The 115,604-nt window shown below is 34.7% G+C and overlaps 2 protein-coding genes and 2 long non-coding RNA genes across 4 annotated transcripts; 2 read left to right on the forward strand and 2 right to left on the reverse strand.

Annotated features, from left to right (window-relative positions):
• Positions 1-11,213: 11,213 nt before the first annotated feature.
• On the reverse strand, positions 11,214-17,883 carry LOC128546669 (uncharacterized). Its single transcript, XR_008366144.1, has 2 exons — positions 12,346-17,883; positions 11,214-11,943 (listed from the first exon to the last, which is right to left on the reverse strand). It is a non-coding gene; the product is annotated as an uncharacterized LOC128546669 (long non-coding RNA).
• Positions 17,884-17,890: 7 nt separating this feature from the next.
• LOC123531298 (ADP-ribosylation factor-like protein 5B) lies at positions 17,891-42,314 on the reverse strand. The gene is made up of 6 exons (XM_045312124.2): positions 42,092-42,314; positions 35,645-35,705; positions 35,020-35,167; positions 24,223-24,306; positions 21,663-21,814; positions 17,891-20,014 (listed from the first exon to the last, which is right to left on the reverse strand). Exons 1-6 carry the CDS (start codon positions 42,135-42,137, stop codon positions 19,966-19,968), a joined length of 540 nt encoding a protein of 179 aa, XP_045168059.2. The 5' UTR covers positions 42,138-42,314; the 3' UTR covers positions 17,891-19,965.
• An 8,098-nt stretch (positions 42,315-50,412) lies between these two features.
• Positions 50,413-55,909, forward strand: LOC123532435 (EKC/KEOPS complex subunit Lage3-like). The gene is made up of 3 exons (XM_045313862.2): positions 50,413-50,551; positions 53,288-53,416; positions 54,686-55,909. The coding sequence occupies exons 1-3, from the start codon at positions 50,529-50,531 to the stop codon at positions 54,807-54,809; spliced, it is 276 nt and encodes a 91-aa protein (XP_045169797.2). The 5' UTR covers positions 50,413-50,528; the 3' UTR covers positions 54,810-55,909.
• An 8,272-nt stretch (positions 55,910-64,181) lies between these two features.
• LOC128546670 (uncharacterized) lies at positions 64,182-83,420 on the forward strand. The gene is made up of 3 exons (XR_008366145.1): positions 64,182-64,367; positions 82,792-82,865; positions 83,327-83,420. It is a non-coding gene; the product is annotated as an uncharacterized LOC128546670 (long non-coding RNA).
• The last annotated feature ends 32,184 nt before the right edge of the window (positions 83,421-115,604 follow it).

A 115,604-nucleotide genomic window follows, 5' to 3' on the forward strand; every position in this document is an offset into this window, starting at 1 on the left:
TGAAAAAAATGTTGGAATTTATCAAAACTCAAAAAAGGGAAATGAATTTAAAAAATTTTAAATTTTCAGTTTGGTTTTGAAGCTTTTTTTCAGGGGGAATTATGAATTTTGTTTTTATGATATGGATTAAAGCACTGACTTTTTAAGAAACCCCTGAAGGGGCATTGGTTTTTTCAGAATTTTTCTAGATTCACAATGTCCTTTTTTTTACAAATTTAAAACATTTTTTTAAAAAAAAATTTTTTCTTTGTTTTTTAGAAAATTATATTCATTCAGATACCAAAAAGTTATTTTTGGAGGAAAAAAGTTTATAAAATACTAACAAAATGTAAACCGTTTTAAACATGCTTCCCCTTTTTTTTTTCCGTATACCCCAATTTTCGGGTTTTTTCATGGGACCGAAAGGGCCCATTTTCGCTGGCGTTTTTGAGGAATGTTCCACTTGGGAAGAAGGGGGGTGTGTCTGTTTAAAAAAACAGTTCCCCTTTTGTTTAAAGGGTTTTTTTAGGGGGATTCCCATTATTAAAAGGAAAAAAGAAGAAAAACATATTTTAAGGCTTCAATTTTCAATTTAGTCAAGCTGAAAGGGTTTTATTACTTATAAAAAATTAATTTTTGTTCAAAAGATTTATTTTACATTTATGCTTAAGTTTAAAAAAACCCCCCAAAAACCCCGGGTAAATAAAGTTAGTTTCGGGTTTTGTGGTTTTTCCCTTTTTACAGTTAAAAATCCCGAAATGACCCAAAAAAGCCACCCCTTGACCCGCCTAAATTCAAAGAATGTATTGAAGGATTTGTAGTTCGAAATACAAATTAAGTCTAATAGGTTCCCCTCCCTTTTCTTTCGGGCCCCCAGTTTTTTGATGGGCCCAAAAATCCGAGAATTTTTGTCAAATTGTGGTAAAATTTTTGGGTGTCCCCCTTTTATTTCTGCGGTCCTTTTTTATATTAGGAATAATGACCATTTAAATTTGGCTCTGTGGTTCGGAAAAAAGCAAATTATTTTTGGCCCCCATTTTTGTTTCAAAGGGGGAAAGGCCCATACGGTTATGGGAAAAAAATTCCCTTTTTAAACAAAATTTTTGGGCTTTCTTTTTGTCCTGCTTTGAAAATGCGATGCGCTTAAAATTTTTCTTCGTTCTAAGGAAGGGCCCAAATGTTTAAAAAAATCTACAAGTAGGTTTTTTTTTTAAATTTTTATTTAATTATCCCCAAATTTAAAATTTTGTCATCAAGAATGAATTTATTTAATTTGGTTTTTACAAAAAATTTAAATGATTTATTTCAATCGATTTTTTGGGTTTTTAGGAAAATTTTGGATACATTTCAAGCGATTGCAACAGATAAACAAAAAAGCACTGTGTCTACCTGCACTTTGGTTGTTCAGTAATATCCAATTTATATTTCATTTTTAGATTCCCATTGATTTATCTGTTTGCTGTTACTCCACCTTATTTACCTTCTCTGCACTATTTATTTATTAAGTTGCGTATTTTGAAACAAAACAAATTGTTACAGCAATAGCCTTTACTTTTTTATTGTTTTTTATTGTTTACACACTCCTTTGTTTCAAAGCTACTGTTATTTGAATCTACCCGTGAAACCCGTATCAAAATTTTTAATTATGGGATGTTGAAAAGGGGGGTAAAATTAGTTGAAGATTTTAGTCAGGGAAATTTTTAAAATTTTCCCGGTTTTAATGGACCAAATATTTAGGGGGCTTCCCAAAAATAAAAAACGGGATGATTCAACCCAATTTTTTGGTTTTTTTTCCCTTGGAAACAATTTTAAAAGAAAACGATTTTTTGGCAAACTTTTTTTACCAAAAAATTTAAAATAAAAACAAAAAAGACTTTTTTTGTGACTTTAAAGGTCAAAAAACGGGGTTTCAAAAACTACTGATATCGAATTTGTTGTAAGTTTTTTACTAAAAAAACTCACAAAATGTGCATATGGGGAAAAAAGAGGGGGTGATCGTGAAAATAAGACAAAATATGACTCTGGCCCAAAATTTAAAAGTTTTCTATTATTTCCCCCGTGGATTTTTTTCAATTGGGCAAAAGGGAATTGTTGCGTTTTAAGTTAAATTATGTCTTCAAGCGATGGGCAAAGGGTAATGTTTAAAGAAGGGAAATTTTCCTCTGTAAAGGTTTTAAAGGGTTTTTGGCGATGTTTAAAGTGTAATTTCCCTTTGCAGTGTTTTCCTTTACCAGGAAAATAAAGGGTTTTTTTGGGGAAAAACAATGTGTAAAAATTTTATGCTTGCAACCCCCTTCAATGTTCTTTGATTTTTAGATTTAATTTTTCAAAATTTTTTTTACCCCCCTTTTAATTTTTCATTAAAATTTCGTTACAGAGGACAGTTTTTTATTTCTTGAAGATTTTTTAGCAAATCTAGGGTATTTTATTTGATGACACGGTTAAAAAAATAAAAAAAAAAAAAATAAATACGTAAAGTTTCCCGTAGCGTTTTTTCAAAGTTTTTAAGGGGATGGCAAGAAATTCCCTCTTCCTTTGGCCAAAAAAAACGAAGCTTTCCCTTGGGGGTTTTGGAAAAAATTTGTGCCGCTCCCCTAATGGGCCCGGTTTTGCCCTGCGGGACAGTGAAGTTATTTACATGATGGAACAAAAAACGCCCCTTTTTAGAAAACCCCCCCAAAATTTAATCGAAAAAAAGATTAAAAAAAATTTAATTTAAAAATGCTAAATCGTTCAAATCGAACACCATTTTTTACAGGAAAAGGTTTTCATAAAAAAGGTTTTGAACGTTTAAAAGGCAAATCAATCAAAAATTGATTAGGGTTTTAAATTTTTATTGACGCTAAAAAAATTTTTGGGGCCCTACGAAATATATTGTTTCCCCCAAGTTTTTTAGCCCAACCGGTTTTTTTTACCAAAAAGTTTATTGGGCGCCCAAATTTTTGATAAAACCAAGTATTTTTGAAAACCCTAAAGTTTTATTGACGACCCAAAAAAAATTTACTAAACCCGTGTATTGAGACCCAATTTATTTAAGCACCCGTGCATGACGAAACCAAAATGTTTTGGGCGCCCAAGTATATTTTTGCAAAAGTTTTTATTAAGCGCCAAGTTCATGTTTTACCCGTGTTTTGGGAAAAACCAAGTTTATTTAAGCACCAAGTGATTTTACCCCCATGTACATTGAAATCCCAAAGGGGATTGGGCGACCCTGTTTTATTTTTCGCACTTTGTGTATTTACTCAAACCCAAATGTACTGAATCCCCAATTTCATGACACTGACTCACCCAAGGGGGCATTGACTCTAAGTGGGATTGAGCACAAAATCTATTGGGCTTACCCAAATGTTTTTTAGCACTGTCCAAAAATTTTTCCCGGATTCTTTCTATTTTCTTCTCCCTTTGGAAAATTTCTTTTTCTTCGGATAGAGTTACGGGGGAGGACTTTGGGAAAAATAGGACGCTGGGGTCTTTGAAATCGGGGGGTGTAAAGGGTTTGCCTGTATTGAATTTTCAAAAAACAAAATTTTTTAATTTCCAGAAACTGGCTTAAAAAAAAATTTTTATTTATATGGCCTTTAAACGACCTTTAAATTTTTTAAAAAAAAAACACACTTTTTTAAAAAATTTTTAAACCCCACCGGTTCAATTCGCCCTTTTTTAAACCGTAGGTTTTTTTGACATTCTTTACGTTCCAAAAAGTTTTTATTCTTTTACAGGTTTTTGTTGTAATTTTTTTTTTTACCTTTTTTAAAGAGTTTAATTTTTGGAAAAAGGGAATTTTTTTGTACATATTTTTTTTGTACTTTTAGAGTTCATTAGAAAATAAATCATACTGGTAAAAAATATTTTTACAAAAAACCCTTAATCAAAAAAATTCGTCCCTCCTTTGGCCTGCCTTTCTTGCAGTTTTTTCCCCGTCTGTTTCCCGTCCCTAACCGGTTCTGTCAAATTTGGGAAAGCGCCCTTTGGGGGCCCCGGGAAAACGGAAATGAAGGGGTTTTCCCCGGAAAAGGGTTTTTTACCATTTTGCTTGGGCTTTAAAATATATTTAAAGTTTTTTCCCTTTTAGGTGATGTTAAAAAATTTTTTTTCAAAATAAAAGGTATCAACATTTAAATTGGCTGTTTTTCAGGTGAAATTTTGTTTCAGTCAGCCTAGGGGAGGTTGCAGGGGGTTTTAGTCCCCCTTTCAAGCCCTTTTTTCGTATACGAGAGGGGTTTAAATTTCCTTGGTTTTTCGGGAATTTTTAAAAGCCCCCTAAGGGGGTTGAAAATCTTTAAACAAACCTTATTCTCTTGGGTATTAAAAGGGGTTCTATTTTTTCAAATGGTTTTTTTATTCAGGGTTTTTTAAAGTATTTTTACTATTGAGAGGAAAAACCCTTCCATTTGTTTCGGGGTAGGGGGTAAATAGTTTTGACTATTGGGCCCGGGAAGTCATTTAATAGGTGTTCATTTTCATGCTAATAAATAAAAATCCAGTGCTTTAGTCCCGGGAAAATCTAAGGGTTTAACGATACGCGGTTGTACACGACTATAAATTTGGATCGGCGAAATTTTTTTTATTTTAAAGGGGGTTGTTTTTAGTCTGTAATTTTATTTATTTAATTGGGGATTTGAGCCCCGTAAAAACTAGGGAAAAGAAAATTTAAGGAAAAGGGGCGATTAAAAATAAACCCTTCCAACCCTTGCCCCTTTTTTCACAAGGAAAGGCATTTCGTGGTATTTTTCTAAACTTTTTCTTTGCAAAATTTAATTTCGATTGTAAACTGGAAAGGGAAAAGTTAACACCATTTCAAAAAAAAAGAGTTACAGTTTTTATTTCAGGAAAAGTTTTCAGTGCTGTTTTGGGCGCGTACGGATTTAAAAACTGAGTGCCTTTAATATATTCCCAAGAAAACGGGGTTTGAGGAAATGTCCCCGAGGATTATTAGACCCCGGGTCGGTTCAGTAAGAAAGGGAGGGCTGCAAGGGGAATTTTTTGTGCCCGGGAACGTTTACTTTTAGCCGCCCAAATAAACCCAAAAAGGGGCCCTTTGCAAAAAGGTTAGTAAATTTTTGGGTTTTAAAGGGGACGTTCTAATTTCCGAAATTTTTTCCCGGGGTTTGTAAGCTGCCAGGTTGGGAAAACCCCCCAAATTTAAAGGACTTTTTTTTATTAATTTGAGAGGGGAAGGGGAAAGTTGAATTTTTTCACTGGGCCACAAAGGGGACGTATCAAAAATTTCTTTTTTTTTTTTTTTTGCAAGGGGGAGTTTTTTCCCCCACCAAAAAAAATTTACACTGCTCCCATGCACTGGCCCACCCTTTTTCCCCCTCTGTTAAAATGTAACATTTAATTCTTTCCAAAAAAGAAATACCCTTTTTTCAATAGAGCGAAAAACAAAATTGTTTTCATGGTAAGAAAATTTGGAAAAGGCGTTGATGGTTTTTCAGACCTTCAACCCGGGGCGCTTTTGAACAATTTTTCCGGATAATCGCTTTTCTTTCTTAGCCTCATTTTCAACTTTTATTTATTCGAAATCTAAATTTTAAAAAAAAAAGAAAGGAAAAAGGTAAAAAAATTTTGGGGAAAACCCAAATTTTTCGGGTTTCGGAATGGGAATTTTCGGGGGGAGGTTTTTTTTTTTAAAAACATTTTTTTGGAAAGGGGAATTTCCATTTGTTTTTGCATTTTCAGAGTTTTAAAATATAGGGCTTTTGGGGGAAAATCTTTAAAAAAAAATTTTAAAAATTTTGGGGAAATTAACTTCCCATTCCCCCCTGCGAAAATAATGTTATTTTAAAACAAAGTTTTTTCGTTTAGTGTTCAGTATAATTTTAAATTTTTTTTTTTTCCCGAAAATTTGGGACTTTAATTTTAAAAAAATTTTTTTGTAATTTTTAACTTTTTTAAAATTTTAAAAAAAAAGAAATCATTTTTTTTGAAATTTTCTTAATGTTTTTCCGGTTTTCATTGATTTTGTTCAGTACAAAACCCTGTAAATTTAATTTTATCCCATCTTTTAAAAGGCCCTTTTTTAATTACGAAAATTTTTTGCCTTTTGAATACTTTTTTAAATCCTTTTTATCCAAAAGAAGAAACATATCATCCCCCTTTCCCATTTTTTAAACGGGGTGAAAATTTTTACAGCAATTAAAGTTTAAAATTTTCAAATATCTTAAACCCCCAAAATTTTTTAAATTTTAAATCCGCCAAATTCTGAACAATTTCTTTGTAAAACCTTTTTTTTCTTTAAAGATGGGTTCAGGGTCCCATTTAAAAAAATTTAATACCCTTTTTGATTTGTCAACTTTGCAGGGTTTTGGGGGCCCCTATTGTATTTGTTGGTCTGTTTCGTTACGAGTAAATTTTTTTTATTTCAAAAGCAAAATTTGTTTATAAGGGGCAATACGGTTTTAAAATCAAAAAACAAATTTTTGGGGTGGGTCTTTTATTGATTAGAGGGTTTAAAGTTTTTTTCTTTTAACCCTGCGCCCTTTAATTTTTTTATAATTAAATACCGGAAAGTTTTTGATTAAAATTTACAAAAACATGACATTAAAAGATTTTTTTTTTTAGGGTTTAAAGAAAGCCCTTTTTAAACATTTTTTCGTATTTTTCTTTGTATTGGGGCGTTTTTGTTGTTGTTGTTTTTTTGTGGGGGGGGGGGGGGGGTGGGGTTTCTTTTTAATTTTTTTAATTTTTGCGTTGGGGTTTTATTGGGGAAGTGTATATTTCTTTTCCCAAAAATAGCATTTTGTTTTGGTTACAATTTAAAAAAAAAGTTTTAAAGTGTTTTTTTTTTTGGATTTTCCCCTTTTAAAATGTTCGAAAAAATAATGCTTTTAACGTAAGGGGTTTTTATTTTTAAAAGGAAAAAAAACAAATGGTTTTGGTTTAAAAAATTAATGGGGGCCAAAATGACATTGTTGAAAAAAACCAAACCAAAAAACGGAAAAATTTTACTTTTTTTGTTTTTTTTCCCTATGAAAAATTACCGGGTTTTGGGTTTTTATATTTTAGTTTTTCTTTTTTGTTGGAAAGTTATCATCGGTCCAGATGGGTTTAAAATTTAAGTTATTCAATTTTTTTGCATTTCTTTTTTACATGCGAAAAATTTTAAAATGGGGAATTGAATTTGGGGAAAATTTAAAGACTTTTTTTTAACGTTTAGGAACGGCCCTTTTTTTTTTTTTTCGAGCCAAAAAAAGAGGGGGGATTGTTGCAATCGAGATAAGATACTGTGGGGCTCCCCAATAAATTGTCTTTCGTTGGGGTTAAGATGGTCGAGATAAAAAATGAGGGATCTACTTTAAATGATGGCCCCCCGAAATTTAAAATGTCGGCGGTCGAGGGGGTAAGATGTTGCGCGCCCCAGATTTTATGTTTGAGGCACGAATTGGATCTGTTCGATCGGGTTTTAAAAGGGGTAAAGTTTCCTTTGGGGTGCGTTAAAAGGGAAGAAAATTTTTTAAAATCGAGATAAGAAAGATGGCGTATATTCGAGTAAGATGTCGAGCGGTTCGTTTTTAAGAAAAAGATTTGTAGTAAGAATAAAGGGGTTTTGTGCACTCCGGGGGTCGAAACGATCGGGTTAATTCTATCTTTTAAACAAAAGGGTTTTGAGGGGTTTTCAAAACGTTCACCCTTTAGATTCAAAGCTTTTAAAGGAGGTAAGAAAAAATCCCTTTCTAGCGGCCATGTGCGGGACAAATAAAAAAGGGGATTTTTAGAAACAAAACAAAAGATAAAAAATTTCCAAGGGAAAAGCCTTTGTTTAAAAAAATGGTTTTTCTTTTTTTTGTTTTTAAAGCGGGGACGGTGAAACCCCATGCAGTTATTCGGTGGGAATGGGTTTTTTGTCACGTGGGAACAAAAAATTTTCAAATCATTTTCCCGGGCTTTGAAAATGGGACCCTTTCGCTTTTAGGGCGAGTGCTGTTTCTGACTTCCTTGCACATTCTCTTCCCTAGTTTTGACCCAAATTCGTTTCGCGAAATTTGGTCTTAAAAATTTTTTCGGCGGTTTTTAAAAAAATAGTTAAAAAAAATTTTAAAATTTTGATTTACCTTTCTGCGTTACACTTCTTCGTCGAATCGGTTAATTTGAACACCCCCCCTTCGCCCCCGAAAATAATCGTCAGTTCCGGGAAAATGTTGCCAAAAAAGTATACTTTTCGATTAATTTGAAATGTTAATCGAACAAAATTTTTTAAATTCTTTTAGTAGGGGCCCCCCAAAGCAAGTTTGAAACTACCAAAAAAAGTCTAGGCTGTGGGTGTTTTTTTGTAAATCGAAAACTAAACCTCGATATAACCCCAAGGGGTTCGGCCCCAAATTTTTTGGTTTAATAATTTGGTTTTTATAGGGTGAAAGTGATTAAAAAAAAACCAAAGGGGCACCCCGGACAAAATAAAAACTAGGGCCCCTTTACTATATAACTATTTCAAAAAATTTATGATTGGCCAAACAAATTTCGTTTAAGGGCCCCCGGTTGGGGGCCCCGTTTGGAAAAGAAAAATTTTAAAAAACCCGGGAGTTTTAATAAATCCAACTAAAAAAAAACTAAAAAGTTTCTGGATGGTCGGCCCCCTTTTGGGTTTTTCCGGGTACAAAATTTAAATATGCCCAAAAATATTTAAAAAACCGCAAAGCTTCATGCCCTTCCCGGGCCCAATTTTTTTTCAATGTTGTTTGTCGGGCACGGCCCGTGGAAAGGTGTATTTAAAATAAATAAGTTTAAAGTCCCCCGCCCAAAGGGGGGGACATTTAAAAAAATCCTTTAAAATTTTAAATTGCATAATTTTTTTTCAATTTGCAGAAAAAAGTATTTTGAGTTTTTAGCTTTTTTAGTAAACAAAAGGCGGGGGTACAGTGGGGTTTCAAAAATTTCAGGGGTTGGGGGGGAGGCGTAGGGAAAATTCTAAAAAAAGAATTTGTTGAACCCCGTAAAAGACTGCTTTTTTTTTGGTATCCCGAATCTCTTTAAATCGGGGGACAAAAGTTGCAAATACATTTTGGTTTTTAGAAAGGTTTTTTGACACTTTTTTTTTATGAATTAACCCCCTAAACAAAAAAATCAACCTTTTTAAATTATTTGCGTTAATGATTTTTAAAGTTTTTTTAAAAAGTGAGCCGTGCCCTGAGAAAAAAAACCCCTTTTGTGGGGGTTTTCGGTTTTTATGGATCGACCAGCTGGCATCCCCCGCTGTCTAGTAGGGGTCTTTGCTGTTCGCTAAAAGTTTCTCCAAATTTCCAAAAGGGTTTTTAAAAAGGGAACGATGGAGGACCCGCTGCGGGATTTGGGAGGGGGGTCGGGATCCTGCTGGGGCGCAAACCCCTTGTTGGTTTTCTCATGGCCGGGGGTCAAATTTAACTACCATTCAGGGAGTCGTAAATTTTTGTTTAAAACTGGTTTTTAAGTCTCCAATTCTTGGATCATTGTTTCCGGTCTCTCCCAATTTTTTTGTTTAAAATAAATTTTGCTTATACAAAAAACCAGTGTGGGATGTCTGGAGTCATTTACCTCTTTGGAGATCAGTGAAAACCCAGGGTTTTTATCACCTTTTTAACGGTTGTCTGTAGAAATTTTTAATTATTTTGTAAAATTTCCCCTGGTTGCTTCTAACGCCCCACTCTTTTTTTTAGCGGGGGGGGGGGGGGGGGGGGGGGGGGGGGGGGGGGGGGGGCGGGGGGGGGTTTTAGTACTCGACACAACTTGGCCCCTTTTTTGGAATTTTTCCCGCTTGACATTAAGGTTTTTTAATCATGAGCGGGCACCGGGCCCCCTCCCCAACCCCGCTGGATGGCTTGCTCACAAGAAGAATCCATTCCCCATGCGGAGGTTTTGAACGAAAAATTTGGGTTTTTGGGCAAATAAAATTTGTCTGCCCCCTTGACCACTCGGAAAACCAAGGCCCCCCAATAATTAAATTTTGCAAATTTGGGAAATAAGGGCATATCGGGGTGTTTGTTTGGGGGCTAGGTCTTTTCAATAGTTGTATAGTCGTAAAACGGCCCCATGTCTAAATTTCGCTCTCTTTACTTGCGCAGTGGCCCAAAGCCCAACTTTTTTGTGCTGCCTCACTTGAATATAAAGCCGTTTTGACACGTGAGTGGGTACCCCCAAACACGTCACATATAACCCGGGCGACCCGTCCCTTTTTAAATTTTCATCTTAACGATATTTTTATTGGGCCCGCGGGAAGCAATTGACCCTTTTTTTATGTTTGGTCTGCCGGCCAAGGAAACGAAAAAAACGACCTCCCCCACTCGAAACGGAGGGCCCCCCTTCCCAGAGGGGGTTCTGGAACCCAAAACCAAAATTTTGGGGTTTTGACAAAAAAAAAAAAAAAAATTTTTCAAAAATACCCTATTTTTTTTCTTTGGGGTTTTTGTATGGTCAAACAAAAAAAGAGCACATGGAAAAATCATAAAAAGGACCAAAAATTTTTTAAATGATGCAAAAAAAAATAACATTTCTTTAGTTTAAAAAGCAAAATATACATACCCAAGGGGGCAGTAACTCAGGCCCCTTTTCGTTTTTTTTCATTTTAAAAAGGGGGAAATTTAAATCCGCCATCTCATCAATTATCGACAAGGGGGTTTTCCCCCAATTAAAATCGGGTACTATTATTTTAGGGCAAAAAAACCCAGTAATAACTAAAATTTAAAAACACCAGGAATTTGAAGCAAAAATTTTAAAAATTTCTCATATTTCGGTCAAAATGTTTCAAAAGACCCCTTTTTTACAGGGGACCCCTGACTCTAATGGCCCTAGTTTGTTTTCGTTTTTTTAAACCCTTTGTTTTATATAATTTAAATTTTGGTTTTTTTCAAAATCAGTCCGGGCAGGGTTTTTTTTCACAAATTTCCCCAAAATTAGGGCCAAAATATCCCTGTAACTTTCAAATTTCAAACCCCCCTTATAAACTGGGGGGAAAAAAGCCCCTTGACAGTTATTTCGTTACTGAAATTTTTGTAAATTTATGAAAATGATTTCATAAATTTGATTTTTTTAATTTCTTCACAGATCCCAAAAAGGATTAGGGTTTGTTTGCTGGAACACTGCACACATATTGCACTTTTAAAAGTAGCAATTTTGAGCCTTTAAGTATGGATGACATATAAACTTGTAAATAGAATAAATGTTATATCTCTTAATTACATTTAAAATGTATACATAACGAAGTTATCATAAAAATTTAATATGGTATACAACTGAATACTTATAAATTCTACACATACATGTATCTGTTTTGACAGAGTGTAACAGTTTTACTGGAGATGAACAGACCTCATGTTTAACCTGTACCCTTCTAAATTTCTAAAATGGACTGGACCATGGGGTGTTCACTAAAAATTTACTGACTGAATAGCAAACAGTACAGACCATGATCAGCCTGTACTGACGTGCACTGGTCACAAAGGCAAAATCACTTGCCAACAGCAGGCTAAAGGTTAATATAAACTTCACACAAACAGACAAAAATATGACAAAGAAAATGCTGAAGATGAAATAAAATGCTGATAAAAATCTATATTAAAGCAACAACATTACACTCATTGAAAGGTGTGCATGTGACCAACTAAATTATATAGATGCAGATGTCTTATTATACATCTTAGTGTACAACACCTGAAATGGAATTTCACTTAAAAGATAAACTGATACTGGTCATAAATATTCAAAATTTTTAAACAGATAAATGTTCCAAACATTTTAACAATGTAAATTGTGAGTTTAATTTGTTAGATGCTTTAAATGAATGGTACACAAAAATGTCAGAGAGTTGATTTATTTTGACTTTTTTAAAAATCAGTTTAAATTTTTCCATTACTACAACTATGATGTCGCCTAATGCAGTTTTACAGTAACATGTACATAATATGATTATATTCTATTGTAATCCATGATATCATATCTTACACCATTGTAACACCAGACTACCCATGATGCACCAACAGAACACCAGATTACCTATGATGCACCATTGTAACACCACAGTACCCATGATGCACCAACACATCAGATTACTCTTAACATAAAATTACCCATGATACATCATTGTAAGATCAGATTACCCATGATGCAGCATTGTAACACCAGATTACCCATGATGCACCATTGTAACACCACAGTACCCATGATGCACCAACACATCAGATTACTCTTAACATAAAATTACCCATGATACATCATTGTAAGATCAGATTACCCATGATGCAGCATTGTAACACCAGATTACCCATGATGCACCATTGTAACACCACAGTACCCATGATGCACCAACACATCAGATTACTCTTAACATAAAATTACCCATGATACATCATTGTAAGATCAGATTACCCATGATGCAGCATTGTAACACCAGATTACCCATGATGCACCATTGTAACACCACAGTACCCATGATGCACCAACACAACATCAGATTACTTTTAACATAAGATTACCCATGATGCACCATTGTAACACCAGATTACCCATGATGCACCAACATCTGATCAGTTGCCCTTTCATTAATACTTAATAAGGCATTGTCAACCTTGTTTTCAGTATTTAAGCAAAAATAAAATTTGAAACCAATGAGCACACCGGTATCAGTTTGCCAATGGTATCTTATACAAGTAAAACTAAGCCAAGTATCAGGTTTCATTCATAATAAGTTTCATAATTGATTAACCCAACATAAAAAGTGATTTTATTGTGCTTCTCTTTAAAAAATAATCACCTGAATTTAATTAAAATTCAGTACCTTACTCCCATTTAGAGTGCTTTAACAAAACTGCACTAAGTGCTTTATAAAAATATTTGACACCATGTTATTGTTATTTAAGGATTTATAGTCAGCATAAAATAATGCTCACACAAAGAGCACCAAATCCAGGCAATTAAAACTCTCACAGTATTATATTGCTTTAAACATAAATTACACTGAGTAAATAAAGAACTATTTGAAATAAGCATAAAACAAGGTGACAAGGCTACAATTCTGACTAATGTTAAGTATGAATCAAGCATAATGCAGTCCGAGTTATCTCAAACAATTCTACAAAAAAAACCTCTAACTGAAATAGTAGCTAAATTTCATATACAGGGGAGATAATGAGTGATGCACAATATGAGTATATTATCTAATGCCCTTGGGTTACTTCCCTTTAGTCAGTGACAAAGCTACATGAGAATTCACTTCAACCAAAGCTTATATTAGCTCTCGCTCTCGGCAATTTCAATTTTCACAAGCTTCAAATAAGAAAATAGTTTATGCAGTTATTTCAAAGAAACACCTTAGTTAACATCAAGTGCTGACTGAGTTAATTTTAATTTCAGCTTTACTGAGCAGGTACTTGTCTTAAACAAAAAACTTTGAGATAATTTGAACAGTCTGGTTACAAGACTAAAATCTATTCTTTTGGGCAGCCAAATAGAGGTTCAACCAGATTCTAGACTGATGAAAGTACTCAGTGACCTTCAGAACCAGCAAACAGCATCTGGTGATTGATAAAAACTTGCTGATGTAAACTTACAATAATGATAAATGGTACACACAGGCAATCATTCAATACATATGTTTTATCAATTCAGCAACAAAAACCTATTAAACAATTTTCACATGTAATTATATTCTACTTAAACATCAAATGGAAAGTAAAATATAAGATCTTGTATGACAAATTTGGTGGTTAAATTGCTCAAGGTGTCCAAGTTAACTGTTTATGTCTGAAGTAAAATACCGACAGTGGTGTTTTTAACATTCAATTTTAAAGTGCACTGCCAATATCTTCTTTCATACATCCCACAAACAAAGGTAAGTGATACAACAATGGGGTAAATTGGTACTGCACAGAATATTAACAACGTCAGCATTATATTATAAACTATTTGCCCAATTTTCCATAAAGACAGCTACGATTTCACTATTTTATTTTTTCAAAAAGTATTTTCAAAACTGAGTCATCAGTTAACTTTTCCTGCAGAAAAAAAAAAGAATTGCATTATTTAGCATTTTTAACCTTTACCCAGCTAAATTTCTAAAATGGAATGGTCCATCATTCAACTTGGTCAGTACCACTTATCATTCAAAAGGTGTTCACTTAAAATTTACTGACTGAATAGTGAACATTGCAGACCATGATCAGCCTGCATGGACATAGTAATTTACATCATCCACTAATAATATACTATTAAACCATTGATATCAATGGGGGAATTATTTTCATGGATTTTGCGTTTGCACTAATCCACAACATTCAATAGAAACAAACCTTAAATTTCCAATTATTATATCTCAAGAGGTGGAAATCCAAACAAAACAGCTCTTTTTTCCAAAACCATGAAATTTTCTGCTGACCAAATTAAGTGATGTCACAGTACATGTATGTAGATACTACAATCATGGTAACAGCAATATTATTAGCACAGATTTTAAATCTATAAATAGCACAAGTAAGGGGTTACCAAGGATGATCTCCATCCCTCTTTCTAACTTAACTACTCATGTCATTGGAGTGTTTATTTCAAAAAGGTTTTTTTCACAACAAGGTGATAATATAATATCACACATATGTATTTTTGTATGTCATCTTTGTTCTTGCAAGAGCATTAAAACATATTGTACTTTTTATGACCTATCTCTTTTCATTCTCTCACTGAATAAGCAACTTTTTCCTGTCCACAACACAAAGGACATTGATACCATAAAAGCATTTCATTTTGAGAGCATTAAATTTCATAGTTCTGTTGAAAATGGCAATTTCACAGGTGAATGAATTCCTGGATTTCAACTTTTGGACAAAAACTGAATAGGAATTTACTTGTTCATTGTGAGTATATTTCGAAGATTAACTCAATTACGTTATCTATGAAAATCAGCCCCCTACAAATATTTCAGAGTATCATTCTAATGGAATAACCAAATCATTCAGTTACTGAATATTATCCAATAAGCAAAATAACAAGATCAATTATAGTATATTTGTCTAGTACACGCTCACTGAACAACATATTTAAACTATCTGTATTTCAATCAGATCATATGAAAACTCTCAAATCAATATAGTAAAACTGGCCTTTCATCACAAAACAATACATAAAATGACGTATATGAAAATGAAGTAAATGTAACAATGTATGCTGAATTTTGCTCAGACCTTGCCTATCTACCTTTATTTTCAAAGCTAAATCAATGGGAAAAGAATTTTTCATCCATTTTAATACTTAACAAAAATTTCTAGAGTTTGTCAACATCTTATAGATAAAGTGGATACTTTCAAGTGTTCACAAGCTGCTTGAGTCTGTCAAAAACTGTTTCTGGACAAGGTGGGAAAATAGTTAGGCTTCTTTAAGGTAGTTCGAATCAACATTTTTTTCTACAATGTAGAATTTGATTAAACCCCGATTTTTCAAAACTTCAAAATATGAATATAAATTCAGCAAATTTTTCTACAATGTAGATTTTAATGAAGCTTCTCACAGTCGTAAATAAACATATTGTCTATAATGTGGTGAATTAAATGTACAGGTCCGTGCTTATATTTGAGATATCTGACTTTATCTAAAGTGAACCGTACATTTTAAGATAATTATAAGACATTATTTTAAATTATTTAAAGTGTCAGATTTTTAATATCATATTTCAACTTTAGAAAGATAGTAACAGTGCCATTGTAATGAATTTACTCAAAGGTTGCCATCAGTTCATAAAATAATTTTCATTTCCATATGCCGAATCCAGGCTTTATTCTGTGTTTTTCCAGATAAATATATGTTACGCAATCACCTCTGGTTCAAACGTGCAGAACTACCTTAATTAAAGCAACTGACTAACATAGCTTTGGCAAAAAGTGTTTTCTCTCAAAAATCGATGAAATGCAGGTGCTGCGAAAGTGAAAAGTGATAAACTCTTATTGATATACGAGATTTACAAGACAGCTTGATAAAATTACCAAAAATATTGTGAAGAAAAAGAGTAAACCATTGTAATACTTTTTGACAGATAAAGAAGATCAACATTCTTCTTACTATTCTTGCCTATATTTCACACTAATTCTCACATAATTTATCATTTTTTTAGTGTCATATATACATTCTACTCCAAACTTAATGGAAATGAACATGCTGAAACATTTTACATTAACTATGGGCATGTAGCTTTAAGGCCACAATCCAATCCAGTAAGATATCTGAGATAATTAAATCCTTACTTCAACTAGATTAAATAAAATAGGTTTTCTCAATCAATAAAAGCTGTAAGCTGTTTTATTACAATTTTGCTTTCTAAATAAAACGTATCAGTTTTCACTTTTAATTGAGCAATATAAATGTAATTATGTACTAAATTTTATGTACATGTAATGGCGACGTAATAAAGAGGTGCAATAATGACTAGCGCTAACTGCACTGTAATACCAACAATGCTTTCAGTACATCATTGCTAGCAAGTTTATTTCTCCAGTATCTCTACAGTATCCATGGTTACAGACACAACAATGCAAGGCCTGAGAAATTAAGCATTCATAATTTATACCAAAACATGTATTAAAATGACAAATGAAAAATAATTACAATGCAAAAAATGATATGAAGTCTTGATTATAAGACAGCCCTAAACATTCTATCGTACCAAACAGAACTCTTGAAGTGAGGCTATATATAAATTCTCTTAAGGCAACCAAAAACTTGACAACAAATGAAAAAACTATACAGAGCTTCCAACTCATAAAAATGTTTAACACTGAAACATAGTTTTTAAAAATTAGTAAATGAACAGGTGTCTTATTACATGGGAAGTGATAAAGCATTCACATAACTGTAATTGACCTATAACCATTCAACAAACAAGCTTCAAATCTTCTCTCATAATTATGTACACCTAGACAACTATATATAGGTACATAAACACTGACTAGGATTATGACATAGCAAGAGATGAGAACAAATCTTGACACTTTAATACTACTATACTACTTTAATTCTACTGTTAAGTCTTCTATAACAACACTGTCACTTTTCATATTCTCATTTTGTCGGTAAAAGACCAGCACTTTTCATACTATTAATCTAACAGCCGACGTAACCCTGCCCATAATACTTGTGAGGGGTGTGAGGCAGTATGAAGAGACAGATGGACTATTTATTACTACTACAAACCCGTAACCAGCGATTTTAGATGTAGGTAAAAAGAAGAATTAAGGTAGTGGATGCATAATGACAATCGGCACTTTCTGTTCATTTACGTATTCCATTATAGTACATGATTTTGGCATTCTCTGGATGTAATAAAAAAAATATTTTCGCTTATGGCAGAATTACCTGTATGTGATACAAGAATATATAACTGCACAGAAACTGCAAATTGTTATTACAGGTGCACCACCTAACATAAGGCGCACCATGAGAAAACCAACATAGTGCTTTTGCGACCAGCATGGATCCAGACCAGCCTGCGCATCCGCACAGTCTGGTCAAGATCCATGCTGTTCGCTAACGGTTTCTCCAATTGCAATAGGCTTTGAAAGCGAACAGCATGGATCCTGACCAGACTGCGCAGATGCGCAAGCTGGTCTGGATCCATGCTGGGTGCAAACGCGCTATGTTTGTTTTCTCATGGCGTGGCTCACATGTAACTGCAGTTTCCTTTGTCTTCAGGTAGTTCAAGGTCCGACATCAAAATGGTTAAAATACTTTTTACCACAGTTAATCCAACCACCAGTCTTTTGTACCAGGACCAACTTACACTACACCAGAGTCTGACAACTTTCCCTCATGAATCAAAGGTAGAGAAATAATGACTTCTGTCAAATCATCGTTGTGAACACTGCCTTGTCCTGGGATAAGATTAACAAACTCCCAATTGACAGTAAATTAGTGTTTTTCCTGCTAAGCAAATGGAGAGGATTTAACTATTTTCCAAAAAATCTAAATTTACACTTCCTTTGTAATATCTTAAAATTTCCCAACAAAAATTGTAGCAGGAAATAAATGACTCTTAACTTAAAAAGTTTTTGGTCATATTAAATTTCATGTGCATGGAATTTTGAGGTTTTGACAATAAAAAACACACTATTTTTTGGTAATATGTATTCTAAGATTTCAACTCTGACAATAAAATAAATGAAAATTTTGTTTGTTCAGTGGCATTCAATTTTGTGGATAAACACAACCACGGAATCCACAAAATAATTCAGTCCACCACAAATATCAATGATCTCACAGTATTTTCACTGTCAACTCAATATCGGAGTCTTGAAAATTAAATAATTTGTACAATTTTAGGGGGAAAAAACATTCAAATTCACAGACAATAAATTACTTTATCTACATGTACCATGAGGAAATTTTATGCATTTAAAACATTTTAAAAATGGGCATGAAAAATGTACACATGTTGAATACACCTTACAGAAAAGCATACAGACAGTCAATTAATGAAAGTTAACGAGTATAAACTGTACAATATTTTACAGCTGCTTTTTACATGTATTTTAACAATTTTAGGAACAGACTTCTGGCAAAATCTGAACTTAAAATTTACTCTCCAGACTTTTGTCTCATTTACTCTTAATTTTTGTATAATAAATTTTCTAAACTTTTGTATAATTAATTTTCTTAACTTTTGTACAATCCACTCACAAAATCAGTATAATTTACTCTGTAAATTTTTGTATAATTATGTGAATAAGCACATGAATTTGAGAGAACACCTCAGCACTTGAAGCGAAGTTGTTAACGATAAAACTACACAACTAAAAGACCAGAATAGCACTGTATGAATATAAAGTCAAGCTAAATATTTCACTACAACACATTTTGGCTTTTCATTCCCTCTTTTTGTGATTAAATAAAACCTAGTTAACAAATAAAACTCTGTTAATACATTGCAATGATACAACCCTGTATATCTAGGTATTTGTTCTCTCAAGCTATAATGATCAGCATATAAGCAAATGACCAAATCAAACAATTTCTTAGTTTTAAAAAAAAGTGTTGGCACAAAAACAACAATAGCCACTTGGCCTGCCCTGGTATGTACCTAGAGTTAAAATCAGTTTGTCGTCGGCTGATAAAAAGCTGTTATATTCTCATACACCAGTGGAAATGTTTATAATGTGGAGAACATTCTCAGTTTTGTACGAATTATTTTAATGACATCACGTGACACAAAATATGATTACTTGCCTACACCATATCATACCACGTTCTTTTTAACGTGTTCATTTCTACACCCTTTCTCTCATCTTCAAACATAAATTCCTGATTTCATCCCAGAATGATATGAAGTCATGGTTCGTTTCAACTGGTGACCAGTATGAAAATCACATTATGTGAAACAGACTATAAATCACACTGCTCAATAGAGACCAGAATGAAAGTCACATTATGTGAAACAGACTATAAATCACACTGCTCAATAGAGACCAGAATGAAAATCATTTATGGTGAATCCGACTATATAACAAACTGCTCAATGCTGACCAGAATGAAAATCACATTATGTGAAACGAACTATACATCACACTGCTCGATGGAGACCAGAATGAAAATCACATAAGGGGAAACAGACTATACATCACACAGCATGTGAATTTTCAGGTAATGATAAATGTTCTTATTTGTGAAAAACCGGTGGCATACCCTAATAATGTGTTTGACAGTGCAATTATTGACTGTACAATTTTTTGACACATTTCTGCTTCATGTTATGGCAGTTATAGACTCACTTTGATTTTTCACCCCTCTAGGAGTATAAAACGACAGGAAAATCCTTCAAACATTCCCTTCCATATATAGTTTTTCTATACACTCAGAGAGAACAAGTTTTTCAAAACTGGCAACAACTTCCTGTTTCCTGAAATACTCTCCTATTTTGAAGGAGAATAAGTTCCTCTTCCTGTTTGAGATCTTCCATATGAACCAGGACAATAATAACATCCTCCTTTACTGGCAAGTTTTGATATAATACATGAACAATTCCTAACTAAACATCTATACTACAGGTCATCGTTTCTTTAAGTTATTTGTAATCCATTCTAGTCCCTGATACAATCTGAAATAGAATTATAATAGAATTATATTCATTAATACAGAGTTAACATTCTACTCTTCTTCCTGCTTAATACTGATTTTTAAGGCTTTGAAACGCAAAACGTCAGGCAGTTAAAACTGACAAGTATATAAAATCTTCCAATGATATTTACATTTTAACTTAATCATTTTACAATGACTTAGAAATTAGTATGTCAAACATGCAAGACAAAGTTCTGCTTTCTGAAATTCTGACCAGTACTACAGCCAACCTTATGCTGAATCATGTAATTTAAGAATAAACCTCATAAATAGCAATTCATGCTGTACCCTATCATTTCAAACGATGATGAATGTATGTACAGGGCTTTTCATCCTTACAAAACAGAGGTCAATATTCAGCCACTTCCTGGTTGAAAAAAGGCCATTTTTCGTAATTGTGGCAGAAGAACTTCCACAAAGGTAAACAAAAAAAAAAAATTCTTTAAATATACTGGTTGGGAACCATTTTCCGGACACATTTTCATATTTTGGCTCCATTATTCCCTAAAAACAAATTTGACATAAATGACGCCCACACTGCACAAACTTCAGCTCCTTCCACATCCGATGTTGTAATTAGCATCGCGTTGTGACATAAAATATGGGTTCCATGGGGCCTCAAATAGGGTCCCTAAAATAAGTTATTTTTCCCGTCAGGTAAACCAGTATCCGGACAAATATTTTGACAGTGTTTTGTTTTTAATTTGATATCAAAATAAGTAATTTAACTATTTCTACACATTTCTTTATCATTCATCTCTTCAAAATTGCACATGAAACATAACCCGACGTTCAATAGCAGCTACGAAAGCAAACCGAGGTTGACTATAAAAACTCGAATTTCGTCTTATACGAATTCTCGATACTTCCAATAGATATAGAATAAAATTAGTGCAAAAATCGACAGCCCTGCATCTTACGTAACCTTTAGGGTAAAATTAAAAGTAGAACATGTTATCAGCAAACAATTATTATGTAGTTTGATTATTTCGTCCCCACTTGATACCTCGGCATGTGTGAACTACTGCGCATGCGCAATGCTATCTTCATGCCCCGTTAAGACAGAAAGTTGTTTTGTAAACGCAGGTGAGTTATCATCAAAAACCCAAACATTATACAGCCTAATAAAATAGTGGTTTGTTGTAAACATGAAGAACAAACATCTTAATGATCTAGATAAGACAATTACATGAATAACAAAGAAATAAAGCGGATATTACATGTGTCCGGAAACTGGTCATGTCCGGAAAAGGGTTCCCCACCCAGTACACAAATCATATTTCACAAATAAGGAAGTAATGAGCTCATTTAGGATTAGGAAACCACCGAAGTTTCTTTCTATGTTAAAAACATCTTTTCCCAACATAAGCATTCTAATCGCTTATGAATTTTCCAATTTAAAAGGCCAGGCCTGGTGTACACTGGGTAATGTGTACCTCTCTACATCCTGATCACATTCACTTTTCTATGAATTTGTGCCTCAAAGCATGTGATATTGAAAAACACAGCTGGATATCAATCATGAATGTTTTAAAATTGATATCTGTGCCTACCAATATAACCGTACAACAAAACCAATATGAAAAATATCAAATCTGCAACTTGATGAAAATAAAAAGACAGCATACCCTTCTCCTGTTAGTGCACAGCATGCCTGTATATGCCAGGGGTGATCTTTGATTGTTGTCAAATTTAAATGCTGTGAAATCTCAGCTGCCGACATTGAACCTTTGATATCCTGTTTGTTTGCAAATATTAACACAGCTGATTTCTTCAAATCCTGAAATAAACACATTAAAACAGCAAATTAAGTGAGATTCAATATAATGCAACAAGCATTGGCTAAAACCTGACCAATACTTTTAAGTGACTTGCCTCCCGATATACATTTATTTCTGATGTAGGGATAACAGAAGTTTTTCGCATAAAATTCTAACATTTGCAGAATCCAGAGTGACTGCAGAATCCAGAGTGACTGGTTTCTGCTTTCCAAACCTTGAAATTTCGGCTTAAAGTGGAATTATGCGCATTTTTAGGTAAAAATCCAGCTGAAATAGATGTGTGTGTATAAAGGGTGGAGGAAATTATAGCTTTTAACCCAGTATACCAAATACTTCCTGTACGAAATAATAACTTTCCAAATATGACTTTTCTTATTTTGACTGGGGCAGTCATTTTAAGAAAAGTCAAACTGCATGCAGAAGTTACTTCCCTTCAACTTCAGAAATCTCTACCTACAGATAAGGGAGATTACTGCCTAGAAAATTGAAGAAAAGAACTATTATTTTATTAGTCCAATTTCTTTACTTCTAAAGCATCAACTTCAAATACTTATGCAGCATTATCGTTAATTTAACACATTTAAATGCACAGCAACCGAAAACAATGTTTTATAAATAATACACCAAAACACACTATGTGCAGTAAGATGCGCATAATGCCACTTTAAAGTAGTAGACCTATAATGACAATATACAGGTCCACAATGAGAGGCTAAAATTGAATGAGGCAAATGAGAAAGGGCATTGTTTGTGGTTTTTAGATTAACCCTTATCATGCTGGTCTCGACTGATTCCACCTTTGCCACCAGTGCAGATCATAATCAGCCTGCACATCCATGCAGTCTGATCATGACCTGCACTGTTCACCAGTCTGTCAGTGTCTTTTTGGTAACACCCCTTTTAACAGTTAACAGTACTGTCCAAACTGAAAGACAGACAAGTTCACTATAGAAAGTTAGCATGGTAAGGGTTAATTTGAATACCAGATGCATTCATTTAGGTGAACTACACCAATAGCAAGAAAATTGACCGAGGCAAATGCGACAGAAAAGCTGACCAAGGCAAGTGCCTCGGTTGCCTAAACAGTCACTACAGCCAAGATTAATATATTCCAAGCATGCGATTTCGGAATTTTCCAATTTTAACGTGCAGTTATGAGCACCCATAGCTACTTCATGTCTGAAGAATGCAAAGTTGCCAAATTGCTAAACAAGATCACGTAAACACATGGAAATTGCTGACTCCATCATGGACGCACTACCTTAAGTTTGGAGAAGTTATGACTTTGTAATTCTGCTCCCCCTTTATAAACAGCTAATTAAGAGGTGATGATATTTGTCCATGTTGGCAAAGTAATTGCCTCTATGTTTATGGTAAATACACATCTTGCATTAAAGTAATTTATGGCCAATGATTACCCAGACTAATCTGACACCATTTTGTCAGCCAAGAGTTACTAGTCCTTGTACACTAACTTATATTCATAACAAATCCTAGTGTCATGGAATACTTTCACACTTAATATCTATAAAACTGGTGTTAATATAAACTGCAGTATTGTATAATTACTATATTTTATGATGACATTTACACCCAATAATAACAGGCTATAATTGAATGGCGCAGGTGTTTAACTGTTGATGCAGTAATTAATTTTCCTATTTTTCTCATGCAATGTATCCCTGGTGACCACAATGTGACAATAGTCTTCTATCAGCTACTGTAACACAAAATGCCTCTGCAATATGTGAGAAGCGAATGTAAGGACCTAACAATATTACAGTATAACCTGTATTAAGAGACTATTCATGGGCCAAACCAAATGTGGTCTCTTAATACAGGTGGTCTCCTAATCCAGGTGCGATGCTTTTCTGTTGCACAAACATACTTCGTTATTTACAACATTGTATGTTGAAATGCTCCAGTAATGAAAGTGTAAAAAACAAAGTATATATTTTCAGCTTTATTTACCAGTGACTGTGTAATCCCTTCATAGTTATTCGTGCGGCAGCAGCCCGTACAATTTGTTCAAACTGGCTCAAAGTGACAATATTAACAGCTGATCTCACATTAAGGTCACTAAAGGATGACCTGTGAATGCAAATACGGAGGTCGCTGGTCGCGTTAGACAGGTGGTTGCTTAATTAAGTGATTTTATGCTATAGGGAAATGTGTTTGGCAGCCTCAAATCCGGTCGCATTCAATAGGTAGTCACTAAATACAGGTGGTCATTAGAGCAGGTTGGATTATACTTGCAGATTGACTGATTTAACTATCCATACTATGTGCTCTATTTTAAATACACTCATGAGCTGGACCGTGAAATTTCCATAAATCACCATTTGGAGTTCACTGACATTACCATAATCCTTAACAAACTTCTCTAAGACTTTAAGCCTATACACACCTCATTTGCCATCATTTTGTACAGTTCTTCTTTGGTAATTGATAATCTCTCTCTATCTGTGCTGTCCACCACCAGTATTATATACTGAAATAAACAACATAATTATCTCTCAATGCACTGATAATTTACACATCATTAATACTGTACCAGTTAATGTATATTTGACTGTGTCATTGTGTGTATCCATTATATCATGAAACAACAATCTCTCTACCCTGATAAATGGTAATTAAATAGCACAGACAACTATATAACTAATCAGCATATTCACTGTATCAATTAACATATGATATATAGTATGTATTTTTGTGTGCAGTAATTTATAACTTAATCATGACACCAGGAGTTCTAACTGACCAATCAGAGAGCTGTATTTTCAAATACCTGCCAGTTTCCACATGGGTAAAACAAAGTATTTTTACAATGAACCTATAGTGACTTTAGAAATAAATGTCAGACTATTTCAATAATCAAATTAGTTTTTCGACTGCGCATGCTCCAGACGATGCTACTATACAAACAACAAAACTTCAAAGTTTCATTGAAATTATATGGATTTAATACTATGACTTTAGATTAAAGTTTAAGATTTTACACAGGGAGTCTATGATAAAGTCCAAGTAAGATGTAATCATTACCCATGTGAAATTAGTATCATTCCGCTATGTTTTCGACATGTTAAATTATGAATTGACGTCTAATGAAATAAGAGGTCTTGACATCAACCCGATATTGCTTTCAACTAAGATTATATTATTAACACAGGGAACAGAGTTCCATGTATGGGTGCTTTACACCTGGCATGCTAAAGTATGAGGGAAGCTTGCACAATGCTCCAGATTCAAGTGTTTGACAGAAGTTTATTCACACACTCGGCACTACCTGCTACACAATGAAAGAAACCATTTTTATTTATAACAAAGGAGACTAATACAAGAGACTGGTTTCAAGGAAATACAACAGACTAAAAGATGAATATACAGTGAGTGCATGCTGAACAGACAGTTTAAGGGGGTCAAGCAAAAATATCTCCAATGCAAAAAAATATTTCTTTTTATACTGCAATTATCCCAATCAAATCTAATATGTACTTTGTAATTTTCGCCCCGTAAGTAAACAATATGTGCAGTTTGTAATTGTATGTACGTACTGTAAACGAGGGGTAATTTCATTCTTATATGGGTACTTGTACTATACATCCATTCAAAGACATTCAGTAAATATTGATTTACAATCTGTAATATCCGAAGTAAATATGTTTTACAATGATTCATGAAAAGAAAATTTTAAGAAATCTGGACAACGACTGAACTTCAATGTTACAAACGTTTGTAGTTTCTTTTGACTACAATGTCATGTATGTCTTATGTCATCAGACATAACAAAATAATATACTTAAGATTAACATTAGCTCTCAGGGTTTTAATATAGTGTGAAATCATTAATATTCATTCGGCTACTAATTTTCATGGATTTTAATTTTTATGGTTGAGTAAATCCATGAAATTTAAGCCGATATCATGTTATGTTCCAAAGTTGAATTCCACAAATTCATTTACCCAATAAATCACTGTTTTGACCAGAACCATGAAATGTTGTGCTCAATGAAATTTTGTTGTTTTTGTTTCGTTTAACGTCGCACCGACACATTCATAGGTCATATGATGACTTTCCAGCTTTGATGGTGGAGGAAGACCCCAGTTGCACCTCCGTGCATTATTTCATCATGAGCAGGCACCTGGGTAGAACCACCAACCTTCTGTAAGCCAGCTGGATGTCTTCCTCACATGAAGAATTTAACGCCCCGAGTGAGGCTCGAACCCACATCGGCAATGGGCAAATGATTTGAAGAAAAAAGTACTTCAAACTTGGAACTACATGTTGTTCTTTTTTCAGCTCCATAATACTCTAATGAACAATAAAGTAGCTACCAACTATAACAAATCTGCCCAAGACTATGACACATATATTGCTATGGATACAGAACTGCACTTTGTTGTATCATATCTTACATGTACAATTGTTGAAATGTAATTCTTTGAAATGGCATCTCAAGTAGCAGTAACTAACATAGCATAATCCAATATGTGCAGTCTGATCATGGTCTGCACTGTTCGCTATTCTGATAGTGAATTTTCAATGAACTCCCCTTTGAACAATAAGCGGTACTGCCAAAATTGAATTATAGACCAGTCCATTTTAGAAATTTAGCAGTGTAAAGGTTAATGAAGACAAAAACAAATGCAGTGTTTGCTTCATAACTGTCCCATAAACAACAGATACATCATGCCTGCAGGAAGGGGGAAAACTGTGTACGACTTTCTCTCTCTTGATTAAGTACAGCTTAAATGTTAATATATTCAAGTAATAAGGAACTTTGATATTTGTACTTCAAAAATGAAGTGGAGAGGCTGACTCATGTGTTGTATAAGTGTGCAACAACAAAACTGACACTGCACTAGTCTAAACGGTAAACAGATTTCATGAAAACTACAAACAAGCAATAAAAACATCTACTGACGAACAAACAGTGTTTGGACTCAAGTCAGTAGTTCTCTGGTTTGAATGAAACTTACAAAACTATTGACATTCATAATAAGCATTTAGTTTATACTAATTTATTTAAGCTTGATTCTGATGATATCTTGAAGCTTATTTGAAGTGCTCTTGAGTCAGTCTCTTGCAACAAAGCTATTGACATACCTTGTGTTAAGATGGTCTTGTATGTTGATGGGGAACCAGTCTACATCATCTTATCTTGGCAGTGTTTGTAGACAGGGCACCAGCGTACATCAGCTTACCTGCTCAGTTTTCTTTGATGGGAACCAGTCTTTATCAGCTTATATGGGAAGTGTTTGTTGATGGGAAACCAGTCTACATAAGCTTACCTGCACAGTGTTCATTGACAGGAACCAGTCTTTATTAGCTTACAGTCATGGCAAAATAGTTTCAAGACTTGTCAGACAACCCAGGATAACCCATCGGACCAAATGGAAACTCGTCTGACCGGAAGTAATGAAAAATGAACAGATGCAAAAGAAAACTGCCTTGTAAAAACACTTTGGCAGTAGTTAAAACTGACCTGACCGTATCTGACATATGGTCAGACGCCCCGACTGCAACCACGTCAGACCTAGACGGGATTTTGCCATGACTGCAGGGGTCACGCTGTCGATCGCCATTTGAGCCATTTGCGACAAAAAATTAAATGTGGCTCCGAAATTTTCTAATTGGCGAAAATGGCCCAAAGCTATATCTGTCTGCATATTGCCAGTTTTACGAACCAAAAGGTGTGAAAAATCGATAATCTGTGTAGACACAACATCCGTTATTGAAAGGGAGGGAGCCAATTTGCAATTATTTTATTTAATCAGGCAGTTAATTGGCGTTAATTAGATTATTGAATAACAAACTGGATAATTATAATAATCATTTTGTGCACTTTATACGATTTTATGAGCAGTCGGCCGTTAGACAAATTTTGTATGATTGCCGAGGGTTAGTTTGGGCAAAAACAAATTAAAATGCTTTAGACAAGCAGAAATTGTAAGTATTGAATAGCTATGATGATAGAAAAGCAATAAAACATAGGTATTTTATCAAATATTTAATTCCAACTTACGTTTTCCGAAATTGTCACCCGTTTTCGCAACCGTGATTTTCGGATATTTCTGTCATTTCTGACGAGATTTTTTAGTGCAGTCTTAATAAAAAGCCAATAAAAAGTCTACCTTTAAGAAAAATATGACAGCTGTTGCAAAAGGACCTCTTATTTTGAAGTATTTTTCAAGAATAAAACATGATAAGGCATCGAACCCCACCCACTTATAGGCAATGTGCAAAATAAAACACTGTTTTTTTTAAACATTTTTTTTTCTTTTTTGACATCTTTATTTTAAATGTGATTTTCAGAATTTTTTTATTAAATGGCAGATGTTTATAAAAATGATAATTTTAGAAATTAACACAAATTGATTTTCTAAATAGCTTTTTAAAGGGTTACTAAGAAATATGTTATAAAAACATTAATTTCTTAAGTAGTATGAATACTTTGGTACATATAATGTAGTCCTACAAGAACGTCAATGCTATGCGCTTCGCCGTTGTTGGCCTCATAATTTTATCTTCGGAAAAAGCAGTGGCTCAGAGAAAAAAATTCCCAGTGTGACCCCTGATGACCACAGGCACCAGTATCGGACCTGGGACAAAAATATGTTTGTTTTCATCCTAAATGAGTTAAAAATGAAAAATATGTAGTGAAATATGAGCCCCCTTCAAAATATACATATGTCTACTGAAGGCCAGAATCTCGAGAATCGAGCCTGCGAGCAATGGGTTCACTTCCCGGGCCGTTGTGAAATAAATTCCCTAGACAATTAAACAAACTACCTATCACCATTTCACGTGTACATTTAGCTACAAAATGAGACCGACCCCAAGTCTGTAGCCCTACCCATTCATGAAATATCTATCAGAAAACGAGTGCCTTTCTGCTGAAAGTTCCAGGTAGACAGAAATGTGGCACTGTTGAGCGCAAATAACCAATCTGCGCTATTTACCAAACGCGCAGCGCATATAACAAATATTTGTACGTTGGTTATATGCGCAACGATTTACCAATCGTTGCGCAGGATAAATTTAACCTGCGCGATTTACAAAATGCGCAGCGCAAATAACAAATGTAACTTTATATATCAGAAATTTGCATTTCGTGTTTGATAAATCATGCAGTTGGTCAATTTATTAATAAATATAGATGTCAATGCTGAATATCTTGGTACTTAAATTATGTGTCATAAATTTGTTTCTACCTCAGTAAATTCACGGCAGTCAGTCACCAGGTTTCAATACCTCCGATCTTATACAAGATGCAATAAAACCCAAACATGCGTGAAGGTGTGATTTCCTCCAGCTTGCACAGGTCGTCCTCTGGTATGTTTTAGGCTATTTTTATAATTTTCTACTTTACCCGAGCACACACTTAGCAAAATATTGTTTTTATTATATTGAAATATCTTGAAATTTCACAATAATATTCTTTTTACCAACGGGAGCATATCTCTCAACATGTCTAAGATAAAAGATGAAATAAAAAAGTCACAGACTTAAAAGAAAATTCTTACAGATCTTATCTATATTATTATTATTATTTTATAGTACAAAATCGATTGAATAAAGAGTAGAACTAATTTTCATCAAAACGTAAACGAAATTTTATATTTTGTAGCTGCACAAGAGATGTGTTCGGTGCCCTGCGCTAAATGAAAATCTGGAAATTACTCTGATAACTTGAATATCTTTTATAAATCATATTAACTTTTACTTAGATTTACGATTACAGACTAAAACTACAGTTTTTTTTTACAAATCTATATAGATATATAATGTTACACCTGTAACTTGCGTGGGAGGTCGGTCCTGCGCTAATAGCAAAGTTTGAAATTACACTGTATTTCAAATATATTTCATTCATAAAACATACTATTTATGTAACTTTCAAATGAATACTGTAAAAAAATGATTAGAAAAAGAGTGATTTCTGTCATAACGAGAACGAAATATTACATTTGTTATCTGCGTAAGATGTGTGTCTGCGCTAATAATAAATCTGGAAATTACTCTGATTACTTGAATATCTTTTATAAATCATATTAACTTTTACTTAGATTTACGATTACAGACTAAAACTACAGTTTTTTTACAAATCTAAATAGATATATAATGTTACACCTGTAACTTGCGTGGGAGGTCGGTCCTGCGCTAATAGCAAAGTTTGAAATTACACTGTATTTCAAATATATTTCATTCATAAAACATACTATTTATGTAACTTTCAAATAAATAATGTAAAAAAAGAATAGAAAAAGAGTGATTTCTGTCATAACGAGAACGAAATATTACATTTTTTTATCTGCGCAAGATGTGTGTCAGCGCTAATAATAAATCTGGAAATTTTATAAATCATATTAACTTTTACTTTGATTTATGATTACAGACTAAAACTATAGTTTTTTTTACAAATCTAAATGGATCTATAATGTTACAGCTGTAACTTGCGTGGGAGGTCGGTCCTGCGCTAATAGCAAAGTTTGAAATTACACTGTATTTCAAATATATTTCATTCATAAAACATACTATTTATTTAACTTTCAAATGAATACTGTAAAAAATGAATAGAAAAAGAGTGATTTCTGTCATAACGAGAACGAAATATTACATTTGTTATCTGCGCAAGATGTGTGTCTGCGCTAATAATAAAACTGGAAATTACTCTGATAACTTGAATACCTTTTATAAATCATATTAACTTTTACTTAGATTTACGATTACAGACTAAAACTATAGTTTTTTTTACAAATCTAAATGGATCTATAATGTTACACCTGTAACTTGCGTGGGAGGTCGGTCCTGCGCTAATAACAAAGTTTGAAATTACGCTGTATTTCAAATATATTTCATTCATAAAACATACTATTTATGTAACTTTCAAATAAATAATGTAAAAAATGAATAGAAAAAGAGTGATTTCTGTCATAACGAGAACGAAATATTAGGCTACATTTTTTATCTGCGCAAGATGTGTGTCTGCGCTAATAATAAATCTGGAAATTACTCTGATAACTTGAATATCTTTTATAAATCATATTAACTTTTACTTTGATTAACGATTTCAGACTAAAACTGTAGTTTTTTTTTACAAATCTAAATGGATATATAATGTTACACCTGTAACTTGCGTGGGAGGTCGGTCCTGCGCTAATAGCAAAGTTTGAAATTACACTGTATTTCAAATATATTTCATTCATAAAACACACTATTTATGAAACTTTCAAATGAATACTGTAAAAATGAATAGAAAAAGAGTGATTTCTGTCATAACGAGAACGAAATTTTACATTTGTTATCTGCGCAGATGTATGTCTATGTATGTTTATGCACGACGGGCGGTTATACGTCGGGCGTAATAATATCATAAAGGCGCATCCCGAGTGATTTTTTTTGTACGACGTATGAACGCCCGAGTGTATAAAGAGTGATAAAACATGGTTTTGCTATAAATTATTTCGATTCCAATACCAGTATGCCCTTAATCTAAAACAGTAGATAAATATACAAGCGCTTTTTCTTTGTCGCAACAAAATCTTTGACGTCAACGCACGTTAACGTGACGTCATTCTATCGTGAGAGTTATATATTTGAAGTTTCGGCATCATTACAGGATTTGCTATTAGCGCAGGACAGATATCCCGCGCCGATTACAGAGATAACAAGATATTCATTTTGGCAAAAGCTGGACTTTCAGCCCGTAAAACAATGATAAAATTTACATGGTTTATGAAAGATATTCTAGTACACAGAGTAATTTTCAGATTTTTTATTAGAGCAGGACACACATTTTGCGCAGCTACAAAATGTAAACTTTGGTGCAAGTTTTGATGGAATTTACTCGTTATTCTATTTATTTTGCATTATAAAAGCATGAAAAAAAATAATTTCAATTAGAATTGTAAGAAATGACATATATTTGGTATATTATTGACATTTCAGGAATTGCGATTAGTGCAGGACCGTCATCCCGCGAATTATGTAGAAGTAACTTTATATTCTAGCTACAATTTTAGTCTGTAATTGTAATAACAAAATTAAAGTTGACATAGCGTATGAAATTATCGGAGTAATGTTAAAACTTTCTATTAGCGCAGGACATACGTCTTGCACAGAAACGACGGAAACCACTCTTGTTTCTATCTATTTCTACTACATTTTTAAAAGGTACATAAATTATATGTTTTATAAATTAAATATATTTAAATTCAGGATTTGCTATTAGCGCAGAACTGACATCCCGCGCGGGTTACAGAATTAAAATTACATTTGTCTTTGCAAAAGGTACAACTTTAGTCTGTAACCATAAAACAAAGTTAAATTTAGCATGGTTTCTGCAAGATATTCAAGTAATCAGGATCATTTCCAGATTTTTTATTAGCGCAGGGCCGACATCCCGCGCAAGATACAGATGTAACAAAATATTCATTTGGCAAAAGCTACAATTACAGCCTGTAATCACAAAACAATGATAAAGTTAGCATGGTTGATGAAAGATATCCAAGTTATCAGGATTATTTCCAGATTTTTTATTAGCGCAGGGCAAACACATCTTGCGCAGATAACAAATGTAATATTTCGTTCTCGTTATGACGGAAATCACGCTTCTTTCTATTTTTTTTCTACTCCGAAAACATTTTTTATGAAGTTACATAAATAGTATCTTTTAGAATTGAAATATGTTTGAAATATCGGCGTCAGTTCAGAATATACTATTAGCGCTGGAACAACATCCCGCACAGGCTACGGATGAAACATTATATTCAGATTTTCAAAAGCTACATTTTTAGACTGTAATCGAAAAACGAAGTAAAAGTTAAAATGGTTTATAAAAGATATTCAAGTTATTGGAGTAATTTTCAGAGTTCTATTAACGCAGGACACACATCTTGCGCATCTACAAAATGTAAAATTTCGTTCACATTTTGACGAAACTTATTAGTTATTCTATCTGTCTCACTATAAAACATTAAAAAATGATATAAGTATAAAAGATCTGTAAGAATCGTCTTTTAATTCTGCTTATTTTTGTTTTATTTTTAATCTTGGCCATATCAAGAGATATGCTCACGTTGGTAAAAAAGGAATTGCGCTTTTTTAATATGATGAAAAAAAGCGATATGGTGAATTGTGGTAAGTGTGTGGCAATTCAGTCTTTTATGTAAGTCTCCTTTATGTTCTATATCCGGTATAAAATGACTGCGTGTGATCGAATGAAGTAAAAATACTTTAGTTATAAAAAGAATAGAGAGGACGATGTGGCTATCCGAAGGAAATCACACCTTCACGCATGTTTGAGTTTTATTACATATTGTATCATACTGCAGATATTGAAACCTGGTGACCGACTCCCATGAATTTACTGATGTTGAAATAAATTTATGACACATTTTTAAAACCAAGATTTGCAATATCAGTCTGTAATTGTTAAACAATGTAAAAGTTAGCATGGTTTATGGCAGTTATTCATATTATCAGAGTAATTTCCAGATTTTCTATTAGCACAGGACACATCTTGCGCAGCAACAAAAATTCGTTCACGTTCTGGCGAAAATGACTCTTTTGTGCTACAAAACATTAAAAAATATCAATACGATCTGTAAGAAATGATCAATATATGTGAAATATCGGTGTCATTTCAGGATTTGACATTAGCGCTGGATCGACATCCCGCACAGGCTACGGCGTTTAAAAGTTAAAAAAATAATAATAAAAAAAACTAAAAAAAAACTTGTGTTATTAAATATTCTTTGGATATTTTGTATCATTTTAAAGTTTTTTAACACCTATGACAAATGACTCTTAATACCGTCGTCAACAGAAATGTTTAGTCCATAAACTACCAGGGACGTGAGCATCTCATTGAAATTACCGCATAAATACGCTCATTTACTTTAAAAAAAATGTTCTTTACAAATTAAGCCCAGTCAATTCACACCTTTCCGCGTGCCTGATCACCGTCAGTTTTAAAATTAAAACAGTTTTATGTAGGCCTACAAGTCTAACCCTCTAATGATATTCAATTGTATCGGGAGATATCATCCATATGTTAAAAGCGCAGACTCAGTTACCCTGCGCATATAAGAAATATATAAGGTTGCCCGATTTACAAATCGTTGCGCAGATAACAAATTGGTTATTTGCGCTGCGCTATTTACCAAATGCGCAGATTGGCTATATGCGCGTAACAGCACCACGAAACGGTACGAAATCACGGACTAAAATATGTTTGTCAGCCAAGCAAGGGTCAAATTCAATAAAAAATACTAAATAGTATAAATAAATACATAAACTAGGGCCACTCACAATCGTCAGTAGCATCTCAAACACGCGATATTGGCGTTTCAAATTTTTCCACGGTCTTTCAATTGAATGCTACGCCATTGAACAGAATTCGTAAGGTATTTTTAAACGCAATTTCTGATTGGCCAATAGCGACACACCTCCGACAGAACCGCATCGTTTCGCACAAAATTACTCTGATATTATCGTATCGGTTTCAATGGCGGATAATACAATTGAAAGACCGTCGGAAAAATAAAAAAGTAAATATCGCGTGTAGCAGATGATACTGACGGTGGTGAGTGGCCATAATTTGCATATTTAGTAATACTTTTTATTAATGTCAAATAAATTTGACCCTTGCTAGGCTGACAAACATCTTTTAGTCCGTGATTTCGTACCGCTCCGTTGTGCCACATTTCTATCTACCTGGAACTTTCAACAGATAGGCACTCGTTTTCTGATAGATATTTCATGAACGGGAACGGCTAGAGACTTGGGGTCGGTCTCATTTTGTAGCTAAATGTACACGTGAAATATTGATAGGTAGTTTGTTTAATTGTCTAGAGAATTTATTTCACAACGGCCCGGGAAGTGAACCCATTGCTCGCAGGCTCGATTCTCGAGATTCTGGCCTTCAGTAGACATATGTATATTTTGAAGGGGGCTCATATTTCACTACATATTTTTCATTTTTAACTCATTTAGGATGAAAAGAAACATATTTTTGTCCCAGGTCCGATACTGGTGCCTGTGCTGATGACTGGCTTAAGTACCTAGACAGTGTTCACTGATGGAACCAATCTCCATCAGCTTTATACTTTGGTAAGTGTTTGTTGATGGGGAATCAGTCTTTACCAGCTTACCTAGGGTGTGTTTGTTGATGGGAACCAGTATTTATCAGCTTACCTGGGCATTTGTGTAGTACGTGTTCCACGCAGAACGTAGCGACTCCTGACCTCCAATATCCCACATCAAAAAGTGTATATTTTTCCACACAACTTCTTCTACATTACTGCCTATAGTAGGTGACGTATGCACAACTTCATTCATTAAACTGCAATGCAAAGTCAACAAGACATTGGAGACTCATTTAGCACCATTTTCAATGACATTTCAAATACGTTTATAGCTAGTTGTCACCAATTTTTTCTGAATTTCATGCCAATGTGAACCATTTCTCGTCTCCATAGAAAACATAAAAATTCTTCATTAGATGTAGTATGCAGCTTACATAATATCTGAACCAAACAAGATACAGCATACAGAAAGTACAGCCAGAACTTTATTTTACTCAATTTTCAGTTAAATTTTGCTTTCCAGTGATTCTAATTACTTTGGAAATATTGGGGTGTAGGGTATGTACCCTACCATGCCAAAAAAAAAGGGGGTACAGTGAATTTCATCACAGTCAGTCTTAAGGAGATCTGAGTTTACTTCTAAAGTTATTTTTATGCAAACAGATCTGTTTCAAACTTGGCACATAATTTATATACATATATTCTGTAACGTAAGTAGGAAAACACAAACTTACAACTGGTATAATATTGTAGTTTTTCCTGCATTATCTAGTCCAACAATGATCACTTTATGTTCTGAAAATATACAAAAAAGTCATCAAGTTTAAATGTGCTTAATTTTGTCAAGTTGTCTTCCCTACAGATCAAACTTGTGACCTCTACACTAGCAGTTGTATACGTAGACAAGCCACTGGACCGATAATAAAGATATTTCTACAGTTTTCCTTTTTTGTCTTATTCCATTTCATAGAGATAAAGCCAGTCTATTCTAGAGATTGTCTTAGAGGAATGGTGTTAAAATCATGATATTGGACATAGGATATAGACTGGCTCAGTTCAGTACATTGATTCATAAAAATGTAAGAAAGATATATCATAGTCTAGGAGCTAGTCTACTGTATTATATACTACTTGGAATACTTGCCCTGCTGAGCCAACCCTAGACTTACAAAGTCTGTTGAGATCAAGTTATCTGTAATAAAGTTTATTCTTTCTTCATACTGACACTAATATTTTCCAAGAAAAACATTTTCTCTCTAGGCTCATCTCAACACTTTAGAAATATTGTAATTTTTTTTAGAAAGTGCTATCAAAGAGGATTGATTTTATGGCCAAGTGCTTTACATTTAATGACTCTAACGACTGATGCCAGTCTAGGCCAACCCTTAATTTTTATGTAGCTAGTAGTCTCTGATTTAAGTTCTCTGGTAATTCTGATTGAATATGGATGACAATGTAATTCATTGAATCATTGTACCAGAGTTTAACAATAATTGTCTTTGCAAGAATTCTGAAATTTAATCATCATAAAAGCAGACATTTAAATAACATGCTGCACTTAGTGCAGAGAAATACATATTTTACAGAAAAATCAATCACCGGCTAATAAATGTAATACCATTACTGCAAGAAACAGCTGAGCCAGGGCAATAAACTCAGCACTTGAACTTTTGTCACCAAGATGACATTATGGTAATATTTGGAAACATCTCGCTAAAATGTTTCGTGCTGCTTAGTATTTTCTATTAAACTAAAGTGAGAAATTATTGACCAATTTCTTGTCTTTGGAATGAGAAATATCAAGGTGATAATTCAGGCTATGTCTTACTGTGGTGAAATGTCACAGCTACAAAAATAATCAAACTCTGAAAGACAGACATAATAAGCACCAAAGTTTGTTAACAATGACAGAATTTTCTTCGGTTTAGAGTCCTTTTGATAACTGATCTCTGTAATTCCATATTTATGGGTAATATTACAGAGAAACCAAGAACAAGCGCTTATTAATTAGTATAAATGTCAATACTCCATAATTATCGCTTTTGTTAGAGCATACACAATGGTCTAGTGGTAACACTATCTGAGTATGAAACCAGAGATCCTGAGTTCCAGCCCCAGATCCTCCAACTAAAAACTACCAACATTGGGATAAGATTAAGATTCATGTGTATGACCTTTAGACTTGGCATGCCTAACAACCAGGAAAGCTTCTGGAATTTGAACATCTTATGTACATGAATCTTGCACTATCCTCCCTCAGAATGTATTAGCGAGTCATTGCCCTTAGCATTGAAAGCTATCAGAAAAATTATAAAGTATTAAATTAAATATTAATGGACTGACATTTAAAATGTATTGGTTAAGATGGGTAACGAAAATACAATAATTATTTACTTCAGAAACGAAAATGGTCGAAGTAACCTTTTATTTATGTACATATGCAGCAATCCTTTGTGAGGGAAACACAGAGGTAGAAATGATAGGTTTGTTTATTGTTATCAAGATGGTCGACAGATTTATCATACGATATGATCATCCAAGCTGAAAGGCTAAACCGCACATGACAGTAAATACCTAATATAGCATGACCTTGATATAGAATACAAACACTAGACAATGTCATCCTCATTTATGTTTGCTCGACTTCTATGATTATGTAACACTAAATTTATACACCTGGAAAACCACAAGAAAGACCAAAAAAACACTGTACTACGTGTTCAGGAAGTACTGAGGTTTCACTCACCCACTGGCTGTTGAAACATTCCATTAGATTAAAGTTCATTGCTCTAGTGCAGTTATTTAAAATTCATTCTCAAAAAGGGTCTTTGTTCGCTGACGAACCTTTACCGAACAAAGAAATTTAAATACATGTACTTTAAACTGTTTAACACAGGGTAAAAACACATCCTAACCTAGTATATATGTACTTTACAGAAAAAATATTATGCGAAAATGAGAGAATTTATTCGAAAAAAAAAAGACAACAAAAAAATACATGAAAAAACTTTTAGACAGTGAATGCAAAATATCTAAACATACTCAAGGAGCTTTTTTAATGTGAAAAACATAATATTGACAATGACTATAATAGTTCAATCATTTCTGTGTTTTTTTCCCAATTTAGATCTTTGGATTTCAACTATATCTCAATAATCTGTACACAGCTTTCTTTAACTTCCGGCATGTAGCACCCTTTTTATGTCTATTACAAAATAATTATATAAACAGACAGTTACACCTATAAACCACACATTAATTACATCATAACTGTACTACAAAGTTAAATAAAATCAGTGCAGGCATGCACCCAATTACATACTCGTTAGTGATAAGACATGACAGGTGTGTATTACTGTCAATGCAACCCTTAGGGGGATAAAATGACAACATACTTAAGTGCAATGTCAGCACATAATCACTTAACATTCTCTTCTCAATATAAAACTGTCCTTTAAGACATAAAGTACATTATACAGAAACTATTACTGATTTGCAAACAATTTACTACAGCATGTACTGATAGACTAATTACACAAAACTTTAGGTGGATATTCACAGAAAACAGTCTATATAATTAGAATTTGTTTCCAGAATCCAATGTGTTATGGTAAGATTCAACACTAACTGTTCTGTAATATTTTAAGGCAAAGCACAAGGCATTTCAGGACAGAATATTTTTAATAGCATCTTATTTCGGTACAAACCATAATTATGCAGCTAAGAAGAAAGAGAGAAAAGCTGAAAGAAATGTTAATCTGAAAGCACAGTGCCACTATTGAGGACTGATTCACAAGCTGACATGACCTGATTAGTACACTTCTACTTTCAGATCACATTAACAGATAAATCATCAATTTGTGAAGTGTAAGTCAGTCTTAAGGATGTATGTCTCCTAATGCAGCATATAAGTTCATATGCGTAACAATCCAAGACAATGTGTTAGAATCTAATTAGAAAGATAACAAGAGCTGTCGGAATACAGCAGGGTTCAACTATTCAAAAGCCTTACAGGGCCTTTTCTATTTTGGGGAAAAGGGAACCTGCTCACTGAAATTGAGAATTTTTTATGTGGTAAACATTGGTAAATTCACTAAATTGTCAAAATTTAGAAAAAGGTACTTAATTTTTATGAGAACTGGTTTGGAATACCTGAGTATACTGTAGTAATTTACCAACAATTTATAAATGTGATTTCTTTAGCAAACAAAACTTACTATGCAAGAGTTTTCTTTGAGTAATCAATTGCGAAATTTTTTCTTTGGATTGGAAATTTTTGCTTCAAAATGGGAAAAATGATGCCTAATTATTGGCATAGGGAATGGGGCCGATATTCGTCCCAGTGGAACAGAGTAAACAAGAGCTGTCCGTAAGACAGCCAAGCTCGACTATTCGAAATATTGTCACAGAAGCAGGAAATTGTTACCCAAAATGTTAAATATCAAAAGAGTTTTAAGTTCCGAAACGGGACATAATTTGACCAAAATGCATATCAGAGTTATGGGACTTGATGCTATCAACTAGTTTTATAACCCCGAAGAAACATGTTAAGTTTCAATTCCATATCTGCATTAGTTTTGGAGATAGTAACTTGCATGTAAAACTTTAACCAGAATTTTCTAAGTCCAAAAGGGGGCATAATTTGGCCAAAATGAAGGTCAGAGTTATGGGACTTGGTGCTATCAACTAGTTTTATAACCCCGAAGACACATGTGAAGTTTCAATTCAATATCTGCATTAGTTTTGGAGATAGTAACTTGCATGTAAAACTTTAACCAGAATTTTCTAAGTCCAAAAGGGGGCATAATTTGCTCAAAATACATGTTAGAGTTATGGAACTTGACCCAGTGGGGTTGGTAATTGACCTGGAAAAAGAATAAATAAGTTTCAAAGCTATATGCCTTTAAATGATAGCTGTATGTACTTGCATGCAAAAACTTAACCAAGGTGTGACGCCGACGCCCGGGTGAGTAGTATAGCTAGACTATTCTTCGAATAGTTGAGCTAAAAAATCAGGAATGTCCTGGAGTATTTCTGGTTATTGTTTAGATTTTTTTATGATCACTAGTACAGAACATTAGCTTGACATCCCTGCTCTGAATTTAATTAGACTCTTTTGTAACTTTAAAAGCATATTCTATGACAGTCATTTCTTTCTAATCAAACAAATGTAGTTGTGGAATTTAAAAGTCAATGTGTAACTAATGTTCTCTAGAGACCAGTGGTCTAGTGGTAGCTATCTGACTCCTGAGGTCAGGGCACTGGTCACCTGGAGTCTTTAGGTCCAGTAAACAATACACTTGTAATAATATGTACTAGGAAAAAGCTATGATTTGTTGTCATAAAGTGGCTGTTATTTATAGTTTCTTGTTAACAGTTTTTGTTTTGTAAATAGCTCTCACTCCTGTTGGAGACGTATTACAATTTACACATATAATTTTATAAGCAATTTGTGAGTCAATCTACGTGTAAAATAATAAAGAAAAATGTAAGTTTATTTTTTAAATCCTTCAATTCCGAGAAAAACACAAATTTGAGAAAAGCTTTCATTAGTACGCACTGATTGCTAATTAGTAATAATAGTTTATCAAATTTGCTATTATGTTTTTCTCTGAATAAAAAGTACTTTAATTACTTCCATTTCCCGTCACTCACAATATATTTAAAACCATGAAAAATCATCTGTTTTAGTCCAACTTATTTGATGCGATCCTAAAAAATATGAAGTAATTTTTCTTATGGGCAATATCTCCATTCGCGTCAAACACTTGAAAAGGAAATTTCCGATAAAATTGTCATCGCTGCCTATTTGGGTTTAAATGCTGATTTTGTTGTGAATATGAGATCAATTCAAATAAAACTTACATGTATCAAATTTTTCAAAAGGGGATTCAATTCCTCATTGACATTATGTAAAAATTATCAAATAATTTCGAAAATTACGAATTTTTTGGCGATTCATCATTTAAATATATATATGTACTGAACTCAATTCAAGTTTGCCGTGTCTACACGGCAATATGCAAAACCAATAAAACCAATAACTTTACATGACGTTGTACTGTGATTTATCCTCCATTATTTTGGTCCTTCGAAGTTGCCTGCCACAAATATAAAACAATCTGAAGTTGCTTGCACAAATATGAAACAATCTGACTCAGACTGTTTTATATTTGTGACGGGCAACTTCGAAGGACCAAAATAATATTCTGGCCATCAAATTATTTTGACTACTTCTGTTTTTGGAAGATAAAAGTCATCTCTCAACATACCATAATAAATTTCCAGTATTCATATTACCGGGACCTCTAGACAGCCCTATACATTTCGTCTAGAGATCCATATTCAAGACTCTAGGCCTAGAGTAGTCCAAATAATAGGACGTTTCAGGACAGTGTGATAACTTTTGACTGTCGCTGTCTCCGTCACGTCCAAACTTATTCTGCATATTTCTATTAGGAAATCCCCAATGAAATCCATTGGGAACGTTTTCTGGTACATGTACAAAGTATAAATTTGTAATAATTACACCTCTGATAATGAATTTATGTTGACATTAAAGCATAAACTTGCCTGCTGACATTTTATGAATGTATATTTTGTATTTTATTTCTGTAATTTAGTGTCATATCGGCAGTCTGCTGTTATTGAAACCAGTGTCAGGGTAGATATCTCATCACACCTGTCACATCATATTTTCGAAGATTTAAGTCTCTTATTTAAAGTTATGGATTAAATTCAACCCATATGAAGTTTTTACATGAATATTTATGTTTAATTTCTTAAAGCAAGTAAGTCTGACCAGAATATTATGACTATTTGGGTTTTTTTTTAAAGTCTTCGTTTTCCTAACAGTAAAATGCAGATACAGGAAAGGCTTAGAGAAATGACAACTATAAAATATCTTATCATAAAATAAGTCATCACGATAAGCCAAATGCGTAAGGCCTAGGTCTAGAGATCCAGCTACCGCACCTCTAACCACTGCCAATTATACATGATACGGTGCGGGTTCATTATAAACTTTGACCATCAGTTTAAACCTGTAAGCAAATATCCAGAACAGTAAGTCAAACAAATTTTTTTATATGAATAAATAAATAAATAATAATATTTCATACTGACAGTAAAACACACCAAAATTTTACTTTGTTTGTAAACTGACAGTACGATTTTCCTACCTTCATTTGTGAACAAATTCCAAAGTCTTGTAAACAAAAGACCCATTTTTTATCTTAAAGTAAACACAATTATACAGCCAAAAATCAATTCAAATAACACTTAAATATTAACCGACACTAATTTTTCCCATTTCGGAGTGACTATTTAATGACTAAGCAAGGAATTCCAAATTTTTCGGTAAAATGTTGTTGACACGATACACCGGAAGTATTATCTAACAGAATTCTGCGCTTGCGCGAAATCTTTTGACGATAATAAAATTCGTTCAGACCGTATACTGTACCGTATTTTACACGTGCGAAACACATGAAGCTAACGTGTCAGAAAAATAAAGAATATGAAAAAGGATCAACAACCGGTCATAAATTAGAGACAGGACAAGATATGATTGATATTTATTCCAAATCAGGTTTAAAGCTTAAAAGTATTAGACAATGCAAATTGGAAATTGATACCTAAGAAAAACCAAGATGGTACTGCTCACATGTGTTCATATATTGCCTCGTATTCAAATGTCAATGTATGTTGTTGTTATTGAATATATGTTTAAAAAAGGATCAATATGAAGTTTCTACCAGAAATATTCTAACATCAACCCTGCACCAATCTGTGACCCAAAAAAGAAAAAGGATCAATATGAAGTTTCTGCCAGAAATATTCTAACATCAACCTGGTACCAATCTGTGACCCAAAAAAGAAAAAGGATCAATATGAAGTTTCTGCCAGAAATATTCTAACATCAACCTTGTACCAATCTGTGACCCAAAAAGAAAAAGGATCAATATGAAGTTTCTGCAAGAAATATTCTAACACCAACCTTGTACCAATCTGTGACCCAAAAAAGAAAAAGGATCAATATGAAGTTTCTGCCAGAAATATTCCAACACCAACCTTGTACCAATCTGTGACCCAAAAAAGAAAAAGGATCAATATGAAGTTTCTGCCAGAAATATTCTGCCAGAAATATTCTAACATCAACCTAGTACCAATCTGTGACTCAAGAGCTGTTTGTAAAACACACGTACCCTACAGGATGTTCTGTCGGAGGCAAGTGTGTTTGTAATCATGTATGCTGCGACCTTGACATTTGACCAGATGTCTTCAACAAGAACAGGTGTTAGAAACGGACTAAAAACTAGAGGTGTTATTAGCACACAGGTGTCCCCGCTTCCTGTCACTGAACATGGTTTCATGACTACGTGAAATATTTTTATGATACACAAAACAAATAGTTTAAGCAATTATGTGCATTTTCCTTACGACAAGGATCATAACTCTTGTCTGGAACAAGAAACCTCAAGTGCACAACTTCACGTGCTGAGTAATATTGCTTTACTGTTTCAGGACCCCAGTTCAAGTATGTCTTTAGATACGTGCGACACAATCATTTATGACCTTTAATGCATACATTTGACTATATCAAGGACAATAACTCTGACCTTGCTAAATGATATCTTTAGCAAAACCTCGGATGCAAAACTTTATGTGCTAAATAATATTCCTGTAATGTTACATAATTCTAAGTCAAATACATTTTGAGATACATGCGACATAAACGTTAAGTCCCTTTTACGCATATTTTTGACTAAGTTAAGGGCCGTGACTCTGTTCTGGCTGTGTGAGATTTTAATCAAAACATTAGTTTCACATCTTCATACGCTGCTGAATAACAATTATGTGAGGTTTGAGGACTATGGGTCTAATACTTTATGAGATATGCATGACACAAATTCGGACAGACGGACGGACGTTCCTACATATGGGTATTTATGTGGCTACTCTTTTGTTTTCTCTATTGTTCTTTTAACCACGTAAAAGAAAAATAGCCACATAAAAGCCTTACGGAATGAATGACTTCAAAGAAAAAGTACAGTTACCTATTGTTCCTATAGCCACCTAAGTATGCAAATATGGGCTCGGACAGACGGACGGGCAAGGACAACTCTAAGTGCCCCCACCCCAATTCCTAAACAAACAAAAAACATTTGAGGAGAGAGGGAAGCAAAGAAACCGTCTTATGAAAATTGTCAGCCAAAATGGCTTTTTTAAGGTTTAAACAGTTCTAAACCGTTTTTAGTCTAGAGGTCATTGTGACCTTGACCTTTGACCTTCTGAAACAAGACAATAAGGATCCTCTATTGTTCACAGGAAATTATGCTATGCAATTTGATGACTGTATACCAAAAGCTCCTTAGATCTAATTACTTAAAAGAAATCTTAACTTTTAACATACTGGCATTAAAACAATCTATTGACCACAGGCAATAATCCTTTGAAGTTTGACGATTGTAGACACAATGTTCTTTAGTTATTGAACAGGAATCGTTTTCAGTCAATATGAACTTGATGTTTGATGTACTGACCATCAAAGTATATTGCGGGTCATCTACTTGCAACAAAAAATCATCCTATGTCGCTTTACCTTTGTGACACTAAACATTCGCAAGTTATCGATTGGAAACAAAATAATCTCCCAACAGACGCGGACCACAGATTGCCGGACCAGCCAAGGAGTAAAATAATATGCATCTCCTCTTCTTCGAAGGGGCTACACGTATTTTTTTGCAAAATAAGTTATTCTGCACTTAAATGTTCCCCAAAAATATATTACCTTTAGCAAGTTAAAAGTTTTTATTTGTTTCTTATGTTATGAACGTCTGTGAATTACTCATGATTATGTGTGAGTAAATACACCTATACATAATAATGTTCTTCTTTTTAATATAGGCAGTGATTTTAAGGTATTAGTACCTAATAAAAATGTTTAAAAAATGGCATTCGCTTGGTATATTATTAAAGTTGACCTTGTTTTGCACTGTGTTGCAATTTTAAACAACCTTTACGGTGCCGTTTTTCAAATAAATTTTGTATAATTTATGATATTTCCTCAAGCTCAAGTATAGACAAATTTCAAAGTGATGGCCATTGTCCAAAATTTTTGCAGAGGATTCATTATACCATATAATTTGATGAAAGACACGTCAAACTATTGGTAAACAATTATAAAGCACAACATTTAACTGTCAGTATCATTTGTTTCTAGGGTGCCTCAAGTAAAAGGATTTAATGAGACAGAATTCTAACTCCAACATTAAAAAATTAAGGTCGGGTCCTGTGAGACTGTTTAAAATGTTGTCACTTTATTCAAAAATAAGCTTGGGGCAGAAATAAAACCTACCTACATTTCTTCCACAATATGTAACCTAAAGAGTAAAGGCAAAATAGAGAACTTTTACCACATGTAACTCAATATTTTTAAAGATGTCTAACTCTGCCCCCTTCTGGTACAGAGGTAAATTCACTTTAAACAGCAAGAAATCACTTATCAAATCAAAAATTTCCAATTTTGTACAATAAATCAATAATAAATCTTGAAAAAAGTAAATCTTACTAGAAAAAGGAATATAAGGGGCGGGGGGGGGGGGGGGTCCCAATGGAGCTTGAACCTATGCCCCTTGAAACTTTTAAGTCAAAAGAAGGTTTATGGTAGGAATTGAATACTCTTTAAAAATAGCTACCTAATACTTTAAATTGGTATTGTTTTGTATTGCATTATCTGTACCACATAAGCTTTAGTTAAATTCGGATTCTACTGCTTCTTTTTCTATTTACATCTCTCGAAACCTAAAAGTAATATTACTTACTACAATTTGATAAGAGAAATAATTGTAATTCTCTTGAGGGGCTGTTTTCTGGGAACGTAGCTTTTTTCAAATGGATCATTGTCTTTGTTTTTAGACTCGTCATGTTTTACAGAATCTATAACAACATTTTATCCACAAGTAAACTGCCATATGGAATCAAAATGTTTTTAAATTGTAATTCTGATTAAAAAGAAAAGTTTTTCAAATGCATTTACGTCTAATTTAGAGCTGTCACATGCATCAGTTTTGCAGAGAGAAATAGCAATTTGTTTAATAGAACGAAAAAAAATAATTTTACATCACCCACGAGTTAATGTATTTTTCAATTATACCAATTAAGTCATAGATCAAAAAACCATATTGCCTCAGATTCCTTCTAAACAGAATTAATTTAGTCGTACCAAATGACCGACAAATAAAAACGTTATGAAGAGTTATTGGGGAAGCCCTATTTACAGCAGAATATGACAAAAGAATTACTTTTACATGCAGATTAGCCCGCCCGCTTAGCTCAATAGGGAGAACGCAGATCTATGGATTACGAGGTCGTGAGTTCGATCCCCGGGCAAATGGATTGTTCTTCGTGAAAATTTGATAAAAGACATTGTGTCTGAAATCATTCGTCCTCTACTTCTGATTCATGTAGGGAAGTTGGCAGTTACTTCTGAAGAACAGGTTTGTACTGATACAGAATCCAGGAACACTGGTAGGGTTAACTGCCCGCCGTTTCATAACTGTAATACTGTTGAAAAACGGCGTTAAACCCAAAACAACTAACCGACCATGGACATGCAGACTTGTGCCACTTGGTCGCGGGAACTGTTGAGGTCCCGAAAATTTTGGTTTGTGACTGTCGCTGTTTGTTTAAAAAACGGCCATGCGCAATGTTAAAGTACAGATGTATTACTGAATTTATTGTTTTTGGTTAATTCTCTTTATGTCTCTGGTTATAAAATTTCATACGAAGTATTGTAAGCGGTGTTTTTCAACCAGGTCATATGTACACTCTCTAATTGGACAGCTACTTTGTCTGTTTAAACATACAATAAAAACTACAGGACTTAAAATATTTGGTTTTAGTCCAGCGTTCGACATGTTCATGCTTAATTGTTTCCTCTGCTTTCACCAGTCCTATTACCTAACATTCTAAAAACTGACCAGAATACTTTAATTCATGTCCAACTGTTCATGACAACATTCATTGTCAAGTTCTATTTGTTACATTTACTTGTCATAATTACATTTCCGACCTGCCTATAGCACTCGCAAGTGGGGTTTGTACTATAAAGAGATAGACAGATATAACGGCTAATGCTTATTGCTATGTCTATATACCAACTTTCAATAAAATCTGTTGTCTTTAATCTGTATTCAGCCCGCCTGCTTAGCTCAATAGGGAGAGCGTTGGTCTACGGATCGCGGGGTCGCGAGTTCGATCCCTGGGCGGGGCGTATGTTCTCCGTGACGATTTGATAAAAGACATTGTGTCTGAATTCATTCGTCCTCCACCTCTGATAATTCATGTGGGGAAGTTGGCAGTTACTTGCGGAGAACAGGTTTGTACTGGTACAGAATCCAGGAACACCGGTTAGGTTAACTGCCCGCCGTTACATGACTGAAATACTGTTGAAAAACGGCGTTAAACCCAAAACAAACAAATTAATCTGTATTCAGTTCACACTATTCAGCTTGCGAAGCCCCCTCAACAAACCTACTATTAACTGGTGCTGTGTTCAATTACAGACCATAAGGAAGTAGGTATACAGACAGCCCAAGGGCAAATGGTGCGAAAACTGAGTAAACGCATGACAGATTCAAATAGTTTCTCAGTAATTTTTGCTCTGTAGATCGAGCAATTTTCCATTTTCAATGTATTTTTTGTTGTTGCTGAAATCACATGAAAGATATATGCTTAACATTCACGTATATATTTTTTCATGTCAATATTAGATTACAGAATTAGTCATGGAAACTTAGGTCAAACAAGACCACTGTTATTTGGAGTCTCATTTTTATCGCATTTTCAGTGTGCTTGTTTGCCTACGGAAGGCCGGTTGTTCTATCTAGGTGCCCGCCCTTGAAGAAATAATGCACGGAGGGGCACCTGGGGTCTTCCTCCACCATCAAAGCTGGAAATTCGCCATGTGACCTATAATTGTGTCGGTGCAACGCTAAACCCCACAAAACAAATAGATTTGAGCATGCCAACAAGTTATTTAGTGTGTTCATGCCTGAGTCGAAACTGGTGCGGTAGTAGAATTTAGGGATGTTAGTCAAAACGTCCCCTAGTCAAAACACCCCCCATTTTGGTCAAAACGTCCCCCTTTTCTGGTCAAAACACCCCCCTTCCAAAAATTACCAGGTCAAAACACCCCCCTTAAAAATTACATATGTAAATACATATTAATTAAGTTAATTTGGTAAATATTAAATGTTCATTATACTGTTTTACATGCATAGTTTTTAATTAGAATGTTGTAAACCATTAGTTTTAGAATGTTATAGCATTGTTGTGAAATTATATCTGATGTTTATATAGTGAAAAAGTGATGTTTCTGTTATTTAATAATAAAATTAAATGAAATTATAATGTTGTTATGTTATAAATGAAATTGTTACAACTGCATGAAGACAAGGGGATAATGGATCATAAAACAAGATGTTTGTAAACAATTATTTTTTAAGTATCTAAAGTTTAATTGCACAATAATTAAATAATGTGGAAAAAGTTATAACTATTATATTCAACCACTAATTTTCTTAGTATCCTAGTGTATGTATACTGTCTGTCTCTGTGAATAATGCGTTGGATTGTTATTTGTTTAAATATCAGTGCTTTTATAAGATAACGTATGTATGGAGTATCCTTGCATTAAGTGTAGAAACGAAGTCAGACCGCGTCAACATGCCATTGCCTGCGACTCGTATGGTAGCTGGCAACACAGAACCTGTGACACAGGTAAGTTATATTCATGTTATTATTATTTATGATTATTATTGATTTCTTGAATTACTAGACTTCAGTAAACAATATCTTTTGCGGAATACTTATCATATTCCGAATTGTCTAACTACTTTTTTGGCAAATATGTAATTTTCTGGCTGAACTATACATCATATAAAATTATACATTATTTAGATATATACATTATTTAAGGAACAAAAAGGCCCATTACATAGAGTTATACAGTTTGTATGTTTACATTCCATTAGCTGACCAAAATCTGATTAACTACTTTTTACCATTTGATAATATTTTTATTTTATTTTATAAAATATTGTAAAATCTGGTCAGAAAGAAATAAACAATATACAGATCATAATCACATTATGAAAGCAAACAAATTCAAATATACAAGTAATCAATGCATTGTCAAGTTAATCCAATCAGAGGAGATAATGTGTTATCAGTAGGTGTTAATTCAATCAAGAGATTCTGTATATTTAATGGAATGAGAAATAAATAAAAAATATTTATTTTAAAGTACCAGAATTAAAAAGAAATAATGGGTCGTTCCATGAGGAAACCTGTATTAGTGACCAAAAAAAATCAAAATTAAGATAACAAAATATTCATTAAGAACATTCTTTTATCTTTAAAATCTTAAAATGAAGTAATTATCTTAAAGTATAGGTCCATGCATTGGCCAGAGTATTCGCAACTTTGGACAGTTGATTATGTTCACGCTATTAGTATTTCACTGCCTTGATAAAAAAATTTATGATTTTTATAACACTCTTCTCTTCCAGCAACAGCATGATAAGAGATTTTTTTTGGAAAATTATTTATAGTTTGTGTAAAAAGGTATTATTATTTATAGTTTGTGTAAAAATGTATTAAGTTAAACATTCTTTTCAGTAATTTCATTCTCTTACTACGGTATATTTTTTCAGTTACTTATGCATAATTTGTCATTTCTATCTCCTATAAATGTTTCTTATGTCTTTTACAGCTACCGTGCAGGGGTTATGTCTGCAAGTTCCTTGCTAAAAAAGATGAGCACCATTTACAAACGCAGGCTCACTACAACAGTTCACGAGGAGGAATAATTGTGATAAAAACATTAACTAGCATAGGAGTGGATTTGACTTCTTGATATTGTGTAGCTGGAACACTTTGAATTATTATATTGTGAATTTGACTTCTTGGTGTAGAACAGTGAATGAATAGTGCGATATGTGATTTTTACTTAATAACTATGCAGTTGTGACTGTTCTGATGTTTTATTAATGTTTTATAAATAAAGTTATAACTCTGATCAGGATTTTTGTTCATTCTACACAAATTTAGATTGTATAGAAGAAAAGATTTTTCCTTCATAAATGTTCACACCTTATTACTGGTGATTAATGGGTTTATAACACCTACTAATATTAAGCCCTCAGCACAATTAATGCACAACCATGTATAGTTGATAGGTGTTGATTGCATTAATTTAGGTGCTAATAAATCATAAAATTTTGTGTATTATCAAAAGATAATCCATAAGTTTCAAACCCTTTAAAAGATATGAATTAATTAAAAAGAATTAATAGATCTAATACAAAAAAAATTAGGGGGACGTTTTGACCAAATTCTAAACTGAATGGGGGACGTTTTGACCAAAATGGGGGGTGTTTTGACCAGGGGACGTTTTGACTAGGGGACGTTTTGACTTGATACCGAATTTAGTAGTCTCTGACCCGGATCGAGAAACGACAATAAAGAATTTAAGGATTTTTTAATATTTAACCAGAGTTTCGAGTTAATCAATAACTTCTGGGACTCCCACAGTAACAAATTCAAGTTTACATGATGTCAGGTCAGCTGTCATTGTATCCTTTCACAGAAATTAGCTAAATTAGTGTTAGAAGTAAGTTGATATGTAGTCGGATATAATTTTTTGTGATATTATAGTTTTTGAGTGGTGGGTTGCATTGTATGTGCATTGTATACTCTGGTTTCGGTAAATATACTGATTTGATCAAAATTACACTTGTTTCAGTTAGATCAGTTGCACCTGTATAAGTTTGGCACACCTGTGTGAGAGATTGAAACGGATATCGCCTGGTTGAGATCTATACTAAGCAGGGTGTGGTATAAACTGTGTCCACCTATTGCCATTGTCCGCACTGAATATTCTCTGTTTCATCGCACATAGCACAAGGCACAGAAGGAGAGGACTGAAAAAAAATTAAAGCAGGCATCAAGAGTGAAGAGGACAGGGCTTCAGATAAGATGCGTATAATGTAAATTACACTTAAAAATAATGCATATAAGCATGTCTGATAATTTTTAAGCGTATTAAAACATATATGAAATTACAGAAACGCACGCAGTGACTTTTTACTAGCATAAACAAAATCTGAATCGTCTGGATGCTTTAAGTAACAGAGCATGTTCGGCATTAATTCTCCCATATTGAACGTACACACGCATTGAATGGTACTCTATACACCTAGGTAAAACTATATTATACACTCAATGTGTGTGTAAAACTAAAGGTTTGGAATTAATATGGATGTTACAGTAGTGTGTTTTAAAGCAGTGTTGATTCAAAATATCACCTTTTACCATTTTTACTCTTATTAAAATTATGATGAGTAAATACTCATAGGCCAAAAAAATTATCTGGAGCCCAGAGCGGATATAACATACTGAAATTAAAGTCTGTCAACCATAACAGATGCTAAATTATATTTCCAGATTGTTGCATCTATCTATTTGTACTGCCATGCCATCTTTCCGAATATTACGTGCAGGTGCGCGTCTGTGTGAGAGATTTAAAAGAAGAAATGTGTAGGAGGGTAAAAGTAATACTAATGTATTCGTGAAGTGTTGAAAATCAAGATGACAGTGTTATTAAAAAGAGAAGTATAAACAGTTAAAAGAGATTAAAAACAGCATTTTTCACATTAGATCGTGTGAGAACATTTGGTCACTCCCTGTCTGAATTGTTTCGGGGTTGGGACCTGCACAACCTTGGTTGGAAGAGAGTTCCATAGAACTATTATAAGTAGCTGGGAAGAAAGAGAATTTGTAATAATTACAGGGTGTAATGATCTGCTTGTAAGACAAGGGGTGCATGTGTCTAGTGAAGTGAGTAGTGGGTATGACGTAAGGGGGCATTGGCACTGCAACCAGTCCATTTACAATTTTATAAACCATAAATAGCCTGGCATCTGATCTTCTGTCTTCAAGCGAACGCCACCCTAGTTTGTTTACCATTTGGGAGACACTCGCATGCTGTATGTGGAATAATCGTTGGAAACCCACAGTACATTTTGAAGGGTTAAACTCCATGTCCCATTTGCTCTTTCAGACCTGTAACCTGTCAAGATACTTTTTGATGGTGATGTAAACAGCAGTGTCGTCAGCAAATAACCGGACCTGTGAAGCAGGTCATTTATGTGTAGTGAAAAGAGAAGAGGGTCTAGAACAGAACCTTGGGGTACTCCGGATGTTACTGGGACTTCATCTGAAGTTTCCCCATCAACTAAGGCTGACTGGCGCCGGCCTATCAGGAAGGATTTGACCCATTGCAAAGTGTTGCCCTGGACGCCATGTTGATTAAGTTTAAAGAGAAGCTTTTGGTGGTTGACCTTATCGAACGCTTCCGAGAAGTCCAACAGTACTAAGTCTGTTTGGTGACCTTGGATTAAGTTTCTTGACAGATCTTCAACTAGCTCTAGGAGCTGTGTTTCACATGACCTTTTTTCCCTAAAATCGTGCTGTAAGTCAAAAAGAATATTGTTGACCTGGAAGTGCTTTGTAATATTGGATGCAACAATGTGCTCTAATAGTTTACAGAGAACACATGTCAAAGAAATTGGCCGATAGTTGGCACGGTTACTTTTATCCCCCTTTTTAAAAAGAGGAGTGACGTTTGCTTTGGACCAGTCAGATGGCATGGTACCAGTGTCAAGGGATTTTTGACATAACTTGATAACTAGTGGGGCGATTTGGACACACAAATTTTTAAAAACAATTGGTTTTAAATGATCAGGGCCACAAGCTTTGTCAGTTTTTAGGGTTGACAATAATTTTTGGACACCTTTAACATCAGCAGTGAAGTTTGACATTATTGGATATTTACACTTTAAGCTTTGGGGTAGGGCATTGCTAAGGAGAGTTTGTACTTTCATTTTGCACAGTTGACCTAATTTTAGAGGTGACATTGGTGTAAATACTGATTGAAGTTAAGTATTGGGTTAACCGTGTACCTAACCATTCAATGTTGAGCCAAAAACGTCTGCATTCTAATTTTCATGAGAAAATGATGACATCAGGTGGGGTTCATAGCACATAGTCAAGAATGGAGTTGGGGTCTTGAAACTGGCAATTTAAGACTCATAAAAATCAATTTTTTGACTCAATCTTCATGTATATATAGAACTTTTTTGTTAATTAAGTTTTGTCTAAGTGACTTTTACCTTGTCATTTAGAGCAATGAAATCAGGTGAATGATAAAATGCCATCATGTACTTCCTAATATGTAAAATGTTAAATCAGAGTGATTTACCATTTTTACCAACTTCTTGAAGTATTTTTTTCCTTTACAAAGTTTTCAGAGATTTACAGGTTCCTTTCAATACACAGAGGGAAGCTAATATAGCATGGGGTACCCTTAGTGTAGACCCAGAACCTAAACGCGGAGGTTGCAAGAAAACACTCACAGTAAAGGATACAGTTTTACACGTGTAAAATTTATTTTCTTATTTGCATCTACAGTTAAGTGCGTTTAATTTCAATTGCCATACCTACAGTACTTATCGTTTAGGATAATGATTTTAGCCTGCTATATTTCTAAAATGGACAGGTACATCATTCAATTCGGGCAGTACCACTTTTTATTCAAAGGTGTGTTCACTGAAAATTTACTAGCTGAAAAGATAACAGTGCAGACCATGATCAGCCTGCATGTCTGATCTTGGTCAGATCTTGGTCTGCACTGGTCGCAAAGGCAGAATCACTTGCCGCCAGCAGGCTTAAGGTTAAACACCCTCTTGTTTTGATATTTGGTATGGGTGAATAAACCTTTTGTTAGAACTGAACTGATAATGATCTGTTAGTAAGTAAGTTAATATATTTCCTGAGGTTATATGATCAGCTGACATGGTGTCCTAAATGAGTCATGTGTTGGTATTATATTTTCAGGAAGAAATTTCAGTAAGAGTTTGTAAAGTGTCCTGGACCTCCGGGACCAAATGGTTAAGGTTGTTGACTTCCAATCACTTGCCCCTCCCTGATGTGGGTTTGGGGCCTCACTTGGGGCGTTGAAGACTGCATATGAGGAAGCTATCCAGCTGACTTACGGAAGGTCGGTGGTTCTACCCAGGTGCCCGTCTATGGTGAAATAATGCATGGAGAGGCACCAGGGGTCTTCCTCCACTATCAAAGCTGGAAAGTCACCATATGATCTATAATTGTGTTGGTGCGATATTAAGCCCAACATTGTAAAGTGTCCATAAATTTAAGTTCAAGTGTAGTTTAGTTTGCATGAAATATATTATTAAAGGCACATAAGTATTGAGTGTAAACTATTTATTGAAATGCACACATTATATGGTCTATTATACTGTTGAAAAACGGCATTAAACCCAAAACAAACAAACAAATAAACCTGTGATTGCCCAGAATGTTTTATACATTACAAGATACCTTGAATTCATTCATCCTTTATGTCACCTAGACTCATGTGAGGCAGTTATCAGTTACATGTGGAGAACAGTTTAGCACTTACAAGTACAAAGTTCAGGAAAACTTTTGAAGTTTACTGACAGCTTTATTCAACTGAAATGCTGTTTAAACTAAAAAAGTGAATAATTCAACAAATGGATTCTGTTGTTTGTCTGCCAGAAATGTATTGCAAAAGATTGAACTTCATAGACAAAGTTCAATTTTAACTTCCTTGTTACTGTTATTTTTGCGTTTACCTATTTATTTGCCTATTTATTTTCACCTTTCAGGCATTTGGAAGCTCAGGAAGCCAGATCACTCCGTGTAGGAATGAATTCTTTCCTTGATCATCTAAACCTTGTAGTGAACACAATAGAGCAGTTCGGACCTCCTCGGCCTGTAGATACCTCATAGCAAAATATATAGGGAAAAAAACAACAAATTTCATATGGTGTAGTTAAGTGAAGGATGTAGAAGAGCTGTTTGTCAGATATCGGGTATAAAGATGTGAACGGAATTTCTTAACATGATTCTCCATACTAAGAAATTATTTAATTTCGTGGCCATAAAATTTCGTGGTTTTGGCTGAAACAGCTGTTTCTTGTGGATATGAATTTGTGAATATCAACTCTTGAGGTTAAAGTGTTTGGATTGATGCAACCCCGAAATACAGGAAAATTTGTCTCCCACAAATATTGACAATTTCACAGTTTTATGGTATAAGAAACTGCGAGATGAACCTTGAGAATTATTGATAAGGCGTAAAAAAAAAAAATTGTTTGTTTCCGGTATCCCGACCTACCCTAAATTTTTGGCCCGACCCTAAATGTTTTTATGGCCTTGGAGAATATTTTTTTCAACTTTTTAACAAAAAGATGCAAAACTGCATTTTTCATGCTTTAAACATGGCCAGTGATGTTAGAAATCAACTCACTGATGCTCTAAAGGCATAACCCTCTTATTTGTAATCATTTTTTGACAAAAAAATAATTTCCGAAAAGTCTCCCTTAATTAAAAAAATTTCCCACCTACCTAAATGTACCCTAATTTTTTTTGAGCCTGTTACCGGAAACAAAGAATTTTTTTTTTTTAGGCCTAAGGAAAACAAAAATTTTTCTCAAAGTGTTTGGAACAGTATCCTTTTACCTTTTACTATGTATAATATCAATTCTAGCAATGAAGAGTGAATGATAGGGATTTTATGGCATGTAAGCACAATGCAGTCTTTTTTTGCACAAAGTTTGAACTTGTTTCATCACAGCTGTGTTAGCAGGAGTGGAATAAAGAAATACCATCTCCTTTTTTTAACTGTCTGTCCAACACAGTTTTGTTTAGAAATACATTGTAACATTTATACTGTGTTTAGCTATACCTTTATTATGTGTTTACTGTGTTAAACCACATGCATAGAACTGTTTATGCACATAAACATGTTAATTTCATGTTTATGACTTTACGATATACCATATGACTTGTAGAATTGTTCATATTTTCAAATAAGAAATTTGAGTCTAGTATGCCTTTAAAATGACAAATGGGACTTTCATGAAACTTGATAAAAGGAAAGATGGCAACGGAATGAAATGTAGATCTCAAGAATTTTAACTCTATCTGAAATATATTTTGTTAATTATCTCCCTTTTTAATTTTAATTTCTTAAATTCATGAGATAACTTTGCCACTGTTGAAAGGAATTGTAATGTGCAAGGAGCACTACTCTTATCCTGGATAGTTTCAAGTTTATCTCCCCTTTTGTACTTTTTTCAATACATTTTTTGCTGGACTATTTTAAGAACAATGTGAGCAACTGTACTTGTGCAAGTGGTGGCATCACACCTTGGTTAAAATTTTATGTGCACAGCTGTATCTCAATAATCATTGCTGGTATTGGATTGAAACTGCACGCATGTTATAGGATTACTGAATGTTGTCAATTATTTACTAAAACATGCACTTCAGTCATTGTTTTAATTACCAAGTAATTTCCATAAATACCTTAGGATTAAGATGATATTTTTTAGGAGTGGTTCATACCTGAAATCTAGTTTTTTCAGTTTCATTACCTATTCATACGCCCGAAATAAGATGATTATTGAAAAAGTAAGACAAATAGATTTATGGTTCTCGTCATATCATACTGATCATTTGTGCCAAGTCTTTTAATTTGAAATCCATCCATGAGTGACAAAGTTACAGACCGGACACAAATGAAGACGAATGAAGAAACAAATGGAGGGATGGATTACTGTATGCATCTTGAAATGCTTTATTTCCAGATTGTCTCCCTTTTGTATAAAAATAAGCTTGTTGTGAAAGTTATTTATTAAGTTTGAAAATTATAATTCAGTTCTTTATTAACTTTATTAAAGATCTTGATATTTCCAACCGCATTAGACCTACTGGTAGTATTTACTGTCAGGAAATTACTGTTAAGGCATTTTGTTATTAGCCCAAGTAAAATGAAGGTTGAATTTGGGAAAGTCTTCAATGTTCTGTGACATATCCACAGGAGGATGCAAGGGAATGGTCAAGTTAGCGCATTATCTTGAGAGTGTCTTATTTCTAAAGCATGTAACTCTGAAAATATTTAATTATATAATTACCTTTTACAGAGATGTTCTAAACATCTTTGAATAAAAATAAACAGTATTGTGTCTTTGATATCTGGACACCCGAGGTGAACATTTTGATATTTTACTTAGGGTAGACACATTTTCTTGAAATAAGTAACACATTGCATTAATTTTTATGCCCCCGAAGGGAGGCATATTAGTTTTCAACTGTCCGTCAATTAGTTCGTTTGTTCGTTCGTCACAACGTTAACTTTTGGATTGAAGGCACTTTACTCACGAACCACTGCACCCAGGACCTTCTAACTTCACATGCTGATAGTACTTATTGAGTACACGACCCCTGTTGACTTTGGGGTCACCAGGTCAAAGGTGAAGGTCACCAGGTCAAAGGTCAAGGCGCTGCGGGGGCATTTGTCACCGTTAGTGACAGCTCTTGTTATTATCTGCATTCAGATTTGTACATTTTACATGTTACATTGTATCCATTGTTTTTAGTATATGTATGAAAGATATTAAATATTCCATTTAAGTACATATCAAATTAATGACTCCTTGTAAAACTTTGCGGCCTATAGTTCCTGCTGTGTAACCACTCTATGTTCAATACAATGTCATGTTTGCTGGGCTAAAGTCAAAACTTGAATAAAAATACCAGAGAAAGTTTATTTCTGATGTCAAGTAATAAAACTCTTACTAAATGGCTTGCTAGTCAATAGTTCTGACTGGTGACAGGCAAACCTTTTGAGTCGGATTAAACACCCAAAGCCACACCAAAACACATGAAAAGGAGCATTGAAGTAAAAAAAATAATTGAAACTAATAGCATGTTTAAGAATAAAACTAGCTGAATAGTTACAAAAAAATGACAAAATATGATTTTTATATGCCCGTTTCTGAAAGAGAGGGTCGTATTATGTGAACACCTGTGGCAGGCGAGAGGCAGTTGGGCAGTCAGTGTCAAAAAGTATGTCCCACCCTCTAAGTCAAATAGTTTTTGTCCGATCTTCACCAAACTTGCTGACAATGTTTGTGGGCATAATATCTTGGCCAAGTTCGATAACCACCCAAATCGCCTAAGGGACTCTTGGATTACGACCCTTGAAGTACCCGAAAAACTGCCAAATTGAATGTAGCCTTGTCCGCTCTCTAAGTCGAACGCTTTTCATCCGATCTTCACCAAACTTGCTGACAATGTTTTTGGGCATAATATCTCAGTCAAGTTCGATTACCACCCAAATCGCCTGAGGCACTATTGGATTATGGCCCTTGAATTTACGTAACTGAATATTTAGTTTGACATATTTTGTGACAGTCTGGCACTCTTGTTTTTAGCTCACCTGTCACATAGTGACAAGGTGAGCTTTTGTGATCATCCATCGTCAGTCCGTCCGTCCGTCAACAATTTCTTGTCTGCAAGATAGTGGTTTCATTTATGATCTGATTTTAAGCAAACTTGCACACAACTTGTATCACCATAAGATCTCGGTTCCTTTCTTGAACTGACCTGATCCCATTATGGGTTCAAGAGTTATGGCCCCTGAAGGGCCAAAATTAGCTATCTTGACCTTGTCTGCACAATAGCAGCTTTATTTTTGATTTGATTTTTTACTAAACTTGCACACAACTTGTATCACCATGAGATCTTGGTTCGTTTCTTGAACTGGCCAGATTCCATTATGGGTTCCAGAGTTATGGCCCCTGAAAGGGCCAAAATTAGCTATTTTGACCTTGTCTGCACAATAGCAGCTACATTTATGATTTTATTTTAACCAAACTTGCACACAACTTGTATCATCATAAGATCTAGGTTCCTTTTTTGAACCGGCCAGATCCCTTAATGGGTTCAAGAGTTATGGACTCTGAAAGGGTCAAAATTACCTATTTTGACCTTGTCTGCACAATAGCAGCTTCATTTATGGTTTGACTTTAACCAATCTTGCACACAACTTGTATCACCACAAGATATTGGTTCCTTTCTTGAACTGGCCAGATTCAATTATGGGTTCCGGAGTTATGGCCCCAGATAGGGCCAGAATTAGCTATTTTGACTTTGTCTGCACAATAGCAGCCTCATTTATGATTTGAATTTAATGAAACCTGCACAAAATTTGTGTCAACATAAGATCTTGGTTCCTTTCTTGAACCGGCCAGATCCTGTAATGGGTTCCAGAGTTATGGCCCCTGAAAGGGCCAAAATTAGCTATTTTGTTATCAAAATGGATTTGTATCTGTAAGTACGTTTAGGACTCATTTGAAATTTCATTATTGCCTTTAGTTGGACTGAGACAATCAGGAAAGATAACTATGGACTGATTTTATGTTAAATTACCTCTCTTTATTTCAAATTAAAATGGGTATATCTCCATAACTAATGAAGATACTGATTGGAAATTTCATTTATGCTATCAAATTGACTTGGACAGTCAGTGAAGATACATATTGACTGAATTTATGACAAATTATCTCCCTTTATTTTTTATGTAAACGAATATACCTAGCAGCTTCTAATGAGATTGTTTTGAAATGTTATTTATGTTCCATGGTAAGAAATAGTCATGTTAGATAACTATTGATTGAATGTTTATCAATATGAATACTTTTCTAATATATTGTCAATTACCTCCCCTGATTCCAATAAAAATGGATTTATCTCAGTAAGTATTTATAGGACTCATTTGAAATTTCATTATTGTCATTAGTTAGACTGAAACAATCAGGGTAGATAACTATGGACTGATTTTATGTCAAATTACCTCCCTTTATTTCAAATTAAAATGGATTTATCTCGGTAACCAATGAAGGTTCTGATTTGAAATGTCATTTATGCCATCAGATTGTCTCGGACAATCAGGGTAGATAACTTTTGACTGAATATATGACAGATTACCTCCCTTTATTTCATGTAAATGAATATACCTCGGCAGAATCTAATGAGATTGGTTTTAAATGTTATTTAAGTCTTCCAGGGTAAGAAATAGTCATGCTAGTACAAAAATGCAGCATTTGAGAGTAGGATGCTCAAACTTGATATTGAAATTGGCCCTGACTAGTATGTGACCCATAGGTCAAAAGGGACTGTTACAACAAAATGTTTATCCTGATGATATTTTATGTGTATGCCTATGTGATCTTTGTCAAAACTTGATCTTATCATTAAGAGCAATGGTACTTAGGTGAGCGATATAGGGCCATCATGGCCCTCTTGTTTGTATTAAGACTTTAAAAAATATCGTGACTCGGCTGTTTGACAAATTCTAAGTTTCTGGACACCGTCGATTATATAGTTGTTACTGAGATACTTCCAATATTTCATGAACAATGCCCCTGTTTTACTTAGAATTTCAGGTTAATATTGATTCGCTTTCACGATATTTCTGTTATTACAGAAGGCATTTGATTCACACTTAAAATAGGTCCTCATTATAAGACACAAGGTTCATAACCCTTGTATAAATATTTTATGAATTGTGTCCCTTTTTACATAAAATTTCTGTTTTGCATCATAAAATGGATTTGATTCGAACTTAAAATGATTGTTCTGCATCATCACCCACATCATATGACTCAAGGCCCATAACTCTGACACCAGTCTTTTATGAATTATGCCCCCTTTTTCAGGTTGAAGATGTGGTTAACTTTTGCTCTATCTCAGTTTTTATCGCACCAGAGCACGAAGTCACCGGTCATTGTCCGGCGTCGTGCGTCAACATTTGCCTTGTTATCATTCTAGAGACCACAGTTGTAACCTAATCTTTATGAAACTTGGTCAGAATGTTTGTCTTGGTGATCTCTTGGTCATCTTTGAAATTGGGTCATGTGGGGTCAAGAACTAGGTCAGTAGGCCAGATCAAAGGAAAACCTTGTTAACACTCTAGAGGCCACATTTATGACCCTTTCTTCATGAGACTTGGTCAGAACTTTTATTTTGAAGACCTCTAGGCCAGATTCCAAACTGGGTCATGTGGAGTCAAAAACTAGGTCACTAGGCCAGATAGGAAAATCTTTAGAGACCACATTTAAAGTTTGAAACTCATGATAATTGGTCTGAATGTTTGTCTTGATGACCTCTAGGTCAAGATCGAATCTGGGTCATGTTGGGTCAAAAACTAGGTCGCCCGGTCAAATTAAAGGAAAAACTTGTTACCATTAAGAGGCTACATTTATGACCCTGTCTTCATGAATCTTGGTCAGAATGTTTATCTTGATGATATTTAGGTCAAGTTCGAATCTGGGTCATGTGGGTCAAAAACTAGGTCACTAGGCCAGATTAAAGGAAAATCTTGTTAACACTCTAGAGACTACATTTTAAGCTTGAAACTCGTGAGAATTGGTCAGAATGTTTGTCCTGATTAAATCTAGCTAAAGTTTGAAAATGGATCATCTTGGGTCAAAAAACTAGGTCACCCAGTCAAATCAAAGAAAAACAAAACAATAGGGGCTGCATTTTTCATCTGATGTGCATGAAACTTGGTCAGAAGGTTTGTCTCAACGAAATCTCGGATGAGTTTTTATCTGGGTCACGTAGGGTCAAAAACTAGGTCAAATAAAAGAAAAAGCTTGTTTACACTCTAGAAGCCACATTTTTATTCAGTCTGCATATAACTTGGTCAGAATGTTTGGTATCATGAATCTTGGTCAAATTAAAGAAAATGCTTGTTTACACTTGGGCCACATTTTTGGTCCAATCTTAATGAAAACTGGTCAGAATATTTGTCTCCATGAAATTTCGGATGAGTTAAAAATTGGGTCCGGTTGGGGTAAAAACTAGGTCACTAGGCCAAGTCGAAGAAAAATCTTGTTTACACTCTAGAGGCAGGCATTTTTGCTCCAATCTTCATGAAACTTGGTCAGAATGTTTATCTCCTTGAAAACTTGGATAAGTTGAAACTTGGCCATGTGGTGTCACAAACTGGGTCACTGGTTCAAACATGTTAACACTGCTATGGTGTGTTACTCTGGTGAGCGACATAGGGCCGTCTTGGCCCTCTTCAAACTTGAAATGGTTGTTCCACATTATCAGCCACATGGTATGACACATGGTGCATTACTTTTGAAGATATTTTCTACGAATCATGTCCCTTTTCTTCTTAGTCAATGTGTTGATACACGTTCACTTTATTTTTTAATACTTTAAATTCATTTGCCTCAGACATATTATTCAATATCATCTCCCACAGTTGGGCCATTAAACACTCCAGTGATAGATCTGGCATGCCCTGTTTCACTATCCAGCACCGAAATAGCCAAGCTCGCTGTACCCTATGACAGCTGTTGTTTAATGTTCAGGTCCCTGTGACCTTTGACCTATTGACCCAAAAACAATAGGAGACATTTACTTCATAAGCCAGGTCATGCTACCAAGTTTGTAGATTTTAGGTCAAGTGGTTTTCAATTTATTTAGCAGATACAGTTTTCAAGGTCCAGGCCCCTGTGACCTTGACAGTTGACTGACCCGCCCCCTCCCCATCGCAAAAAAAAGTGTCATCTACTTCATAAGCCCAATCACGTTATTAAGTTTGAAGATTCTGGGACAAGTGATTCTCAACTTACATTGTAGAAACCGTTTTTAATGTTCAGGTACCTGTGACCTTGACCTTTGACACACTTGATCCAAAAACAATGGAGCCATCTTCTTCAATCACGCCACCAATTTTGAATGTTCTGGGTGGGTCAAGTGGTTCTCAAGTTATTGGGCGGAAAACGTTCGCTCTTCCGACCGATCTACCGAGCGACATAAAAAGCAATTTACCTAAGCTTTTTCGAACGGGTATAGCTATAATGATTGTAGGCTGTAGATGATCCTTATTGTTTGGGGGTCAAAGGTCAAGGCCACAATGGTATTGACACTGAAAATAGGTCTCACTAAAGGACGCTTCAGACTTTGGGGTTAGTAGGTCAAAGGTCTATGTCACAGTGAAATCGAGACTGAAAATGGTTTAAGCTCAATAACTAAAGAATACTTTGACCTACAGTCAACAATTTTCATTTGATGATATCCTTTGGTCAGTAGATGACCCTTGTATTGTCTTGGGTATAAGATATTCAAAGGGCAAGGTCAAAGTGATCTTAGGATTGAAAATTGGACAGGCCTTGATGAGGGGCTTACATGTTTTTACAAACTCATCTTGTTTCTCTTATAATCAACTCAACTTATTCTACTCATCGTGCAGTTTCCACTACATAAGAATATTTCCCACCAAGCGAATCCCCTATATAATGCTAATAGAATAGATGCTTTTGTTGATAATTATGATAAAAAGAACATAACGAATCATATACGTATATAAGTACTCATTTCCTTTGCTGAAGGCAGAGCAACAAGAGGTACACAATTTAGGTCCTGAAGAAGCTGAGAAGATTAAAAAAATAAAAGCAATACAAAAAGTGGAAACTCCACAGGCCAGTCAACACAACAAAAACGAAAATGGTGCAGGCTCGGTTTGATTGAGCCTGTTCATGGACGGTAGTGGAAATGCATGTTACCGTCCATGCCCTCTAGCCACTGGTTGAGCAGAACTCAACATCTACGAGTACACATGCTACAAGTACAAAAACAATTTAGAGACATCCACAGACTGTCCTGTTAGGCCTGAGGATCTTCCCACCATACAGCCTCCCACCTCGTCCGTCAGAAACAACGAGGAACTGTAAATGGAGTGCACATCAAACATGCGATACGTCATAGAATAGCCGTGTTTAACTGAAGAACCGGAAGTGTGTTGTAAATTTATAAAGCTGACGACTTGTGTAGTATTTGGCAGCATTCTGCCCAACTTAAAATTATTTTAGATGCATTACATTTACACCGCTAGCGTTGTTTTGAAAAATAACTCCAATACATACCTTTAAACAAGTGATTAGTATAAATCATGTAAACTAGCATAGTTCTTTATACAAATTATTTAAACTGCAAATAACACGTTTTATTTATTTGAATACAAATAACTCGACAAGGTGCCGTATATAGTGCCTTCTAGTGATTATAACATTTTGAATGACTCCTTAGATCTATGAGAATTATAGGATCAGTCAATAACATATGGATATGTTCAAACCAGGTCATTCAATGTATAGAAAAGTCAATACACGTCAGTCATGAATATCACATTTTTGAGAAGATATATGTTTAGACATAGGAATTGTTTCCTTTTGACCTCTGTTTATTTTTAGATGCCGCAAAAACTGGTCACATGACCAGAACTCTTCTGTTTTGGAGGTATTTTAGTCAGAATTTGGCGAGGTAGTTGTTCTCGTAGTAGGATTTCATTTTTAGTGTTTATTTTAAAGGCAGGATTTGATCAGTGGTATCCTTGACAACGAACCTGGCTAGCAGCACTTTTGGATAGGGTATCGGCAGGATAGCTTAAGACGACAAAATCTGCAGTAACTAGGACTCACGGTTGGTACAGTTTCAGTGAACTTAACTATCAGAAATACTAAAATCAAAGCAGAACGTTTATTAAGACAGAATTGTGATCTAGTGGCATTGCCGATCAACAGATTTTTAAGTAACTAAGGCGATTAAACATTCAGAAATTGTAGTAATTCCAGGCTTGAACTTGTCACCTATTTCTCTTACAAATTAAAAAAAAAAACGAACATAGCCCGTTTTAGACAGCAGTTTTTGAAAGTATCTTTTATAAAGTATAAATGTAATTAGATCTATCTGATATTTTGTCTGAAGGTGAATAATGCAGCAAGTCTGAGAGAAATTCACTATGCATGATATCACAGTTAATTAATTAATTGGTAATGGGGATCAATCATTCACAATTTTTTTTTCTCTCTTCAAAGCCTAAATTTCCTGTCTTATCACAAAACTCTGAAACTAACTGATATCTCTATAATTTGTCATCTTTTCGGAATCATCTCCCTTTAGTGCATATACAAACTATTGTTACAGTTTTTACCTCAGTCATGCTGTCAGTTCTGATATCAAATTTATTTGGGATATTTAAAACATTATTGCTTACTGAGTTACTCTGTGGTTTATAACACTTGTTTGATTCTATTTGTTTTTGTGTAGTTTTATTTAGATCATTTTGTGTAGAGGCTCTAGTTTGAGCAAGTAAACATTGGTATTCTTTGGGATTCCCGATTTGATTGGTTCGAGCTTGAATTTGATTGGCTCACATGAGATAGACACGGTAGTCATAAGACCATGTGACTGAAAACCTGGGCAGATCTTGGCAACCGCTCTAGCAACCAGTTCTATAATTAGATTGTACACTATATTGATGTCGGTCGGTTTTACGTTAGGAATTTAGTGAGAAAACAACATTAACACACCTAGAACTCCAAACGTTCCGAAAACTAGGACCAACCTGGATTCCGGTTTTCATATCATTTATGTGCATCTGTTCACAACGAAGCACTGACCCTGAGGACTATGTATGGGAAAATATAAGAGTGAACTAAGTGTTGACTGAAAAAGGGCAATATTTATTTTGCCGAACAATACCTTAACAAATATATATTTTCACATATCTGGGCGAAAAATACCGCCTTTGGCGAACAATACATTAACAAATATATGTGTTCACATATCTAGGCGAAAAATACCGCCGAAAAATACCTTAACAAATTTATATTTTCACATATCTGGGCGAAAAATACCGCCTTTAACAAATAGATATGTTCCCATATCTGAATGAAGTTACAGCCCAATGCCATAATAAATATATATATTCACATATTAGGGCGGATAAAACCGCCGAAAGCATATCAACAAATGTAGATGAATTTGCATATTAAGAGAAATCTTTCAAAATTAGATATTGTCATTTGAAAGAGGAGGTGGAATGGGAGGTGGTGGTAAGATAAAACCAGAAATTAGCCAAAATAAAATTAAAGAAAGAAGCGTGCTATTCACTCTTGAATGCTGACGAAGAAGGAAGATGCCGTTTCCCGATTGGTTCAACGGTATCACGTGATAAAAGGAATTCCCAGATTGGCTTTTACCGTAGTACATAATTTAACATAATTCAGAATGGGACCAATTCGCCCCAAATGTACAACAATGACATAAATCATTTTATCTACCTATAAAATTCATTTATGTGCATCTGTTCACAACGAAGCACTGACCCTGAGGACTATGTATGGGAAAATATAAGAGTGAACTAAGTGTTGACTGAAAAAGGGCAATATTTATTTTGCCGAACAATACCTTAACAAATATATATTTTCACATATCTGGGCGAAAAATACCGCCACGAAAGACCAGGGAACAAGTGACCTGGGATGCCGCCCAGAGACACAGGGACAGATGCTTGAGTGTCATGGTAAATATCCATGTAACAGGTATGATGTGGGTGTGTAAACAAGTCTAAGAAGATTATAAGGTGAATTACAAATGATTGCCGCCTAAGACAGATATTTCAGTCCGAAAAAAAATATTATAGGATGGTCAGAAAAATATAAAACACATTAGTAATTGACTATGGTGTGTCTATAAATTTTGTACAAAACAATGGCAAGAATCGTATAGAAACAAAAAGGTAGAACCATTTCGTTCAAATGACTAACACTAGACAAGCCAAGTTTAACAAAAAACAAGTTCAGTATTAAAAGGAAAACCGTTGCTACTGATGTCTCTGCTTATAAATGTTTCTTAAGCTCGAGCTCGTCAAGCAATGATAAATGACTATAGAGTTCGCAGCCTCAGCCAGTCGAGCTAAAAGACACTTTGCAAACAATATAACATTGAAAGTTGCTGCTTAAAATTGACACTTTGAATATGCTTTAAAGCAACACAAATAAAACAACACAAAAAACTAAAACATTCAGCTTGCTGCCTAAGTCAGTCAAGTAATAAGAAAATATTCTGACTCGCTGCTTCAGTCAGTCGAGCAAATAAAACTGAAGAAAGTAAGCTCGTCGCCTCAGACAATCGAGCAGTACTGACTGTTTGTGTTTATTAATCGATGCACACCTTGTGTTTCATAAGATCGAGCTCGTCGAGCAATGGGAAAAGACGATAAAGCTCGCCGCCTCGATCAGTCGAGCTAAAAGGACACTTTGCAAACAATGTAATATCTAAACTTGTTGTTTAAAATTGACACTTTGAATATGTTCTAAGCTCGCCACCTCAGACAGACGAGTAATTTATAAAAACAACAACAAAACAGACTTAAACATTAAGCTTGCTGCCTAAGTCAGTCAAGTAATGAGAAAAAGTTCTGGCTCGCTGCTTCAGTCAGTCGAGCAAATAAAAATTGAAGAAAGTAAGCTCGTCGCCTCAGACAATCGAGCAGTACTGACTGTCTTTGTTTATAAATCGATGCACACCTTATGTTTCATAAGCTCGAGTTCGTCGAGCAATGGGAAAAGACGATAAAGCTCGCCGCCTCAGTCAGTCGAGCTAAAAAGTCACTTTGACACTTTGCAAACAGTATAACATCTAAACTTGTTGTTTAAAATTGATCTTTGAATATGTTCTAAGTTCACCACCTCAGTCAGTCGAGTAATATATACAAACAACAACAAAAACAAACTAAAACATTAAGCTTGCTGCCTCAGTCAGGCAAGCAATAAGAAAAATCCTTGCTCGCTGTTTCAGTCAGTCGAGCAAATGAAAATTCAAGAAAATAAGCTCGTCGCCTCAGACAATCGAGCAGTGCATGTATAACTCCCGCGGTACATAGCGAGACTGTTCATTCGACATATTTATATTATCATATAGATCTAGCCGTGCTTAATTCTTTCACTGTGACAGCCATTATAAACTAAAAACGAACACTTTTAATATATGTAACGCTTTGCTACCTGAGACAGACAACGAAGAAAGAAACTCAAATTGGTGGTAAGCCTTTAAATACCACTGGAAATGGTTGCTGAATATACCCGTCAAGACAGAATGTGATCTCTGAAAATCACACATGCCTATATAGCTGTTTTACAGGATCGTTTGTGATGTTTTGACGTATGTATTTTGTGTGAGCCTGTGACGACCAACGGCCGGATCGTGGAATTTGTGTATTGGAGAAGTGCATGCCATGGGCCAAAGTTGTCCCTCTAACACGGAATGAGTGTGTTGTGGACGTAATGGGGTCAAGCCGATAGGCTTCTACACAGAGTTTGAGAATGCGTCGGATGAAAGTTGAAGGAACTGGATGGCCGCAGCGAAATCGTAATAAAGGACCCTTGCAAGTTGAGATTGTGTTTAAATATATCTGTAAGGCCCGTAATGGGCACAGATACCTGTGTTTAGAACGGTGAAGTACTATCGTGAAGGGTAGGAAAAGGTCTTTCCGAAAAAGGACATTTTATGAAATTAGTACATTTATAAATCTGTTTGTAGTTTTCGTTGGAAAATATTCGGGTATTCAGAATAAGATTAGAGGTTTGAGCATGAAGAAGGGCGATGAGGACCAGTGTAACCAAGATGAAAACCTATGGTGAAACCTAGTATTAAGTAGTCGTGACCTCATGATCCCCTTAAGTATCTTGACAAAACATTTACCCGTATGGAAATCGTAGGTTTGCCAACTATGCCCCTGTTTTTGATTACGATTGATGTTAAGTGTGGTTGTGGTGTTAACAAATTGTTGAATGTGTGTGGAAAAGGCTTAGTCTTCGCCAGTGAAGGCACAATGGCCAGAGTGATATGATCCTCTGTAGAACCCAGAAACGGGGCCGAGGGCATAGCGGCTCTCGGCATAAACATCGCCTGTTGTATGACCAGCAGATATTGTTAAGGAACTAGGTGTGTCTACGGAAGATGTTTCCTTAAAAAGAATTATTAGGAAATGGTGTGCATGTTGTTTTGTTTTTCTGCAAGAGGAAAAGCCATGTTTGGCAACAGTAATGCAAAGTCGATGAACTTGTTGTTCTGAATTTGTTTTATCATTTAGGGACTGTGAAACTGACAGCGTCCTTGGGGTGGAAACCGGTTCGACGAAGTATGTATGGCTACCAAGCATATTTCCAGCAAGTGATTTACATGTGAATTTACGACATGAACTAAATTGTCTTGTTCCTCCTCACTGTTTGAATAGTCTGAAATTGACGTATTTTCGTAAACTGTCGACGATAACTCGTTGTTTGTTTTAGGCACAACATGCTGGTGTACCGTCTGGTGCTATAAATGAGTATCTGTCTCGTGGTAGCAGAGCGTTTTTGGCGTTCCATCTGTAAGAAGAACATAATAATATTAGAACACTGAGAAAAATGACGTACGCCAGAACATAGTCTGGAACCTCAGAACATAGTCTGGAGCCTCAGAACAAAGTCTGAAACTCCAGAACACAGTCTGGAACCTCGGAACATAGTCCGGAACCTCGGAACATAGTCTGAAACCTCAGAACATAGTCTGGAATCTCAGAACATAGTCTGGAACCTCAGAACAAAGTCCGGAACCTCGGAACATAGTCCGGACCCTCAGATCATAATCCGGAACCTCAGAACATAGCCTGGAACCTCAGAACATAGTCTGGAACCTCGGATCATAGTCCGGAACCTCAGAACATTGTCTGGAACCTCAGAACATAGTCTGGAACATCAGAACATCAGACTGGAACATCAGAACAAAGTCTAGAACATCATAACATAAGTCTGAAAAATAACAACAAAGTAGTCTTTAACATAAGGAAATATTAATGAACTGCAGAATATAGTCTGGAAAACATCTGTAAGACAAACAGAATAACATCAAAACGCCGTGAAACTTAATAATATTATTTCATGTATATATCATACGTCAGAACAAAGCCTGGAACCTCAGAACAAAGTCTTGAACCTCAGAACATAGTCTAGAACCTCAGAACAAAGTCTGGAACCTCGGAACATAGTCCGGAACCTCGGATCATAGTCCGGAACCTCAGAACATAGTCTGGAACCTCAGAACATAGTCTGGAACCTCGGAACATAGTCAGGAACCTCGAATCATAGTCCGGAACCTCAGAACATAGTCTGAAACCTCAGAACATAGTCTGGAACATCAGAACAAAGTCTAGAACATCAGAACATAAGTCTGAAAAAATAACAACAAAGTAGTCTTTAACATAAAAAAAAAATATTTATGAACTGCAGAACATAGTCTGGAAAATATCTGTAAGACAAACATAATAATATCAAAACACTGTGAAACTTAATAATACTACTTCATGCATATATCATATGTCAGAAGAAAGTCTGGAACCTCAGAAAAAAGTCTTGAACCTCAGAACATAGTCTGGAACCTCAGAACATAGTCTGGGACCTTAGAACATAGTCTGGAATCCCAAAACGTAGTTTGAAACCTCAGAATATAGTCTGAAACATCAGAACATCAGTCTGGAACCTCAGAACAAAGTCTGGAACATCAGTCAGAACAAAGTCTGGAACATCATAACATAGAATGGAACCTCAGAACAAAGTCTGGAACATCATAACATAAGTCTGGAATATCAGAACATAAGACTGAAAAAACAAAGTAGTCTGTAACATCAGCAAACATTCATGAACTTCAGAACATAGATCTAGTATGTCACACATAATAACATTAAAACACTGCGAATCTTAATAGTACTATTTCATGTTTATATCATACGTTAGAACATAGTCTGGAACATCAGAAAATAGACTGGAACATTAGAACAAAGTCTGGAATATCAGAACGTAATCTGTAGCAACAGAACGAAGTCTGAAACTAGAACATCAGAACAAAAATCTGGAAAGCAAAATAGTCTGTAACATAAGCAAATATTCATGAACTTCAGAACATATTCTGGACAATATCAGAAAATAGTCTGGAAAACATCAGAACATAGACTGGAAAACATCAGAGACATAATCTCGAACATCGTAACACGTACGGAAATCTAAAATTAGTCTGTAACGTATGACAATGTAACACACTGAAAACTTGCTATTAAATAAAATGTATATATTATTATTATTATTATTTTGTTACAATTATAATACATCAGAACATAGTCTGGAACATCGTCTGGAACATCAGAACATAGTCTGGAACAAAAAAACATTTGTCAAAAAGCAGTTTTATCTTATTTATCTTTAAAATGACAAGTTTGAAACTGATAAGGCAAATAAATGCTTTAAACAATCATATGAAATTAAAAATCACACTGTTACCCTTATTGGGATTTCAATGCCAAATAAAAAAAAATAAATAATAATAACAATATATGAGGACTCCAAACAAATGCCGGTAACAAATTTATGAAATGTACCAGATCGTACTGTAACTTGATATAGCATGATTGCGAGCTGCGGTTGATAAAATAATTAAAAACACATTCATGCTACACCACAATCTTTATATTGAATTGAAGGTCAGAGCTGTTTACATCATTGAATTTACCATTTAAAATGTCAGACTGCACCGCCTAGATAAACCTTTCATCGGATACAACAATAAATTTCATAATAATGAAAATATCAGAGAATTATAATTTTACTGAATGAAGATTTACACCAGGAAAAGGTTACAAGGTACATAGTTTGATTTAATGCAGCAGATGTCACAATAACAAGACAAAAACAATGAAAAATCTTGAAATGTTATCGTTCTGTAACGTTTTTAGCACGGCAACATATTGCACAGTTTGATATAGACCATTAATTATTGAGCTTGTTAGCAATCAAAACAGTAGGGTATTTAGAATAAAATTTAGGCAAACGAAAATCATTAAGAATGCCCTTTACATGAACTGCTGGACAATATTGATATACTTTTCAAATCTAAAGCATAGAATGCTATGAGTAAAAAAGTTACGTATCTTGTTCATCTAAATCTGCAGTCCTCTGTTTAATGTTTTAACCATTGCAGCATGGATGTTGGAATATAACTGCCGTAGGCCTCCATCTGACAGGTGTACGCCGTCTGCTGAGAAGTCAGTGGACTGGGCCATTTGCGACCAAAATCCTTTTATACTCTAAAAAGTAACCCGAGTATGCGGAAGTTCTTGAATCCGTGCTGATAACAGATAATTTGAGTCATCAACCTGGTGATTACACCGAGAAGTATCTACTTGGTAGCGGTCTGTTTCAGAAGGTTGTCAATGGAAAATATAGTAGATTAGCACTTTTTACGTATTTAAGAAATATCAACCTGTCCGCAAGATCCACAATTGATGATATAACAGTGTTGAGGTCAGCCTCTTCAAGAGAAATCGTTTGTTCCAATCACGAGAACCACAACGTCCGGAGAACAATTACTCAATGTCCGACAAATTATTCCGTAGTGCTTCGACGTTAGCTCCAGGATAACAAGAATATTTGACCAATGACGACGACGATAGTTTTAAATGGAAATGTCACAAAAGAATGACCCAAAATCTGGATGTAAACCGCCATTCTGAATTATTATACGAAGTTTACATTCCATCGCCGTGTACAAGTAAACATCGAAATTTACAAGTATATCCCATCCGTACTGCAGTAAACCAGAGTGTATAACTGTTAACAAATATGTTATGTATAAGATTACCATAAATATTCAACCAAATCACCTAAGATAAAACCAGAAATTAGCCAAAATAAAATTAAAGAAAGAAGCGTGCTATTCACTCTTGAATGCTGACGAAGAAGGAAGATGCCGTTTCCCGATTGGTTCAACGGTATCACGTGATAAAAGGAATTCCCAGATTGGCTTTTACCGTAGTACATAATTTAACATAATTCAGAATGGGACCAATTCGCCCCAAATGTACAACAATGACATAAATCATTTTATCTACCTATAAAATTCATTTGTGTTATTCTGTCATCTATCTAACATTTTTCAAATAGCAAAACTAAACCCCACACTTTCACAATTCATATGGTTCTCGTTTAATTTTTCACAAAGGTTTCGTAGGAGTGCAATTTTTGTTTCGTTTAATCTGCGACGAATTATTACAGTAGTTGTCTGGAAGACATTTCTCTACCTAGAAAACTTTAATCGATCGGCTAATCACACCCTTATTAATGTGATACGCAGACCGTATTGAGCTTTTTCTGTAAATTGATATGTGTTGGTATTTGAACAGGTTTTTATTATATTTATTAATCTTACTTATCAATTTTTAGATATATCAATATTCTTCTGAATATGCTGAGCGAAACGTAGCTTAAAACCATAAACAGCGTCATTGAGGACAAAAGCGTTGCACAATCAGAATAGCAAAAAAAAAAAAAAGACACCCTCTTTCAATCAGGCAGTGTTGCATAAATCTTTCATTTTGATAAATTATCTATATAGAGGATATTTCATGAGTGTCTTTTCATACTGAATTTATTAAACAAGTTCTGCCGAGCATTTTATCAATTTTATTCAACGAGTTTAATAAATTCAAAGTGGAAGGACACAAATGTAATATTCTTTTTATCACATGTAAGCTTTTCCTGTTGAAACATCAAAATTTCGTCTTTCTTCACCTATTATTGACCGAGTAAATTCGTTAGTATGAAATTCAAAGGGATTGGTGATATCAGTTAAAAATAAACAACTCTATTCTATACAACGTTTCGGCTTTACCATGTAAATTGGGTCTTATGACATTGTCATCACCGTTTTATTAATGATCTGTGTTTTTGTTAGTCAACGTCTATTTGGTGCGTTATATTTTTGTTTTACGCTATGGTAACGTAACGTCATTACCATATTATTGTTATTGAGAAAGCAATGAACATGGTCGAAATGTGATATTTACGACACTTCTCAGAACATGTATACTTGATAAAGGCGAATAAAGCCGAAACGTTGTATAGAATAGAGTTCTTTATTATTAATCATGTAAATTCGAACAACATCTCCTATAACACGTCAACGTCAAAGCTTTATTACACTAGAGTATTATCAAATTTATGTAATGGCTTTATTTCACTTCCACGACGTCAAGTTTACATGTGATAAAAGGCGTTAACAACTATCAAGTAGCTGATTTGCAAATAAGTCACGTGGCATGGGTCAGTCCAGGTCACGAATTCGTTCTTAGACGACGTCCGCCGAAAAATCGGAGACATATATTACGTTTTGCAAAGTAACCAATAGAAATCGGGCTTACAAAGCATAAATTTACCCCCATGTTTGGCGGCCATAAGTATAGTAACGCAAATATATCTTTGAAACGAAAAGAGATGTCATAAGACCAAAGCACTGAAGGTATTGATAGGGAGCCACGGTTAGTGCATACTACACTTGAACTCGATTGAGTCACATATGCAACAGAAAACTTTCTAATTTAGGACACAAGTGATTTACCTCGCTAGATAAACATGACATAAGTAACATTACTAATGCTGATCATGAGCCAATACGCAGTGCAGAACTGATTTCACTCGGGCTCTTTTCGTTTTGTTTTGCGTCTTTCGTCTTTTTAAACTAACTCTCTACACTGAAGTTTTCTGGGAATAATTAGGCCCCACACAATCCAGGACGCGCAAGACAAATTGTTGAAACAACACAAATTAGTCAGTTTTTGTCTTTCCTTTACATACTCAGGTATCCATTTCTGCACAACGGTTTTATGCATATGCTGTGTACATGTCCACATCTTACCTGATAAAAAGTACGAACCGAGGCGCTTTCTAGCTTTTTTATTCGATAGCTGCTGATAACCGTTGCATTATCTCGATTATTTCACGTATAAAAGTATTTTTCTGTCTCCTATGTCCATCGATTTCCTTGTGACAGGTTGATAAAAAAAATCATTAATCCCTTCTAGCCTCACTACAAAATGCGAATTAAGTCAGCGGGTGCATAAAGATCAAAATATGTGGGTTTTTTTGTCGCTTGGTCAGGGATCTAAGTTTACAATAGTAAATCATAGCCTGATTGGCATCACTTTTCATGTTAAAAAAATAGAATATTTAATTTAAACATAAATGCCCTGTTATATACATTACTCAAGTTATTAAGGTAATAAACAGTTTTCTGTGTTTGAGAATCTAGCAGACATGCGATTTCTGAAGACAGACTTGAATTAACTGGAACTTTTTATTCGTACATTGAACATGTATTTAGGTCCTACTTATCAACAACTCAACTTCCGGTCCTGTAGCCGTTATTCACTAGAATATCACGCCGTAGACACGTGGCATGATACCCCATCCAGTCACATTTTACTGACACCGGGCTGACCAGTCCTATCATTATCCTCTTAATGCTGAGCGTCAAGCGAGGAAGCTACTAGTACCATTTTTAGCTCGACTATTCGAAGAATAAGTAGAGCTATCCTACTCACCACGGCGTCGGCGTCACACCTTGGTTAAGATTTTCGTACCAGTCCACATTTTGACAAAGTCTTTTGAGATAAAGCTTTGAAACTTTCAACACTTGTTTACCATCATCATGGCCAGTTATAGGCAAGAGCACATAACTCCATCAAGGATTTTGGCTGAATTATGGCCCCTTTTGTCTTAGAAATCATGGTTAAGTTTTTCGTACCAGTTCATATTTTGACAAAGTCTTTTAAGATAAAGCTTTGAAACTTTCAACACTTGTTTACCATCACCATGGCCAGTTATAGGCAAGAGTACATAACTCCATCAGGGATTTTGGCTGAATTATGGCCCCTTTCGACTTAGAAATCTTGGTTAAGTTTTTTGTACCAGTTCATATTTTGACAAAGTCTTTTAAGATAAAGCTTTGAAACTTTCAACACTTGTTTACCATCGCCATGGCCAGTTATAGGCAAGAGTACATAACTCCATCAGGGATTTTGGCTGAATTATGGCCCCTTTCGACTTAGAAATCTTGGTTAAGTTTTTCGTACCAGTTCATATTTAGACAAAGTCTTTTGAGATAAAGCTTTGAAACTTTCAACACTTGTTTACCATCATCATGGCCAGTTATAGGCAAGAGCACATAACTCCATCAAGGATTTTGGCTGAATTATGGCCCCTTTTGTCTTAGAAATCATGGTTAAGTTTTTCGTACCAGTTCATATTTTGACAAAGTCTTTTAAGATAAAGCTTTTGAACTTAACACTTGTTTATCATTATGATTTCCATCTGTAGGCAAGAGTACATAACTATTTTGACTGAATTATGGCCCTTTTTGGACTTTGAAATTGGCTCATATATTGCCATTTAGTGCAAGACTTATCGAAATCAAAGAAATACAGGAACATTGTTTGTCTAATCTATTTATTTCTTTTGTCTGAATATCCGTGGAAATATTTTGACCCCATTCTTCAATCAATTCTTCGAATAGTCGAGCGCGCTGTCATCAGACAGCTCTTGTTTACGTCTTTGGTATCACGTGTTTTCTCACAATTGAAAGCAAAATTGAAAAACGAACCTTATAGTTCAATGTGTAAAGACAACATCGAGTATATTTTCCGCGTTTGAAAAAATTTCCATGACCGACATCCTTGGAAATTGTACGAAGACTGGATACACCAATTTAAAATAAATACGTGAAACCTTCGAACAATAACAGACAAAATTTGTGGTAGCATTCGATGTATTTCGTCGAGAGTTGCTATAAATACAAATTATACACATCAATGTTGATCTTCAGACAGTTCAAATCTATAATCTAAATACATTGTAGTTTTAAGTGTAAATGCTGCGTATGTGTACATGCACATGTGTGTATGTATTATGCAGGATAATCTTGAAATAAACCCGTAATATTTTCCTTTTGTAACTAACCCTTTACACCGTTGCTTTTCTCGCTTCGTTTCTGTAACTTTAAACCATTGTGATCGATAGAAATATACTTTTGGGCGGAGCAAACTACAAGTGTGATCAAATTACCCTCTCACCGATAACTAGAGTGACAGCTACGTCATTTACTATCTGCGTTTTATGTAAACATTCGGCGGGTTTTTCTGAAATCAGCAGTAAATAGATTGATATATTAAAGCCGAAATTATATGTTGAAACAAAAGAGAATTAAATAGAATAGTGTATCAAAGCTAAAGTGAATTATTTAGACCGGTGAATTGAAGCTAAAGTGAACTAGATAGATTGATGCGATTACAGCAAAATGAATTTTTTTGCCATAAATGACAAGTTAGCGAAAGCAGATTTGAAAGATGAGTGAAGAGGATAACACGCTATGGCAGTTTGGGGAACCTCAGAAGCTGGAGGAGAAGCAGATGTCGGAGTAGATGTTAAAGATGAAAGTCTAGAAGCGAAGCATGTGACAGACACAGGACTAACAGAAGATGACAGGAACATCTTAGCGGCATTCCATGTATTGAAGATGGGGAAAAAACAAGTACAACGCAAGAAGATATTATATCTGCAATTAAACATATTTGAGAGACAACTGTCAAGATGGAACTAACGGGACCAAACCAAACCAAACCAAAAACTAGAGAATTTGAAATACGAAAACTAAAGACCCCCACTGCGATGATACCACAACCAGAAATAACACCAAGGATAACTGCCAGAACTTATCATTTTCTAAAACTGTCTAGTTTTTCAGTAGATGATAATAAAGCGGAAGTTACTTGGAAAACATTCAAGTTTGAAGTTTAAGCTTTAATAGCTGAGAAGACATTTACAGAAAAACAAATCGTATTAATATAATAGGAGTGAGACGGGCTGTTAAAGGGAATGCAAGTGATGTAGTTCGTCGACTTTGAATTGGAGTTACGATCTGTGAAGTAATGCAGAAACTAAGTAGCACAATTGGAAACATTGAAACGCGAGAAAGTATACTCCGAAAAATCTATTTACCTATTTTGAAACAATTACAAGCTACACAACTAGATTAGAAGAAATGTTCAACCAAGCAGTAGAACTTAAAGGCCTGAAAAGGATTGATGATGAAATCTTGAAAAAAGTTCTTTTCCAAGGACTCTAAACCGAAATTAAACATTTAGCTTCCTATAAATGCGACACCGTCCATGCCTACGGCAGATTCAAGATTGAGGCAGCAGTAAACGTGAGTGAAAAGACAGATTCCTCAGAACTGACGGAAGTAAAGGCGCTATTAAAGAAGTTACATGAGAGAATTGACACAATTGAAAAGAAACAGGACACCTCTTCCATAGAGAGACCATTTGGACATGGATTTTCCAACATATGTAGGGACAGTCAATATAGAGGAGGGCCTGTGAGATCAAGTAGAGGCAGAAGTAGAGGAAGAGGCGAGGAGCCAAGAAGATCAACTGGAACAAGTAGCATGCAACCAATCTGTTACAACTGCAACAGGAAAGGGCATATTGCAAGAAACTGTACCTTGAAATCATCACCGACATGCTTTAACTGCAATCAGAGAGGACATTGTGCTCGAAATTTCCCAAAAGAGTACGTGCTCCTGTCGTGGGATCGGACCAGAGCACTAAAAATAAAGATCCCAAATTAATAGGAAATATAAACGAAGCGCAAGTAAACATCAAAAACGTAATAACCACGGCTCTATTTGATAGTGGAAGTTGTGTAAGTATGATTAACAAATCATTTTTGATAGAATGAAATACAACCTCTTTGAAATCTTTTACATGAATGCGCAGATGGACAGAGTATTCCATACCTTGGATATGTTGAAGGCGAATTACAAGTTAATAGTGGCTTACCGAAATCTCAACCACGTCAGTTTTTGTTTCTAATAACACCAGATACAACATATTCCTCCAAGACTCCTGTTATCATTGGAACAAATACAACTCAGGTACTACTAACAGAATGTAGAAACACCTTTGGACAACAATTTTTGCAAAAGGCAGATCTTTACACTTCATGCTGCTTGACTTTTCGATGCAATGTAGTCCGGGAGAAAGAACTTACATAATAAGAAGAACAAAAATAGATTAGCGATTCTTAGAAGTGCATTGTTTGAAAAGATTTACATCAGACCAAATGGATCTGTTCATTTCACAACAGATAAAGAAGCTGAATACAACCCAACGGCAGCCATTATACAAGAAACAGAGTATTCAAGTATACCATCATATCTAGATATAACTCCAGGCGTAATTCATTATGAGTATGGTAAAAACAGAGAAGTTACCGTCAACATTTCTAACTTGAGCACAAACACTGTGACAATAGAAACAAGAGCAATTATTGGAGAGTTACAAATTGTATTAATTGACCAAGACGTATTTGACAGGATGGAAGAAAAGGAAGTTCATAATGATATTACTGATGATCTACATATAGATGATAGTAAACAACTTACGCAAGAACAGACTCAACAGATAAAACACATTCTTCAAAAACATAAGAACGTTTTCTCCACAAGTGACACTGACATTTGAAATTATGGAAAGATCAAGCATCAGCTAGATTTGCTAGCTGAGACTCCCTTTTAACAGAGACACAGAAGAATACCTTCTATGATGATTGATGATATTCGAACACACCTTGAACAATTGTTAGCTGCAGGAATCATCCGAAAGTCAAAATCACCGTGGTGCTCCATTGTTGTGTTAGTAAAGGAAAAGAATGTGTCTGGATTATCGAATGTTGAACAACAAAAGCGTCAAAGATTCATATGTCCTCCCAAGAATCGAAAAAGTTTTCGACGTGTTAAAAGGCAGCAAATACTTCAGTACAATTGATAAAAATCTGTCACCAGATTGAAATTGAAGAAGATCATAAAGAAAGAACTGCTTTCACAGTTGGCCACTAGGTTTCTTTGAGTACAATAAAATGCCATTTAGACTTGCTAATTCTCCGGCGACGTACCAAAGACTGATGGAAGACTGTCTAAGTGATTTCAACATGAAAATCTGCGTCATCTACTTAGACAACCTCATCATTTTCAGCAAAATATTTGAGGAACATCCCACACATTTAGATCTGGTTTTAACAAGAGTGATAGAATGCAATTTGAAACTTTCATCAGAAAAATACTTCTCCATTCAGCATAGAGTACATTTTTTAGGACATGTTGTCAGCGTAGTTGGAGTAAAAACTGACCCAGAGAAGATACAGAAGATAAAGAATTGGCCAACACCAGAAACTCCGATGAATTGAGATCTTTTCTTCCTTTCGCATCATACTACATAAGGCTCATGGAATTATTTTCTGCAATTACACGACCCATATCAGAACAATCCTTTCATCACCCTAATATTGGCTTACCAAGATTTTGAATTACCCTTTGAACTTCATATTGACAAAAGCTCTTGGAGCAGTCCTATATCAAATACAAGGAAAAAGAAAAGTCTCATTTCAAACGCAAGCAGGCTGTTAACAAAATCTGAAAGAAATTACTTTGCATTTAAATTAGAATTCTTGGCATTGAAATTGGCAGTTACAGAAAAGTTCTTATATCATCTCGCTCTTAAACACTTCATAGTACTAACTGACAACAACAATCCACTCACACACATCCTTAGTTCAGCTAAATTAGATGCAACAGGACAGAGAACACTTCAACCACCTTCATGATAAACTAGGTCACTCGGCACGTGAAAGAACACTTGGTTTGTTACGCGAAAGATTTTTCTGGCCGAGAATGACTGTAGATGTAGACAATTGGATATCAAAAGGTAATCGGTGTCTCAGGCGGAAATCAAAGACCAATATCTTCGCACCATCGATCAATATAACAACATCATATCCATTGGAACTAGTATGCATGGATTACCTTACACTAGAACTAGCAAATGCTGGTATTTCAAACATCCAGGCTGTAACTGATCACTTCACTAAATTTGCAATTGTTATTCCAACAAAAAAAAAAAGAGCAAGAACAACAGCAGAGGCATTTCATAATCATTTCATAGTTTACTATGGGATACCAACCATCATACATTCAGATCAAGGCTAACTTCCAGTTAGAAATAATGAAGGAATTGTGTAAGGTTACTAACATGGAAAAGAGCAGAACATCTGTATATCATCCAATGGGAAACAGAATCACTGAAAGGTTTAAGCGGTCCCTGTTAGACATGTTAGGAACATTAGAAACAGAGCAAAAGAATGATTGGAAGAAATACATATCATCTCTTGTCTACGCATACAATTGCACGCCACTCGAAACAACTAAAATTTCACCATATGAACTGATGTTTGGCAGGAAACCAAAACTTCCAACAGATATGCTATTCCAACAAGCAAATGATCAATTAGAAGAGAAAACAGTAAATGAGTACTATAAGACCTTAAAAAAGAAAAGAAAAGACAAACGAAATTGTTGAACAACACACTGAAAAGGCAAGACAGAAACAAAAGAAGTACTTTGATAGAAAAGCAAAAGCAAAGCTGTAAAAATATCTTTAGGTGACAAAGTGTTGGAAAAGATCTTGAAATTTGAATGCAAACAAAATTGCAGACACATTCGAGGAAGAGCTATACGAAGTTATAGAACAACAAAGAGGAGACAGTGTATAAAGTTAAAGCAGAAAGATCAGGCAAGGTTAAGACTTAGAAATCACTTATATTTGGTCAATGATAAGGACAGGTGAGATCAGTGAAAGAGTACAATCTCAGACAAAAACACAAATGAGAAAAGACAAACAGGTACCTAATAAGAGATCAACTTTTGATAAAGATGATCAGAAGTGTAGACAAGGGAAAATAAGTGACGTTACTGATGATGAGTCTAAAACAGATACTGTATACACATATGTGTTACCCACATATCGATATGACGACGCTCATGATCCAGATAGTTCTATATTAGAGAAGATGGAATGAGAAGGATGAAAGCGTACCAGATGTTGCAACAACAGACAGTAATGAAACGGATACTATAGAAGTTGATGTTCTTCCAGATATTCATACAACAATGGTAAAGAGGATTGATGAAGGGTGGGCAAAGAAACTTGTTACACCAAAAGACCAAACGTAATGTACATATATATTTATAGCCAAGACAGACCAGATACTATGATAGAGAATACATATAATGATGTGGCTATTGAGAGTTCAGACACTACAGGTGCTATAGGTGGTGATTTCAGTGAAAGTGGTGAAAGTAAGGAACCTAAGGTAATTATAGAAGAACTAGACATACATTCTTCTGTAGACAATAGGAATGTATTGTCAGGACAGAAAGACAAAGAGATAAAAACAGAACAAATCACATCTGTGTCTCCACCAAAAGCAGCACCAGGACGGTCAAAAAGATATAAGAAAGAACCAGATTGGCATATTAAATATACCAGATGAAACATATGATATATTATGTGAAATGATGTTTTTATATGATAATGTATAATGATGTTTTTATATTATAATGTATAAGGATGTACTTCTTATTTTTGTGAAACGTAATTTGATTTAAAGCAAATTTCAAATTAATGAGCTGTTGTGTGTAAATATATATGATACGACTGATGAACTAATTCCATCATTTTTTTAATTGCGTGGCCGCAATTTAAAGGTCAGGGGGGGGGGATATTATAATAACTTTTATTTTTGTTTCTGGAAGTCAAGGTATAATAATGTTTATTATATTATAAAAAGACGTAAACATATTTTTTGTAAGTTAAACAAGTAGTTGCTTATTACTTAAGGTTTGACGCAAAAGAAAACCAACACATTTGACTGCTGACAGAATGACGGGACGTCATTTAACAGAGTAGGGGAGAGTGTAACTATGGTAGGTTTTATATGTTTAGTTATAGGAGTTGCTTCCCTTTGACCTCTGTCTAGCTTTAGTTGCCTCTAAAACTGGTCACATGACCAGCACTCTTCTGTTTTGGAGGTACTTTTAGGTATTTTAGTCAGACATTTTGCAAGGCAGTTCGCCGAAGTTCTCGTAGTAGGGTTTCATGGTTAGTGTTTATTGTAAAGGTTATTTTAGGTGAACAGTGAGTTATAAACAACAGACTAATGATTTGTAATTCAGATCTATCCTGGTATAATTTATAAATATTTTAAGTTGAGATGGTTTTGAGATGACAGTCTCTTTTCTAATGACACATGATTCTGTGTTTATTTCACCGTTAATAATATCCGTGCATTTCCTAACTTTACAGCACAGATCACTGAGTGAGTGGAGGGATGTAGAAAAGAGCAGGACATTTGCATGTTAACCTAATTCTATAAATTGGTAAGCTTACTGTTTGACTGTCGATTTACTTTTATATATACCGGTATAAACAGTTGTAATGTTTTTATTCGAAACCACTAGACACATTATTTTGCAACATCTGGGATATGCACCTATTGTTTATATTGAAAGAGGCTACTTTGCTTAGATATCTTTGAGAGATTTGTATACCCCGGGCCTTGGGACACCCCGGCGTTGACGCTGAGAGATTCAGATAAAGAAGAGCCAACAAAAACTTTCTGGTTTCTGTTCTCAAGATAACTCTTTGTCTATTTTAATAAATTTCCTTTAATTATATTTAGTTGAAGTTTATAAAGGAGACCTTTGTGCCAAACTCTGTCAAAGGCCTTAGAGATGTCACAAAATACAATACAAGTGCACGTTTTGGTAAATGCTGACACTTCTTAAAAGTGATATCTATGACTAAGATATTTTGTATGCTGTACTATTTATTATTTCAGGGTGTCATCATCGTCATCTCTTTTGCTTGTAACTGTCACGTGTCTTAATAAAGTTGAAGAACTATTGTACCCAGCCTTGGATGTTTATTAATAATTAATAACCAAAGGTTACATTTACACTGTGTTCCACAAGAAAATGGGATCTTTTTTTGCCAGGATATTATCCCTTCTTACGCAGCGAGTTGAAACTTGGACGCTGACTTGCCAAGAAAAAAAGACACTTGGGACTCAGACTATTACAAAATTTACAGAACAGTTAACGAAGTTTGATACAGTCGATTTAGGATCAAGTGAAACTTTTGATCAGACTTGTAATATATGTGACTTATACACGGAAAGGGAGGCAGTAGGATATTGCTGTGTTTGTGAACAGTATATGTGTTTTCAATGTTGTAAACACCATGAAAAAATATCCTTGAGTCAGAACCATAGAATTGTAGGTAAAGATGACTTTGTTAAACTGACAGATGACACTTCGTTGTTTGAGAGGCATCTAGTGCCATTAACGAAGGGAAATTTGCTAACATGTATGCATCCGAAGGATGATTTATTAAGAAAATACTGTAGAGGATGTGGTTCATTTATTTCATTTTTTTCCACGCACAATTCAAGCAACGTCTGTTCTTTAATTTCATCAGCAAGTAGCTTCCCTATGGAACTTGGAATAATTACAAACAACGGGAGATACAAAAAGATTGCAAACCCTCAAACAGACATAGACGCAGAATATATTAACAGGTTTATTGTGTTTAAAGGATCGAGTAAGATTTGGTTGATGACATGTTGTAACGGTAAAGTTGATTACAAAAATGTATTTACGACAAGCGGTGCATGTTACGACGTAGCTCCATTTGACAATGGTTTAGCTATTTCTATTCATATAGTAACAGGATTTTCCCTCCCAGACTGGCAAATTCAATATGTAGACTTACAAGGCAATTTGAAAAGGCAGATATATTATGATTCTGAAGGAAAGCAGCTTTTTAAAGAACCAAAACACCTAGCATCAAATAAAACTGAAGACATTTTGTTTGTATCAGATATTGAGGACAACTCGGTTATTGCGCTTGGTCCAAACGGAAATGTTATATACAAATTTACCAACGATTCTATCCGATCTCCAACTGGATTAACATGTGATGAAGAAAATAATGTCTACGTAGCGTGTATAAGTAAAGTCATGCAGATAAACAAACATGGAAAAAAATGTCGAGTTCTCCTTGATTCGAGGTCGAAAGACATTACGGATATATGCTTCTATAAACAAAACAGATTGGCTGTAATTGAATCAACAAAGGATGTAACAATTTTTGCTTTTCTTCCGTGATCAGTCATACGACTAAGTGTAAAATCTCAGCAGAATGTGATCTCTTTTTTTTTTTTTTTTGATAAGTTTCCAGTAGATTTATGGCTAGGGAGGTGGGCAAAACCTTTCTCGGACAAATCCCCTCCCATTGATTTTTGAAGACATCAAGAGGACAAGAGCCCTCCACGGCTCCTGTGAAAAAAATCTAGGCGGATAAAACCCATTGAAAATTCAAAACGGACACTTTGAAACCACTCCCGCAATTTTGACTGGGTAGAACGGAACACGGAAGTTCTGTCTGTTATGGTAAAATAAAGTGGGAGGGGCTTTGTCCACTTTGAAAATTTAACAGAAGTGGGTTTGGCCTACCTGTAAAGAAATGGAATGGGATTTGTCCGCTTCATCTATACTCAGCTGGAGGAGTATTGTCCGTGATGGGCTTTGAAAGATATTGCAAAAAAATATTGAGGCGGCGTTGAATAACGTACATGTGAACCTGCAATAGTATTTTAAACATAAAAGTAGAAAGAATAGCATTTAGACTTTAAAAAGGTGACCAGTAATATTGGTAACCGGCTACGATAGACATTCTTCCCCTCTAACTTAGCGGTACTCGTTCTATCTTGTGTTCGGATGCAAGGTTTGGGTTGGGACCTTAATTAGCGGAATCCTGACATTAGCGCGTTTTTTTGACGATAGGGTTATTTTCAAAAGTCACAGTGGGGTCACATTTGAGTGACTTAAAAGTGAACCCGCTCAGGATATTCCGATACAAATGAAGGTATAAAAATGAACTTCACCTGTCGACACTTTTAACTGACTCACTTAGAACATAAAAAGTAACCAAAAAAGTCCTGTGACTCCTAATTATTATCTTTTAGTTTCAGTTTTACTAGTCTCCAAAATAAGGTCATAGATTTGTTATTTACGCCTAAAAATGTTCGGTAAAATGCTGCATAGATTCCGCAGTCCCCACTAAGATGTTCAATGCCAAACTCAAAAATGTTTTCCGACTCCTGGACAAAAAGTGTTGATTTTGTCCCTGAAAATGTTTTACATCTTAAAATCGTTATGCAAAATTTGATACATTTTGCTGTATAGTTAAAAATGATAGAATGAAACATACTGCGATGGTAAGGCCCCGCAGGCTAGCATAATAACTCGAGCATCAACGCCAGTTATTTTTTTATTGGGTCATTAACAATATCTTAAGCCTCTATTTTTTTATAAAATTTTGTTTATTATTGTGATGTGTATTTGTATAAACGTTGTCTCCAAGTTTGCTTACGGACAGCACAATGAAGTTTTCAAGTTCAATTTTGTTGTAGAAAGCATAAGGAATAACACGTCTAACAGATATGTCTTTTACAATACAGTTGTTTAAATATTTCCAACTGAATATAGAAAACAACTTTTCTTATCTGACAAAGATTTTATTGTGAAATTTCGCTGAACTAATTCTTAATATGTTTGCCGCTAACGGGTCGTCAGGGCGAACTCAAGTTAAGAACTTTGACAAAACTATGCTTATTTGTGATACGTTTCAATGAAGGATGAGTCTTGCTTGAGAAGTTATATCTGATACCGACTGAAATCAGTTATATATTATTGGAAGAGGACAGACACGTACCTTGAGAACTAAGGTCAAATCGGGCTCATACCAGGGCGTAAAGAAAAAAGGTCATAGTTGATAATATTTCTAAAGTATGTCTTTTTTCTCGGTAATCCTAGTGGCTTCAGAGATGGAAAGACTACCTTAGCTAAGTTAAAACACTGGAGCATTTCTAGCTGGAGCATTTTCTTTGGTCGAACCCACTGACTTGGTCGGGACCAGCACTCTACTGCAAACAACACTTAGTGAGACCCCATTTGAGCTATGGCGGCACCCTATTTACCCCTACATGTTTCAAATTGTTACTTCTAATTCTGTAAATTTGCTGTTGTAAGTTGACATACATTATATACAATATACATAGATATATTTTTATACAATATAGATATGTTTTGTATACATGATTTGTAATTTTGCAAAACTAAAATCACCACGAATACCTGTAATGCACTAAATAAAAAGAATGTGTTTCGAGAATGAAATGTTATATCTAGACATTATACACATACAAGCATGTGGACGAAAGTTCATGCATATTTGAGTTAATGTATTATTTGTAATTACCCGGCTGCCGCATAGAATTTACATAAACGGGAGTAAGAACTGGCATTTTCAAACAGTATAGCAATTTGTCTTATGGCTGATACTTCCCTCCATTAAAAGCGTCATGTATTTTGTCGTGTTATGTATCTTGTTTTATTTAACACATATGTATTTTGTTTCATTAAGACAACAGTAGCCTTCATACCTATTCTTATATTTCCTTTCTCTCTTTATATTTTTATACTTTTATGGTCACAAGTTTTACCTAATCAGTGATGATATTTATTTGACTCCACAGTGTTACTTGCCGTTATCGATAAACCACGAAATTTAGCCGAGTTTTAATTTTTTTCTTTTTTGAATTTTGTTGTGCAAAGTTTATATCTCATTTGTTGAACACTGTAGCCAAAGTAAAAACCTAAAATATAATAATAAATTTACTTCTTTTTCTAGCGTATAGTGGCGCGCACCGGTTAAAATTAAACAATGAAATTATTTGAAAGTAAAATAAAACCTGTCTTAAGCAGCCGGCCAAAGGAGTGGGGGAAAATGGCTGCTTACAGAGGTGACCGCTAAAGCAGGTTTTAAGTAAAGGCAAAGCATTTGACGTCTCGCCTACAGCAAAACATAAAGACACTGAATACTTTCGTAAACTTCTTAAAAGTTGATACATAAATGGCAATTTTACCAGACGTTGACGAGAGCCACGTGATGTGTTTGGTGACAGGGGTGGTTTCTTGTTTGACAATACTCCCGTGCGGAGGTTGTCAATTTCTTTTTCTGTATTGATCTTAATTTTCAAATGATAATGATACAAGTACTTCATCTGACTATTGATACAATTTAAAACATTACATTTCATAGTGTTTGCAAAAAGCCAAAACGTAAACACTGTATGCTTTGTATATGATACTGTACTTCAATTTCTGTTTGCTTAGCTTGTTCTTTGCACTTGGAAATAGCAACAATACTAGGATAACTGCTATAAATTTTTAATGTCTATGCCGCCATTTTGAACTCTATTTGTCATCTCCACCGCTGTTTCAGCTGTATTTGCTGGTGGCGCGTTTAAAGATCATATTCAGAATGCAAGGCTAACGAGATGTGTACGACTTCAGTAGATCAAGTATCGACGCTTCTTTCTCTTCAATCACAGTGACTTCAACCAAGACCTTTAAAAGCATAATTCCATTTCCAGGTCATTCAATATTTGATTCTAAACATATCGATAATGTTTTAGATTTATCTGTTTGAAATCATCTTGACCATTATCTGCATCAGTGTCATCTCTGGATTATGTATAAAGTCTTCAACAGTTAAATGCATAATTTAATTACAACCAGCGTAAACAAAGCATCTGCTTGAAAGTACTAGGTATTTCCAGCGAAAGTGAGCGGAAGTGAACTTTTAACAGTCCGAAGTGGAAAATGGCTTAAAAGTATTTACCAAATGAAAGTGATTGATATAACAATCCAAATAGATTCAAACACCACTTGCCTGAGTTCTGAGAAGTAACCTGAGAACGGGCACAACTGTAGCTTTTAAACACTTATTCCCTGTTGCCTAATGAAAAATAGCTCCCTAATGAAAAATAGCTCTCACCATAATATTATAACTTGCAAAGATTTTCAGCAAAAAACCTTGGGGGTGGAAGTTACCCTGAGCTTGGTAAAAATGTTGCACCTGAAACACTTTTGATGAAACAAGCGGGTAAATAAATATTCATTTCTTTGGAAAATGGTGGTGGTAAAAACTGAGTTTCTGGTTAAGCAGCCCAGTAGTACTATTGCGCCTTCCCGTTCCAAGGCGATGCCCCAATATGTTTCTTTTTGTGTTCGTTTTGTACTCGTTACCTATATAATATATATTTTTGTGCATGTTTATCATGTACACATCCTTACATACACTGCCATAGGATTGAGGGGTGAGTCGCATTATTACCACGTGCTTTTTCCCACTTGATATTTAAACCTTACCCTGCTATACTTAGTATCTCGACAATGAACTTGTCGATCTTTCAATCTGGACAGTACCACTGACTTTTAAAAGGGGTGCATACCAAAACGATACTCAGACTGAATGGCGAACAGTGTAGATCATGATCAGACTAAACAGACGTGCAGGCTGATCATGATCTACACTGGTCGCAAAGACAGAATCAGTCGTGTCCAGCATGATAAAGGTTAATTGTCCTTACAGTCATTGTGCACGTGCCCGCATTAAAACGTACCCATATCGTATCTCTATGTTTCCCAGTTGGACGTTTGTCATAATATACGGCAACGTATACAAGGAAGTAACTGTACTTAACATTTTTTTTTAAAAAAAAAGAAGATAAAATACTTGGGTAGAGGGAACTTAAAACGTGTTAAGGAGGCATATTACGCTTATGAAATCAACCAATCCTAAAGCGTAATACTTCACCTGAAAGATAAAGCTATTCTAAAGTTTAGGAAATTCAATGCATGTTTATAAACTTCATTGTAGAAACACTACATTTTATACGATAAATAATTTGATGTGTTTAAAAAAATCATTAAATTGCTAACTGTTAATAAATATTCAACAGATTGGAAACTAAAGAAAAAATGGGAAATACTTTTGCCATGATATGTATACGTTTTATAAAGCTTCTGTTTGTAGATGAAAGGACACACGGAACTCAGACTAATACAAAGTTTACAGAAAGGCTAACAAACTTCGATGAAGTTGATTTAGGATCAGATGAAATATTTGATCAAGCATGCAATATTTGTGACTTGTACACGGGAAAGGAAGCGGTAGGATATTGTATTGTCTGTGAACAGTACATGTGTTATCAATGTTGTAAACACCATGAGAAAATATTCTTGAGCCAGAACCATAAAATTGTTGGAAAAGAGGACTTTGGTCAATTGAAAAAGGAAAAGTCTTTGTTTGATCTGCATTTGGTGCCTTTAACAACAGGGCGTCTTCCTAGTTGTATACATGGAGATTATAGTTGTCCAGGTACTAGTAGTATGTTCATGTCGTGCGATAAAGACAGACGTGTACTGGCAACTTTTTCACTACAAAACTCAAGGCGGATATGTTTTCTGATGTCCTCAAAGTATGGCCACTCGGATAGCCTTCAGCTAGGGGCAATCACTCATAATTCAGCGTACAAAAGATTCACACGTTCAGAGGATGTCATGTCATCAAAAAGTGCAACAATCAAATACTTTGTAATGAAGTCAAATGTAATGAAGTCAGAAATTTGGATGCTGAAATGCAATAATGACAATTTTTTCTACAAGTTCGTATTTAAAACAAGTGGAGAATGTCACGGAGTTGTTCTATTTGACCATGGTTTGGCAATCTTGGTATACATACAAACAGGTTATTCCCTCCCAGATTGGCAAATTCAATATTTAGATTTCAGAGGAAATATAAAAAGGCAGATATATTACGATTCGAAAGGAAATCAGCTTTTCAAAAGCCCAGACCATCTGGCATCAAATGAAGACATTTTGTTCGTTACCGATATAGTAGATAACTCGGTTGTCGCCCTTGATCGTAAAGGGAATGTTATATACAAATTTAAACACGATTCTATCAAATATCCAACTGGAATAGCATGTGACGAAGAAAATAATGTCTATGTGGTGTGTAACAGTAAAATTATTCAAATTGACGAATACGGAAAAGTATGTCGAATTCTACTAGATTCAAAGTCAAAGGTCATTACTGATCTTCATTATGATAATTTAGAAAGAAGATTAGCAGTCATAGAAGAAAAAGGATCCGTCAAAATGTTTGCTTTCCTTCCATAACATGTTGCTACTTTGTCGGTTTGTTTTGCTGAAAAGTTAGAACTTGCGCGACTAGTGCCGTTTGAAGGTTTTACACTTACAATCTGCCTTCAACACGGTTTATATTCTACTAAATGATTTGACCACAGTAAATTTGTCTGTGTTAAAAATTTAGTTGTCAACATTCACAGAAATTGTTGGTTACAATGAGGTTGTTGGTTATACATGTGCAGGATAAGCTTATATTGGTAAATAATGTAGGTCCGTGAAGTTGGCAGTTGGTTAGATATTAAGACATTCGGAGACCCATTCGAAAAAAATCAAGTCGAATGCATATCTGTTAGGCATAAGTACGTTTACATTTTTCGAGCAAAAAGTTTCCATTTCATTTTTACCTTTTATTAAAGTCCGAATCTAAGTCAATCATTTTAGCTCTGTGGTATCGGTAAATGTAAAATAAGAAAAGCAACTTCCATAACTGCATTTTTATATTTTAAAGTTTGTGTTTGTAAATAAAATGTTATAGCTTTGTAGAACTAAATGTATTATCTCCTTTTATCAGAGTTTTTGTGGGGAGGGGGTTGGAGGGGGGGGGGGGGGGGGAAGGGGGGGGGGGGTAAATTTTGGGGCCTTTCAAAATCGAGTTTTGAAGTTTATAAAGCATGTATATGCACGTAAAATTCGTTACAATGAAGTAAATTTAAAATACATGTATACAAATAAATTGAAAAGTGATCGTGTTCAAACAAAGATTAATTTGATTTTTTAACAAAATACTAGGGTATCCAGGTTTTAACATTTTAGATGATTCATTCCTGATAGGAAGTCTGTCAGGAAAATTTGTTTTCAGATAAAACCAAAGTACATATTGTAATCTAACAAGAGATTAGCTGGGGCAGTAAAACAATCTCTCTGTATTGATAATATTGTGCACAAACATTTATAAGATATGTTATTTAAGTTCAGTATCTTCAATTTTCCACATACCCCATACAACATCTGATGGGATATACGGTATAATTCTCACTAAGATTTAAAAGAGCATATAGTTATGTTGAAAACCCGATCAAAATATTACCAGCAAACTCAGCAAAGCTATTATTCCCATAAACAGCGAATATATGAGCCGTGCCATGAGAAAACCAACATAGTGGGTTTGCGACCAGCATGGATCCAGACCAGCCTGCGCATCCGCGCAGTCTGGTCAGGATCCATGTTGTTCGCTAACAGTTTCTCTAATTGCAATAGGCTTTGAAAGCGAACAGCATGGATCCAGACCAGCCTGCGCATCCGCGCAGTCTGATCATGGCCTACACCGTTCGCTCTTATTTCAAAGAAGGCTTATTCTATCTGAATATAAAATTTTCTGATGCACAGATCAGCCTAATTATAGACTTTCCAGAAATTCACGAAAATGTCCGAATGCCAATTTTTCCGTGACATGGCTCAATTTTTATGATCATTTCTGCATCCACTGCCAGAAACACTTTAATATGATTACAACTTTAACTACTTCTACTATTACCTCGACTTGCTGAAATGTAGACCCTTATGCTCAGGTCACTGGTTCGAACCCGGTGGTGACATACATTTGTAGCTATCTTTCGTCATCCAGAGCTGTTTCAAGTTGGTTGACAATCAGGAAGTTGCCATGTCGCGGGACAAATTATATACAACTTGTCATGGATGGAGTCGTTAGCCTTAAGTCTAGGAGGGCCCGACCTTGTGCTGCGAACTAATGTCTCTGAGATTTTAAGAAAATACACCTTATGGTTTTAATTACTCACACCTCAATGAGCCCGCCTGTGAGGTAACAGGCCTTCTTTTATTATAATCCCACCGTGAAATAGCGGAGTTTGTGCATTCGGATCCATGCTGTTCGCTTTCAAAGCCTATTGGAATTAGAGAAACTGTTAGAGAACGGCATGGATCCTGATCATGCATCCACGCAGTCTAGTCTGGATCGATGCTGGTCGCAAACCCACTGTGTTGGTTTTCTCATGGCACGGCTCATTTGCTGGAGAGTATATTAGGTGGGTGGGATATGATGCTGCATACTAGCATATAAAAACAGTAACTAGAATTAAACTTTTTCATGATGTTCTCAAATGCAGATCATTGACAATACATGTAGAACTTATATTTTGCTTAAAAGAACCAAGCCAAATTTGGTATTGAATATAGAAAAATGAAACAAGACCTTCACCCCAGATATTTACAGGAAGTAAAGGTGAATTCAATACCTGCCAACCGCCGGAAAAATAATTCGACTTTTTTAAAAAATTAAAAAAATATATTTGATTTTTTTGTTACTTAAAGACCCACCACGATTTTCCTCCCATATGAACTTGGTGCAAGTCATTCTGATAATACTAGTATAATACAGCTATTCTACAAGATGACAGGTGGACAATTTAGGTCCTCCATGAATTAATGTGTTTTCACAACTTCATCTGCAAACTTATTCAGTTATTCTCTCATCCGTTTAGTATAGTTTTATAAACTATAATCTTACAGTGTAGAAACAAAGTGTGGTCTAAACTTACCTTAATACATCAAGTACTATGCATACTACTACATTAATTTAATAATATATATTTAGGCATGAAACACATTGTCTTGGCCTTAAATATTTCACTTTCAATTTGTAAATAAATACTTGTTATTTCTCATTTTCTTCATGCAAATCATGTATAACTGCCATCGTGGAAATACAAAATAATATTATGTGGTGCGTCTTTAAGATAAAATGTATCGAAGATAGTAAAATGAATTATTTCCTCGGCACAAAGTGTCTGCTGCACATTCTCAATACTTCTTACCAACACTTCGCCAAAATCCCAGTGTTCACGCTACCTATACATTTAGTCAGTGAGAAAAACATTTGGACCAAGAGTATGAGAAAAGTACTGTGAATGTCTGACCGACGTTTTGTATGGAGAAATGCACTCGTTTTCTTGTCTTCGACGTTTTTGATATTATGAAAATTAGTCAATAATATGGAAATAATAAGCACAAATATTACCTGAATCGAGCGATTTCTCCGACTGTACGATACCAAAATGTCACGTATGTTAACACAATTTGCCGAAAAAAGTTCACCGCGGTCGCGCCAGTTAGTCACCCTGAACATGAAGTTCATAAAAAAAGATAAAAATTCAGCATGACGACATTCATTACAAGTCGTTGTAAGTTTTACAAAGCAGCTGTTTGTAGAGGAAAGTACACCTGAAACTCAGACAAAATTATAACGTTTACAGACAAATAAACAAACTTCAGGATTATATCAACATTTCTGATCCGGCCTGCGACATCGGTGACTTATACACGAAAAAAGGTTTATGCTGTGTCTAAAGAGCTCACACGACCTTTACATTTGCCCTTTAGTTCCTTGTAAATATGCGATGAGACGCTATCTTTTAAAGTCTTAGGCTCACTGTAACTTTGACCTCTGACTTACTGACCAAAGGCACCAGTCGTATAATGTTTGGAGTCCGTTGACTATGTATTTTCCTATATTTGTCAGTCTCAATATCATTTTTATCTTAAACGTGCATTTACTAGAAAAAAACGACAAAAATACGGTACTGAATGCCCTCTATTGCCCACATGACCTAGTTCTTGCCTCAGATAATCTTTAATCTAAGTTGTCATGTATTTCAATAACACAAACATTCTGACCATGTTTTATACAAACCAGGTATATCAATAACCAAGTTTTTCAACGCCTTGACCAATTGGCCCAAGTGACCCAGTAACAAAAATAGCCTAGATTTTAAACAGAAAAATATTTTGATCAAGTTACAAGAAGAACATGTAGAAAATATGGCCTCTCTTGAGCTTTAACAAGGTTTTTCACTCTTTTGTCCTAGTGACATAGCTTTTAGGATAATCCAGTTTCTAACTAGATCTTGATTTCATCGAGACAAGCATACTGACAGTTTTATGAAGATCAGGTGTGAGATTTGACCTCTACAGTGTAAACCATGTTTTCTCTTATTTGACATGGTGACATAGTGACCTAACTCTTGAACTTCTATAACCAATTTTCAGACTTGACATAGATTTCATAAAAGTTCATAATCTGACAAAGATTTATGACGATCAAGTAGAAAATGTGGCCTCTTTAGGGTTAGCAAAGGTGATTTATGATTTTGCCGAGTGACCTTATTTAAATGTCATGTAAACAAGTTTTAAATTTAACCTAGATTTAATCAGACAAAAATTCTAACAAAGATTATTGAAGATCAGATAGAAAATGTGGCCTATATGGTGTTACAGAACTTTTAGAAGATTTGACCTAGTGACCTAGTTTTTGATCGCAGATGAGCCCGTTTCGAACTCTTCCGAGATATTACTAAGAATAATTGACCAAGTTTCATTTACATTGAGCAAAACTGTAATCTCTAGAATGTATCACAATAGCTCACACTGAGCACTTTCTGCTCAGGTGAACTAACAACTACAACAGAGTCAATTTACTAACCATGAATTAAAATCATTTCGTGTTTGAAGGCCTACTGTTGTTAAACAAAATATCTCTACTGCTTCATATTTCAAACAGAATGTTTCATAATTGTATGTGAAGTCATTCATGGTTGCAAGTGAAATCCTTCATAAATATAATTTAAATGCTCCATTACTGTAAATGAAATCTATCATAATTGTAAGTGAAGTGCTTCTTAATTAAAGTGCATTTTTATATTTATTGTAGTTCTACACCAAGTGCTTCATAATTGTATGTGACATGCTTCATGGTTGTAAATGAAATGCTTCCAAGTCGTAAGTATAGTGCTTCATAGTGGTAAGTGAAATACTTCACAATTATAAATAAAATGTTTCACAATTGTAAGTGAAATGATTCAAAATTGCAAGTATATGCTTCAGTACTGTAAGGGAAATGCTGTAATTATAAATAGCTTTATGTATCATCCTTAATTATTTCAGCAATTACACCAGCATTTGCTAAACAGTAGTGTTATTTTAATACATATTTAAACCTTGCATACTAAATTGCAAAATATGCACGGAAGAAAATCTAAGTGATAAGGTGTAATGTGCAAATATAGAATGTTTAAACTGACTCACTATCGACAGATAAGATAAAACAAGTACGGCATGACCATTCTCCAGTTCACATTCGGTCACGAACCAAATGTTGATAATTCGAGGTGTGCTAAAAAAAAAGAGAGAGATGGGAACTTCTTTTTCTAGGATATTGTCAGTTTTTACACCACAAATTGAAACAAGTTCGCAGATTTATAAGGACAATAGTACACATTGAACTCAGACTACTACAAAATTTACAGAAAAATTAACCAACTTTGGTACAATTGATATTGGATCAGCCGAAAGTTTTGATCAAGCATGCAATATCTGTGATTTGTACACGGAAAAGGAGGCGGTTGGGTATTATTGTGTCTGTGAACAGTACATGTGTAATCAATGTTGTAAACACCATGAGAAAATCACTATGACCAAGAATCATAAAATAGTTGAAAAAGTAGGATTTGGAGACATCACAACGAAAATTTCAGATTTTAGTATGCATTTAGTGCCATTTATAAAGGGAGAGCAACCAAAATATAGATATACGAATTCTTTATACTCGAACTCTCGGACGTATGTCATATATCTCGCACCGTTTTATATATATAATACAAACGACATTTGCTACTTGGGTTATGTTAGAAGCTTGAATTCGTTTGAATTTGGACAATTCACAACTGAGGGAAATTATAAAACGATTAACAGTACTATAGACGAAATGGAATCAGAAAATGAAACAGTTATTAAATATTTAACTAAAATGGGATCTCGGGATATTTGGCAATTGAAATATTTCCATTTTTATGTGTTTGTAAAACGCCATTGAATATGCTTTACGTAAAAATAGGCGTTTAATCAAATAAAACAGTTTCACTTTTCAGTTTCCCCCCCCCCCCCCCCACCTCCCACACACACACACACACACACACACACACACACACACACACAATTAACCACTTCCTCCCCTCTCTATCTATATTTCACATAAATTCATATGTACTTGTTAAATGTTTGAAGTTACAGCTTCTTTTTGTTGTAGGCTTACTTTGCAAATGTGTGGCTCTGAGGCTGTGTTTTAAGTGCTCTGTGCTTCCGAGAAATCTACCCTTCCCTATTATCTTTGTACGCTTCATTTATACCCAGTTGGAGGAGTATTTCCCGTGATATAGCGATACAAATATTAAAGCGGGATTGAATATCATATATGTGAATCTGCTATAGAATTGTAAACATAAAAGTACAGAATATATCATTTAGACTTCAGAAGGTTACCAGTAATGTTGGTACCCGGCTATGATAGACATTCTTCCCTTCTAACTTAGCGATAATTCTATCTTGTGCTCTGATGCAAGGTTTGGGTTGGGACCTAATTTAGCGGAACTTGGCAATGGCAAATTTTTCAAACTTCACTTAACGTTTTTAACTGAATTACATATAAATTTGGCCCGCGGACCTTAGGAGTTATAAAAATATTATTTAGTTTTAGTTTCTCAAATTTTCTAGTATCCCAATAATGGTCATGTTGTTTGTTATTTAGGCCTCAAAACGTTCAGAACGTTCAGTAGGACATTATGCTGAATACTGCCTATGTTCCGCAGTCCCCTTTAAGACTTAATATTTCCCACTGCAGGACAAAAGGTGTTGATTTTAACCCTAAAAATGTTTTACATCGCAAAATTGTGTCAACATATTTTATTGTTAATTTGGTATATTTAGTTAACACAATAACATGAAACATAATGCAGTGGTAAGGCCCAACTAGTTAGGTCAAGTAGGCTAGCATCAACGCCAATTATTTTTGATTGGTCATTTAAAATACGAAAATTCAAAAAAGATACCTTATTAAAGTTATTTTCTGGTAAAACAATGTCTTCATTTTTATACTTTTGTGTATCAGCGTGATATTTACGGCAATAATCAGTTTTGTAAAACCTTTGTTCGTCCGTCAGTAGGATCTCCATGTTTGCTTAAGGACAGCACAATAGAGTTTCTAAAAATGTTACATTCAATTCAGTTTTGTTGTAGAAAACATAAGGAAAAACACAGCCAGCATATACTTCTGTTACAGTGTTGTTGTTTCATTATTTCCAATTGCATATGAAACACATTTTCTTCAGATTTCATCTCGATGGCACCCAATTTACCCTACATGTTTCAAGTTGTTACTTTTAATTCTGTAAGTTTGCTGTTTTAAGTTGACATACATTATATACAATATACATAGATATATTTTATACAATATAGATATGTTTTGCAAAACTAAAATTGCCATGAATACCTGTAATGCAATTGCTGAAAATAACATGTTTCGAAAATGAAATGTTATATCTAGACGTTATACACATACAAGCACGTGGACGAAATTTAATGCACATTTGAGATAATATAATTAAGAAATAATTTATAGCAAAAGAGAGTTTTATCACTATTTATGCACGATGGGCGGTTATACGTCGGGCGTAATAATTTTACGAGGGCGCAGCCCGAGTGAAATTATTTGTACGACGTAATACCGCCCGAGTGTATAAATAGTGTTAAAATACGGTTTTGCTATAGATTATTTCGATTCTAATATGCCGTTAATCTAAATCCAAACACTGTCAAATGAAGAATGGCGATCATCATAATATAACTTGCAAAGATTTTCAGCCAAATCCTGTGCGTAGGAGTTACAAGTACCCTCATCTTTGCAAGAATGCCGTCCCCTGAAACGGTTTGAATGAAACATGCAACAATTATAAACATGATATTATGTTACAGATATACCTGAAACTCTATTACCTTTATTTACATTGCCCTGAACATGGCGGTGAGTTTCAGATTAAGCTGGCCAGTAGTGCTATTGTGCCTCGATACCCAATATGTTGTTGGGGTTTTTTTTGTGTGTTTGTACCCGTTTTCTATATTATATGTATTTTGTGCATATGTTTATTATGTTCACACCCTTACATACACTGCCATGGGACTGAGGGGCGGGGCGCATTATTGCCGCGTGGCTTTTCCTACTGGATATTTCTTTATTTTTACAGTCACTGTGCACACGCACGCATTAAAACGTACCCATATCTCTATGTGGACTGCTGTATCGGCGTCCGCATTCTTTGAAAGTGGCTTTGTCATAATACAGAGCAACGTATGCAAGGAAGTAACTGTACTTAACATTTTTTCCAAAACAAAAAGGAGATAAATACCTGGGTAGAAGGAATTTAAAACCATATTAAGGGGCATGTTACGCTTATGAAATCGCATCCGCTAAACCATCCAATCTTAAAGTTTCATTAAGCGTAATACTTCACCTTAAAGATAAAGCTATTCTTAAGTTTAAGAAATTCAATGCACGTTTATAAACTTCATTTTTGTAAGATGAATAATTTAATGTGTTTTGAAAATCATTACATTGTCAACTGTTAACAGATATTCAATTGTGTTTAAAGTAAAGAAAAAAATGGGAAATACTTCTGCTATGGTCTGTATACGTTTTATAAAGCGGCTGTTTGTAGATGAACGGACACATGAAACTCAGACTAATACAAAGTTTACAGAAAGGCTAACAAACTTCGATGAAGTTGATTTAGGATCAACCAAAACATTATCTACTTATTTCACTTTTTTTGCTTATTTTGAGGCCTTTCAAAATCGAGTTTTGAAGTTTTCGTTACGATGAAGTAAATTTAAAATACATATATACAACTAAATTGAAAATTGGTCGTTTTCTAACAAATATCAACTTTGTAACAGAATACTGAGATATTCCGATTTTAACACTTGAGATGTTTCATTCCTGATAGAACGTGTATAAGGAAAGTTTGTGTTCAGATTAAACCCAAATACATTGCAAATCTTTACAAGAGATCAGCATTATCTAGGCCAGTAAAATATCTCTCTATATCAATAATACTCTGCGTACAACCATAGGTGATTAAGCTTCAGTATACACTATCAAATTTAACTCTCCAGAACAAAAACCTCTACAGAAGAGTCAATATTTGTATCTCCCAAAAGGTGTTGCTCTTCAGAGGTTGCACTGTACAGTATTATTTTCAATCTGATTTACAAGAGTATATAGTCATGTAGAAAAATCCTTTCGATAATCATTTATATTACATGTACCAGCAAACTCCTTCAGCAAAGCCAACAATTTCATCAGCTGGGAAATTCATTTACTCAATTTTTCTTCTTCTTTTTTTTTTTTTTTTTTTTTGATTACTTCATCAGCCTTTTGATACAATTTAATGCAACACATTTCATCGTGCTTTTGCAAAAAGCCAAAACCTTATGCCTGCCTGCTTTGTATCTGAAACTGTACTTCAAATCTGTTTATCTAAGCTTGGAAATTTAGCACTAATTCCAGATTATATGCTCTAAATGTTTAGGTAGCAGGGTACACTTTCGAATTTTGGCCCCCGTCAATATTTGTTATGAAGAGAACATCGTGATTTTGGATGTCTGTCAATTAAGGTGAGAGATAATGATTATTAATTCTTTAGAAAATTTATACAGCCGATACATGTAAAATTCTGATGTCAGTTGGAAAACTAACTGCTGGTAGCTTTGTATGATCAATGAGACACCATTTCGCGGAAAAATTCAATTCATGGAAGGGTTCTGTGCTTGTTGATTGATACTCGGGAACATTTGCGTTATTTTCCGAAAAAACGAGCTGGATGGGCCCCCATTCCGTTTATGTCCTGACGTTCAGTAAGGACTACTAGATTAAGAAATGCAATAAAATTGGACAGTGTTCTTGCAGCGGGATCACTGTAGACTGTTCAAAAGGTGCAAAATTGATGATTTTGGCACGCTTTTTTTCATGGATGATGTAAACCTTTCGCTTTGATAACTTTCTTTATTCTTGTATGAGAATCCTGATCTTGCCATTAATTAAAAGCACAAAACATGCACGCAATTTATAAAACAGCTACCCAAATTTTGCTCATAGGGGAAGTGCAATATTGCGACTCGCTACATGTAAGACCGTCCGTGCCCAAAATTTTCGCATCTAAGTGTACCTTGCTACCTTTAATGTCTGTGCCGCCATTTTGAATTTTATCTGTCATCGCCGTGGCTGTTTCAGCTGTATTTGTTTAGAGTTGATGTCATATTTAGAATGCGACGATAACAAGACATGTACGACTTTAATAGATTAATCATCGACGCTTTTCTTACTTTACAGTCATCACAGTGACTGCAACCATGACGTTTCAGGCTAAATGCATCTTTCCATTTTTAGGTCATTCCATTTCATCTTCGACCTTATATTGATAGAGTCTTAGATTTATCTGTTTGACATCATCTTGGCCATTATTTGCACAAGTGTCATCTCTGGATTATGGAAAAAGTTTACAACAGTTGAATGCATAATTTGATTACAACCAGCCTCTACAAAGCATCTTTTTGATAGTACTTCTGCATGAAGCCTTCAAAACAGCACGTAAAAACTATGAAAAAGAACTCAAACATGAGAAAAAGTCATCTCTGAGTGAAAAAGTTCTCAGTGCAAAAGGTGACTCGAAAAAGCTTTATAGATTTGTATCTGAGACAACAGGCACTAGGTCTGAGAACCCTATGCCAACTGGACATGACAGTACACTGGTTGAGAAATTTGCAGATCATTTCATGAATAAAATCGAAAACATTCGAGAATCGTTGAAACATTTCGATAAGTTTCAACCATGCGAAAAAGATATTCCTTGTTTTGACAGTTTTAAAGATCTGAGCGAGGAAGAAGTTAGAAAACTTATAAACCAACTACAGACAAAATCATGTGAACTTGATATTCTACCAACAAAAGTGCTAAAATCATACTTGGATAAGCTGTTGCCTGTTATTACCAAATTGGTTAATTTGTCGTTGCGCGACGGCATCTTTCCAACAAAATGGAAACAGGCAATTGTAAGACCTTTGTTGAAGAAAATGGGACTGGAACTTGAATTCGCAAACTACAGGCCTGTTAGTAATCTATCGTTTCTGTCAAAATTAATTGAAAAAGCAGCTCTGTTCAGGCTCAATGATCATGTAAACAAACACAATCTTCTACCAAAAAAACAATTTTCTTACAGGAAAAACCATTCTTGCGAATCAGCACTGTTACGTCTTGTAAATGATTTACTGGATGCTATGGAGAAGAAAGAAGTTACGGCGCTAATTGCCATCGATCTCAGTGCCGCTTTTGATACTGTGGATCATGACATTCTTGTTGATGTGTTAAACAAGCAGTATGGCGTTCGTGGAACAGCACTGAGATGGGTTGATTCCTATCTGCGCCCCAGGAGTTGTCGTGTAAGTGTCAATTCGGCCATGTCATTTCCACGCCAGTTAAATTGTAGCGTTCCACAAGGGAGCTGCTTAGGACCGTGGCTATATTTGACATATGCGGGGACACTGTTTGATGTTATTCCTCCGTCGATTTCAGTTTACGGCTTTGCGGATGACCACACTGCTAATAAACGCTTTAAACCATCATCTCCAACAATAGAATCCCAGGCAATACGAGAACTTGAACAATGTGCTAAAACAATCAACAACTGGATGAATGAAAATAAGCTTAAAATGAACACTTCCAAAACCGAGTTCATCATGTTTGGTAGTAGGCAACAGCTCTCTAAGTGTTCAACTGACAAAGTATGCATTGTAGGTGATGAAGTGAAATCAGTGAGCTTTATTCGATATCTAGGTGCATTTCTGGATGAAAACTTGAATCTAAAAGAGCATGTAAAACGAAAGTGTAGAACAGCAATGCTCAACTACTTCAGAATAAAATGTATCCGGAAATATCTTACCAAAGAGGCTACCGAAACCCTTGTCCTGTCATTGGTGATATCCCATTTAGATTATTGTAATGTCATTCTGTATGGTATTGCTCAAAGCGAAGTAAACAAAATGCAACGAATTCAGAACATGTGTGCCAAACTTGTCCTAAATCGAAGAAAATATGACAGTTCCAAGCAAGCGCTGTATGACCTTCACTGGCTACCAATCAAAGCCAGAATCACATTCAAAATGCTCACCTACATGTATAATTGTTCAGTTGGAAACTCTCCAGAATATCTTTCTGAACTTCTCATAAAACAAACACAGACAAGGAACTTGCGTTCTTCAAATTCCGTTACTGGGTGTTTCGTTGTTCCTTTCAACAAGCGCAAAACGTTCAGCGACAGAAGTTTTGGTACTGTTGGACCTAAACTCTGGAATGAATTGCCTCTTGAAATAAGGAACTCAGACACAATAGATGTTTTCAAAAAGAAGCTGAAAACTCATTATTTTGGAAATTACTTTGCACTCTTTTAGAGACTGTGACTGTAATTTTTAAGAGATTGAAGTAACGTGAACTGGATGATTTTATTGCGTAAATACATTCGAATATGAACTATATTATAACAAATGCAAAATACAGTTGTTTGTAATAACTTCTGGACATGTCGCAATAACCCACTTATTCTTACTTAATAACAGACGGCTGTCTTACTGTATCTTAATAATATTCTAATATTTTATTAATCTTATCTGATGTCTGATCTTTTTTAATCCTTACTAAATAGTTTATTCACAATGATATTTATGTTCATTTATGTTATATGTCATTAAATATCTTAATTTTTGTCGTATTTTATGTATTTGTAAAACGCCATTGAATATGTTTTACGTAAAAATAGGCGTTAAATCAAATAAAACAGTTTCAGTTTTTACTAGGCATTTTTAGCGAATGCGTAACAGTCCATAGCCGAAAACGGCTTAAGAGTATTTACCAAACCTACCTGACAGATTTAAAGTGATATATATTTAACAGCATCAATGCAATTCAAAAGCCACTTGCCTGGGTATTGTGAAGTGACCTTAGAACGGGCACAAATGTGGCCTTTAAACATTTTATTCCCTGTCGACCAATACAGCCAAATGAAGAATAGCTCTCACCATAATATTATTAATTGCAAAGAGTTGCCCTAAGTTTGGCAAGAATGCTGCAACTGAAACAGTTTTGGTGAAACAAAATTAAGCTGGTAAATCAATATTCATTTCTTTGGAAATTAGCGGTGATAAACAAAACTGAGTTTCGGGTTAAGCTGCTCAGTGGTGCTATTGTGCCTGCCCGCTCTAATATGTTTCTTTTTGTGTTCGTTTTGTACTCGTTATCTATATAATATGTATTTTTGTGCATATGTTTATCATGTAACCATCCTTACATACACCGCTATGGAATTGACGTGTGTGTGTGTGGGGGGGGGGGGGGGGGGGGGCAACATTATTGCCACGTACGTGTCTTTTCCTTCTGGATATCTATTTGTTTTTTAGTCGCTGCGCACGTGCACGCATTATAACGCACCCATATCTCTATATGGATTGCTGTGTTGTCGTCTGTATTCTTTTAATTTGTCTTTTCCAGTTGGGCTTTTGTCATAATACAGAATAACGTATACAAGGAAGTAACTGTATTTATTTTTCAAATAACAGAAGATAAAATACCTGGGTAGATGGTGCTCAAAACGTGTTAAGGGGGCGGGGCATATTATGCTTATGAAATCGCATCCGCTAAACCACCCAGTCTTAAAGTTTCGGTAACCATAATACTTCACCTTAAAGATAAAGCTATTCTCAAGTTTACGAAATTCAATGCATTGATAAACTTTATTGTAGAAACATTACATTTTATACGATAAATAATTTAATGTATTTACAAATATCATTAAATTGCTAAGTGTTAATAAATATTCAACTGATTGTAAAGTAAAGAAAAAATGGGAAATATTTTTGCTATGGTCTGTATACGTTTTATAAAGCGTCTGTTTGTAGAAGAAAGGACACGTGGAACCCAGACTATTACAAAGTTTACAGAAAGGCTAACAAACTTCGACAGCGTTGATTTAGGATCAACCGAAACATTTGATCAACCATGCAATATCTATACACGGAAAAGGATGCGGTAGGATATTGTTGTGTCTGTAAACAGTACATGTGTTATCAATGTTGCAAGCACCACGAGAAAATATACTTGAGTCAGAACCATAAAATTGTTGGAAAAGAAGATTTTGGTAAAGTGAAAAAGGAAAAGTCTTTGTTTGATCTGCGCTTGTGTCATTAACGGCCAAAAGTCTTCCTAGATGTATACATGGAGATAATAGATGTCCAAACGCTGGCAGTAGATATTACGTGTACTGCAATTCAGACAGACGAATAGTGGCAATATTTTCACTACAAAACTCAAGGCGGATATATTTTCTGATGTCCTCAAAGTATGGCCACTCGGATAGCCTTCAGTTAGGGGCAATCACTCATAATTCAGCATACCAAAAATTCACACGTTCAAAGGATGCCATTACAACAGAAAATGTAACAACCAAATTCTTTGTAATGAACTCAGAAATTTGGATACTGAAATGCAATAATGACAATTTTTTCTACAAGTTCGTATTTAATACAAGTGGAGAATGCTACGGAGTTGTTCTATTTGACAATGGTTTAGCAATCTTGATATACATACAAACGGGTTTTCCCTCCCAGATTGGCAAATTCAATATTTAGATTTCAGAGGAAATATAAAAAGGCAGATATATTACGATTCGAAAGGAAATCAGCTTTTCAAACATCCAGATCACCGGGCATCAAATAAAACTGGAGACATTTTGTTTGTTACCGATAGAGTAGAAAACTCGGTTACCGCCCTTGATCTTAAAGGGAATGTTATATACAAATTTAAACGCGATTCTATCAAATTTCCAACTGGAATAGCATGTGACGAAGAAAATAATGTCTATGTGGTGTGTAACAGTAAAATTATTCAAATTGACGAATATGGAAAAGTATGTCGAATTCTACTAGATTCAAAGTCAAAGGTCATTACTGATCTTCATTATGATAATTTAGAAAGAAGATTAGCAGTCATAGAAGAAAAAGGATCCGTCAAAATATTTGTTTTTTACATTTTTCGAGCAAAAAGTTTCCATTTCATTTTTACCTTTCATTAAAGTCCGAATCTAAATCAATCATTTTAGCTCTGTGGTATCGATAGATGTAAGATAAAAAAGCAACTTCCATAACTGCAGTTTTATATTTTAAATTTTGTGTTTGTAAATGAAAAGTTATAGCTTTGTAGAAATAAATGTATTATCTCCTTTTTTATTATTATTATTATTATTATACCAGATTTATATAGCGCCCTTTTCATGATCAGTTTCACGTTCAAAGGCGCTTTACATAATTCAAATGCAACAGCCACACAGGGCGCATAATTCATCCTCTACTAGTACAGACACAGAGCGATCTGACCAGAGGGACAGAGTGAGACAAAGCCCCCACGACAGAGAGATCAGAAATCAGATACAGGCTTGTCCGGCTAACTTAGCCTAGCTCGTTGCGAATAGACAGCCTGGTTCTTTAACCTGGCCAGTGAATAGCACTGATACACGCTTTTATCACTTTTTTGGGGGGTGGGGGTGGGGGGTAAATTTTAAGGCCTTTCAAAATCGAGTTTTGAAGTTTATAAAGCATGTATATGCACGTAAAATTCGTTACGATGAAGTAAATTTAAAATACATGTATACAAATAAATTGAAAACTGATCGTTTTCAAACAAAGATCAATTTTTAACAAAATACTAGGGTATCCGGGTTTTAACCTTTTAGATGATTAATTCCTGATAGGAAGTCTGTCAGGAAAATTTGTTTTCAGATAAAACCAATTATGTACATATTGTAATCTAACAAGAGATTAGCAGTACCTGGGACAGTAGAAACAATCTCTCTTTATTGATAATATTGTGCACAAGCTATTATAAGATATGTTATTTAAGTTCAGTATCTTCAATTTCCCACATACCCCATACAACATCTGATGGGATATACGGTATAATTCTCACTAAGATTTAAAAGAGCATATAGTCATGTTGAAAACCCGATCAAAATATTACCAACAAACTCCCTCAGCAAAGCTATCATTTCAATAAACAGCGAATATATTTTACTTAATTTTACTGTCGTAATTCAGATCAAGTTTTACAATTTAATTGTATACTACATTTTTGTAGTATATACAGCTGAGAGAAAATACTACCTGTGTGGGTAACTTTCTGCCTGTAACAGATCGCATTTATAACAGATTTCGTACGTATGCGATCGCATTCGTAACGGGTAAAATGTGTTACGAATGTGTTTGTCCAACATGGGGGTTGACATGAGAAGCACATATGTATCATGTTGAGGTTTATACTGCAATTGTTCAATTAGTTGGTTGTCATCGCAACATCATTAAATGACTGCCATAAGCACCATCACAAGTTAGCGTCGTCGTCGTCGATGTCAAAAACGTCATAAAATTATTTGAGACGCATCATGAGAAAATGGGCCTTCGGGAATCTTCGAGGCTTTGCAGCCAGTGTGGGCCCAGATCAGCCTGTGCATCCGACCCAGGTCAGCCTTAATATAGAGTTTCCGGAAATTCACAAAAATGTCCGAATGCCAATTTTCCTGTGACTTGGCTCAATTTTTATTATCATTTCTGCATCCACTGCCACTACCACTATAATATGATTACAACTCAGCTATTTCTACTGTTACCTCGACTAGCTGAAATGTAGACCCACATACTCAAGTCACTGGTTCGAACCCGGTGGCGACATACATTTGTTGCTATCTTTCGTTATCCAGAGCTGTCTCAAGTTGGGTGACAAACAGGAAGTTGCTATGTCCTGGGACAAATTATATACAATTTGTCATGGACGGAGTCGTTAGCCTGAAGTCTAGGAGGGCCCGACCTTGTGCATGCTGCGAAGTAATGTCTATGAGATTTAAAGAAAATACACCTTAGTTTTTAATTACCCTCACCCCACTGAGCTCGCTTGTAAGGAAATAGGCCTTCGTTTATTATAATCCCGCCGTGAAATAGCGGAGTTTGTGCGTTCGTGCAGTTATATATAGCCCTTGTTATAACTTGCCCATGCATTGTCAGATTTTCAAATTATTTGGTATAAATGATCAGCACGGATAGAAGGTTTGTTGCGATCAGGATCCATGTTGCTATATCCAAGATCATGGTCACAACTTTGAATTTAGATTTGTTTTGTTATTTTGCTGTAATATATACGTTTGTGTCCGGATCATAACTCGCTTTAGTTAGATTTCCAAATACCTTGGTACAAATAACCACCGATTTATTGACAATCTGTAGTGATCATATTACACCTATTACTGCAAACGACTCAAATTTTGGCACCCTGTAGAATGGTTTTGATGAATATTATGTTTGTTTGTTGGATTCAGAGCGCCTGTTTTCAACAGTATTTAGATAATACAGTTTAGGGCAGTTAATCTTGCCATTAATCCTACAACGGACCAGTCCAAGATAATGATGATGATTATGATGATGATTATGATGATGATGATGATAAAAATGACAAAAATATCAAAATCAGTACAACTGTATCTTTATGTTAGTAACAGACAACTTCCCAGCTTGAAACAGCACCGATAGGCGAAAATCGCAACAGATACGTGTAGTTATCACCCGGTCTCGAACGTGTATCCCTCGACACTCTAGTAGATGGTTAGTTCCTCCCATTAATACTAATTGAAATTATACCCTGGCTTATATACGAGTTTACACTCATATAATCGTTTACGGGTCTGGTAAGCGCACCGATACACGTAAAATCTTAACTGGGTGGATGAGAGACACAATATCTCTGGAAATTCCGGCCCTTGCATCGAACCCGCGCACGCCGACGACATCAGGATCAGAACAATAGCCATGAGCAGTCTTCGAATAGTCAAGCTAGTCACTATTTAAAAGTATACACAAATGTATATATACCCGGTGTTCTATGAAAACAAGCTTTTGCAAGACTTTCTATGTTGAGACTGCCTTGATCTTGTTTTTAGTGCATTTTATTTGTTGTTGAAGCGATACAATCTATAAAAGTTGCATGCGGTGTGCATCTTCCCCTTTAATCATACATATTCATATATTCATGCATTCAGTAAAAATGAAATCTTACAAACCAAAACCGATATGGGAAATTTATTAGTTGTATGTATAATGTTTCATAGTACTTAACAATTGTAAGTGAAATGAGTCCAAATTGTTAATGAGAAGCTTATTCATTGTAAGTAAAATGCTTCAATATTTTAATTCTGTAATTGAAAATAGCTTTATGTACCATTATCATAACGTGTTTAGTACATATTTTAACCTTGCATATTACATTGCAAAGTATGCACGTAAGAAATGTCTAAAGGATATAAAATATTTAAATTGACTCACTACCGACATATAAGATAAAACCAGTGCGGCATGATCATTTCACATTCTGTCACGAAACAAATGTTGATAATTCGAGGTGTGCTAAAAAAAAGAGAGATGGGAACTACTTTTTCTAGGATATTGTCAGTTTTTACACAACAGATTGAAACAGGTTCGCAGATTTATATAGACAATAGTACACAGACTACTACAAAATTTACAGAAAAATTAACCAACTTTGGTACAGTTGATATTGGATCAGCCGAAAGTTTTGATCAAGCATGCAATATCTGTGATTTGTACACGGAAAAGAAGGCGGTTGGGTATTGTTGTGTCTGTGAACAGTACATGTGTTATCAATGTTGTAAACACCATGAGAAAATCACCATGACCAAGAATCATAAAATAGTTGATAAAGTAGGATTTGGAAACATCACTGTGGAAACTTCATATTTTAGTATGCATTTAGTGCCATTTATGAAAGAGGAACTACCAAAATATGTATATAGGAATTATTCATACTCTCCGATGTTTGTCAACTTTCTCGCACCGTTTTATATGTATAATACAAACGAAATTTGTTACTTGAGTTATGACAGAAGCTTGAATTCGTTTGAACTTGGACAATTCACAACTGAGGGGAATTATAAAAAGATTAAAAGTATTGTAGAAGAAATGGAATCAGAAAATAAAACAGTTATTAAGTATTTCACTGAAATGGGATCTCGGGATATTTGGCAATTGAAATACTGTCATAAAACAGTTTCCTTCAAAAGAATATTTACAAAAAGCGGTAAATGTTATGGCGCTGTTCCATTTGACAATGGTTTAGCAATATCCCTTTATATAGAAACGGGGTTTACTCTTCCAGATTGGCAAATTCAGTATGTAGACTTGAAAGGCAATGTGAAAAGGCAGATTTATTACGATTCTGATGGAAAGCAACTTTTGAAAAAGACAAACTACCTATCATCGAATGACACTGAAGATATTTTGTTTCTTTCTGATGGTGGGGACAACTCAGTTATTGCCCTTGATCCAAAAGGAAACGTTATATACAAATTTACCCATGACGCTGTCCAATATCAGAAAGGGTTAACATGTGATGAAGAAAACAATGTCTACGTAGCATGTAGAAATAAAGTCATTCAAATAAACAAACATGGAAAAACGTGTCGCGTTCTGCTTGATTCAAAGGCAAAAAACATAACGCATCTTTGTTATGATAAACAAAACAGGAGATTAGCAGTCATTGAGGCATCACAAACTGTTACAGTTTTTGCTTTTCGTCCATGAAGTGTATGTTTTCCAAAACTAAACAGCCTGTCTGACTAATAGAACTGAAACAATAAAGGTAGATATTAACTGCAAAATATTGTCAAGTGAACCCTTGATCTTGACCAGCTACTTCTTTTTTAAAGAAAAATGAAAGCAGTTACCATTGGGAATAGAACCGCTGTGTGTTAATTTTTTCATAGGCGTTAAGTTGGTCTGCAGTTTGCAGTTCACAATTCGAATTGCAAACCGCAAACTGTTTTGCATTTCGCAGTTCGAATTGCAAACCGCAAACTGTTTTGCATTTTGCAGTTCGAATTGCAAAATGGATTTTGCAATTCAAGATGTATATGATCAATGATTTGCTTTCCAAGAAAGATGTTAATGACGGTTTTGAAATATTAAAATTTCACCTTTTAGTCTCCTTTGCGCTTTGTTATTTGAATTGCAAATTGCAAATTATTTTGCATTTTGCAGTTCGAATTTCAAAATGAATTTTTACTTTCGATTCACTATATGTATTGAACAGCGATGCAGTTTCTCAGAAACAAGGTATTGTGCTTTAACATTTAACATTTCAATCTTATCTGCACTTTGTAATTTGAACTTCAAACTGCAAAACATTTTGCAGTTCGAATTGCAAATTGAGTTTTTATTTTGCGTTTCAGTATTCAATATTTCAATGTCCTTTTCGCTTTGTAATTTGAATTCTAAACTACAATTTTTATTTTTCGTTTCAGAATTTAGGATATCAATGTCCATTTCGATTTGAAATTCATGTTTTTTTTATATGTACAAACTGAGAATGAAATAAACTTTGAAACTTTTAATTTGAATAACAAACTGCAAAATATTTCACATTTTGCAGTTCGAATTGCAAAATAATTATTTATTTTTGATTCAATATATGTAGTAAACTGCTTTTCAGTTTCTTAGAAAAGTGGTTTTGGTTGAGATTTTTTCAGGCTTTAAAATTTAACAATTCAGTCTTATTTGCGTTTTTTATTTGAATTGCAAACTGCAAAATATTTTGCATTTTGCAGTTCGAATTGCAAAATGAATTTTTTGTTTTGCTTTTCAGAATTCAAGATTTCAATGTAAATTGCGCTTTCTAATTTGAATTGCAAACTGCAAAATATTTTGCATTTTGCAGCTCGAATTGCAAAATGAATTTGTATTTTGCGTTTCAGAGTTTAAGATTTCAATGTCAATTGCGCTTTGTGATTTGAATTGCAAACTGCAAAATATTTTGCATTTTGCAGATCGAATTGCAAAATGCATTTTTATTTTCGTTTCAATATATGTATCAAACTACGATCATGTTCTCTTTGCCGAGTAAACTAAACTAACCTTACCTACTGGCCTTGATTGTGATCTGAGGTCAGTGTACTCAGTCCATATCCTTTTCCTAGCATCGCCAAAAAGACAACTTGTTGAATCTTAACCAGAATTGGAAAAAAACGCATTTGAAATTCGAACTGCAACATGGAAAACATTTCGCGGTTTGCAATTGAAATTACAAGCACATGAATGATGTTAAAGCCTGAAAATCATTTTCTCGGAAAGTAAATCGCGGTATATATTTCTTGAACCGCAAAATTAAAATCTAGCATAAAACTGCTGTTCTTGACACGTTTCGAGGATGTTTTAACAGGAGAGTAAACGTGTTCTCGTGTTCACGTGCTATTAAAACAGTTTTTTTATATATATATGCGCGTTTTATGCTAGAATTGCGTTAACGCATGTTCATTTCGTGTTATAACATCATCAGATATCCCTCGAGATACGTTGGTACTCTCGCCCTACCGAGCTTGGGCACCAACCGATCCCTCGGGATTCTGCAGATGTTATAACCAGAAAAAAACATGCGTTATCCATACATTCATTTTGAAATGCAAAGCGCAAATGAGAATGAAATTTTTAATAAAAAATTCTGAAAAGTTCAAAACATTAACATCTTTCTCGGAAAGCGAATCGTAATTAATTTATATCTTAAACGGCGAAAAAAAAATCATTTTTCAATTTAAAAAGCAAAGAACAAAATATTTTGCAGTTAGCAAAAGCGCAAAATTGACTGAAAAGTTCGATTTTAAAGCCTGAAATGTATTCATTTTTAAATACTGAAAAGCTCAAAACATCACAATTCATATATATAATGAATAATAAGTAAAACTTCCTTTTGCCATTCGAATCGCAGAAAAGAAACACGACGTGACTGAAATATTCAATGTTAAAGCCCCGAGTTGTTCAAAATATTAACATTTTTCATGGAAAGCGAATTGCGAATTATATATATCTCGAACTGCAAAATAAAAGTTCATTTTGCAATTCGAAATGCAAAGTGCAAAATGCAAAATATTTTGCAGTTTGCAATTCAAATTACAAAGTGCAAATTAGATTTAAATATTTAATAATAAGGCCTGAAAGGCAAAAAATAATAGATTATTTCTTAGAAAGAGAATCGCCGTTCATATATATCTTGAACCGCAAAATAAAAATTCATTTTTCAATTCGGACTGTAAAATGCAAAATGTTTTGCAATTTTCAATTCAAATTACACAGTGTGCCCATACCACGTGACTTTGACGTCATTTTATGGCTAAGACGGCAAGCCAAATTCCGTCGATTCGATTCTCCGAAGTGGCGTAAGTTCTTTATTTCTTGATCAAATATGACCAAATAAAGTGCAGGCTAAGGAAAAAAGTGAGTACTTCACTCACAAGTAAACGGTTTTATCAACAGATGAACAGTTTTGGCCTGAAAACGGGAAAACTGTTTTGTTTAGAGAAAATGAGCATGGTAAGACGGCAAGCAAGAGCCCTTTTTGACAGAAAAACGGATGACTGTACACATCAAAGAAGTCGCACGTATTACCGATTCACAGGAATTTAATGCTGGCTCTGTGGGAGGCCTTAATTGACAAAAATGTAGCCGAATTTTTAAAAACTTTTTAAAAATCCAAAATATGCTAAGACGGCAAGTCCGCTAAGACGGCAAGTCATTTTTATTAGATATACCTGGTTGCACCAACTTACGTAATTCAAAACTTCCGTGGTTACAGGCCGTCCATCTTCTATCAATCCGTCCGTCAATAACATTTTGACTATGTTTTATCAATGCTTGTGAAATAAAATAGAGAAAAGTGGAAACTTTACAGATCGCCCAATACGACAAAAACGAAAATGTTGCAGGCTCGGTTTGACTGAGCCTGTTCATGGACGGCAGTGGAAATGCATGCTACCGTCCACGCCCTCTAGCCCCGGGTTGAGCAGAACTCAACATTTACACATGCTAAAAGTACAAAAAGCAATTTAGAGACATCCGCAGATGTATTCAAACGGCGGTGAACATGGAACCTTCAATGAACACTTACATAAAAGTTCAGTGACATTCATTGATCATCTTTCATCTTCTCCTTAAATCACTAGTGCTGGGCAAAAGAGATATGAACGGTTTATCCTCACTGTTTTCTCATTAAGGTAAAACAATTATTTTAATTAACTTTGGACCATACACCGTTTTGGTGGAATTACACACTATCATTGAAATTACCATCTGCATCGCCGGATGAATACATCATCGGATGTTGTTAAATTGATTTTTAGGTTGAACCCACGAAGTGGTTGAGACCTATAATATACCGTATCCAGAACTTGCAAAAATATCAGCCTAACCATTTTCACTGAAAGACAGATTAATCCGCAGTAAGGTTTTTGCCCGTTTTTTCGGGCTAATCGACAGATATTCTTATTGATGTTTTCTGAACATTGTTCTACAGTCGGTTGATATTTTCATACATATGTAAATACAATAAGGTTAAAGAATGCGTCATTTCGTATTAAAATTATGTTTTAAGTCTGTTGATCCATCGAGCACGACTAAGTTGAAAAGCGAAGGTGTATTCCTTTAAAACAATTCAGAAAAACCTCAGACGTGACCGAAGCGCATAAAAATATGCCATGAAAAAAATAGTTCAAAACGTATAAGAAAGATTTCTCTAGTTTATCCTTAATACATAATGCACTCGTCAGTAATAAAACAGCATAATTTTGATCTGAATCATTTTTTTCAAGTTGTATAGGATATAGATCTGTATGCGATTTTTTCTACCTGTCCTGATTCGAATGACAAGGGAAATCACTGTGTATGAGTAAGTTAAATGATAAACTGCTTTATTTAATTTAAAAATAGATTTTCTTTCTGAATTACTTCCCTTTATTCTTATTTTACCCTTATTTTTGTACAGCTTTTATAACGACTGATTCATATTAGTTATTATTTAACATTTTGCTTTATCGTTTTAAAATCTCTGTAAGGCTGAGTCAAAATATTTGTTTAAGATTTCCTTTTATAAATAATTATATATGTAGTATATTAATTGCTACAGTGCTCCACTGTTACATGGAAAGCTACACGTTACAGGTAAAAGCCCTGCTCCGCGGCTATTCACATTCTTTTGTGTGTATGCAACCCATGATTACAATAGGTAACAGTTAACGGCCACGTGCCAACCTTTAGCACGCAAAACCACAGGTATTTCATATAGAATTTCATATACAATAGACTCTATTTTGACAGACGTCACTGTTCATAGCCAGGATTTTCATGCTTTTTCAGTGACAATTCAAGTTAAAAGGTAGGACGGGAGCAGGGCTTTAAGGAAAATGGTCGTGATGCAAGTACACGTTTGGTTAACTTACCTATTTGTCTCGATATTTAATGTAATAACCTATATTAATACTTACAAGATAAATAATTGACATTCCTTGCAAATACTGAATACATTTAGATGTTAGGGGTACTTTACTATGACTTTTAACAACATTACATCAGTCCCGGATTATTATAATTGTTACTGAATTGAAAAATTTACACGAAAGTTGTCATTTTGATAAACGTTAATAAAACAGAGTAAAAGCTACAGAGTTTTTAAAATAGATTATGAAGCAAAATAGAATCATAACAGTACATAACGAGAATTCCTAGTCGGTTAAAAATCTCATCAGAGCTAATGTTACTTGTAATTTGACTTTCCGACTCAATTAATAAATCTTATCTTAGTATATCAAATGTTGATGTTTGCCTGATGTGAAGTTTCTAAGTATGTGTGCCCGATAAATGAAACTGTTTGATTTCTTTTAAGCAAAATTGAATCAAAGCATATCAACGGGGCATTTGCGTCTTCTCCCGATGATTTTCATGTGTATGGTTCTTTTTCTTATCTCAAAACTGCACGGAAGTCGAAACAGCAGGATCTTGGGGTAGTTTCCAGTTTGGCGGACCCCACTGACTTCTACTGTTGTTGAAGCAGGGTCGGTCGTTGTACAAACATTTTAACAAGGTAGTGGAGTTTAAAGACAACAACCCATGAATTAAAGAAGTAGGGTTGCAACATTTTTTATGTTTTGGTGTCAAGATTACTTAAACTAGAAAAAAGTGGAAACTTCACAGGTCGTTAAGTCGTGACATCAGTACATTTTATTTTATTAGGCTCGG

This window comes from Mercenaria mercenaria, chromosome 11, assembly GCF_021730395.1.
Source record: "Mercenaria mercenaria strain notata chromosome 11, MADL_Memer_1, whole genome shotgun sequence".
NCBI classification, from domain to species: Eukaryota; Metazoa; Mollusca; class Bivalvia; order Venerida; family Veneridae; genus Mercenaria; species Mercenaria mercenaria.

Bases quoted from the DNA above. Each gene is read 5' to 3' on its own strand.
- LOC123532435 (XM_045313862.2), top strand. From the start codon at position 50,529: ATGATGTCAGGTCAGCTGTCATT. The intron at 50,552-53,287 runs GTATCCTTTCAC...CAAAGTTTTCAG, and splicing joins ATGTCAGGTCAGCTGTCATT to AGATTTACAGGTTCCTTTCA. The intron at 53,417-54,685 runs GTAAAATTTATT...TTCACCTTTCAG, and splicing joins AAGGATACAGTTTTACACGT to GCATTTGGAAGCTCAGGAAG.
- LOC123531298 (XM_045312124.2), bottom strand. From the start codon at position 42,137: ATGGGTCTTTTGTTTACAAGACTTTGGAATTTGTTCACAAATGAAG. The intron at 35,706-42,091 runs GTAGGAAAATCG...GTATATTTTCAG, and splicing joins GAATTTGTTCACAAATGAAG to AACATAAAGTGATCATTGTT. The intron at 35,168-35,644 runs GTAAGTTTGTGT...TTTGCATTGCAG, and splicing joins ACTACAATATTATACCAGTT to TTTAATGAATGAAGTTGTGC.